At 42.2% G+C, this 121,896-nt stretch overlaps 2 protein-coding genes across 5 annotated transcripts; both read left to right on the top strand.

Annotated features, from left to right (window-relative positions):
* Positions 1 to 233: 233 nt before the first annotated feature.
* Positions 234 to 97,403, top strand: RETREG1 (reticulophagy regulator 1). Of its 4 annotated transcripts, XM_084881646.1 has the most exons (10): positions 234 to 511; positions 551 to 702; positions 18,189 to 18,295; positions 23,894 to 23,924; positions 88,556 to 88,682; positions 91,217 to 91,301; positions 93,242 to 93,379; positions 94,422 to 94,486; positions 94,725 to 94,851; positions 96,597 to 97,403. In XM_084881646.1, the coding sequence occupies exons 1-10, from the start codon at positions 365 to 367 to the stop codon at positions 97,088 to 97,090; spliced, it is 1,473 nt and encodes a 490-aa protein (XP_084737772.1). In that variant the 5' UTR covers positions 234 to 364; the 3' UTR covers positions 97,091 to 97,403. The 4 variants fall into 4 exon arrangements, with proteins under 4 accessions (XP_084737772.1, XP_084737771.1, XP_084737773.1 ...); XM_084881645.1 differs by having other exon boundaries at positions 234 to 702; XM_084881647.1 differs by lacking the exons at positions 234 to 511; positions 551 to 702; positions 18,189 to 18,295; positions 23,894 to 23,924 and adding an exon at positions 59,859 to 60,383.
* A 9,660-nt stretch (positions 97,404 to 107,063) lies between these two features.
* Positions 107,064 to 116,625, top strand: ZNF622 (zinc finger protein 622). Its single transcript, XM_084881942.1, has 6 exons — positions 107,064 to 107,852; positions 108,620 to 108,880; positions 109,128 to 109,290; positions 112,441 to 112,553; positions 114,729 to 114,872; positions 116,354 to 116,625. Exons 1-6 carry the CDS (start codon positions 107,246 to 107,248, stop codon positions 116,479 to 116,481), a joined length of 1,416 nt encoding a protein of 471 aa, XP_084738068.1. The 5' UTR covers positions 107,064 to 107,245; the 3' UTR covers positions 116,482 to 116,625.
* The last annotated feature ends 5,271 nt before the right edge of the window (positions 116,626 to 121,896 follow it).

Genomic DNA, 121,896 nt, shown 5'->3' with positions numbered 1-121,896 from the left:
GGGATGCGCGCAGGCGGCCCCGGGGAGGAAGTTGAGCTGTCCGATGGGTGCTGCCCAGCCCTGCCTCCCTCTGAGACAAGTAACCGGTGTGTGTGTGGGGTCCTCTGGCCCCCTCCGCGGCGGGAAGGGAAAAGGGGTCCCGCTGCCTGGGTCCGGGGACCCGCCCAGCTCGCTCCCGCGGCGCCCCGCCCGCCCGCCCCGCCCCGCGGGCTTGGCCGCACCCACTTCCCCGGGAGGCGCCCCAGTCGCGGCCGGGCTGACGTCACAAGGCACCCAGCCCGGCGCCCCGCGGAGCGCGCCCCGTGTCGGACCCGCACCCAGGCGCGCCCCCGCGAGCTCGCCCCGCCCGCAGGCGCCGCTGGAGATGGCGAGTCCCGCGGCCCCGGAGCCCGCCGAGGAGGGATGCCCGGCTCGGGCCGCCGGGGAGCAGGAGCCGCTGCCCCGGGCTCCCCGCGGGGAGCGGGGGCAGCAGGCGCCGGAGGCGGGGGCGGCGGCGGCCCCGGGGCGGCAGGCGCCGGAGGCGGGGGCGGCGGCGGCCCCGGGGCTGCAGGTGCCGGAGGCGGCGGGCGAGGTGGCGGCCGCGGTGAGCTGGCTGCTGGGCGAGCCCGGGCTGTGGCTGGGCTGCTGCGCCCGGGAGCTCCTGAGCTGGCAGAGGCCGCTGCGCACCCTCCTGGGCTTCGCCGGGGCCAACCTGCTCTTCTGGTGAGACCTCGGGGTCCGGGCGGGTGTGGGTGTGGATGTGCGGGGTTAGGGGACATCCGAGAGGGCAGCCCACGTTGGGGCGCTTGGGGTGGCGGTGATCGCTGGACATTGCGGAATAGGAAGTGTCAGCCTTGCCCCACTTTCTTGGTCCCCTCTCTGAGCAGGTAGACACCCATGGCCACTCTGCTCCAGATGCGCTGCCTGTAAACAGTGGTCATCGTGTGTGTGTGTGTGTGTGTGTGTGTGTGTGTGTGTGTGTCCTGTCTCACGGGCCAGGTCGTTGGCTGACCCGCCTGCACCTGTACCACCTATAGGTGTGCCCAGCGAACTCCGTAACTTGGGCTTCTGCTTTCTAAAACTCGCAGGTTTTGACCTGTTCCCCCAAAGCATGCCCGAGCACTCGTGCTTGAACTTGTATTCGTTCTTGCACCCCCAGCAGGCATCTTAGGTACATGCTGGGCCAGCTTAGGTACATGCTCCAGACTGCCAGCTGAGATGGGCACTGAATGACGTGTTTTTCCCCTCCCGGGAGGGTTGGGTATACTGTCTTTGCTCCCCGATGAGAGAGCAGGAGGCAGCCGGATGGATTATAAACATCCTCACCCTGGAGGTGTACTCAGTGTGGAAAACAGTCATATATATATATTTTTAGGTGAAGTGCAGAGAGAACACACAGGAATGGCTATGACAAGCCCCCCGATCAACAGGTTTGTCCCTCCATATAGACAGAGCCCATCACCGGCAAGGACAGGGGACGGGTCTGGCTCCTTCCTTGAAGGACAGCCCTGTCATCTGATGGAGGGCGGAGAAAAGCCTTCTTTGTTTGCCACCCTGTCCTCATAACAAGCGTGACCCACACCATGCAGATTACGCAGGGCTTAGGTAACAGATATCTTGTTATAGGGCATAGATTTCTTAACCTTAAAGTCAGGAAGTAAATGCACAAGACATCCATACAGAGCCGTCCATTTTCTGTGTGAATCCGGCAACTCAAAGATGTTTTTCTTACAGATCTGTGCTAGTCCTGGCTTTCCCTAAAAAACTTGCTGTATCTTATCACGGTCCTTGCATGTGAATTAACTTGACTTTGGGTCTCTTTGCTATTAGCATTTCTAGAGGTTTCCCCCCCGCCCCCCAAATTTCTTTATGCTGTTGTGAAGTTATGTGAGCACTCAAATAAGGAGAATGTGTTATGTTATGCTAGATGGGTTGTGTCTCACTCATTTTTCCAAGGTGGCACATATTTCGAAAATGATTTTTTCTTATTTTTAAATTTTGTTTATTAAGAAAAATAGCTGATAGCCTTATAATTCAAAAGTTTGGAGGTACAAGAGGATAGACATTTTGAAAATCTCTTTCCCATGCCTGTCTCTAGTTACCCAGTTTCCTCTCAGAGGCAACCAATGTTACCTGTTCCCTTGTATCTTTCCAGATAATGCATATTTCAGCAGATACACAATATTCTACCCACATTGAAGAATACTGCCTGTGCTATTTCTCTTAGTGTATCTGGGTGATCGCTTCCTTGTTATTTTTTCAGCTGCACAGAATTCCATTGTAAGGATGAACTAAGTTTGTTTATAAACTTTTGCTATCTCAGTGTTACATGTAATGGCTTTGTACATGCACTATTTTGCATAAATGCAAGTATTTCTGTAGGATAAATTCCCAGACGTGGAATCGTTGGATCAGAGGGGACATGCACTTGTAATTTCGATGGATCTCACTAAATTATTAGGTTTCCTTGGAGTTCTACCAATTTATACCTCAACCAGCAATGCATATAACTGCTTGTTTCTCTATACCCTTGCCAACAGCATTCTATCAAACTTTTTGATCTTGCAAATAAGATAGGTGAAAAAGGTATCCCACTATGGCCTTAATTTTTATTTCTCTGGGGTTGAGTATTTTTCCTATGTTCAAGGGTCATTATAATTTTCTTTTCTTTGCATTATCTGTTTATAAGTAACTTTTATCCATATTTTTAGTTGAGCCATTGGGGTTTTTCCTATTGATTTGTAGGAACTCTTTTTATATTAAGGATTTTAACCTAATTTCTGTAATATGAGTTGCAAACATTTTTTCCTTTGATGTATTCTTTTTAAAAAAATATACTTTATTGATTTTTTACAGAGAGGAAGAGAGAGGGATAGAGAGTCAGAAACATCATTGAGAGAGAATCACTGATCAGCTGCCTCTTGCACACCTCCCACTGGGGATGCACCCTCAATCAAGGTACATGCCCTTGACCGGAATTGAAAGTGGGACCTTTCAGTCCGCAGGCTGATGCTATATCCACTGAGCCAAACCGGTTTTGGCTCTATGATGTATGATGTATTCTTAATAACCTCTATTGAAAAGAATGAATTCTGCATAAACTAATTGAAGGCATATATGGCATTATTCAAGTGATGTCTTCTATCCATTTGGTTTTATGAGTTCTTTGGAGAGGCAAACAATGACCAGGCCTTCAACCCATTTATGTCTTTGATCATCTCTTTCATTTCTTTCCAGTTTGCAGTGTCGACATTCCATGCATGTATTTTCTTGGATAGAAAAATAATAGTATCGCTTTTTACATTCTGAAATATTTGTTAATTGGAATTTCTGACTCATTAATTTCATTAAAGTTTTGGACTTTTCCCCTTTGTTGTTTCTGGGGTTAAACACTTTTTAAAAATATATATATATTTTATTGATTTTGTACAGAGAGGAAGGGAGAGAGATAGAGAGTTAGAAACATCAATGAGAGAGAGTCATCGATCAGCTGCCACTTGCACACCCCCTACTGGGGATATGCCCGCAACAAAGGTACATGCCCTTGATCGGAATCGAACCTGGGACCCTTTAGTCCCCAAACCGACGCTCTATCCATTGAGCCAAACCGGTCTCGGCAAGGGGTTAAACATTTTTTGAGGACATCATTTCCTTTAAATAGTGTACTTCTTTTTGTTGTTAATTCTCACCTGAGAATATTTTTTCATTGATTTTTAGAGAGGATGTAAGGGAGGGGAAAGAGAGAGGGGGAGAGAGAGAAACATAGATATGAGAGAGACACATTGATTGGTTACCTCCCACCTGAGTCCCAGCCAGAGCCAGGATTAAGCCTGCAACCTAGGTACATGCTTTTGACTGGACTCGAACCCAGGATCCTTCAGTTCTCAGGCTGACGCTTTATCCATGGAGCCAATCGGGTTAGGGCATAAGGAGTGTACTTCTTATTAAGTGATCTTAAATGATGATGTTAAAACATTCTGTGTCCCTGTCACTCTAAAGCTCCATATTTTTAATGAGAAAAACAAAAAGATTAAAAAGAAATATGAGGACCCCAAATCTTATCTTAAGCAAGAGGGATGATGTTTGTACTTTAATTAGAATTATTTCACTTTTGTGGAGACTAACTTTTCAAACATATATTTTTGAATGATTTAATACCTGGTACCATCAGTAGCTTTCAAGATTTTGGGTTCAAGTTCAAAAGCTCTAATATATATATATATATTGCCTGCCCATAATCTGTAAGATTTTAGTACTGTGAACTACAAAAACCAACATTGAGGTATGGCCTTAACAAACAGCTCTAACTCAAGGCTGCATGAAGCAAGTGTGTTAGTAGAGTCAGAGAAACATCCAGTTGGTGTGGCTCAGTGGTTGAGCATACACTTATCAACCAGGAGGTCACAGTTTGATTCCTGGTCAGGACACATGCCCGGGTTGTGGGCTTGATCCCTAATGTGGGACATTAGGCAACCAATCAATGATTCTCTCTCATCATTGATGTTTCTATCTCTCTCTCCCTCTCCCTTGCCCTCTGAAATAAATACAAATATACTTTTTAAAAACAGAGTCAGAGAAAGGGTAGGCTATCCTGATGCAGTTTCAGGGGAGTGGTGGCATTGTGGACAGAAGAGGTTGTGGGGTCTTGGACCAGATCCTGGTGGACAGGAATGTTTTAGGTAGATCTAGTACATGGTCAGCAGCCTTCCAGCCCTTAGGAGCTGTACCTGATATTTCAATCAGTATTGCCAAACTGATGTAATGGCACACGGATTAGTAGAGAAAAGTGGGGAAAATGAGACTGGCTAGGTGTTTTGGAAACACATTTTGGGGCAATGGTTTCCTTGAGTGTCATGTTATGTGTATGGACTTGTCTTTAGGCAATGGGGATAAAACAAAAACCACCTCATTAATGTACCCATGAATATTATAATGGGTAAGTAAATCATAGTCCATTTACTCCTGCCATCCCCCAAAATACTATATAACAAAGAAAATAAGCTACAGCGATAGGCAACAACATGGGTGAATTTTAAAAATGTATTTTTGGGCAGAGGAAGCACACGGTAATATGTGCAGAATGATTCATATTTTTTTTTTTAAAGTTTCAAATTGTGCAAAGCTGAACAGTATTGAGGATATACACATAGGAGATAAGAAAGACATTCTTATTCCTGAAATCAAGAGAGCGGTTGTCCCTGGGAGGAGTGAGAAGGCGTGATCACAGAGGGACATATGGAAGGTTCTGGGGTACAGGCAGTGTTGTATTTTCTGTCTTGGGTTGTGGGTACATAGTGTTCAAGTTATAAGTATTTTATAACTGTGTATGTATGTATTCTTACCTATCATCTATGTATTTTATGGAAAATACTAACGTATTAAATTTTGCTAAGAAACAGTATTCACTCAGAGGTCCGAGGAGCTCGATCCAATGCAGACCACATATAGTATTTGCTTCAAGAACAACATTTCCACAATAGGTGGGGTATTTCTTAAAAGTAGTCAGAGAGCTGTGTCTCCCTTATTGTGTCCATGAGGGACATGTTTTTAAATTCTTTCTCTTAAAAAATTTAAATTTTACTTATTTTTTTTTTAAAGCTAATACCGCCTCACAGTTCAAAAGTTTAAAGTACAAAGGGGCCAACACTTTGAAGATCTCTTTCCCACGCCTGCCCCTGGCTACGGTTTCTTCCCAGAGGCAATCAGTGACAGCCGATGGTAAACACAACATAAAATGGAATGAACCCAATGAAACGGAAAATGCCCGTTTGGTTTTGGTTTTAAAGAATTAACTGTTTGCAGTGTACCATCAATAAGGTGCACAGACTCTTAAGTGTACAGTCCCCTGTCACTCCTGCGTAACAAAGGCAATCAAGACCCAGGCCATTCATTCCATCACCCCAGAAGATTTCCTGTCAGTACCCACCCTGGGGACGGACCTGCTTTCCAGCACCAGAGATACTAGTTGTCTTCCCTAACGTTTTACATCAATGATACCATCTAGTATGATGACTTTTGTGTCTGCCTTTGTCTGCTCAGCATACCATTTTGAGATTCACTCCGTCGTGCCTATCAGTTATTTTTTTCCTTTTTTGTTGTCGACCAGGATGCCATGTCAGGGATATGCCACGATTTGTTTATTCACTTGTCGGTTGGTGTTCACTTGGGTTGTTTTCAGGGTTGGCTATCATGAATAAAGTTATTGAAAAAACCCCCGACAGAAGTCTTTGTGTGAACTGTCTGGTTTTGGTGAGAGGAGTGGCAAGCTCTGACGCATGTTTTCTGCGGCCACATGACGGTTGCCTTGGACAGGCAAGGGATGGAGCAAAATGCCCCTATTCTCAGTCTCCTGGCGGGTCACAGTGCTGAAACTGGATGCCTTCCAACGCGGCCTCCCTCCTGGGGCACGCTGTCTCTGCAGCCTAGAAAGTGCCCTGATGTGATTTAATATTGAACCCACAGTTGGGGGCTTGGCATACAGCAGGGGTTTTCAAACTACGGCCCGCGGGCCACATGCGGCCCGCAGAGGAGTCTGATCCGGCCCGCCAGGTTTTTTGGGCAGTGAGCGCAGCCGAGGTGTTACAGTAGGAATTAGTAGTTCATATAGTCCGGCCCTCCAGCTCTCTGAGGGACCGTGATCTGGCCCCCACTTTAAAAAGTTTGAGGACCCCTGGCATACAGGAAGGTCAACGCCTTGGGCTTTTTCCTTAGAGCATCTCGCATTGCATGACAACATTACCCTCCATGTGTGTGAATAGTAAAACTGCAAGGACGTGATTTGCCTGAGGTGACTGCACAAGTGCAGGAGACCTTGGGTACTATGCCTTTTGTGATGTCTCAGGCTGGGCACCTGTGTAATCTGGAATGCCCAGGACCCACTGGGAGGCCTTGGGGTGCTGTCCTCTGGCGTTGGTTTGGAAGGTTGCAGGATCCAACTCGCCCTTGGTGTCAAGAGCCGCCCTATATCATCACTGATGGCTTCTCCAGCTTGTTAGAGGAAGGCTGAGAGGGCTGAGCTTAGAAGGTCGTGGGGACAAGGAAAGGTAGGCGTGCCCGGAGTGGACGTGGCCAGGAGTCATGGGACAGTGGTGACTAATATCTCTCTGTAGGAGGGACGGTCTACTGAGATTGAGAAGGTTGAGCCAGGACGAGGCTGGCTATATCTTTCATGGGGAAGGATAGCAGGAAATCACAAATAATTGGGGGGAAACGCTGGATGACATTGATTTCCTGGCTTTATTTATGTCTGGCCATTTTGATAGGGAATACATTTTTATCAGGTCCCTGCATTTTCATCTTTGTCCTCGTGAACCAACTTTTTCAAGCTGCATTTTTATTTTCACGGAATAGTGCTAAATTTAGTATTGTGGCCACCTCTAGGCTGTATTGCATTAGTAGTCAGTATTATTGCTCAAGAAATTACAGAAGCGAGCTCAAAAGTCTCTGAGGTATCCACATCTCTTTACATACATGCTTTTAGAAAGCATAAAACTCTTAAGTGTTTTCAAAGATTCTTCAGGAAGATTTTCATTTTCTTTTCTTTTAAATATAGTTGTATTGATTTCAGAGAGGAAGGGAGAGGGAGAGAGAGATAGAAACATCAATGATGAGAGAAAAGCATCGATAGGGCTGCTTCCTGCATGCCCCACACTGGGAATTGAGCCTGCAACCCAGGCATGTGCCCTGACCGGAAGTCAAATCAGTGACCTCCTGGTTCATGGGTTGAAGCTCAAACACGGAGCCATGCCGGCTGGTCAAGATTTTCATTTTCTACATGCTTGCTTCTCTGCTCATTTCAGTGTATTAAGGAAGGAAATACTTTTCTCTTCGGGATGAAGGCAGCACTGCCTAAATGAAAACACACTGGGTGAGGTGTGGCCACTTCCATGCTCCACACGGAGTCTTAGAACTGGGAGAAGGAGCTGCAGCCACCCATGGGCCAGCCGGCCTCCCATCTCTGTGGGGACACTGAGCGAACCTTTCATTGGGAGATAAATAGATGACGCCAGCACTCACTCAAGTTGTGGCCACGCCTAAGTTACTGGATGTACGGATTTGGCTGCTGTGTAACAAGCTGGTATTTTATTTTTTTTTTAATTTTTATTTTTTTTTACAAATTTGGGGGCACACTTTCTGTGGCCTTACATGACTTCACTTGGGGATACCTGCAGTGATCATTGATTTTAACAATGACCATTTGGGGCACTTTTTCTCACACCACCCAGCAAGGGGTCATTGTCCCATTTTGCAGAAGGAAATGTTAAGGTTAGGCCATTTAAGCCACTTGCCCCAAGGCGACAGTAGGTGGCAGAGCTTGGATTCCAACCAGGCTTTTGTACATTTCCCCCCCATCAGCTAGAGCCCACTGCAAGCGGAGTGTGATGTTATATGGCTTATCCCATATGTGTTCTACAAGACCGAGTGAATTTACTTCTCAAAACATTGGTTCCCCCCCCCCACACACACCCCCACCCCCCCACACACAGCTGGTTGTCTCTACTCTGCTTTCAGGAAAGAAGCTGATTTATTTTTCCAAGTAAAATTTCATCACTAACCGCAGCTCCACTCCATCAGCTTTGTTTTCTGTTTTCCTGCGTCTAATTGCAAAAACCCAGAGTGCATCTCTCTGAGCTGTCAGGTGGTCCAGCTTCATCATGTTTGGTGCCCTTTGGTGTTTGCCCTTTTGACAGGAGGATGGCTTTCTCTCCAGGTAAAAGGTCCTGTGGCCCCCTGCATCTTCCCAGGTGGCTGTGCCGGTTTATGGTGTTGAATGGCACCTAAAACGTGTGTCCTTTGGGCCGTGAGCCTGGGTGTGTTTAGTGTTGGGGATGGCATCCTGTCTTTAAGGAGCACTGCTGCCATATCCTGGGGGAGGGGAGTTGGGCTGTTGGCTGGCGTTCATGGCGGTGTCTTTATTGACAGCAGGGGAGGGTGTTCGGGGACTGCTCCTCTGCTCCTCTGGCTCATCCGCAAAGCCTCCCTGCTCTGCCTGCAGCTCTTACTGGCCCGAGCCTGCTCCTTCCGCCTCTGAGGCTCTGTCTGTGTCCACCTTGCCACCCATAGCCACAGGAACTAAGGAGAATGCCAAGTTTGAAGTACTGTGCTTGTGCAACTTCATTTTGCTGATACTCTTAGCATTTTTTTCTATTTGATCTTTTTAATTTCCAGCATTTCTGGAAAACTCCTTTTGATAATGGGTCAAATGTATCAGGCTGCCAGTTTGAGTTCCTCTCTCTCTCTCTTTTTTTTTTTCCTTTCCCTTGGAGCCACCCTGGTCTAGTGTGGTTGTCCCCAGGGCCTGCTGTCCTCTTAGGACATCCGCATCCGTCACCTCCCTCCCCCCATTTCTTCTCTCCTCTGCAAGAGCCTCCAGCGCTGGGCCCATGCTGCAGACGGGGTCAGGAGAGGTCACAGCCTCGAGGGGGAGGCCCCTTTTCTTCCCCTTAAGAATACTCATGGTGGTTTAAGGCAGTGGTCAGCAAACTCATTAGTCAACCGAGCCAAATATCAACAGTAAGACTAGTGAAATTTCTTTTGAGAGCCACATTTTTAAAACTTAAACTATAAAGAATATGGGTAGGTACATTATTATTAACTTAATTAGGATGCTCCTAAGCTGGCATTTGCTAAAAACAAATCTGATTGAGGCATGTGGCTCGCGAGCCGTGGTTTGCTGACTACTGGTTTAAGGGTTTCTTGTTTGTTCGGAGTCTCTCATTTCTGTTTGTTTTTCCCCTGTTACTGGACTCTTTCTTGGTGAACTCCTTCTGTACTGAGAGAGCACATCCTCCAGCTTTGAGCAAGTACAAAGGAAATGCATGTCTGGTAGAAGCGTGTGCAGGAAATATCTCTGTCTCACCCTTCCAGCTGGTTGCTAGTCTGGTTTGCTTTAGAGTTCTGGGTTGGAAATAACTTGCTCTTAGATTTTTGAAGCATTGCCCTTCCGGTCTCTCTTGCTTCCGGTGTTACGTTTGAGCAGTCAAGACGCCTGCCCAAGGTCTTTCCAAGCTCTCGTAGATGATCAGTAGCTGGTCCAGTTATTGCTTTCTGATGGCTGGTATTTAGGTAAACAGGGAATTGGCCAGACTGCTGTATGATCACTAGTGCGTTAGCGCTTAAGGGCAAGCTTACAGTATTTCTTTTTGGCTTCCATACTTCCAAGACTCAACGTTGGCCAATATGACTTTGTGGTCCATTGTAATCCTGTGGTACTTGAACACAGGGCTTCTGTGTGCCTCCAAGGGGTACTCACACAGAGCACAGCTTGCGTGGCATCCCCTGCAGTTGTGCAGGGAAGTTGCCCTGGCTGGGTGCTGTGGGCTTTGCCGAGTCTTGCCCTGGAAGGTGGGCGGCAGGCCTGGCTTTGCAGGAACACATTCAGCCCTAGAACAGACTTCACCTAATGAACTGAAAGGAGGATAGGATCCATGCTTTGACTTTGCACGTGCTCAAAGCAAACATCCTAACTTGTCATAGTCCAGGATGCGGCCAGGATGTGCTGAGTTGGAAGAGTGTCACTGCTATTTACATTCTCGGTTTGGCTGGGAGCTCCAGGCCACACAGGTGCCACTTTCTGCTGGTCAGCTCCCAAAAAAGCACGCTGGCACTGACTTTTGCTCATGTTTTGCGAGTCCCAGGTAGCAGAGATCAGCCAAAGAACCAAAAAATGAACCTATTAAAATCCTCTAGGACCCCGAGCTCCCCAGTACTTTGAAGGCACTGACCTGTTTTTCCGTATTTCAAACCGCTGATGGAAGATACTTATTTCTATGATCAAGTTACACCAGCTCTGACCTAGTAAACTAGGTTGTTTTGTTAGCAGCTAAACTCTTTCAAAAGACGGCGTCCCTATGAGGACACAAAAGGTAGGGACTCCGCTCCGGCTCCATCATCACCTCATTGTACAGATGAAGAGACCGAGGCCCAAGTCCCCACTGTGAACTGGTGGCAACAGGCCAAGCCTCGGGGCCTCCTGACCCCTTTTTAAAACTGCTGAGTGTTGAAACAAGCATGATGAAACCTAGGACGGCAAAATAATAATTTCCCTGGTGCCATGATCACTGCTCCGAGTTTTCAGGTCACTGTGGAAAATTTACTGTATCGATCCAGCCACGTCTCGGGGGTTCTTGAGGGTCTGGGGCAAGAATATGGACAGATCTCCGATTTGTCAGGATCCTCAGAAGCTCCTAGCTGTCTGTGAGCTTCAGACCACATCCTCCCTCCTTACCCCGGTCCACTGAGCCGAAGTTTGTTCAAAGTCAAATTTGACAAAAGGAGACAATTGAAGACTGTTTCTCTCTCGGTTGTGGCGCAACTTGAGCACATCTACCTGAAACAAGATGTTTCACATCCAGTGAGTGGCAATATCACCTTTTCTCACCCCATGAGGATAACTGCCTCCTGGAAACCTGTCGTAGGGAGACCTTCTTGTCACTTGAGCATTCATTTCCTATTTGAAGGGAACATTTTTCTGTATGCCTGAACTGCACACTGATCCCTGCGTTTTCTGAAACAACCCCAGGACCCGTTAAAACAGGCATGGCCACTTCAGTAGTTATACTGGTTACCAAGTACAATTTAAGGTTTGTTTGTTTTGTTCGTTTGTTTGTTTTTGTTAATAAAACCTCTTAAAATAGCTGTTGACTTCTTCTCAAGCTCTCCGGTAGCTAGTACATATAATAGAAGGTGTTCACAAACAAAAACTGGGCACGTATTCAGTGTTTTAAAAAAAAATTCAAGCTTTCATGGAAATAACATGGGAAAGCCAGGCTGAGAGTGTCCATCAGAAGAGTACAGTTTAGGTGATGAGACTGCACATCACTGGGAATTTTAGCACGAGTCAGAAGGCGGCCTCGCGGCCTCTCGTCTGGGGCTCAGCACGAGTTGCATACAGTCCCAGTCCATCTCTGTATGTGGAAGCAAGGGCGAGGAGCTGGAGGGGGGACGTTAGATGAGCCTCCTGCTGCAGTGCCATCCCTGCATTCTCCCTGGGTATCTGCTGGGGTACTGACTTAGTATGAAAACTTTCTATTAATTTTAGGAATGATTATATATTTTCTCATATATTTAAAAGTTCACCTTTTACATTTAACTTCCCAAAACTTCCTGGGCAAATTCAAAACAGCAACTTGCATTGTTGTGTATAATATCAGAAAGTTTTAGGGAGAGACTTCAGCCAATTCATCATTATAGTTTATGCAGAATGGTACATGAAACTCAATCTTTTTAAAGTAAATGATATTTAAATATTTAAAAACACTTAATACAACTTCACTTTTGGCTCATGTTCTAAATTTGTTAGAATCCATTTTTAAATATAATCCAGTGTAAATGGAAAATATGATTAAAAAATTGCTTTTCTGTGTGTGTGTGTGTTTTTTTTTTAATTCACTAGTATTAGTGAACACCAGCTTTCATTCATCAAACTGGAAATTGGTTATTTCCACATACTTTATTGATTTTTTTACAGAGAAGAAGGGAGAGGGATAGAGAGTTAGAATCATAGATGAGAGAGAAACATCGATCAGCTGCCTCCTGCACACCTACTGGGGATGTGCCCTCAACCAAGGTACATGCCCTTGACCAGAATCGAATCTGGGACTTTTCAGTCCACAGGCCGACACTCTGTCCACTGAACCAGACTGGTTAGAACAAAATTTTTCACTTTTAATAATGTCACTAAATACTGGATAGCAGAAAGTTCAGATCATTTGTATATTAGTGTCATGTATGTCTAAGACAGTGGTTGGCAAACTGTGGCTTGCAAGCCACATGCAGCTCTTTGGCCCCTTGAATTTTTAGCAAAGCCAGCTTAGAAGTACCCTAATTAAGTTAATAACAATGTACCTACCTATGTAGTTTAAGTTTAAAAAATTTGGCTCTCAAAAGAAATTTCAATCGGTGTACTGTTGATATTTGGCTGTGTTGACAACTGAGTTTGCCGACCACTCGTCTAAGACATTGGAATCTGTGTCTATGCTTTTAGCTCTAATGTTACCCATGAAATCTCTGATGTGCATGGAGATTGCTTGGTGCAAACAGGTGCATGTTTTAAGGCTTGTGAGCCCATGATTGCCACATACCTATGGCATTGAAGAGCATGGCTGAGGATCATCCCAATATGCCAAGGTTGTGGGTTTGTACCCCGGTTAAGGCACATATAAGAATCAACAATGAATGCATAAATAAGTGGAACAACAAATCGATGTTTCTCTCTCTCTCTCTCTCTCAAATAAATAAATAAAATAAAAATATAGAAGATGGCAGTTAGAAGAACTCCCAAACATATATTGTGCATTGGTGTAACTTTCCCTGTAAGCATGGAAGCATGGCTTCTTAGACTTGCTGCGCCTTTGGAGACGAGGATGCATGAGATATCGAGGCACCATCCCTTTGACTTGACCGACCACATCCTCGCAACAGGGCTTTGGCCCGGTGGCAGTTAGGAGAGACAGACTGACATCCAATAGCTAGTGAGAAGCCCGGTCTTCTCTTACAGAGAAATATTAATCTAACCCAAGGGCCAGCCATGTTCTCAGTTGCTTCATGGAAGGTCTTCAAAAAATTGTATGGAACTTTTTATGCTCCTCCATACATTTTTGTTTTTTCATTTTGGCAAATGGTTACTGTTATAATAGTGTGCTTTAGGGATTTAATCCTTGATGATTATGTCAGTTACATGCATGATTATTTGCATTAATTGATGCACAGTCATTTAACATACACTGAATAAACAACAATACAAAATGTATTTATTGAGCACCTGCTGTTGGCCAGTTAGTGACCAATTGCTGGGGTGACATCAGCAAACAGAGGAGACTGGACCCTTCCCTCATGAACTTTGCAGAGTGGTGTCAGGAAATGGTAAACAACGGACAGACAGATGGACAAGTAGGAATCAAGATGAGTACTAAGAAGGAAAAAGCAGAAGGTGGCCTCTGGAAAGCAGTGGAGGGCTCTAAGTTGATTGCCGTCTGCCAGGGAGAATGGTTTTCAGCATGTGTGGCTAACGAGTGTGACCGTTGTCCATGGGATGGTATCTTGACTCACTTCTGTGCCTTTGCCAGGCTTTTGAATTTTACCTCTCATTCTCTTCTCATCTGGTAGCAGCACAGGCCTGTGATGAAAATGTGGATCCTGTTCTATTCCAGCCTCAGAGTCCCTGCTGACTGCGTTTGTGGTTGAACCGAGGCGTTTTCTTTTCTTGTTTGTGCTTAAGGGCAAATGTTAAAAGCACAGAAGCTAAGGCGCTCACGTGGAGAACTTAATGGGAAACGGTCATCTTTTCTTATTACGTATTCTTTTCTTCTTCTTCCCCGCCTTGTTTTTCACGGGCGTTGTCTGTCTTGTTTGGAGAGTTAATATGGGCCTGGAAGTCTCAGGTGGAATAATCAGCAGAGATGTGTTTTCCATTGGAGCTTGGTTAGGGCTGTGCTGAGGGATGGCTTTGTCTCCCTTGTTTAATTAGAGAAAGTTGTTAGGGTTGTTTCTACCCCTGGCACTGCCCTATGTGGGCATACAGAGGGAGCAGGGACCAGCAGACCTTCTGGGCAAAGGCAGCGCCTCTGACACACCCATGTGAGTTTGAACTCAGCCTGAGGAGGTGGCTTTGTTCCCTGCTGGCACACTCCCAATCAACACTTCTCTTTCTTCCTGGTTTACAGCTCTGCCTTGGCAAACAATGAAAAGACTGGAAAGCAAGCAAACATCCCCCCAGAGTCACTTCTAACAAGTCAGGGTGGTGTTGGGTCCTTATTGTGGTTCTGGGCTCTCAATGGGAGTCTGGGTGGCTGTGTGTGCACTGGCTGCTGTGCTCAGTCCTTTGCTGTGCTTCCTGTTAAGAAGATATGGAAATGAGCTCTGTGTTAGTTTGTCTTCTCTGATTGGGGTAAAAGGGATTCTCACGGTGAAGCATGAAGTCTTAGCCTGAAGAGGTCTTCTTGGATCCCAGTTTGTGGCTTTCTTCTTGCTGCTCAGCTCATGGCTTGAATTCTTGCGGGCTAGCCTCAGAATTGAATAATCTTTTTTGTTTATTTTCCCACTGCCAATTTTCTTATCTATTTGCACTTATTTTGTGGGATTGTAGATAGTTTGGCTCTCTCCACTGCTTTTTGGACTAAAATATAGTGGAAACAAACACGGAGATGGGCAAGTATATGCATGTGTGTGTGGGTGTGTGTGTGCACATAGGTGTGTGTGTGTGTGTGTGTGTGTGTGTGTGTGTGTGTCTGTGGCTGGGGATTAAGGAGTTCTGAAATGAGGTGTGAACTAGCTCCAGATAACTGACTCAATCTCTCTGAGCTTCAGTTTCCTCATTTGTAAAAGGTGGGGGCCTCACAGAATAACAGTGAGGATCAGGGAGACAGCAGCCTTGAGGGACGGGAAGCACTCAGGCCAGTGCCTGGCCCTGTGCGGCCTTTCCAGAATCCCAGTTTCCCACTGAAAAACGTTCTATTACATTTTGTGCCATCTACTGAAACTTATTTTATTTTATTATTATTATTTAAAAAATATATATTTTATTGATTTTTTACAGAGAGGAAGAGAGAGGGACAGAAACATCAATGAGAGAGAAACATCCACCAGCTTCCTCCTGCACACCCCCCACCGGGGATGTGCCCGCAACCAATGCACATGCCCTTGACCGGAATCGAACCCGGGACCTTTCAGTCCGCAGACCGACGCTCTATCCACTGAGCCAAACCGGTTTCGGCTGAAACTTATTTTAAAAATCACAAAATGTAAAAGAAGACATTAAAGTATTATTTTAAATAAAAAATAACTTTACAGCAGAAAGGAGCCCGAAACTAGTGTGCACACCCCCTCCATTGGGATGTGTGTGTGTGTGTGTGTGTGTGAGTGTGAAGGGGGGGGGCCGGGAGAAGGGGGCACGGCGGATGACAGAATAAGCTGCCTGAACCGGATCTGTGCTTGCCTAGCTTCCTGAACCTGCTGAGGGATCCAGGAGGTCCCAAGATCAGGGGCTAAAGTTGGGAGAACCTGAAGAATTGACAGCCGTCAGAAGACATTCATTCTAAACCCTGGTTCACTCTCAGTTTGGAATGTTCTAGAAATAGGGTATAGGGTGTTATAAGGACTGAGGCCTGGGAAGCAGCCAGACCACGTAGGCCTGTAAACTCATCCATAGGGATGCCCTGTCTCTGTATCTCTGTATCTTTGTCTCTGTCTCTATCTCTGTCTTCCTGTTTGTTTTTGTCTCTGTGCTCCTTTTTAATTGGGCCCTTAGGAAAGAATGAGAAATGGCTTTTCTGCTTGGGATGACATAGACTCTGGGCTTGAGGTTGTCCTGTCATCGAAATGCATCTGGACAGTGTCCATTGGCATGTGGGCCTACAGTGGACGTTCCTGATACTAATATTGATGCTCAAATATTTGCAGCCACTTTTTCCCATGCCTCAGGTTTGGCCACAGAGCAGCAAGGAGTCGTAGCTCCCCAAGCACTGGGAATAACGGGTCACCATTCTCCCCTTCTTTGCCAGCAACTAGAAAGCCTGCCATTGGACACACCACAAACTCCCACCTTTTTAAAAAAGCTTAGGTTTTGAAAACATTTCCCACCTTTGTTAGTCAGAGCAGTTGCATCAAGTAGGGTATGATCCCTGGCTTTGAACCTCCTGTCCCAGTGTTGCCTCTCATAGGGACTGACCAAGAGTGTCTTCACTGTTCTGCCACTTAATGCATCCTTGAAAATTACAGTGATGAGTCCACACCCAGCTCTGGGTAGTGTGTGATTATATATATATATATATATATATATATATATATATATATATATGTTGATTTTTTACAGAGAGGAAGAGAGAGGGATTGAGAGTTAGAAACATGGATGAGAGAGAACCATCAATCAGCTGGATCAGCTGCCTCCTGCACACCCCCTACTTGGGATGTGCCTGCAACCAAGTTACATGCACTTGGGACCCTTCAGTCTGCAGGCGGATGCTCTATCCACTGAACCAAATGGGTTTTGGCTGTGTGATTTTTTTCCCCAGCATTTCATCATTGAATAAGAAATACAAGTGGCCGAAACCCGTTTGGCTCAGTGGATAGAGCGTACCTTGGTTGCAGGCACATCCCCAGTAGGAGGTGTGCAGGAGGCAGCTGATCGATGTTTCTCTCTCATCCATGTTTCTAACTCTCTATCCTTCTCTCTTCTTCTCTGTAAAAAACCAATAAAATACATTAAAAAAAAAGAAAAAGAAAAGAAATACAAGTGGATAGTGTGTCCCTGGGATGACTTCAGGATATGGTGTCCCTGAAAGGGCCATGCCGTGTGCGGAGCTGTTTACCTGTGTTCCTAGACAGACTCCCTGCGAGGTACTTGGCTAGCTCATCTGTCTTAGTCTCTCTGATGAGGAAGTAAGTTTCCAGAAGGCAGTGCTCATATGTTCTGTAGCTCTCTACAATCTCTACAATGCCTTGCAGTTAGCAGTACACGATGCATTTGTTAAGTTAATTTTCTATGAATTATGATTACATGAATGTTCATATCATTATTAGCTTGGCCAATTGACTAGTGTAAAATGGGCTTCAGCCTCCATAGGAAGCCTCCAGAGCTCCTTGTGACTTTGCCATTCCATTCCTTGATAAGTCCATTTTTTTTTAAAGTGCTGTAGGGTCTGTATGCTGTTCAAGATAAAGGATTCTTTGTTTTTCTCTGGAGAGGAGGTGGGCAACAGACAAAAGGGTAGTGATTTTAAGGAGAAGTGGTTATTAGCAAATTGAATTCTTAATAACTGCTATTTTTGAGATTGGCGGGGAGGGTACAGTAGTTAAAGAAATGAAGATGGCATAAAAGTAAAACATAAATGGAGGACAGGGCTTCTACTGTGGCTTCTCTGTTTGTATTGAGCCCGGTAGCTCTGCCTTTGCAGCCTATCATAATTCTGTTTCAGGTTAATTCCATTCTCTATCTGTTAGCAGAGCGAAATTTGGGCTGCGCCCAGGAGAGCAGATTCTCTGCCAGAATTAGAGGGTAGAGTAGAAAACCTAGGACAAAAGTACACATGGATCAAGTGCTTTTATTTTGCTGACATCAATGCCTATTAAATGACGTGGATGTGCTCAGATTGGGGTGATATGAAAAGTGAAATTGTTGAGTGTGTGTCAGAAATTGAACCTAATTTAAAAAAATAAAAATAAAAGATAAAAATCCTCAAACCGAAATGATTTGTCTGTTTTTGCTCTGATAGGTTCCTTGCATTGACTCCATGGAGAGTGTATCACCTGATTGCCGTCTCGATACTTGGGCGAGTTATTATGCAAATAATAAAGGATATGGTTTTGTCTAGAAAGAGAGGTAAGAAAGCTCAGAATTCACTATGATGGGGTTTAGTTTTCTAAAGCCTGAATGTCTGATTTTTGTGCAGGCATCTGAACCAGAAGTCCTTTGAAAAGGACCAGGAAGCCAGGTGATACAGGCATTGACTTTGCTACTTTTAATGTTGATTAAGTATTTATTTATTAAACATTTATTTAATATTTGTTATTTATTTAACTGATGTTGTCCCTACTCATAGCTACTGCTCTTGGGGGGGTTTATATGTTTTGGTTTCTCTTTTAGCTCTAAGCACTATTATTTAACTATCATTTTGATATTTAAGGATATCAGTAATGATAACAGTTAAATATTTATCACATACTACATGATGAAAGTGGGCCGTTCAAAAATGGACTGGTTTATGTAAATTTTTTTTTTCTACCTCAAAATGAACAACAAATAATTCAGGGCTTAAAAAACAAGTAAGTAATGGTTAACATTTTTTAAAATGTAGTTGCTGATGAAAAATGAATTGTAAACATTAAGTTTAAAAGTGAGAACATTATTTTTTGCTTTTTCATAAATAAACTTAGTTTATCATAAATCTGAGCCAAGTTTTTTCATACGTGGAGGGTCCTCTTCTACCAGGGTTTGAGCTTATTTTGCAAATGGGCAAAAATCCCTCCTTGGAATAATTGAGCCTTGTGAATGTGGTAAGATTGATTTGATCAAAGATAGCTAAGAGAACGTTATATTTAGGTGTTTGACTTCACTACACGTAATTCCAAGTGGACAGATAATTTTGATTGGGGTTCACATGATGAACGTGCGTAAGACCTGCCCAGAGTTTTAGCCCCAACGGGGGGCACTGAGGCCTCTTTGTGGGATACACCCCTCTCCTGATGCCAACTCTGAGACCAGGGGTATCAGGTATTACGCATTGACTATCATGGTGTGGACTGCAATCCAGTTTATATTTTAAGTCTTTATAGTTCTTAAACTAAAATTTCTTCATTCTAGTGTTCTGGGAAGGTGAACAAACTTGTTTTTGTCCAGTTATTGCTTTTCATGGATCTGTAGATTTAGACCAAGGGTGGGGAACCTTTTTTCTGCCAAGGGCCATTTGAATATTTATAACATCATACAAAATTATCAACTTAAAAATTAGCCTGCTCTATTTGGTCCAACATTTAGTTAACTCACCCCTAATGCCTTGGCAGGGCCAGGCCAAATGATTTTGTGGTCTTATATGACTGGCAGGCCGGATTTGCTCCACCACTGATTTAGATTATATTCTTGGATGTGTTCTTCCTTCTCACCCTCTCTTCTCCTCTTTCTTCCCGAATCCCCTCTTCTGTGTCAGAAAACAGACTCCTAACTTTTAACCCTAACGGCACCAGCCCTGATGCTCTATGTTGACCCAGATGTGTGAAGGCCGCCCCGAGGTGGAGCACCTCAGTGCTATGGGATCTTGTACCAGGGTCGGCGGGATCAGTGTGTGGTGGTCCCCATGTCTCTGCCTTGACTCCTAACTGGTAGAGGAGAGCCTGGTTTTCTCAAATATACTTTGTCACATGTTCACCCTCCAGAACCTTCCTCTTGGAAGTCTTAGTAGAAATAGCCACAGACAAATTTTATCCCTAGTCATTTTAGCTCAGTAGCAGAAGTGGACTCACAGAGCAAGCTGAGCATCTCCATATTTTCAGTGGTGCATCCGATTTGGTCCCAGCACGTGTTACAAAGAACAGACAAAAGTGGAAGGCCCAGAATGAAGCTGAAAGACTTCTTAACTGTCCTTCTCTCACACTTGGCCCCTTGCACAGAGATTGTGTTCAGCACTGACTCATTGCTTCATGTTCTTGCAAATATGGAACTTTCATATTCACAAATTACAAGGATTTCGTCCTTTAAAAAAAAAAAAAAAAAAAAGGTTGCAGAGTTGGGAGACTTGTAACCTAAAGGGTCTAATTCTTGAGTTGATTCACTCCATTTCCTAGCTGTGGAGAGACCCCGTCATAGGCTGTATTCATGTCCAATGGCTGCCCTAAGAAATTACCACAAACTTGGTGGCTCCAAACAACAGAAATTTCTTCACACATGGTTCCGGAGGTTAGAAGTCCAAAATCAGCATCCCTGGGCCAAAGTCAAGGTGTCAGCAGGGCTCTGTTCTCTTTGGAGGCTCTATGGAAGGCTCTGATCTCTTCCTTTTCTACCTGGATTTGCTGGTGTCCTTGGCTTGTAGCCACATCAGTTCAGTCTCTGCCTTCATGATCACATTACTGTCTCCTGTCTGTGTTAAATCTCCCTCTGCCCTTCTCATACAAGAACACTGACTGTATTTGGGGCCCATCTGGATAATCTCCCATCTCAAGACCCTTAGCTTAATCACATCTGGTAAATCCCTTTGTCCATAAAAGTAACATTTTACAGGTTCCAGGGGTTAAAACCTGATGTCTTTGGGAGCCATGATTCAGCCTACTACACTCTCTGAACCTCTTTACCTTATGAAATGGGAGAAGCCAACCTCTACTCCAGGGCTATGTAAGGGTTGAATAAGAGGGTGAAACAGAAGTGCCTTGGGCACAGTAACAGTCTACTCTGTTCCACTCTGCCACTTAATGGGAGCAACGGGGGTGGTTCCCTCATCAGTCAGTCTGTGAGGGTCTTTCTGTGCCAGGGCCTGTGTAGGTGCTGGGCTTCCGGTGCAATTCAGACACACCCCTGGCCTCTCCACCCAGTGGAGCTCTTATGCTCCATCCAGTGGGGCAGACATCTGTCAGTGGCCAATCTTTCTGTCAGGGTTTTCACTGGGCACATTGCTCTGAATCCAGCATTTCTGCTCCATGGAAAAAACAAACCTGAGAAACTGGATGAATGACTGTACTTTCCCAGCACTATCCAGTCTATGATGGCAGAAACACTGGTGCCTGCTTCGTCTTCTCCGCCAAGCCTTGTAGGACAAAGACCCATCTGAGGCTGGAAGTAGCTGGCAGGAGCCTGACTTTGCAGGCCTGGCTGTGATGAATTGGTCTCTGGGAGGCTCAGAATCGGCTTGAAATTAGATCCAGATGCAGTTATAGGAACACCAGGGCCTCAAGCAGAACTGCCAGCCGCTCTCACTAGATACTTGGCTGACAGCAATCGCAAGGAGGAAAGGAGGACCCAGTCATCAGGGCTTTGGGGGCTGCTCCGTCTCCGGCTATCCTTCCACTTCTCCACTTGGCTAAAGATATTACTCGTGCACTGTTAAGAATTTAATTGTATTCCTTCATTATTTTAATACTGTTTTATTTTAATTTTTTTCTTCAATATACTTTATTGATTTTTTTACAGAGAGGAAGGGAGAGGGATAGAGAGTTAGAAACATCGATGAAAGAGAAATATCGATCCACTGCCTCCTGCACACCCCCTACTGGGGATGTCCCCACAATCAAGGTACATGCCCTTGACCAGAATCGAACCCAGGACCCTTGAGTCTGCAGGCTGATAGTGTATTCACTGAGCCAAACCAGTTTCAGCTTTAATACTGTTTTAGATGCTTACTGTGAAATAGGTGAGCCAAAGCATAGAGATCCTTCTAGTGTCTGTTATGACTCACCAGCATGGGCAACCTCCATGACCACTTAGACTTGACTTCTCCTTGACCACTTCCTCCTCTCTGTCATTGCTAAGGCACCGACTGCCCATCCAGCTCCCTTTAAGATGCTGTGGGCTCAGAAGGGCTCCCCATGGCCACCTGAGTAGCATTTCCACCCACTGTCTCTATTTACCCCTTTCCTCCTGCAAAATCTGCACTCCTCATTTGAGCCACGTGCTGGTTGCTACACAACACGGACCTGGCAGGAACCGTGGCTATTCACTTTATTCCTGTGTGCCCCTCCATTCCCTGTCATTCCTGCTTGTACCCTGATGGCTTGTATGACCATCTGGGTTCGGTCACATATTAGTGGCCTTCTTTTTACCTTAGCCTTGGGAAAGTACAGTGTCTCCAACCCCTGCAGAGGCTGAAGATCAGTTTTCAGTGGACTCCTTTGTCCAGGCTCCTGCCACTCATTGCAGTTGGACCAGCTCTTGGTGCATAATTCAAGTGTTTTCCTGCTCAGCTTCTTACACTGCACTGTCCCTCGGCCCTGGGCAGCCCCAGCCTAGTTTGTGCTCTGTGATTGCAATGCCACTGTCCTTACTATTCTCCATGGGAGGAGCCATGCTCATTTTTCCAATTTCTAATAACAAGGCAACACCCAGTACCGTTACCTCTTTTCCCCACTCTTGGCTCCAGTGTTGTCAGAGAAATGTTATTTGACAAGGGGAGTTGGTACTTCTAGGATTTTAGCTTATCCAGCTTTCCAACATTTGTTGAGACCTCTCTAGTGCATAATTCCATGTATTTTGTATTGTTTATTTTGATATTCCATTTAACTCTAAAATAGCTGAGGCAGCCTATAAGGAACATAAGATTGCTGACAAGAGGTCTAGTAGAAGAACAGGAGTCTAACATGGTGACCATAATGGAGCAACAGATTTATGTCTGGGCTTACTGGCAGCCAAGGCAACAAGGGAAACCAAATCAGATGTACCATTCTAATAGTCTGATGAAAGGATGCAGGCAATTTTGAGGAACATTTTTTCCTGGGGTTAAATTTTAAGTAGAACTTGTCACATAGATCTTTGGTAGGGGACACTGAAGAATAGATGACATCTTTGTAATTTGATGGTAAATGCTGAAACTGTCTTATAGCCATTTCATTGAAGCTGATAGTTGAAAGTTTAATATTAAAGCATAATCTGGTGAAGAAAGTTACTGGGGAATTAAGAAAGGAAATGAGATCTGTGTATATATTTTTTCTGTCAGTTTTATTTGAGCCTAGATATAAGCTCAAAATACCTAAAGAATGAATAAATAAAACACCCCTTTCTCAAATAAAATGTCTTAGCGCCCCGTTGTCAGCACCATTTCAAAGATCACGTTAAATGCCATTTCAAAGATCATGTCTTTTTTGCCCTGGCTGGTGTGGTTAAGTGGGTAGAGCATCGGTCCATACACCAGAGGGCACATACCTGGGTTGCAGGTTCAGTCCTCGACCTGTTGGAGTGCATGCAGAAGGCAACCAATTGATGTGTCTCACATCCACATTTCTCTCTCTCTCCCCCCTCTTCCTCCTTCTCCCTCTCTCCCCCTTCCCTCCCTTCCACTCTCTCTGAAAATTAAAGGAAAAAATATTCTCAGGTGATAATTAACAACAACAACCACCAAAAGTACCACTCTGTTACAGGTGCTCTGTCTTCCCAGGACTCTCATGGTTTGTGCTGTTTGTGCAGTTTTTTCCTTGGTTCGCATTTACTTGAGGGAAAATGTTGGCTGCACCACTCAAGACAGGACCATATGGTATATGGTTTTCCCTCTCCCAGGGTACCTATCCAAGTGTTTTGCCTGTTGTAGTCTCTCAATAAGTATGTGTGGGTTAATTGCTTGAATTAGTTATGATATCAGAGATGTTCAAGGTATGATTGCAAAGTTCTAGAGTTTAAAAACATAAGCATTGCATTTTAAATAGGTCAGAGTGTTTCTAAGATGAGAAATGCCTCCAGAGGAAAATGCCCTGGTTAAGTTTCACCTTTCCCTTCTCCTCACTGCAGGTGCACAGCTGTGGAGAAGCCTCAGTGAAAGGTAGGAGACTTCCTCTCAGTGTTGTGGCTAAAGGGGGGACCAAGGGGAGAGGTGATGGAGCCGCCAAGATAGAGCTCTGAAATGATATTTTAGTGACAGGGATGCAAGTCCTGTAGGAATTTACAAGAATGGGAAAAGAAAATCCAAGCAAATCCAGTGGGGACTTGTTTAAGAAATAGCTCACATCTTGCTGTTATATTGGGCAACCTGAATATGTGCTCGTGACAATGCCTGAGGACCGGAAGTGAAGAAAGAAGGGTGGATTGGAAGCAAAAAGAGGGGCGTTTCCATCAAGGATTTCCTTTCAGGCTTCGTTTTGGGGCAGGAATGGCACTGCTGGGGAGAACAGGGCTACCCTGGGCCCTGAAACTCTGCTGGGACATTCCTGAAGGGTTAACCAAGCTGTCATTCAGAGGGCTTTGGGGTGGGAGGAGCAGGTGCAAGGCTCTGACAGGTGTTGGTGCAGCACATGTGGACTGACCTCTTGACGCCTTGCCCAGCCGGAGACAGGTCACCTCCCTTTTCATTGGGTGTCACCTCCTGGAAGTAGAAGTCCATTTCCAAATGGCAGAGAAAAGAGCCGGGCAGGCAGTTGACGAGGGGAGCATAATTCACTTGACCAGCTGAGCATATGAGAAGTGGAAAAATGAGGAAAGTGGAAGGATTAATATTGGAGTAAAATGAATTTTTATGGGCACTTGTGTGTTTTTCTAAATCCTGCCTTAAAGGAACATTCTTGTATTACTTAGAAGAAGGGGTCGGGGTGCTCGAGATATATATATAAAGTGGACAGCATGAAACGAATGCCCCAAAAGGGACCAAACTGCTGTTCAAATCCTATAAAAACAAACAAACAACAACTTGGTATTTTATGTGCCTTGAAAGCTGTGCTCTTGGAGATAACTGAGTACTTCAGGTGTAAAGGGTAATTTTATGACCAGTTGATTTCTGCCTGCTTGTTCCTTCATTTTGGATCCCAAATTTCCATGGACAGAATATTTGTGAACTTGACAGGAGACTCCACAGAGGGAGACACTAGATATAAGAAGAAAACTGACTCCCACACACCCCCCACCCCCGAGTGGTTCTTATGATGGCGGAAGGATGGGTGGGAGGGATGGCATGGCTCAGAGGGAACCAGCAAGGTTCTGACAGTCATTTGTCTCACGATATTTCCTGGGGCCCAATGTTCCAGTCTGGGTGCACCTGAGAATGGGGAGCCAACCATGGGATTAGCGTGTTGGCATTTTCAGTCCTAACCCCTGACCTGTGGGGAGGGGAGAGGGGTTGGGTTTGAACCAGTCAACAATTGCCAATGATTGAATCCGTCATGTCTGTGTAATGCAGCCTCCGTAAAACGCCAAAGGACAGAGTAGGGAGAGCTGGGTCGGTGGACATGTGGAGACACCATGGAAGAAGCTCTGTGCCCTTTCCTCTACCTCTTGCTATGCATTGCTTCCACCTGGCTGTCCCTGAGTTAGATCCTCTGTGATAAATTGCTAATCTAGTCAGTAATATGTTTCTCTGAGTTCTCGTAGCTGCTTTTGCAGATTAATCCAACTCAAGGAGGGGATCATTGGAGCTGCGGACCTACAGCTGATGGGTCAGAAGCACATGGCAGTGGGACTTGTGATGGGTGTCTTAAGGGGGGGGGGGGATTGGAAGGGAGAAGAGAGGAAGGGATATTTTCCCATATTTTTTTTCATTGCAGTTTCCATTGTATAATTTCACCCCTAATCTATTCATCTCATTGAAGATGTGAAATTAAAATACGTATTCCTTGAATTCTTTTTTAAAAAATATATTTTTATTGATTTCAGAGAGGAAGGGAGAGGGAGAGAGAAACACCAATGATGAGAGAATCATTGATTGACTGCCTCCTGCACGCCCCCCACTGGGGATCGAGCCTGCAACCCAGGCATGTGCCCTGTCCAGGAATCGAACCGTGACCTCCTGGTTCATAGGTTGACGCTCCATCACTGAGCCAGGCTGGCTGAGCCCTAGAATTCCTTTAATGAAGATTTGTTATGTTGTTTACAATGATTCTTGGCATCTGCTACTTGGGTAGTGCTTGTGTTTTTTAACACTGGAAATTGTAAAACCACTTTATTTATTTATTTTTAAAATATATTTTATTGATATTTTACAGAGAGGAGGAGAGAGGGATAGAGAGAAACATCGATGAGAGAGAATCATCGATCAGCTGCCTCTTGCACACCCCCTACTGGGGATGTGCCCGCAACCAAGGTACATGCCCTTGATCGGAATCGAACCCGGGACCTTTCAGTCTGCAGGTCGATGCTCTATCCAGTGAGCCAAACCGGTTTTGGCCACTTTACTTTTTAAGGATAAAATACAGTGATGGATAAGAGGATCCTTGGAAGCAGAGAGTGCTTCCATGTGGACCAGGGGCTTCCTGCTGCCAAGGCCTCAGGTGCTGAGCTCAGAACCTCGCTCTCACTTGGCCGTAGGTAGAATCAACACCCACACCTCGGCCGCTGCACAGCTGATCCCAGATTAGCAACCTAGGGTGAGTTTTAACTCTAGTGCTGGGCAAGTAGTTTGCGTTCCACTTCAGAATGAGCCAGACCTTCTCTTCATGGGGCTCTCGTTGGCTCATTTAGGGACCATTAAATGCTCTGTTAAAAGTTGAACCAAATAATGGAGCGTTCTCCCTTCATAAAGCCATTGTCAAGTTTTTACATTAAAAAGGAGCTCTTCTGCTGAAACCGGTTTGGCTCAGTGGATAGAGCGTCAGCTTGTGGATTAAAAGGTCCCAGGTTAGATTCCGATCAAGGGCATGTACCTTGGTTGCGGGCACATTCCCAGTAGGGGATGTGCAGGAGGCAGCTGATCGATGTTTCTCTCTCATCAATGTTTCTAACTCTCTATCCCTCTCTCTCCCTTCCTCTCTGTAAAAAAATCAATAAAATATATTTTAAAAAATGAGCTCCTCACAAAGGGAACCCTGTGCACTGTTGATAACAATGCAAACTGGTGCCACTGCTATGGAAAACAGTATGAAGGTTCCTCAAAAAATTAAATGTGACCTAGCAATTTCATTTTCAGGTATATAACCAAAGAAAATGAAAACAGGTTGAAGAGAGAGCTGCACCCCCATGTTCATTACAGCCTTATTCACAATAGCCAAGATGTGGAAACATCTTAGGAGTCTGCAGATAAGTGGATAAAGAAAATTGTTATATATACACAGTGCACTAAAAAAGAAGGAAATTCTAGAAAACGAATTTTTTAAAAAAGAGGAAATTCTGCCGTTGTTGACAGATGAATGGACCTTGAAGGCCTTACATTAAGTGAAATAAGTCAGACAAAGACAAAATAGAGTATGATGTCACTTGAATCTAAAAAAGCTGAACTCATAAAAACAGGGTCTGGGAGGCGAGGGAATGAGGAGCTGTTGGTCAAAGAGTAGATTTTAAATATTCTTGCCAAAACAATAAAATGGTAACTGGTGTGAGGTGAAGGGTTTGGTAAACATTTTGCAGTATATGAGTGTTCATATCATCATATTGTTCACCTTAAACTTATACAATGTTTTATGTAAATTACACCTCAATTAAACTGTGTGTGTGTGTGTGTGTGTGTGTGTGTGTGTGTGCAGGAGGAATGCCTCACATGTTACATCTAGTGGCTTGTTATTTCAGACTGTTGTTTACTCTGGGAACATTTGCTCTTGTCAGCTAAGCTGAGCTTAACCAATTTTCTTCAAAATTGAGCAGAAGGATGGTAGTGTGCATGTACACCTATGCATGTGTAATTTTTCTGGACATTCTAAAGGTGTTTACAAAGTTTGCTACATAATGGTAAGGCCAGCACCTCATGTCCCGTATCGTCATCAGCAATCAAGTTTGAATAATTTTAATCACAGGCCATTCACATTCGGTTTTTGTGCCTGGAAAATTCATTTTTGTATAAATGTGATTCTCGGTGGGAAAATTCCGGGAAGCGCTCAGACTTGACCTATTTTTTTTTTAATAACCAATAAGCACTAACTCTACAACCTGTGAACACGATTTATGTGGAGCAGTCTGTCAGCCTAACCAAATTAACATCTTTTATGACTCATTCCTGGTATTGAAACGAAACCTGGTTCATAGTGTAATAGCTTTTTATTTTTGCATGTGACTGTGGCCACTGGCTGAACAAAACCCTCTGTTAGCAAAGGAAAAATAGCGCACATCCCTTTTTAATAACAAGGTTGTTTCCAGTTAGGCCGTGTGTTTCCAACCCTAGTTCTTTAATAGTGGTGTGCGTTATAACCCAGATGAAGGAACTATTCTATCCATAAATCTTGTTTCATTGTTCAGTGCCAATTTACTGAAAATACAGGGTTGTGTTTTTTTTTTTGTGGCAACTAATGATTTTGAAAATGGTGGCTGAGAGCTTTGGGATTTTCTGACTGACTCCCCCAGAATCCCTGAGCTCCAGCCGGCCACTTTCATAGGAAGTGGGAGTGTAATGTAAAGCCATGTAAAGAGTGCATTGGACCTACTCTGCCCAACCTTGAGCTGACTGTGGGAGGGTTAACAGTTAGTCTTTCTAGAGCCAGCAGGGGTTAGCACCAGATGTGAGCTTTTTGCCTCTAGCGGAGTCAGATTGCCAGGTGAGGCCTCTCAGCTTGACTCTCTCACCTGCTCTTATTATGTGGCCCCATGTCATGGGGTAAATGCCCTTGGCATTGTCAGGGTCTAGGTAACTGCTAAAGTGTTGTAGCTGGACTTCCCTTCTCTCCTGCCCCGGGAAGAAGAGCCAAGAATCTTTGGTTGTAGAACCCAAGTCCTGAGCTTGCCCCACCTCCTATGCCCAGAATGAACTGGAGCATTTAAGTAAGAAATGTCTGATTAAATCCTTGAGCCCAATATCATGTTAAAAATGAAAAGTCATCTAGCGTTTGCTAAATTGTCTCCCCCGAGGAAGAGAACTTGGTGTGAGAACTGCTTTCTCTATTTTTGAATCATCATTCCTCATCAAAATTGCGTAGACAGAGTGAATGATCAAGTAAACAGCATCAAATAGTCATGTGTGTTAAATAACAAAAATGCAACCAAGTACATTTTAAAGATCTGACTGGCTTCGTTGAATAATTCATGAATTGGGCAGTGTCCCATCTACAAATAGGAGTTCCAGGAGCTGTACAAGATGGAAGGCTTGTATAGGGAGAAGGGAGAAGGGATTGGAAAGAACTGACAACCTCAGCATCCTTCTGGGGACGGAAAGGGCCTGTATGGAAGATGATCTCATGGGTGCTCGCCAGAAAATTCCAGGCTGACTGGTTAAGATTGTATTCCTGGGGAAAGTTGAAATTGCAGTTAGGTTAGGTAGGAAACCTTGGTTTGGTGTTGTGGGCATAGCCCTAGTGACTCCATTTTGGGCTTTCTCCATCACTCCCCTCACACACACACCCCCCCCCCCCAACACATGGTAACTTGAAAAGTTCACTCTCTTTCTTTGCTGTTTGTTAGGTATGGCAGTAATTCTGACTCATGCATGGAAACTACTAGATTTTACAGGTTTAAGGTTTTTGAATGTGTCTGATAAGTCACCTTGTAACTTGTATTTTATAACTTTGTGCTTGTACCTTTCTAATAAGGCATAATATTTGGCAACTATTTTTAGTTTAATTGCAGCCAGAATGATAGACAGGGAGCCACATCTCCATGAGCTTTAAAAGAAAACCTTGCTGTGAAGCATGCATTTGATTGGATTCAATGAAAAGAAAATTTCCTCAAGAAAAGAAATTCCCTTAACTTCAGAATATGCTAGATTTTAGCAGAAGCATATCTGTGCTTGGGTAAGCTTTTGGCTGAAATGTCTGGGGCAGCCTGGTAGCTAAGCAGCACTATTAAAGTCTCTACCCTGCCAAAATAAAAATCCGAATAGGCCTTTTATTCCTTTCTAAAAAAAAATAGTAATTGAGCACAATTCTGTAGTCATGTATTGCACAATGGGGAGTCAAAGCCCCTTTCTTCCCCCTCAGGAGAGAACAGATCCAGGCATTGATGGGGAGAGCAGCTCTTTTAGCCAGAGCTACTGAGGTTGGGCCCGGAAGTTTCCCAAAGGTCTTCATCCGGATTCCAATCTGTTGTGTTCATTTTTTGAAGTTATACTTTGAAAATTACCCAAGTTGAATACAAGAATGGGTCAGAGGACCAAAAGCAGTTTTTAAGACTGTTTTGGAGGACAGTGATATGGAGAATTTTGCTTAATTTTTTTGCCATCAATAGTGAACCCATATAAAAATTATTTTTGATGTGGTTTTTTAAAAAATATTTTTTTATTGATTTAGAAACAGAGGAAGGGAGAGAAACATCAATCGGCTGCCTCCTGCACGCCCTGTCCTGGGGGTTGAACCTGCAACCCAGGCATGTGCCCTGATGGGGAATCAGTGAACTCTTCGTGTGTGTTATGCCAACTGAGCCACACCAGCCAGGGCTATTTATGAGTTTTTAACATGCCTCATGCTAGACATTTAAGGGCCATTTTTCCCCCTCAAGAGTTCATTAAACTAAAATACATGCCTACAATGTGAATTTGGGAGTGGGAGGGGGAGCTCTTCATGAAATTGACATGGATCTTTATAACAGTAGTTGGTAAATTTCCCGAGGCATCTATATATAAGCAACTGGAACAACCTGAATGATTGCTGGACAAACGCTATGACACACACTGACCACCAGGGGGAAGACACTCAATGCAGGAACTCCCAAAGCCAACCTTCTGTGGTCCCTCCCTCCAGCTGGCTACCCCTCTCCCCCTACTATTGCCCACCAGACTGAGGGACCCCACCCATGCAAAATTCATGCACTGGGCCTCTGGTTAAAACTAAAACAAAAGAGGAAGTACAATACATTTCAGAGCCCACTGTTTTCAGTTGATAAGGGCAGTAAATTGTCAGACCTGTTCCTCCATGTACATTCCATTCATGAGTAACAGTCTCTATGTTCAAGCAGGTATTTCGGGTCAAAACATGGACAGAAACCCAGAGGTCAGATTCCGTGTGGGTCTTAGAGGAGTAGCCATTATGTGATACTAAATACTTAATACTGAGAACTCCTTAAGTGAAAAGCACTCAGTATTATATTTTATCATAATTTTTGTTTTTTGATAGTTTTTAACATTTCTTTAAATTAATGTAATTTTGCCGAAACCGGTTTGGCTCAGTTGATAGAGCGTCGGCCTGCGGACTGAAAGGTCCCAGGTTCGATTCCGGTCAAGGGCATGTACCTTGGTTGTGGGCACATCCCCAGTGGGGGGGGTGGGGGGGTGGGGGGTGCAAGAGGAAGCTTATTGATGTTTCTCTCTCATCGACGTTTCTAACTCTCTATCCCTCTCTCTTCCTCTCTGTAAAAAAATCAATAAAATATATTTTAAAAAAATTAATGTAATTTCACAATAATCTGATTAAACAGTTCTAGCACCATTCCTCCCACCCCCCATTATTTTAGTAGGAAGGCTGCAGAAACTGCAAGGAGGCTAGTTGTTGCTAGGGAAAGGAAGCCAGGACTGACAGTTAGCATATTATTAGCCTATTCTGTGTATAGATGGCCTGTCACTAGGAGGAAGAAGCTGAGCATTGCTGTGTGACTTCATTACCTGGTGCCCACAGCAGCTGTTTCTAGGCTGGCCATGGAGTCTCAGCATCATTGGCTGTGATTTGGTGAGCTGTCACTGTGGGGTGGTGGCAGGGCCTGTATCCCATTTGGGGGAAGCCGAGTGTTGCTTTGTCAGCCAGGTCCATGGTGCTGTTTCTCTGTACGAGTCATGGCAGCTACTGCATTTAGTGTCTGCCTCCTGGTGGTCAGTGCACATTGTAGCTTCTGGTCAGAAGGTGGAAAGGACACTTAGCATACCGTGTTTCCCCGAAAATAAGACATCCTCCGAAAATAAGACCTACTTACAGGTTTCCTTCTGAGTGAAATATAAGGCATCCCCCGAAAATAAGCCCCCCCCCCCCAGGCTAAACATGAGAGATTTGGTCCACTGATTCTGAAAGAAATGGAGTCACAAGAAATTCACCAGGAAATTCAGGAATTGGATTGTTATGATGATGTTCCAGAAGATGATGACATGATTGTCATTGAATAAATGAGTAAATTCTTGATACTGTAGGATTCACAGATTGTCTGGTTGTGTTTACAACTACCGTACTACCGTACCGTATACAGGAATAAATTTCCTTTATTTTCATTTAACAATAAATATATACCGTATTCTTCTTCATGGAAAAATAAGACATCCCCTGAAAACAAGACCTAGCGCATCTTTGGGAGCAAAAATTAATATAAGACGCTGTCTTATTTTCGGGGAAACAGGATATTAGCCTTTTATATAGATAGATATTCATTCATTTATCCATCCTTTTAACAAATGCTTATCTAATGCCACACATTTGTGAAAGAAAAAACAACAACAACAACAACAACAACAGACACACAACCAGGTCCTTGTGGAGTTCACAGTAGAGTGAGTGAGCAGAAAATAAATGTTACTATAGTAGTGTTAGATGGCATTTAAGAGAAACTAAAGTAGTAGAGGGGATTAGGGAGTGTGAGGGTGGACAAAGAGGGTTAAGTGTAATAAAGTGTTCAGGAAAGACCTTCCTTAAAAAGATTTTTGAGCACCGACTGGAAGGAGGTGAGGTTGGGAATCATGTCTGGAGGACATGCAAATGTAGATGGATTAGCAAGTGCAAAAGCCCTGAGACAGAGGCTGTGTTTGAGGGTGGTTTTTCTTTTATACCAGTAAGTTTTTATTTTTTAATGCAACTATAAGTAACTGGAATAAATGGAATATTGTGTAGCTAATTCAGATCATGTTATATAAGAATATTTAAGGCTGTGAAATCTACCCCTTAAATTGTAGATTTAAAGCAAGTACAGAGAGATATAATACATCATCCAATATAATTATATGTTGGTACATAAATGTGGTATCTCTGTGTGAAGGGAATATAGGTAGTTTTAATTTTCTTGATTTTGTTTACCCAGTTTGTTACTTTTATTCTATCATGGACATGCATAGCCTTTATCAGGAGGGAGAGACAAGATATTCAGTGAAGGGGGGGTGTCCCTTTGGGCAGGGCGGGGCCTATGACAGCAGATGTGGGAGGGAGAATGGAACTCCACAGGCAGCACCGCTTTGGGTATTCAGCTCACTTTAGTGCCAAAGAGCTGCGGTCCAGAGACAGGGCTCTGGTTACGAGGAGAGAGCCTGGCCGGGCTCCGTCATTGGAAACAAGGTCAGGGCCCAGGTCCAGAGAAGCCACTGGGCCCAAAGGAGGGGATGGAGCCTCAGAGTCAGTCTGAGGACCATGTGTCACTGGACACTAAGCCTCACAGGATAGGGTTATAGAAAAATTATTAACATATTATTAAGTAAGATGTTGAAATCATTAATTTCCAAGGTCAAATGGAATCTGAAGGATAGGATAACATTTCTGAAATTCTCCCTTTCTGTGGGTTAGTGACAAACCCCAGACTGAGCCTCCGGGTACATGTGAAGGGGCTGAAGTGCATATTCTCATGATTTAGGTGTCTATCTTACAAGTAAGTTTTACTTACATAAAATGTGCAACTTCTTGTGTCATCCAGAGTAAGGTAGATATTTCTAGCATTATGCTCAAACTATAGGTTTTGGGCAAGTCAAACAAGAATGAATCTGAGAATCAGACGTGTTCTCTTTAGAACAGCTCACCCCTGGGTTCTGTTGGCCTGTCCACCTGTCTGTCCATCTATCAGACATCAGCTGTCAATCAATCAGTCTATCAATCTACCTACCTATACTTACTTCTTAATTATATTTTAATGATCACATTTGATATGTTGAAGACCATGTGGGATATACACATGGGTTATAAGACATTATAATGAAATGAATACACACGAGCCTTTCCCCAAACCAGGACTGGCACTGTTGTGTTTCCCTACCCCCTTCTGCTGCCTCCCCACATCAAAGGCAAGCTTGGTCCTAAATTTTGTGCTCCCTCTTTCTTTGCTTTTAAAATTATATACATATTTGTGTATGTATACATATAAATATCTATAAATACACAGATTATTTTAGTATTTAACATTTATTTTAATTTTAATTTCTTTATTGATTAAGGTATCACATATTTGTCCTCAACCCCCCATTCCAATCCCCCCCCACTCCTGCCCCAACCCCCCTATTGTCCTTGGCCACTGGTTAGGCTCATATGTATGCACATAAGTCCTTTGGTTGATCTCTCCCTTTTATCCCCACCCTCCTTTGAGGTCCAACACTCTGACCCATGGCTCCTTATCTCTGGGTTTGTTCTTGTTCATCAGTCTATGTTGTTCACGATTTCCCCTAGATGAGTGAGATCATGTTCTACTGAGAATATACTTATAAGAATAAAAAATGAGACAAGCAATAATTGTTATGTTAAAAGGCATATGAATCAGTCTGTAGAGAATTTCTTTCTGGGCCACCAGTTCTTTTGAGACCCAATTTCAATGTCAAACAGTTCCTTATGTGTACATGTCAGCAATGATATTTCAGTTCTGTACACAGATATATTTAAATTACATTGTATGTATTTATAAATGAACTTTTTGTTTTTGAAGTCTATGAAAATGGGACCATATTTATGTTGTCTTCTAGAACTAGTGCCCTAGCGTTAAACATTCTTCAAGAAGATGGCTTCCACGTTGCTGTGTATAGCTTTAGTTCATTCCTTTTTGTTGCTGTATCATATTCCATCATGTGACTATACAACAGTTTATTGAGACCTCTGTTTTCACTGGACTTTGGATTTTTTAAAAACCAGGCTGTCCATTGCTTCTTGAGTTTGAGTATACTATAATATATGGCCATACCAAAGATCACAAAAAGAAAACGCCGGACACACAGGTGAATGGTTTCCTGAGCCAGAATGCTGTTGTCAGCATAAGAAATGTCCAAACCTATAGGAATGTTTATGAGTTTATTTGAGGAAGCTGATGACAATTGCTAAGAAGCAAAATCTCAAAGAATTGAGAAAATGCTCTGGAAAATGGCAGTTATACCACTTATTTTATATATCAGAACCAAAGGGGAAGACTCAGATTCATTCTTGTTTGAATTGCCCAAAGACTAAGGAGTGCATGAAATTTATTGGTAATAGACTAGGGAGCCAGGAGAAAGCAAAGTGGGAAAGTCTCTGGGATTGGGTAAAGAATAAAACAAATAGACACATACTTCTTTTACATAGTTGGGTACAGGATCGTTAGCAGTTAGCAGTGAACACACAATAACAATGAGGGTCTCTATGGTCTCCTACTCTGGTGGGAGTCTGGAGAAAGGAAATTACCTTGACATTCCAAAGGTATGGTATCCTAGATGCAAAAAGGTAGTAGGTAGGCTCAGTGAAAATAAAGATTGACGTATGTCAAGGAAGATAACTGCCTAGGACATGACTACCCACTATGACTCACTTTTAGTTGAATGTTTTAATGTCCGACCATCCTGTGTGGTTACCTTAGGTCTCTGAGTTTGTAAGGCCCACCATGCAGGCTGCCCCTGAGCTTGTCAAATTAATATGTGGCTCCTTTTTGCCTACACTGTACATTTGAAAGCTTGTGCAAAGTCTGCACTATATTCTTGGGCTCTGATATCTATTTTACAAATTTTTTTCTTGCAAGACTGCTCTACTGTTGGCTACCACTAGAGGGTGCATAAGAGAGGCTAAGAATAACTTGGCTATGGTGAAACCTAGCAGCTGGCTTCACAGTGTTATTAGTATTACATATTTCAACAGGGCAAAAATAGTATTGCTCCTAAAGTTACAACAAGAAAATACAATTAAAGGTTATGTCAATAGCCAAAGACATATGCACGTGGGTACACATCTCTTTTCATGTAGTAGCGGGAGTGAAGAAAAGGAAGAGGGAATAAGATAAGGGATGGAAGGGCGCATCAGTGGAGAATAAGACAGACTGAGTGGGGAGGAAATCCACAAATCAGTGACAGATGACTGTACTTCTTCGTGTAGGAACAAGCTGATGGTTTGGAAGGCCTCCAGGAACTCAGTGGTCCTCTGAGTGCACTCCCATTTTTATCCACTGTCTTCGGAAATCTTTTGGAGGTTGGTTGTTACGTGCTCCCAAGTCTGTCCTTCCCCAACTGGGCCCTGACTTAGTACTTACTTCTTCCTCTCTTGGAAACGAATGGAAACATGGACTTTTCAGAGCTCTAGATATCCTTGAATCGTGAATGCCAGAGCATGGCCTAATTTGCAGTTGTGTGGAGAAAGGACCTCTGCATGAATTGACTCATGAAATACTGAAGGCAAAGGTCTCTGCTTATTGAAAAGTGGTCAAAAGAAAAGGCTGCAGGATTGTGTGGTGTTTTGGGTAGACTGGACACCCCTCTCACCCCCATGAAAGGTGTCTATCTCCTAATGCCCAGGCCGATTTCCTGTTCCTCCCCTGATATAGGGACTTCGCAGATGTGATTAAGTTAAGGACCTTAAGGTGGGGGATGATCCTGAATGATCCTGATGGCCCGTGTCATCGTGAGAGGGAGGCAGGCAGGCAGGGAGAGAAGATGCTCAGCTGCCGGCTTTGGTGATGGACCATATGCCCTTCACTTGCTATTTTAGTCATGTCTCCTTCCCAATTGTTTTTTGAAAGAGGAAGGGACATGTAGGAAAAGGGAACATTGAGGGGAACAACATTATAGAGAGGTATTTGGTCAAAGGAGGAAAAGAGGCATATGATGTTGTACCCTTATTGAGTAGATTGCATTACTGCTCATGTGCTGTTTGTTAGTTTTGTTTGTGTGTTGTGTTTTTTTTTTTTTTTTTTTTTTGAAGGCTATTCTTACTTGTGCTTGTTTTTAATACCTGAACAACTGGGAGAGAGAACTTATAATCCTGCGGTCATTTGGCTTGTCTTCTGGGAGAGTATTTTTAAACTATAATTTCAGAGCCATCTAATGCCGTTACAGCACCAGCCGTGCTTTCGGCCTTCAGGCCTGCTGAACTGCACACTTTAGATTTGGAGGCGTCTCGTTGCTTCCCCTGACAACACTTTTTCAAAAGATCTTTTCCTTGATGTTTGCATTGATTGGGGGTGGGAAGGGGTCAGTTGTTTATTAAAATGAGTGATGATATTTTCAGTCATGACTCAGGAGTCATCTGCCTGGGAAAGAAAACTGTCTAAATTCCAACACTTCTCAAGCTAAACATCCTCAAGTCAGAAATGGATATTTATTTTGAATACATTGCACATTTAAATACGTCTTTTCCCCCTGTGACTAAGTTGGAATGAAATCATCTGGCTTTAAAGGGCTTTTGATGGATGCATGATGCTTGGAATAGAACATGAAGACTCAGTAATCAAGAGAAGTACGAAAAGGAAGAGAAATTTGTAATTTTAAGTTGAGCAACAAATCTGAAACTGACTTGGGGCCCAAACAGGACTGTCCAAATCTGGGATTTCATTAAGGTAGAATGGAAAAGGCTGCCCTCCTTCACAGTCTGGTTCATATGTGAGGTGTTCAATAAATGCCTGGTGACTGAATCCGGACATTTACTACTTCCTCATGGAGGGGGGGAAGAGTTCTTGGTTTGAGGAATTTGTATTTGTGTGTGTGTGTGTGTGTGGGGGGGAAGATGGGGATTACTTGGAAAGTTAGAGGTAAGCTTATAAGTTTGTCTTTATTCCTTGTTTCTCAACAGTGAAAGAATACACAGCTGGTAATAAATGAATTTTCTCTCCCGCTGGTTAGAAAATGGGATCAATAATGTAATCAATAGCCAGGAGTAGTTAGCTAAAATTCTAGAAAAAGTTTTCCTCTTGATACTGGTAACTGATTTCTAGAATGAAAACAAGTGATTCTTTGGTAAGCAGGGGATTTCGAGAAGCAGAGGAAGGCTAGTGAAGAAATGGATGAGGCTGCTGTGACCTGTTGACACCCCAATATTGCATCAGTGATGTTGCACAGTGATGTTGCCTGAGCTCTCTGCCTAGTCTTTGCCTGACTTCTTGGCCTGGGGTTCTCTTCCTGCCCATATCCCCCATTTGGATTTTAGTAATGAGTGTAAGTTGAGGAAATTAATTGGTGGACACAAGTCTAGGAATATAGAATTGAAGCATAGGATGAAAGTACAAGTAATCTGAGCATCTGAAAAGGATTGTAATGGACAGACATAAAAATAATCTGTCCAGCACTCTGATTCCCAGAGAAGGAATTGCTTGCTAGTCCCCTTGGTTAAATAGTTCGAGCATCTTAGGACCCGCTTAGACATAAAGAAGAAATGCCCCCTTTCTTATTCTTTTGGATACTCTTTCCTACCTATTGCTATTGAGCTCTGAGTGTGGGAGTCCTGAATTATAAGAGTTATTTCAAACTCCTGGTTACTTTGGTGTGGGCCATTTTCTTTTCTTTCTTTCTTTTTCTTTTTTTTTAAATATTTTTTTTTTATTGATTTCAGAGAGGAAGGGTGAGGGAGAGATAGAAACATCAATGATGAGAGAGAATCACTTGCTTCCTATATGTCCCTCAATGGGGATTGAACCCACAACCAGGACATGAGCCCTGACAAGAGAATCGAACTGTGACCTCCTGGTTCATAGGACAAAGTTCAACCATTGAGCCACACCATCTAGGCAGTGTGGATCATTTTTAATCATATACTACCTTTGCCAGTTTATATTCTGATATCTTTGGGAAATAGCCACTAACATGGGTGTGACTTTGTGGTCAGAGCTGGGGGTAAGTGTGGGTCATGTAGCAGGGTGACCTGACATCAAGACACAATCAAGGGCAGAGCCATTTACCAATCCTGATAACCCTCCCCTCCCCCAGCCCTGGAACCTGCAGATCCTGGCTTCTCATTCATGTTATAGGATGAGAGAATCCAGACAAAACGCAAAAGTGGTTCTCCATAAAACTTTTTGGTTAAAAAGGCTATAATTGTGTTCTCAAGATTCTTTAAAAATTTTAAACAGCAGTTCATGTGAAAACAAATAGAAACAGGATTGATAATGAATGCATGAGGACTCTGACTCGTCATTTTTTTCTCTTTATTGCATAAGGACTTATCATGGTCAGGTTTTGCAGCATAACAAGAATAACAATCACAGTGGCAGACAGTCAGGATGTCTTTCTCGCTCATGACGCTGTAGGTCAGCTGGGATGCATCAGGTATAGGCTGGACATGGCTCCAAGTTCTGGGTTGCATACAGGTTGCCCCTCATCTTTTAGCCCTGTTGGCCCCATGGCCATCTAAGGCATATTGTGATACTGGTTTTTATTCTCTGTTTAGAACATTTAATATATATATATATATTTTATTGAATTTTTTAGCAGAGAGGAAAGGAGAGGGATAGAAAGCTAGAAACATCGATGAGAGAGAAACATCGACCAGTTGCCTCCTGCACACCCCTACTGGGGATGTGCCCGAAACCAATGTACATGCCCTTGACCGGAATTGAACCTGGGACCTTTCAGTCTGCAGACCAACACTCTCTTCACTGAGCCAATCCGGTTTCGGCATGTTTAGAACATTTTATATTTGTTTATTTATTTATAAGCTTATAAGTTCAGTCTCCCCATTTATTTTTGAAGATGACTACTTTAACTACCTTTTCCTAATCCTTGGTATTTTGTAGGTGCTTCTTAAAATTTTGGCTGTAATTATTAGTTTTATTCAGAACTAATGTTCAGGAATATATTCAATATGGTATTCTTCTCTTTTTCAAAATCAGAAGTTTTACCCAGTAATGATTTCAGGATGTGACATTGTTGGCAAATTTGATGTTGTGATTATATATTTGTATGTTTTCATTATATTCAGAGTGAAAGGGCCTTATAAAACCTGTGGTTACAGGGTTGAGCATACTGTGTGCCTTTATATTTATAGAAGGACCTCTATATACACATTGAAAGGAGAACATGGAAGAATCAGATATACAGGGATGGGCTAAAGTAGGTATACTTGTGAGTACATGCAACGGGGCTAACAAAGCTATTGTAATAACATATCCTGCATGTCTTTTTCCATACAAACATCTGTAGAGCTACTTTTGCCCACCCATCTATGTATTTATCCACCTATTTTTGTAGCCTAAATGAGTGCTGCTGAAACAAGAGTTAAAGTTTTTGTATTTAGATTAAATTCTATTGTTGGAAACACTCATGGTGGTTCAGTAGAAGTCAACAGAGGCTCTGTGAGAGTCTGTTGCAAAGTGAATGTAGAGTGTTTTAAAAATGTTATTCTTATTCTGAAGAAACCAAATTTTCTGATTACCTTTATAAGAGTTCATTAGCCATCTATTCTTTCCCTCCATAAAATATATTTTATGTTGAGCTTGATTCTGAAGTTCTGCACTTGAACCTCTGGCAATATTTGTAAAGGGTAAAGCACTTCCTAAATGTCACCTTTTTGTTTGAGACTAGAGAAAGGGAGGTAACTGTTTCCCCAGGCCCTCTCTAGGTCTCTAATGGCTGCTATTCTGGGTTCCTGCTTAAACTCTGGGGCCATGGCCCCTGTTGGTGTCTTGGGCTTGATCAGTGGCCCCATTCTTCCAACACTTAGTAGACGCCTGCTGTGTATCTGCTGGAGATCTGGCCAGTACCCATCTCATGCCAGGATCTTGTTGTCCTTCCCTTGATGTCAGAACAAGGGGAGGAGGTCTCAGTGTCAGAGAGGTGGGAGAAATAACAAGAATGGTACATTGTTAGGCAGAGCCTAGGCTGTGTCATTTCACTTTTAAAGTGATTCTAAAGAGATTCCATTGCTGTTTGTTCTACATAAAGTGAGGGAGCCTGTGACCCAGAATAAAAATAGCTGTAAGTATTACATCATCAGAAAAGGTTTTCATTGGTATGTCTTGCTTTAAGGGAAAGAAGTCCATAATTGTATCTAGATTGATTCTGTTTTGCTTATGGAAGTGATCATTGTAAGACAAAATAAGAAAAAGAAGGGGAAGAGATACTTGAAGAAGGCTCCATAATTTATTTTGTATACATTGGTCAATATTTCAGAATTGCGATTTAGTGTTAACATTTATGCATATTGAATCAGCACCCTATTTATTCCTATTTTCCACTCACTTATTAGAATTATGCCTTCTATTTCAACTATAAAAGCTGCTTGGGGTAACATGTTGCTTCTAACAATGTACAGTGTTGAATGTTTCTTGGATAAGAATAAGACATTTTAGGATCTGTGCAGTGGACAACCAGAGGTACCAAAGGAAATTTTTTATTTTACTGTTGTTGTTTTTTCTTGGGATTTTGGTTATTGAACCTCATAGCTTTACTTTTTATGACCCGTGAAGACTGGACTTGCTTGGATTTTCTCCCTGAGGGGTAAAGGGTTTTAACTCGCCACCCCATATACACAGGATGTATGAGCCAACCATGAAAAATGTCTTCGCCATCACTTCACATCCCCCTTTCTGTGCTCAGAAAGGCTTTTCTGTTTGGCTCCTCACAGCCCAGGCAAGTTGATGGCTGTGGGGTGCCCCGCACCCCCGATGGTCTGGAACAGGCACCTGTTTCCCTCACCTTCCTTTCCCTTGTATGTAATCAGCCATCAGTTCCAAATTACTCATTAACAAGCCTAAGTCTCCCAGATTTGCTTTTCCTACAGACCAGAGTGAATCATTCATCAGTATGTGTGACGTTCCTGGAGGGTCAGAATCTAAGGGGCTCCTATTCTCAATACTTAAGATCCTTTCAGTAATCCTTGAGTTCATGGTAGAAAGGAATCCATTATTTAGCCATGGCTTGTGTCTGCAGAGGACGGTGCTCCTGTGTGGCAGTGACATCAGTCCTGAGCTCCAAGTCAAGCCTCATTAGCTTCCTCCCTCCTTCCCACTTAGCAGGCACACTCTGTGCTCTCAAGTTTTATCAATTATTGACTATTAATGACTCTGCTCAGTAAACAAACATACTAAGGTAATGGACCTGCACTTAAGAAGTTTACAAGTGCTTAAAATGCATCAATAGGATAGAGGTCACGGCCATAGGAAAACCTATTGTGTTGGTAATTTTTAGTTGGTCTAGAATAGGTTGAAAGGAGAAACTGTTTGTGTTGGATGCTCATGTCCCGATCCAAAAGGGGTATGATTTTTGGTAAATCTGTTCATTGAATGTCTATTGCTATCAGCAGGCAAAATCCTTTGTCCTAAACAAAAAGCAGTCAAGAATATAAATAAATCCAGTTGGTGTGGCTCAGTGGATTGAGTGTTATCCCTTGCATGGAAGGTCGCTGGTATGATTCCCAGTCACATGCCCGGGTTTTGGGTTCAATCCCCAGTAGGGGCTTGTAGGAGACAGCTGATCGATGTTCCTCTCTCATCGATGTTTCTCTCTCTTTCCCTCTCCCCCCCGCCTCTAAAATCAATAAAAACATATTAAAATAGTTAAAAAATAATAAAAGAATATAAATAAAACAATCATAAGTTTTACATTTAAAAACATAATTTTAATGTGCATTTCCCTCAGGTAGGATTCTTTTCTGTTCGTTTAAAAGTGCCATTCGCATTTTCAGCTCCCAGCAAATATTGCTTTAAAAAGAGAAGATATTTTAAAACATGCCATTCAGCTTAGTCACATTTAATAAGTGGAGAATCTGGCACCAGTAATTACTTGACATCTACATGTCTGGTGCATAAACTACTTCATTTTGACAATTACTCAAAACATGTTCAAGGCAAGTCAAGGAAGCAGCGAGATCTGCCGTCAGTGATGGTAAGGTGGGGAGGCAGGATGTCCCCCTGGGGGCACTGGCTTTCCCGGGGTGGTTGGGAAGGGACTGGGGCTCAGGGACAGGGCGGCAGCAGGCAGCCAGTTGTTGAGCAGGAGGAGACGAGGCTGGTGCAGCAGGACCAGTGGCTGAGTTTTGACCTTTCCTGTCTGGCTCACAAAGTCCCAGCCCTACGTTGCGAAACATGTTCTGGAAATTATATCCAGAGGGCACACGTCCCTTTGGTGACAGCTTATTTCTGGATCCCTGGACTCTGATGACATTCAGAGGTGTGTTTCCCGGCCCATCATCTGATTAGTCACCGAATTGTAAGGACTCTCCCGCTGGCTCTGGGTCAGAGCACGTGAGGACGGGAGCAAAATAACTTGTTTATTTCCTCCGGGCGCATTCTAACAGACTGTGAAGTCAGGGCCGCCCTCTTTCCTCAGCTGTCCCAACTGTTTGGCAATGAAATGCGGGGGCCCTTCCTTGGGAAATGGTCTCCATTTCAGAGCTCTTTGAGGCTCCCTGTGGTGACCCGAGAGCTTTATGTCTGCAGAGGTGATTTTAACCTCCTATGAAAAATCCTGGGGTACAACGTGTGTCTGTGTAGATTCCTTCAAGCGATCAAGCCCTTTTGTTCCTCTTTGATTCTAAGGCGAGGTCCATGACGATGTCACTGGCCAGCTGCCTCAGCAGGTCTCAGGGGTTGTGCTGAGAGTTAGGCCATTGTGGTTAAGACAGACTTGAGTTCAGACTTCTCTCCGTCCTTAGTGTACTCATCTTTAAAAAGGGTGCAATAATAGAAACCCCGTATGGAGCTTCGGGGATACTTGCATGAGATCACGTAGGTACAGCATCTAATATAGAACGGTGTGCATTCAGTTCATCTTAGCTGTCTGTCATCATCTTCATTGTATGTGTCAAGAGCCCTTGATTGAAAGCCATGTCCTTGCTCAGAACAAGACTCCCAGGGGGACCCAAGGGGCACCCTAACCATCCAGCTGCCCAAGGCTCCTTCACCCAAAGCGCTGTCTTCCCTTCCCCTTGAGGCTGATGGCTTGGTCTTTGTTCCCCCTGAGGTTGGCAGCTTGGTTTTTCGAGTGGATCCTAGGATCCATCTGCTGTGTGTTTTGGAGAAGGCGGGCAGGTGGAGGCTATGCTGAGGCTCAAAAACCTTGTTCTGATCCGAGGCCCTCCCCAAACTCACTGTGTGAGCTCACAGACATCAGCCGGCTAATCCCAAGTGCCTTCCTGGGTATATCCCTGAGAGCTGAGTTCCGCTGTACAGGGTGGGGCCAAAGTAGGTTTACAGTTGTGAATACCCGAAACACAGCTTATTTTTTTAAAAAAATATATTTTTTTGATTTTGTACAGAGAGGAAGGGAGAGAAATAGAGAGTTAGAAACATCGACGAGAGAGAGTCATCGATCAGCTGCCTCTTGCACATCCCCTACTGGGGATATGCCTGCAACCAAGGTACATGCCCTTGACTGGAATCGAATCTGGGACCTTTCAGTCTGCAAGCTGATGCTCTATCCATTGAGCCAAACTGGTTTCGGCCACAGCTTATTTTTGTATTATTAATTGTTGTATTATATTCCCTACGAACACCTGTACACCTACATTCTCCCCACCCTCTATTCTGTGCACATGCCTGAGGTTGAGAATTCCTGCCCATTATCTGTCCGATATTTGCTCCAAAAGCAGTGGCCCCTGCCTGCAGACTGAGAGCAGACCCAGGCTGGGCTGTCACTCTCTCCTTCGTGGATAAAAGGCCCGGCAGATGTGAATGGACCTGCCACCCCACATCCATGCCTCACCCTGTCCTGTTCCTTTTAAAGAACTGAAGCCTTCCTTTGATCTGTGGTTATATCCACACTCATCACCCATCACCCACTCCCACGCCCCACCTTGGAGCTGCTGCAGATGTTGGCAGCTGGCAGCCTTGGAGACCCGGAGGCCCTGGCCGGCAGCTTCAAGTGAATTGTGGAGCCATTTACAGAATGCGCCCACCTCTTTCTCAATAGGTATTTGGCCTGGGCAAGTTTCAAAGCCTCAAAGCCTCATTATTTCATTTTTAATACGTGGAAAATGCTACTGAATTCAGGAGGTCCTGGTGAGGATTAAAGCACACGAAGCCTTCAAAGTGCCTGGCCCCTTATAAGAGCTCTGTGAACAGGTGGATGTTGTTCACAGCTGTTTGGGACCAGATGGAGCGGCCCATCCCTGAAGTGTACACTCTCACCCTCTGGGACCCGACAGGCATGGGCTGGGATGGGCGTGGGCTGGTCAGAGGCGAGTAGGGAAGAACCTGCAGGGTGAGAGGTTGAAATGGGACCTTTGGCCATATTGGGATTCCTGAGGTGTGAGCTGCATTGAAGAGCCCAGCCCTTCCTTCAGCCATGCATACACCCTTCCCCAAAGAGAACTCAGTGTGGGGGACCTTTCAGCAAATCTGTATCTGAAAGAACATTCTTTCAGTCTGCCAGCATGCTCCTCAAGAAGAAGAGTCTTAGATGACCTTGGGAGCCCATCAGTTTCTAAAACATTCCAACTCTTATTTCAATTTATGAGAAAACACGATCTCGGGCATCCTCTTGCTTTGGTGCCACCAACACTGCGTAGTGATCTCCAGGCTCCTGGCAGGCGGCTGTGCCATGCCACGATGATTCATGGGTTTTCCATCCAGCTATTTGGCACATCAGTGGCGTTTGCGTTTCCTGTTGGGTGGGATGAGGGAAAAATGAAATGAGAGACATATGTTTGTCCTGAGACCTGTGTGCTTGATGATGAAGTTAAAATGTGTTGAATATCTAGGTCCTGGGGGAGACCCACATTGGCCATTTTATGTTTTGTGAGATGATCCATTTATGCTGACTCAAGCTTTGTCACTGTCATTGCCACTGTGAGTCGTCGGATTCTTCCTAGTTGAAGCCGAAGGAGGGAGTTTGGGTTTTAATCAACACTATCTAGCTTCAGGGCATTGTGGGAGAGGCTCTCCCTGGGAATGAATGAGAGGGTCCCCATATGTTTCTCATCTCAGCATTTGGGTGGTCCATTTCGAACAAGAGCAGTGAAATGGGTAGGAGGAGAAGGCGGGATCCCAAGGAGATAAAGCCTTGTGAAACTCTTGCTTCATATACTCCCTGTGGCATTAGTTCTGGAAGATATATATGGCAGTGAACTCTCTGTCCACCCCAATGCAGTGTGAATCTAAAGACCATAGTGCCTACTGGGCAGCTGGTGGTCTCTGCCCTGTGCATCATTGAGATCACACAGAACACTCAAATCGCATAAGGACTGATGCTGTCTGAAAATAGATTTGCCCTGGCCTGTGTGGGCTCAATTAGTTGGGTATCATCCCATACACCAAAAGGTTGCTGGTTCAATTCCCAGTCAGGGCACATGCCTGGGTTGAGGGCTTGATCTTTGGAGGGGCATGCAGGAGGCAGCCGATTGATATTTTACTCTCACATTGATGTTTCTCTCACTCCCTCTCCCTTCTCTCTCTAAACAAAAATTTAAAAAAAGCAAAAAAATATTTGTATATATTTGAGAGTAGGGATAAGAGGAGAGAGGGAGAAAGACAAGAAAACCAATATAGGCATTCTGGTTTTAAATTTACCTCATTAGGACCCAGCTTCTCATAGCTCTTAACAAAATGTGCCTTTATTGTTTGTTTATGCTTCACTGGTTTAATATCCAGCTTCTCCACCACCCTGGGAGCTCCATGAAGCAGAGAACGTGCCTCCCATATTCATCCATGTCTCTTTGGGACTTAGCACAGTGCCGGGCCCTTAGTAAGTACTCAGTTAAAAATGGTTGATGAATGAGTGCGTGATCCTGTGCCCATAAGAGACCATCATTTCCAGAGAGGAAAATGGCAGCAGAAGACACTGCCCTTCGGAAGTGTGGTAGGGATATTTTATTGATGTAGCAACTCCTGGTACAGAGTCTGTTTCTGAGGGGCCTTCTCCTCTTAGCAAATTGATGAGATGGAGGTTCCAAGTCTCATGTGAAAAGTGGCCAGTGAATTCTCAGAAAAGGAAAATGAGTGCTGGCTGGTACTGAAGTGTGAATGTTGATATGAGGACAGAAATACCCGGGCTACCCCTTCTGATTCATTCACACATTATCACATGATGGCCTTGGCCTTGATAAGGTTGGCTGAAACAGGCAGGGTAATCTCTCCTCTCCACACGCTCTATACGTCCTCGCCGCCCAGCGGAGGATGGGTGAGTGTGGAGCGCTCTGCACTCCAGACGATAACCTTCGGGAGCAGCTCTTCACGGCTCCAAACCAGCGGGGAACTCGTATCTCGGTTCTTAGAGTACATGTAGACAGTGTTGTTCTCACGCAGAATTAGAATGGGAACTAGGTGATGTCATAAACATTAGTCTCCCAACTCTAAACACCCTCTGACGCTCAGTGTTTTGGTTGATAACATGTTCATTATTGTGAATCCGTGGGAATAAGGAAAAGGTGTCATTCTTTCTGGCTGTCTTGGCCTTTGGAGGGACTCCCCCATGAAGGGGATTTCCTGCCTCATGGGTCTGCACTTTTCCAGCGTAGAAGCTGGCCTTCACTTTCTCAGACGCCCTCGGAGCAAGGGTGTAGGCATGCGACCTGGGCTCCACAGCCAGATGCATGGACGTCAGACTTGGAATTAGAAGCCGGTCATGAAAGAAGCAGGCGTCAAGGAACCCATTCTGGTGAAGGTTGTGGTCTGCACACCCGTTTCCCAAGGTGGCCATGATGAAGGCTCCAGAGTGTCCAGCTGCAGGGTGTTTCCACTGTGATTTCTGGTGGAGCCATTCTGTGCTGGCATTTGGGCTGCGTTTTGACCTGTTCAACCAGTGTAAGCCTATCTTCGTTTGCCACCCTGGACACTGAGGTCATTCTAAGCACCTACGAGGGTGTGAAATATCCCCATAACCACCGTGGGGAACTCTATCAGACCTCTGCTGGTTACCATGGAAAGTCCTCCTTCCTTCCTGAGCATCCGTCAAGAAAGGCTTGGCCCTGAAGATCTCTGTGTTGGTCTGCCTTGGACAGAGTATCCCCCTGCACACCACACACACACACACACACACACACACACCACACACACACACACACACACACACACACCACACACACACACACACACACACCACACACCACACACACACACACACCACACACACACACACATACTTGAAATTTGGTATTTATCTTGGGAAGTGGGGAGGAATGGAGTACTGATTTCAAATTATCTATCTTCAGAGTTGACGTTTTAAATTTCATCCCAATCTTTCACATCCATTATATCAGCTCCAATGGTTTACAGAACAAAGATACTAATAATCACGGAGGGAACCTAGCTTGCTCAGCCAAGGCCGACGTATACCATAGTCACCTGGCTATAACTTTGTGCAGGGAATGCATGCAGTTAGCTCCATGTTTGCTCATTTGTAAAAGTTTCTTCAGAAATATGTAGGTAATACAGGCATTTGTTGTAAAAAATAAAATAAATAAATAAATAAATAAATAAATAAATAAAAGGCAGCTAGATAATTGCTTTACTCTTTCTCTTTATTGTTTGCATGAGAAAACTACAGGAGGAAACAAAAAGAAAAAAGCAAAAGCATTTGAACACTAAAATGTAAATTAAGAGGAAACCTGTGATGTTCTAGAAAGTTCTAAACAGCCAAAGATTCAAGTGACAAATAAGCTCCTAACATTCAATGCCATTGGATCTCCATTGGATGTCAGGACATGTTTAATCTCCATGTGTTTATTTTTTAAGGATGATTTTTCTGAGGCAAAGGAGGACATGGATCCATTCCCCGCACCCCAGCAGTCTGAGGTGGGCCAGCCCTGGAAGCTTTGACATATTCCCCAATGTTCTCCTAATGAATGCCACTTCCTCTGGTATAAAGAAGCCTTCCATTTGCCGGAAGGGCACATACAAGCCTAATTTGGTCAGAGAAATCCAGGCTTAGTGGAACCTCATATTCCTCCTAACATTCTTTCTAACCACTCCCCCTTCTCTGTCCTCAGACGGGCCATGATTTGTCTTGCTTAACCCCCTCTTAATGCCAGTCCCAACACATCCTTTACCATCACTGACACATCACCCCCCACCCCGAACACTTTTTCACCCACCGCAGCCCCCCAAGCCTGTGACTCCATACTGTCCTTTCCCTATCGTAATCACATTGCTTTGAAATTGCTTGTTGACTTACCTGTGTTCTTTACAGACTTAAACTTGGTGATGACAAGGACCCTTTCTACAATAATAATTGGCCCCTTAGTGCCTGGCCTGTGGTTGGCATCAGTAAGCAGTTATTAAACGAATCAGTCGTTTAACAAAACTGTTCAGTTAGTAAACATCTAGGTGAGTCTGGAACTGTGCTCTCTATGAGCAATGGGTGATTCCAGAGAGAAAACATATTCCTGGCTCAGCCATTTGCAAGCTCCTGTGGCCTCGGGGAAGACCCCGCCTCTCAGCCTCAGTCTCTGTGAAATGGGATAAGAACATCACCTTCTTCAAGACTTTTTAAGAATTCTGTGAAATGGTTAATATAAAGCTCTTCACACACAGTAAATACTCCTGTGCTGCTGCATTATTACCTGTCACTAAGGGATGAGCTGGCCAGCAGTAATGTGGCACCACAAATGAAAGAATGGGAAATCTAAAAAGTAGGTCTGTTCATTCATTCTTTCCTTATGTCGATATTCTGATGAAAGTCAGAGAAGGGAAAGATCATTGCAGTTGGAGAGAACCACATGGAAAATGTGAGATTGAATCTCTTTATCCCTTGAGCATTTTTTTAAAGCAAACATTTTAAGTAAGAAAGTCCAAGTGCCAGCACTACTCTCAGAACTTTGCCTGTTTACATTTTCATGCAGTTTTATATACTTAATTCGGTCCAGTCCACTTTACATCATTTACAAATGCATTGTCTTCACAACTGTATGAAGCACTGTTGTTAACCCACTTCACAGTTGAGGAAATAAGCACAGAGAGGCTAAATAACTTGCCTGAGATCACACAGCTAGTAGGTATTAGAGCCAGCATCAGAATCCAGGCAGGCTGGTTCCAGGGGTCACTTGGCAGAACTGTGCCCAATGCAATGAGGGGCTGGGATGCCAGAGACGCTGTCCTTCAGTGGTTCACCACTCAGGCCACGAGTTGCAGTCCCATTGAGAAGTCAACAAAATGTGACACTCAGATTTGAGGATGAGAGCCAGGGTATCCTGGAAACAGTCTATAAAGTAGAGGTGAGCATACAGCCCCTTTATTAAGGTCTGCACCTGGGAAGGGAGGAAGAGGAGGAGCAGAGCAGAGGGGAAATGGAGCTGTCCTGCGGCCTGGCCTTCTGGGGCAGGGAGGATGGGATCAAATGATGGCGATCGTACAGGGCACAGCTCTCTGAATGCAGGTCAAGCTACGTTAGGCTTCACTTAGACTTGACACTGATTGAAACAGAGAGGCTGAGGATGAACCTGACCATGATGCAAGGTAAATGCAAATAGTGTCTTGAGGCTAGTGTCTGTGCACCTGGAGAACACTCAAGGTTAAAGCCACTTTCTACCCTGTTCCATGTCCAGGTGAACTAACACAATGTACAACAACACAATTAGAAGTGTGGAAGGAAATGAACTACCTGTGCATTACTCATCAAGACGTCTCAGACGTCTGATTGACTCTGAGGTTTACAGCTTGCTGTTGAACAATGCCCCAAAATGGCCCTGCTGCTGCCTTCGAGGGGGTGGTGAGAATATTCACTCAAATGTTGGTACATCGAAAGAAGTGTTTCTGGTTTATTCAATTACCACATTAACAGCAAGAGCTGCTGGTTTGATTTGCACCTGATCTGATAAGAAGCTAATTATAAGACAGGGTGACCCACGTGGCAGGACGATTTCAGTCATAGCAACACAATATTTATCTGGGCAGCAAACAGTCAAGCTGCTAATTCAAGATGCAACCTTTTCCAGAGGCTCAGCCAATGCAATTAAGAAAACATCCTATCTCCATCCTCATGTAGACAGGCACACTCCAGTTCTAAGGAACTCCTCCACAGGTTACTGTCAACTTCCAGGTTAGAATTTATTTCCTGATGAAATATTAAGTAATATAGTAAGTATTTACATTATATAATCTCCATTAAAAAGTACAGTCAATTACTGGATACCAAAACACAGGATAGCAGACTTCGTTTTTATTTGTAGAAATTTAAAGTTAGAATTTTAGTCGTTGTCGCCGCTGCCTCCTTCTCCTCCTCCTCCTCCTCCTCCTCCTTCTCCTCCTCCTCCTTCTTCTTCTTCTTCTTTTGTAGAGTTTATTTGATTACAAAAGGAATATGTATGTGGGGAAAATTTCAAAAATATTTAAAGCATATGAAAGAAGGAAGAGTCATAGAGCTAGTCACTATTGCTATTGGGGTACATAATTCCTTCCAGGTGTTTTTCTTTAATCAATTACAGGTGGATACATACTCTATTTTGTACTGAGTATGTATGTATTATACAGCGGTTGCCCAACTATGGCTGGAACTCATTCGTTTACTTTTTGTCTACATTACAACCATGGAGTTGAGTAGTTCTGACAGATACTGATTATGTGGCCATTTACAGAAGAGGTTTCCAACCTGTTTTTATATTTAAATCATCCTGTCAAAAATGTGCTTTCAGGAACTTTTATGGTATTAAGACGAGTGGACTGAAGTCATATTTGATTTCACCACGTCCCTATTCCACATTTACTCCATCAGTGAATCTGCTTGACTCCATCGCCAAGGGTATCCTAGACCCCACTCTGTCATCACCTTGGACCTGCTTGGGATCTCACTCCCAACTGCCCTCAGGCCTTCTCTTGACCCTGAAGAGCTAGCTGGTTTCCACACACCAGCCAGAGCTATTCTAAAGACTTCCGTTCTGCATGGAGTGCAGTGTGTGCCTGACAAGAGGGGGCCATGAAGGAGGCAGTGGCCCTCCTCTCCAGCACGATCCAGGAAAGGCCCGTGGCCATCTGAGTGTACAGCTGTCTACACGTAATTCAGAGGGTGCGATTTCCTACTCATGCTATGGCCGTACCTGTCAAGAATCACTATTGGATAATGTAGTGATGTTGATATATTTAAAATCTTACTTACATGTTATTTTAAAAACGCTGCTTTTCCTATTCTCTCTTCATGTCAGTTTGATTGAAACTGGAGCCGCTTTTTGAGCCTAACACATTTTCCAGAGCATGTGATCTTCATTCCTAAGTTGTGTTAGAGAACTTTATAAAAGTAGTCACTGGAAATTGTTTCAATCAATCCTTTTTTTCCCTAGTTTTATGTGTTGTTTTTTGTGTGTGTCCAGTTTTGTTAAGGTATAATTGACGTAAAAAGTGTATTAAGTTTCAGATGTACAGTATAATGATTTTATATATGTTGGGAAATGGTTACCCAATAAGTCTAGTTAACATCCATCAATCTCACAGAGTTAAAATTTCAGGGGGGAACATTTTAAAATCTTTGGTCTTAGCAAGTTTCAAATATTACAGTACAGTATTGTTAACTATAGGCACCATGCTCTACATTACGTTTCCAGAACTTTTTTATCTTATAACTGGAAATTTGTACTTTTTGACTACCTTCACCCGAGTCCTCACCTCCCAACCCCCAATCTGTTGCTTAATCTTCATCACATGGCCACTTACTCTATTACTATTTGAAGAAATTTTGAAACGTGTATTTATAACTACACTTATCCCCTTCAATTATGAGGTTACCCCCACAAATAATGAAATCGGTGATAAATGTCTTTGCCTTTCATTATATTATTATTGTTATTAACATTATTAATATATAACATTATAATAATACGCTACTTCTGCCAGGTAACCTCTATGACATCTAAAAGCTTCCTAAACTAGCAGTGATTGAGGTCATTTCAGCCATTCTTCCTCCCCCAGTGCTTTTCTATTCTAAAGTTAGAAATTACAGGTGCAGCCCTGGTATATCTCAGATTTGATTACATCACAAACTTAGGGCCACTTCCTCTGCCTGAGGGATAATTTTAAATAAAACAAAGCAAAGCATGTTTTTAGAGACAGGCAATAAATGGACAGTTATTACCCCATGGATTCTGTGAGGCACCGTCAGGTCCCCCTTTGGGATGGAATCCTGACCAGTACACCTAGGAACCCAAGGTCTGCTCTTCCTCCACCCCCCCTGTTTTGCTTTGTCCATGAGTACTTGGGGGCCGTGGACACAGAGAACCAAGAAAGGCACCATCTCATCCGCTGAAGCCTGTTCCTCAGGCTGAAGTCCCAGGGGGAGCCTTACTCTGCCTTTAGGGTTTGTATGTCTCTGTTCTTGTGAAGCCCTTAGAAAGCGCCATTTCTCATTGTTGGTGAGACTCCCTGTTCATCTCACCTGAAAACAGTTGCACTTTCATGGCGAGAAGGGGACCCCATCATCCTAGAAGGCATATGTAAGCACAGCCCTCATCCCCCTTGCACGTCCATCTGCAGATGGTGTGGAAAACATGTTGGTTCCTGGCCGAGGTCATAGCTCTGACACAGTGTGGCCCTTACTCTTCGCTTATATTTAGGACTGAGGTGACGTTTCCATTTTAAGCTGGATCAAGAGGAGTCTTAAATAGGTCATTGACCCTCCCCCCCCCCACACACAGATTTTACTGTCTTATTAAAAAATATAAAGTCAAGTTTGAGATAAATACTTCACCTTGGTTGTAAAGGAGCAGACTGGGGGCAGCGCCTGGCGGTGTGAATCTGCGGAGAGAACCCGTGATGAAGTGTGTGTGTGGCATTGCCATGGTTTGATGCTAAAAGTGGGTACAGCCCAAGAAGCCAAGTCTCGTTTCCATTTTTAAACTGCGGACTTCCTCTAATTCTCAAAATAGGAAAGAAGCATGAAAGGCAAGGTGAATAGCACACATGGAAAGGAAATCTGAACTTGGTTGCAATCCTGGAAATTTTATCAGAGGGAGGGAAAAGAGGGCAAGTTGCCAAGGCTTTCAGACGAACACGCTGCTAGTAGCTCACGTGTGCACGCAGCTCACCTCCGAAGACACGGCTCTCGGCATCTGGCGCCCCGCAGAGGAGGTTAGCACGTGCAGCGAGTGCCCTGTCTTGTGCGTGACCTTAGAGATGGACGCACGTGTGTGGGTTCAGCCTTTTGTTCCCCTGTCGGGCCACCTTCCTTCTGGGTTCAGACCTGGTGTCGCCTGGTGGCTGGTGCTGACGTAGAGTGGAAAGGAAGTCAGATAGGCTTAGTGGGGACTGGGTGCATTGTGGTTAACACCGAGCTCAGTGCATAGTTGGGCAAGTCTAGTGGAGCGGTGTCAACAGGGCCAAGAGGTGGCCTCTCCTGGTCTCTTAAAGCAGTGGTCGGCAAACTCATTAGTCAGCAGAGCCAAATAGCAACAGTACAACGATTGAAATTTCTCCTGAGAGCCAAATTTTTAAAACTTAAACTTCTTCTAACACCACTTCTTCAAAATAGACTCGCCCAGGCCGTGGTATTTTGTGAAAGAGTTACACTTAAGGGGCCAAAGAGCCGCATGTGGCTCGCGAGCCATAGTTTGCCAACCACTGTCTTGAGGGGTTAGAGGAGGAGTCATTGGTGAGGGCACAGTGGGCAGAAACGAGCTTGTGGCTGGAACAATTTAGGCAACAACATCAATAACATGAGCCCCTGATGTGATGTGATGTGATGTGATGTGAGGGATCCTTTAGCTCGGAGGTCTTCTTCCCCCAAACCCATAACCTCAGTCTATTTGTAAGAAACGAAACAAATAAAACTGAGGGACATTGTGCAGAATACCTGATGTCTACAAAATACTCAAAATTGTCAAGGTCATAAAACCAAGAAAAGACAGCAAAATCTAAGACCACAGTAGACTAAGGAGATACAATGTCTGATTGCATCTGGTGCCCTGCAGGAGGCCCTAGACGAGAAAAAGGAACTTAGTGAAACACAAAGTCCAGAGTTTAGTTCATATGAATGTACCAATGTTGGTTTTTAGTTTCCACAAACATACTGTGGAAGTGAGAGATGCTGACCCAAGGGAAGTTGGATGAGGGGTACATAGGAGTTCTTGTGCTTTCTCTGCAACTCTTCTAGAAAGCTAAAATGCTACCCAAACAGAAAGTTCCTTAAAATCAAGCAAGTTTGTTCTGCTTATAGGAGAGAGGTGCTAGGGGAAACCCCTCATGAGGAATGACTGTGGAGACAGGAAACTTGGGGATTAACCCCGCCAGAGTCTTACTGGGCCCAGGCTCTCTTCTAAGGCTCTTCAAGGTTCAGGTTTGGGACTTCTGCCTTTTTGCTGATCATTGAAGGGGCTTTACTCAGACCTGGTGGGAATGAAGCCACGTAAGAGATACCTTCAAGTTGTACTAGTATTTGGAACCCTGATGTGGCCAGAAGGAGATACGCCATGTTTCTGAGAGGCCAGATTTATTATCAGACAGTCAGACAGAGAGTGGTTGAGGCAATAAGGAGGTCTGGCCCAAGAAGTTGTTGGGGGATCTGCCCTTCTACGGGTAGCAGTTATGAGGTCTCTTAAGTCAAGGCCGTCTTCTTTCCCACTTACCAGGATTTGCAGAAGCTCAGCTTTTCTTATAGCAAAAGCTTATAAAGGGGCTGCTTCCTCTTTAAAAATGCCTACAGGCTGTAGGATATTGGCCCAGGAGTACATTTCCTCAAACACCACTGCCAGGAGGAGAGGTTCTTTCAATGTCTGAAGAGATTTCTCATCCCCAGCCAAGGCTGGGTCAGCAGGTGGAGCTCAGCCAGCCAAGACCACAATGGTGTCACATGGTGCAACGGAAAAGAGGTAGAAAGAGGCTTTCTGGCCACCCAACCCATCCCATCCCTTTAAAACAAATCTGGAAATAATGATTCCCTGTTGTGGGCCTAGTCGGGTGAAAAGTCTCCAATGCATTTTGGCTTCTCCACAAAATACCGGGGAAAAGTTAGCCAAGAAGCATCCTGTCAGGTGCTATGTAGGAATGAAAAGTAATTTTTAACATTGATCTACACAACATATGATAAGGAAGGTCAACATATAACAAACGTGTTACGTAATTCATAGTTAAACTGAAGGTTATCATTGCCCTCTATCTTGCATTGTATTTTTAAGCTCAAGAGGTAAGATTTGTTTTGAGCTGTGTGCCACTCTTGTTCAGTCACTCCAGATTTTTACAGTCCACAAAGACCTCTGATTCTAGGATTCGTGATCTTAGAAATTTTTCATTTCCTTAAGCTTGCTAAAAGCAGGGAGGTCGGCCAGACTTCTTTTCCTCCTCTGGCTATTGTTCTAAATTTCTTGGAACCAAAGACCTTTGTCCCTGAAATACTAGCAAACATAGAGCCTTTGAAGAGAGCTTTACATTAGCAAGCAAACTATTCAGGAATAGGTGTGTGCTGTGGAGGTAAGCTTGAACCAGTGTTATCATTTGGCCCCTTGGGGCAGTGGTCGGCAAACTCATTAGTCAGCAGAGCCAAATAGCAACTGTACAACGATTGAAATTTCGTTTGGGAGCTAAATTTTTTAAACTTAAACTTCTTTTCACGCCACTTCTTCAAAATAGATTCACCCAGGCCATGGTATTTTGTGGAAGAGCCACACTCAAGGGGACAAAGAGCCGCATGTTGTTCATGAGCCGCAGTTTGCTGACCATGGAACTAGGGAAATTTGATTTCTACCAGTGTCTGTACTTCTGTTGGAATTTTATAGAAGTTTTTTTTTTTTTTTTTTTTGGACCGGGTAGGAGTTGGGGAAGGATGAGAAGAAGAGGAGATAAAGAAATTGGCTTAATATAGAAACATATCAAATATGTTCTAAGGAGAGAAGGAATGAGTAAGTAGGTAGGAAGAAAACCAGTTTCAGGTGACTACAGCCTCAGAGAGGGGGATCACAAACAAGTTGGTAGGGACCGTGTTTAGTGCAATGAAATGGGTCTCAGTAAACACAGTATGTAATAAAAAAAACAAAACAAGCCAGTGACATAGGGTGATGATGCATGAGGTCTGAGCACCAGCCTTGTTTCATGTGGTCCTTTCTTAGGCAGTTGCTGAGGGGCCTCTTTTCCTCGCCAACTTTCCGAGGCTACTCCTGTACCCACTTCACTGTCCCTTCCTGCTCTTCCCCACCTTCCTGCTGGGAACTCGCTGAATGAATGGGCAGATGTGTTATTTATGGAGTTTACATCTCTCCCCCACATAGATTAAAAAAAAAATTTAATCAAATGACCCTGTATGTACATGGTGTCAATGATGCATTTGGTAATGACAGGTAATCATGACGTGCCACACCACTGAGACGGTCCCCTCTCTCTTCTTTTTACTTGGTAGAGTCCTACTGAGACTTGTCCTATATACATTGGTGGATTTCAAAGCAATAAAAGCTTCCCCACCCCAAATGCTATGTTATACCAATAATCAAAAAGAGTTCCTCGGATATGTAATACACTCAACAGCAGGCCACCTCACTTTGTTGATCCCCAGTTTCAGTGTCTGTGGCCCTCAAAGTCTCTCCCTGTCTCTGTCCAGGATACCCAGTGGACTTCAGGTCAGCAGTGATGAGGGAATCCTTGGCACCCCAACCCCTGCAGGGCTGAAGGTGGCATTGCTGCCAGGAAGCCACACACAGTGTCAATCTGTCTGTGCTATCCGTGTTTTCCCTTCTTGTCTTTTGATTTCAGTAATTAACACACATATACCAAAAGGGAATTCATGGTTGAAGCAAGTAATGTACTTTTATATTAAATGTATTGGGGTGACATCCTATATAATAAAAGGGTAATATGCAAATAGACCGAACAGGAGAACAATGGAATAACTGATCAAAGTGTAATATGCTAATGATATGCTAAGGTTGCTTGACTGCTCAACATGATGTGCACTGACCACTAGGGGGCAGATGCTCCGACTGGAAGGTTAGCTTGCTGCTGTAGTCTGCCAATCAGGATTGAGCCAGATAGGCCGGACATGCCCTGGAAACCTCCTATGGTCCCTCCTCAGCCAGATCATGCACCAGTGGGGTCCCTCAGCCTGGCCTGCATCCTCTTGCAATCTGGGACCCCTTGGGGGATGTTGGAGAGCCGGTTTCAGCCTAATCCTGTAAGATACTCCCCTTGGGATGGCGCCAGAGGCAGGGCTCATGGCTGGTGAACACTTCTATGGCAGAGCGAGCCTCTCCAGTTCAGGGATTGTTAGGGCATAAGCCTGTGGCAGGCACAGTGAGGCTTGGATGAATGGGAGTGGCAGGTAGGAGTTGCAGGTGGCATAGAACTGCAGGTTTTGACCCGATCCCTGCAGGCCACCCAGAGGGACCCCACCTGTGCTCGAATTTGTGCACTGGGCCTCTAGTAAGTTAATAAGATTATATAGGTTTCAAGTGTACATGATCTGTATATTGCTTTGTGTGCCCCCATCCAAAGTCAGATCATCTTCTGTCACCATATATTTGGCCCCCTTTACTCCTTACTGCCTTCTCTCTTTTTCCTCTGGTCACCATCATACTGTCGTGTCTGTGAGTTTTGGTTTGCTTGTTTTTCTTGTTGGAAGTAAGTGAGTAAAAAAATGTATGAAGGAGTGCTTAAAGGAAATGTTTTAGTCCCTATTTCACGGTAGCGATGGACAGTTCATCTGTTACCGCACTGATCAGTTATCAGGCCTTTAAAATTGAGGGACAGCTTTCAGAGACATATTCAGTCTGTAGTAACCAGCAGCTAAGTTCAGCAGCAGCTGGGCTCGGATGGTCAAAAAGTAGTCAAATAGACACTTAGGAGAACAAAAGGGGAAATCAGTGGGAAAGAGTGGTCAGAACTGAGAGTGAGATCAGAGAATTAGCACTTTTTGTTAAGATTAAATAAAAGTACAGCAGTATTTTCACTGATCATATTTTCAGTGCTTCACCTTTAAGTTCCTTACTTCTGACATTTCTAACAACACAGCCCATTGCTTCAGTGCCGAGAGGCTCCTGCACAGCCTGCTCTGCTGATGGCTGTTTTCTTTCAAGGTCAATGCACTAACGCAACCTTCGACTTTGAGGTCAACAACTGTAGATCTTGTATGAAATACTGAAGAAATGTCTTAAATTGTGACATGCATGCATCACAAAATAGTTAACACTACTGAAGGAAAGCAGGTGATGTGATTTGTTTTGACTTTTTAGTTCTTTAATGCCCTGGAAGTCACTTTGACACATAAACGTGAAATGCGCAGTAGCTATAGATGTATTGCTAGGATCAGCTATAATGTGACAACAGAGCACAGGCATTTAAAAAAAAAAAAAAAAAGAGAGTAAAAAGGTATATTGTTTCTTAATAATTAGATTTTGCTTACTGCCTTACTTAACGTTACCAATCAGGAAAATAAAGTAGTTTCAAATATTTATGCAAAAACCGTTTAGGATATATTCCTAAAGGAATTTCAGTAATATTTTGTTAGCGGTTTTGCCCCCTTTAAATGAGGCTGGAGCTATACTTTCTACTTTTAAATTGAAGTATTTCCTTTAATTGACATGTAATATTATATTGGTTTTGGGTATATAGCATAATGAGTCAATATTTGCATATTTTATGAAATGACTACCACAAATCTAGTTGCTATCCGTCACCACACAGTTACACATTTTTCTTAAGATGAGAACTTTTAAGATCTACTCTCAGCAAATTTCAAATATACAATACAACATCATTAACTATAGTCCCCAGGCTGTCCATGACATCTGCATGACTTATTTTGTAAACGAAAATTTGTACCTTTTGACCACCTCAGTACAAACTTTTCTCTTAGTCTTTTGGTAAAAGAGTAGAAGTGATTTTTGTCCTGGTCTGAGACATGGCAGTCGATGAGGGTGCCTAGTGATGGATGCCTCCGAGGTAGTGATGAGCTGAACTGTGTGCCTCTGTCAGGCTGCTCCCTGAGGACAGAGGAGAGCCCTGCGGGAGGGACCCTGTCGCCCAGAGGAGCACAGAGCCTCTTATTTGTGTGCAAACTTACTCTGAGTTGAGAAGTTTAAATGCCCTAAGGAAAGGTTTTCATCCAACACACTAGCCCTTAAAACATAATTGTTTACGGGCATTTTTCCCCCCCTAAGTAAGAGCTCTTTTGCTGAGTGGCAAAAGTGTTCTCAGAACAAACAAACCTCTCAGCGCTGGCAGGTTCGGCCCATTTTGCTCTCCACCCTTCAGCTCCCTCCCCGGGGGTTGGAGACCTGATAGCCCAGCTGAAGTTCCAAGCTCCCTGTGGCCACGCTGCCCTTCGGTGGGGTGCCTGGTCATGCCAGGGGGGGGAAAAATGCAGGCCTAGGTGAAGTCATCCCAACAAAGGTTAATAGTTGGGTGGTGACACCGTCTCACACGACTGGACAGAAAATGCGGGGCAGCTGGGCCGAGCTTGCTCCCAGCTGCCTGTCACGGTGCTGGGAGTAAGAGGTGACCTATTTATTTTTAGAAGGGGACAGTCATCATAACTCAGCTCTTAGCTTCATTCAAGGCAGGCAGGCGCGTTGGAAGTTTGTAAACACCTACTTTCCGAGTAAGGGAGGAGTGCCTTTTTTTCCAAAAAGGAAAGAACTTGACTGCTGGGATTTTCCCTCCTGCGGGCGCGGTAGAGTGGGGAAGAAACGTTGGGCACGAAGGTGCTGCAGCCTTCTCCCCAGTCTTGGCATTTTTAAAGGGCAGACATGCCTGAAGGTGAGGACCTGGGACCAGACAAAAGGTAATTACATTATATGTTTACTTCTTCTTGAGTCTATTTCATGTGCTAGTTCTCTTTTAAAAACCCCAAAAAACAGTATGACTACTTTTAAATGAAAAAAAAATTGGAATGTAATCTCTTAACTCCAGGAAATAGAATTTTCTTTGGCATGAAAGAGACATAAAATTAACTTCATATGCCCTTAGACATATATGGAAATAAGTGTTTTTCTTCAATGAGTAAGTGATGGTATGAAAATTTAAAAAGCATTTCTTCCTACAATGTAAAGTCTGTTTGAATGTTTTGTTGTTTGATTTTTAACTTTAGATAATAGTTCTTGGAAATCTAAGCTAGTGGACATTTTATAAAATATTTGCATTTTAAAGACTTGTTGAATATTTATAAAGGTTAAGTATTAGACTAATATACCAGTTTTGATAATAGAACACTTAAAAAAAACACACACACAGTTCTTATCTTTTAAAAATGTAGTCAGTTGAAGCCCATATGCAGAACATTAATTGTATCAATGTTTTTATTAATATCTGGGTCTAAGAAGAGGGGAGAGAGATGGTAAAGAAAACAGGCAATTATTCCTACATCACATGTGACCCTATCGAAGGTCTCATTTTTAGCCCTATTGCTGTATTAACAATATTTATATGAATCAGTTTCCTTGGATTTCTAAATAGGGTCATGGAAATTCAGACATGAAAAAATAGAAAGAAAACAAAGCAGAAACAAACTCACAGATACAGAGAATAAACTGATGGTGGCCAAATGGGAGGGGGTTGGGAGGCTGGGTGGAAAAGGTGAAGGGCTTAAGAAGTGCAAATTGGCAGTTACAAAATAGTCACAAGATGTAAAGTACAGCCCTAGGGGATGTAGTCAGTCCATAGTATTGTGGTGACTAGGTATGGTGCCAGGTGGGTGCTGGACTTCTCGGGATGACCACTTCATAAGTTACATAAATGTCTAACCATCATGCTGTGTACCTGAAACTAATATAATATGGAATTCAATGGAAAAATAAATAAATTTAAAGCTGTTTAAAAAGGAAAAGGGGCTGTTGACAATGTTATTGTCAAAGAAGGTGGAAACTGGTAGCTCTGTATGAACAAGGGTGCCAGTATTTTTGTTGTTATTTTCTTTAAGGTAAGCCCTTTTCAGCCATGGGTATATGATGTAGGATGTATATGTTGCTTGTGTGTGTTGTGTGTGTGTGTGTGTGTGTGCTGATTATAATGGGTTGTCATTGTGTCCTTAAAAGCTACTTTTCTCTTTAGCTTTCTAGTTTTTATTTTCATCCAAATTTCTTTCCAGGACAACAAATGGGGACATTAGGTTGATATTTAATTGGATAATAAAACAACTTTCTATGTAAAATGAGACATGAAATCAAGTCCTTGAGGATAGCATTTATAAAAGTGCCTAGATTTAGGACAGGGACTAGCTAACTAGTTTAGAAAACATTTTCAGAGAAATATAAATGCCAGCCTTGGTTCTGAGATCATGGGCTTGCTCTACCTGTATTGTGTGTATCACCTCCCCCGCCCCCTCCCCATGATAGTCAACATTTCTGAAGGCAGCACTTTCTCTTTTTCTCTTAGCATCTTGCCATTCCAACCAACTCTCTGCATAGAAATTTGCATAGAATAGGCATTTTGAATAAATACCTGTTGAATGGGATTACTCATAGACCACTACAACAAATATCTAGGGTGCCTGATTATTTTAGACATTGAAGGGAGAGATTTGGCAGAAATGTAATAAGGGTTGCCTTAAGGAAGTGGAACATCATCACAATTAAATGATAATTAATTTGGATAATTAAAAATATTTTGAACTAATAGTATGTGATGTTTAACAACAAACATTGTTTTAGAAGAATTTGTTTTGCTGGTTACAAAGGATACACAGACAAGAGGGAGAAAAATCTAATTATTATTATTATTATTATTATTACCAAGGACTGATAATATTTTTGCTGAAAATGGGAAACTTCCTCTCACTCCTTTGAAGTAATATACTCCCACTTCCCACTGTTTTATTTTGATGAGCTACCTCCCTGCTCGGAACACTTTATGGTTTTCTAGACAATAAGCTCTGCTTTGTATATTTGTTTTCTCCCATCTATGCAGAAAGTTAGAAAGGGTACCCTGGACTGGGTGAACGTTGAGAACTGGGCTAGAAATAAAATGTTACTCTTGAGAGGGAATTTTACTCTTGCTAAATTTGAGATTAAGTGCCACTGGAAGACTCCTTGGATGCCACGGGTAAAAGAGAAATAACTATAAGTGGCCACACTTGCTATTAGGGCCTGCGAGTTGCAGGCCATGGTGGAGTCTCACCACAGCTTCTTCACGTTACCTCGGTCCCGTTTTGGACTTCAGTGACCTGAATTGCTCTGGAACTGTCAGGGAGCTGACTCTGATTGTAGTGCTTTCAGTAAGCGGGAACCAAATGACATGAAGCTTCATTGGTGTGCCGGGGGCACCCTGTGCCTGCCGCTCACGTGTGTCTGAGGGCATGCCTGCTGGGACCTCCTCCTTGTTAGCTTGTCCCCAGTGATAAACACTCCGGGGAACAACCTCCAAAGGCTCTGTCTGTCCCAGTTTCAAGGTCAGGGGATTCAGGGAGAGGATGTGAAAGAATGCCATTCTGTAGCAGACTAAGGAAGGCAGAAACCCAAGCAGGAAGCTGAAGAAGAAGGAAAAAAGTGAGGGCAGCACCTGGGGAAGCCCCCAGGATCAAGAAATACGAGGAAAATTAGACCCTGGCCAGAGGCCTGGCTCTACGAGGTCCCTTGTTCCATCGTATTTAGAGCTTCACTGTGGAGGCAGCGGTGCACACCCCGATGTGGTTAGTACTGGATGTGGTTGGTTAGTACCTGGATGTGGTTAGTACCTGGATGTGGTTGGTTAGTACCTGAATGTGGTTAGTACAAGGATATGGTTAGTATCTGGATGTGGTTAGTTAGTGTTTAGATGTGGTTAGTACCTGGATGTGGTTAGTACTTGGGTATGATTAGTACCTGGATGTGGTTAGTACCTGGATGTGGGTGGTTAGTACCTGAATGTGGTTAGTACATGGATATGGTTAGTATCTGGATGTGGTTGGTTAGTACCTGAATGTGGTTAGTACCTGGATGTGGTTGGTTAGTACCTGGATGTGCTTAGTACCTGGATGTGGTTAGTATTTGGGTATGGTTAGTACCTGGGTGTGGTTAGTACCAGGATGTGGTTAGTAACTGGGTGGAGGGATGTGGACAGGTGAAACATTCCCTATTCCAGCTGCCAGCAAAGGGGGATGGGCCCCAGCTACCACGACTGAGTTCTGAACGTGTCTTATAGAACGTGTCTTATATGACTTATAGAAGTCATCACATGCACACACTCTCTCTGTATGTGTTTATCAATTGTGGGATCTAAGCCAGTGGCTACACCAGGTGGAGGGTGTGGGGTTTGGCCCCTGTTTTCGTGGAGCATACAGTCTGAATGGGGGAGACAGACACTTAACGCGTTGAAAAATAAGGGCTACGATCTTTTCAAAGGGTACTGTGGGAGACTCCCTGGCGTGTGTGTGGTATGAAAGAGTAGTTTAGAGGCCTCTCTGAGGAGGTGCCCTGGATGCTGGGATGTGAGGAGCCGGCCATGAGAGGGTGTGAGGAGGGGGTGCTCTGGAAGAGGCCCCAGTGTCATGAGCTCAGACCCTGAGAAGGGGATAGATTGCCACCTGTAGGAACAGAAAGGCAGGCATGGAGACCCATGAGCAGGAAAAGGCCTGGCCGGGCCCATGGCATCTCATAGACCAGAGTGGGAGGGTAGATGCTAGTCAAGGTGGTGAGACGTCATTAGAGGGTTTGAAGGAAGGGGTTGGGGTGGGGCCACCTAAATCCTTCAGGGACATAATGAGGTTTTTGTGAGTCAGACCGAGAACTTGAGCACCATTGATAATTTCTCATGGAAACGTGGAATCTGAAGTGTAAAAGTGCTAAGTTTGGGAACATAACTAAGTCCACAGTTGGAAATTAGGTGGGTGTGCATTTCAGAAATCAGTACAAATTACGCATCAGGAAAATCTAAGCATTGAGGCTGAAAATCTAAGCATTATGTAAGGTCAAAGACAGTGCTGTTTGTTACAGAGTAGAGTGGGGTCACCCATTGGGTGACAGATAACTGGGTCCCCTGTATGGCCTTTATTTTTTTATTTTTATTTTTTATATATTTTATTGACTTTTACAGATAGGAAGGAAGAGGGATAGAGAGCTAGAAACGTCGATAAGAGAGAAACATCTACCAGTTGCCTCTTGCACACCCCCTACCAGGGATGTGCCCGCAGCCAAGGTACATGCCCTTGACTGGAATCAAACCCGGGACCCTTCAGTCCACAGGCTGATGCTCTATCCACTGAGCCAAACCGGTTTCGGCCCCTGTATGGCCATAGGTGCTTGGAATCATGACAGAAAGAGAACCATTTTATACAGCGAGTCTGACCATTGGGTGATCTGGGGGGTGGGCTTTCAGTATGTGACAGGCTCCAAATCGCCCTCCTGTTGTCTTTTTGGACAGGTTTCTCGGATTCATGGTGAAGGAGGGTGATTTGGAGTCTTCTAACCTTGGAACAGGGAAGGAGCACTGCTGGGTGCCCCTGGGAGGATCACAGAGAGCAGCTGGTCTTTAGATTGTTAAAGTACCTGCTTATGTTCTATGCTAATCTAATATTTAACCAATAAGTGGAATATCATAGAAAGGACAACATGCAGTTTTAGCGATTAAGAAGCAAAATATTGGCTGTCACTGTAGGATTCTCTAAAGCTTGGTTATTTGACTTTTCACATAACATAGTAAAAACATAAAACCTCTATTGGAAAAGGCCACTGAGCTTCTAAAGCTGTAATTCCACAGTAGTGATCTCATTTGCTCACAGATCTTTCTGCTCTGCTCTGGAGTGGCGAGCTTCCATCTGGGTTCTGATTATTCCAAGGGCCATTTTATTTAAGAAAACCAAAGCCCTTTGAAGGCGCATGGCCTAGTTAGTATTTGAAAATGGCATTAGCAGTTGCATTGAATTTTATTCTTGGAGGATTTAAAAGGAATTGACTTAAATATAGTTTTTAATCCAGATTTTTATAATTCAGGTTGGCCTGATGAGAGGCTTAATTTTACATTGTTGATAAAGCTTATCCTTTGTTGATACTATTTCTTTAAAAATATGAGACGAGGCTAAGAGAACCCTCACCAAGAAACCTGACCAGCACACCCCACTTCAAGCTTTAGGTGAGATGGGTTTCCATAAGCAAGCCTACTGCAGCTTTTGTATGTCTGAAAAAGTCCTTATGCTGCTGTTGGCTTGGAAGAAGGCACAGGGAGGTGAAGTTCACACAGCCATGGAGTGAAGGGCTTGCTCTTTGAAGGCAGGCGGCTGACTCCTGAGCCTGCGCAGTTAGACACATACATAGTCAGACGTACGGGGTGGGTCTGAGGCTCAGACAGGTCAGTATGGTTGGCACAAAGGAGAAAGGAGAGAGTGACTGACGGTGAGTGAGGTAGAAGAGAGGAGCTCGTGGTTGGGCCTTCTTGGTAGTGGTGTGCTGGTCTCTGGGGAGGGGAAGCCCTTATCTTCACTTTCATTGATTCCTTTTTGAGACACCCCCCAGGAGGTCGCTGAAAGTGGAGCTGGGAAAGGTGCACAGAACTGGTTCTGGAAAGCCTGTGGGGGTCAGCTCCAGCTCACCAAGGACTGTGCCTCCAGCTCACAAAGACTGTTCTTCGATACAAGCTAGCATTTCCTCCCAGCATTGCTACGGCTTCTTCATGGACATGCCCTGAGGGCATACGAGCCATTCAGGAAAGGCTTGTTGAAGGGACGAATGCCTTATTTTTCTTCCACCCTCCAGCACAGTCTTGGAAAATGTCTCTCAAGCATAGGAACTGTTTACCACTTTTGAAATCCCCTTTCGACCCAGCTGGGCTAATATTTGAAATTGATTAAGAACCCTACTCTGTCCTTGCTGCCGGAGGTTGTTAGTGTCCGATATCTTAATCTCCAGCAGCATGCTTCCCAAACCCTTGTGGCTCCCCAAACCCCTGTTCAAGCTGATTTCTAGTTTATAAAACAGGTGACTGGTTTTGGTCGTCTGTACAAGGTGATGGAGGTCTCTTTAGTTTCCAACACCAAAGGAGGCCTTTAGCTGGTGTGCATTGGGCCATGGGAAGAGCTGTCCCCGGCCTGTCCCAGAGCTGCCAACAGAAGCTGTCCGTAAGAGGAAAAGTCCATTGTGTGGGCTTTCCTTACTCCCAGCCCTTTGTCCCTTCATGGGCAACTTGGTGTCTACATCCATCCTGTTGTCTTGCTTCTTCTCACTGTGTAAATCTGGGTCCCACAGAAGGTATGTGAGCTCAAGGGCTTGCCCGAGGGGCAAATCTCATACACAATGTTGTTTTCCCACTGGAGAAATAAAATAGTACCTATAGGGAAAAATGAATATGAAGAAGAAAGGATCGCCCTGGCCACCGAAAGGTCTCTGGTTCATTCCTGGTCAGGGCACAATTCCCAGGTGCATGTGCAATTCCCAATCGGAGTGCATATGGGAGGCAACCAATCTATGGTCCTCTCTCACATCAATTTTTCTCTCCCCATCTCCCTTCCTCCCTCCCTCTCTCTCTCTCTCTCTCAAATAAATAAATAAATAAATAAATAAATAATTTAAAAAAAATAAGAAAAGATCAACTGGTATCTTACTGCCCTAAAATAATATTAATTTTCAAGTATTTCCTTGGACAGATGTTTTTTGACAAAGTTATAATAATTATATAAGATATATATATATATATATATATATATATATATATATATATATATATATATGGTTTTTTAAATCCTCACCTGAGGATATGGATATATATATATATATATATATATATATATATATAGAGAGAGAGAGAGAGAGAGAGAGAGAGAGAAAACATTGATGCTAGAGAGAAACATTGATCAGTTGCCTCCTATATATACACACACAACTGGGGATTGAAACTGCAACATTTTATTTATTTATTTATTTTTGTGTGTGTACAGGACATTGCATTAACCAGCTGAACCACCTGGCCAGGGTTGATGTATACAATTTTGTATGCTGCTTTATTTTTCTCTGGAGCATTTTCCAATGGCCTCTAACATTTGGAAGCATTTTTTAAACGTCTACAAAATATCCTACCCTTTGGGTTTTTCCATATATACTATTACTATGTTATTGAAAATGGTTTTGCCATATTGCCCAGCTGGCGTGGCTCAATGGTGACCAGGAGGTCACGGTTTGATTCCCAGTTCAGAGCACATGCCTGGGCTGCGGGTTCCATTCTCAGTGTAGGACATGCAAGAGGCAGCCAATCAGTAATTCTCTCTCATTATTAATTCAGTTTTATCTCTCTCTCCCTCTCTCTTCCTTTCTGAAACCTATCTATCTATCTATATGGTAATATATTTATGGTAAAACTTTCTACCTGGCTTCCTCTTCTAAAAAAATTACTGACCATATATAGTGACAGGAGAAGATTTGACTTTGGGTGCTGGGCACACAGTGCAATATGCAGATCTTATAACATAGAAACCCACACCTGAAACCTATGTGATCATGTTGATCAATGTCACACCAATCAATAATAAGAAAATATTGCTGACCAATGACATCTCTTCCTAATGGAGAAATGTATAGTTTCTTGATGAATATACTTACTTATATAGAATAACTTTCCATTTCTTTGAAGTTCACATCTTAAGGCATAAACACTTAACCTGTTTTATCCATTGTGTAGAGTGACTCTAGGCATGACCTTTGGAATTAAGCAAAGCTATTTCCAATCCTGGCTGCAGATCCCAGCCTCACCATTTACTAGCTGGTGACCTTGGGAAAGTTTCTTAATCTTGCATTTTGCTTACCAGTAAATGGGGTTAATAATACTTACTATATAGACTTATTTTATAGATTAAATATAGTAATCCACATTAAATATTTACTTTATTGGATACCTCATTTTAAGTCCTCAAAAAGTAGTTAATAGTAATAATATTTATGTAAGTTGTACATTGCCTTAAACACTACTCAATAGGTCACTTTGAGTGAAAAGACCTTACCATCTGTGGCCTAATCCTTGTGAACATCCTGATTATACATAATGTATGTGGAAGGTACTCTGTATGTACCATCCATTCTCTCTCACTAGATGGTGTTCTCAACTAGGGTCCACGCAGAATTGCCCAGTGCATGCTGGCTGGTCTGATCTGGATGGTCTGCGTGTTCTTCATGTTTGGAATATGGCCACGAGGGGCATGTGTTTGGTTCACATTGTTTTACCCTTCGTAGGACTGCTTTAACCCAGGTGAGCTTGAGTGTTGTGCCACAGACCCGTGTTAAGTGAATGTACCTCTTGTAGCCAGAAGTGAGGATGTCTGCCCAAAGTAGCTGACAGTGAACCAAGTAGCCACAGGAGGAAGTTCTGGTTCAGGGCATGTGTGTATCTCTTGTCCAGTTGGTTTGTTTTAATCTTACGAGCACTGTGAATCTTCTAAATGATCCTATTTCCATCTCTGATATAGTCACGGGGAGGTAAAATGGCAGCTCACTTCTAGCAAGTGTGTGGAATCTTTTGGAATGCATTTTTGTATACTCTTCTTCCCCTGGGTTATGTTCTTTCCCATCAGGCCCTTCAGCGCCATTCCCTGTGGGGCCACTCCCTCCCCCCATGCTGTAATAGCTGTGTGCTAAGGCGTCCAGTGAAGAGACCCAGTGGAGGGTGACAACCATCCCAGGTTCTGTCCCCAAGCTCTGGGTGGGCTGCATTTGCTGGATGAAGGTGCTCCATTTATGCAGGTGCACCTTGCAGGCCAACAGGCTCTGCTGCCTTCAGTGTTTATTTTATTCCTTGTTTTCTATGAACTTTTATAAGCCATCTACAGTTCTTTATGGAAGGGAATGAAGTAAAATAATTACCAGGAAGTAGCCTCGGCCACTCACAAGTTAAATATATACCTATGTGTGGAGAAACCGAAAATGAAGTCTTCCATTCACCTAGTTTCTAACTTCGGACAAGGGGACAGAAGCGATTCTGTTCTAGAGCAGGCCAGTTACGGTGAGATAGGGTGAGAGGAAGACAATGCTTGATGTTGTGCTTGAGAAGCATCAGTTACAATGCCCACAAGAAAGGCTGCTTTGAAAATCAGTAATTCCTTCAGCAGTCAGACTTCTCCTTCGGCTCAGACCCAGAGATTTCAGTTGTCTCTGGGGCTGGTTGGCCACTTTGCAGCCCAAACTCAGAGGAGGGACCTTCAGGCAGAAGTGAGTTAAAACTGTTTATGTTTCTTCAGCTGTTCTTGTGCAATCACCAGTAAACTCTGAATGGGAAAATAAAAATGACTTCCTGCAGGAATATTGGCTTCTGGGTCGTTGGCCGGAGTAATATGACCTCATCCAGCGTCTCCTCTGAGTTAGACACAGAAATGCAGAAATAGTTCCAACCCTGATCTGCTCTTACCTGTATTTCTTCTGATTTTTCTCTGATGCTCCCATTCATCTGTCCTAACCTCTTTGTTCCTCCTGTACCTGCACACCACGGACTTCCTGTACCTGCTGTCTGTGAATCCATATTGACAAAGGCTGGAGGCAAAGCCTAGATGTAGTAATGCATGGCAGTCCATCTAGGTCACAAAGTGTCCTGATGCAGAAATTGGGAAACAGCGGGAGGGGCCCAGCTGTCCCTGGGAGACACACAAGCTTAGTGGTGGTCAAGAGGGCAGTGTTATTGCCCGTCTTAAGAAGAGGCTCCTGTCTGTCTGCCAGGCCCCTCCACCTCCCTGGCTATAGCCTCATTTTTTGCAGGATCTGCCTGCCCTGGGCCTGATTTGTCACCCTGCTGGGTAAATGCCACCTCGGGCTCTTAAGGATATTGCTGTGTAGTTTCGGCAATTTCTGGGGAGGAATCCAGATTCTGGGTTCTTGTGAATGCACATGTGGGAAGAGGTGAGGGAAAGGCTCGAACCACCAAAAGCCCCCTCTCCATGATGACTGATGTATGAGGGGTGCTGTGTTTCAAGGGTGGAGGCTGGTGCTCAGACACCCACATGGGGTGGTGCCTAAGGAGGAGGGAGTGTCGCGCAGTAATTACCGCCATGATGTGGCCTCTGGCTGGCTGTCAACAGAACAAGCAGCTGAGCACAAACACTGTTCTGCTCGGTGACTCAGGAAGTGACATCCCAGGGTGCTGTTCTAGTTGAACTACAGGCAAGTGCTTTATTGTGAGAAGAAAACAAACCCATCTATTACCTTCAAATTATGCCTATAAAAATTAAACGTATAAATTCCATCTTGAGACAAGGTGAGGAGATTACAAAGGTGTTTGTATGTTTTGGAAATTACTATAGTCTATGTCTTTAAGAGTGTTCTGGGCAGGACCACAAATTACGTGGCATTTGAATGTTTAGACGTGGCTCTTTTTTTCTAAGAAGTTAACACAAATGTTTCTGGAATAGCTTGTAATGTGAGTGGTGGATAACTTTCCTTCCAAAGGAATTAAACTGAACATGAATTCTAAATAGCTATAATTTCTCATAGTCTTCAAAATGTGGAAGACTTTCGTTTAGAACTATATTTGTTTTGCAAAGGGAGGCTTTGAGGTGTGGACTTCGTTATAAAAGGAACACATACGTAGATTAGTTATAAACCTAGAGTGAATCCACTTGCTTGCTGAAACAAGAAGAGATTTGCTCAGCAAACTAAAATACAACAGGCATTGACGTAGACGATAAAGGAAGTAGCTGATAATCTGATAATCCCTTTTTTTGGGCACAGCACAGGGGAAAATGGGAAGCGGTTGTGTTCCATAAGTCAGGTGTGACGGTTTGATGGCAAATGGCTTCATTCTTTTGTGCCAACTCCTGTAAACTGGAAATGGCGCCTGGGGTTCTGATAAGGATTATGTATGAGGCCTCTTTGAGAAGGTTCTGGAAAGAATGTGATGACAAATTAGTGTGACCTGGCATGCTTGGAGATGGTTATGTGAGTGAATCACACTGTGCCAAGGTGAGGATGGAGGTTGGGGGTGGGGAGCAGTGGGAGAAGAATCTGTTGTCTTATTTTGAAGGACCCTAAAAGTTTTCAAGGATATCAATGGCACATTGACTCCTTCCAACGCCATTAATTACCAGTATCCTGAAGCTTGAGAGGGTAGAAACTTCACGTAGGGAAAATCTGAAGGTTAGATGCCTTTTTGCTAGATCCTGGATAAACTTCTAGGGCAAGGATTGTTTTAAGAGCAGAAGGAAACCTTTCTCCTTGTACTACTTTACAAGTCAAAGCTGGCATTTAACATTTTCACCAGTGATCTGGCAAGAAGTTGTGTGCTTGTGTTTCATTTATTCTTAGCAGTAGGACTGTTTTTTCAGCCCACACTGTTAAACAGGCGTGGGAGGTTGATGGGCTGGGGCTGGAAAGATCTGAAAAGGTCTGATCGGTTCTACCCCATCTTGTCTGTGTCTGCTTTCTCACCCGGAAAATGGGGGCATTTGCCCACGTGGTCAGTTTGTAGTGAGGATTACAGATACTACAGTGAAGCTCCTAATATAGTTCCCAGCACTGAGTATATACACAATACATGGGAGGTGTATATAGGAGAAACTCTTTGAAAGGTTCTCAGTCAGCCTGTTGGGATAATATCTCCATCACTGCTGTACAGGACATGACTGAAGCCCATGAAACCCTGAACCTAGCAGACCAGTGCAGCCTGGAGGCCAAATCCAGCCTTCAGCCTGTTTTTGAAAATTAAATTTTATTGGAACACAGCTGTGCTCTTTCATTTGCATATTGCCTGTGGCTGCCCTTGTGCTGAAATGGCACAGTTGGGTACAGACTGGATGGTCAACACAGCCAAAAATATTTGCTATCTGGCCCTTTCCAGGAAGTGTTTGTCTACCCTGACTCTAGTATATATCTGCTTCCATATTTGAGTTGTGTGCTTACCAAGTCATATTTATTCACAAATCTCATTATGTCTATTGTTGTTGCTATTATAATTGCATCATTCTAATTATAAATTATGTAAACTGCTGAAATAGGAGATCAAAAAGAGAATTGTTGTGGGAGATTCTGCTGTTTGTTCCCAAATACCCACCTTCTCTACCTTTGATAATAGAATCTCAAGTTTCGGCTGGATGATGGCCACTGGTAATTGATTTACATTTCCTAGGATCTCTTGCAGCTAGGCCATGTGACTGTGTTCCAGCCAGTGGGAAGTAGGCTAAAGCTTTGCATGCAACTTACAGGCTATGACTCTCAGGGAAACCAGAGTGCCCTCCTGATCCCTTTTCCCCTTCCTGCTGGCTGTGACCGAGGATGGGGTGGCAGAAGCTGAGTAACTATCTTGCACTATGGGATGGAAGTATGATGGCGAGGGTATCCGGGCAACAAATAAAATCAGCCTGGATCTCCAACATTATGGAGTGCCCATATAGCCCAGGACTACTCTGCTCTACTGTAGATGAGAGAAAAATGAAGTGGCGTCTTGTTAAAACATTGCCACTTTGACATTTAAAACAATAGGTCAACTTCTATCTTAGTACATAACAGCTGTTGACCTCTATGAAAACTAATTGAATGCATTGGAGAGAGCCAGTAATGCCAAGTTGTTAATAAATCTTGCTTTTTTTAAAAAAAAAACAAAGTGGACAAAACAACTAAAAAGGTTGGTGGAGGGGTGAATGTAAGAATGATTCTTTATGTGTTTTGTTTGACTTATTCAATTCTCTTTAAATAAACTAGAGAGCATAGATAATTCATGGGTGGGGGTTATTGTTTATTTTATGCAACACCAGCAATCTCTGTTTCCACACCCTAAATCAGTTGGCGATTTTATAACTCCCACTGCACATATACGTAAGGTAACATTTATTGGATTGAGTTGAATGCCCAGTTTTTTGTTAGTCCCCAGTCAGCATTCAGGTTATTCCTCAAATATAAGAATATTCACAGTTATTCCTTGTTAATACAGTTTGGAATTAATGGATAATCTGAATATCCTAGATAAAAGAAGGGAGAAATGATCTAATATTGGAAAAGCAGCTTAAAATTGACCATTGTTGGCAATGTATAAGGATACGGTAGCCTTTTTAAACCACATGGTGAAAATCTGAAAAGGGGGGATTTAACTACTCCCAGGTAATTAGGCCCTGACACTCAGCAACCTCCCTGTTTTTGGTAAAGTGATCTTTGTATTCTAACCCCCATCTCTGGAATCTCCAGCTCATGTTTCCAGTGAAATCATAGGTCCCGACTTTGTCCCAATTTAGAATTTGTAGTTGCATGTTTTGCTGAAAGGGAACAATACAATGAAGGTTGTATCCTTGAGACCACCCTCACAGATCAAGCTGACCGAGCCAAGAAGGGGCAGCAGGACACCTGATCTGGCCTTGCAGTCACCAGGCCTGGAAATCAGCAGTCCATTGTAAAGGAAAGACGAAATCCTTATATGGTTCTGCGTTTGCTACAGGACTGCGAGCCTTGGCATGACCTGGGTTTGATACTTTACATTTTTAATACTCTCACAGCCTCAGAAAATGGAAGTTCCTGGGCGTTTCTCCTCTTATTGGGAAGCCCATTTGTGGGGAACCTCTGTCAGTCTGACACCTGGCCATCAGGACTTGAAGTGTCACCTTACTGTCTAAGGTTCTCTTTTCCATCAGTACCCCTGGGATGTTTTAAGGGACATTGCTAGCTTTAGATATTTCTCTTTTAAATGAATATCAATTTCTCAATCCATTCTTTATATGAGAAAGTAAATGTGGTTTATTTCATAAAAGGAAAGGGCTTAGTGTTTTTCCTAAATTCAGCTTTTTAAGCAAGCATGTGAATGGATTACCGATGACAAAATCCTTGAGTAGAAGGTGTTGAGTAGCCCATCCAGCAGTATGCAACCTGGGGCCCACAGACGCTCTGGTTTGCTGAGATATTTCAAAGGGTGGGTGGCATGATTCAGAAATGGTCACTGTCCAGTCTGGCCCTGCTCCTTATTGTGCAGACCTGGAAACCCAATGTTCTCCTGGGGACCAGAAGGAGCTCTGAATGGACTGACGTCTTTGGTCACGGGGCTGCTCCTCTGCATATTATTATATCCTCACATTCTTTAGCATAATTTGTTAAAAGAACATTACTTGTTTTTGCTCTTATAATTCTAAAGAGTCCATTCATGACAGAATGCACAGAGTTGATTCATTCCTGACCTCTTTGGTTACCTATTCAAAGTGAACTTGATTTTTAAGTGAACCTAATTATACTTTGCGCCTGGGGTGCTTGCTGGCTGTGGGATGGACAGGGATCATTTAAACCATGTTAGAAGTGGGTAGTTTAGTTAAAGACTACGTAGATTTGAAGGTATAAGGCTTTTGTTTATGACGAGAAGCAATGGCATATATCTAACTTTAAAAAATTGCTTTTATAATAAAGAATCCAATATTTTTTCCATTTCCTGAAAATGCATTATGCTTACACGAGCTAGAAAAAAACCCCCAGAGAAATATGCATAATGGGTTGGGTTCTGATCAAAATATACCTCTTAAGCATAGAATGTACTGGAAGATAATGATTAAAGGATGTGCCTTTGTCTTTCATTGTGTGTTTGTTTAAAATAGTCATTGTGTTGCTTACTAGTAGGTGCTTTTCTTTGGCCTTGTGGCTCCGTGGTTCCGTTTTGGTTGTTCTCCGTTCCCTGAAGACTCACGTAGGGTTGTGAGCTCCCCCCAAGTAGCTCAGGATAATTTACCACCACTTAATTGATCTACTTATCGGGGTGGAGACACCCTTAGAATGTCCAGGCCCAGGTAAAACACTATTTTGCAGTAGTTTTGTCTTTGTGGTTCTGGATGGTTCTCTTCTAGGAAAACTAAATGAGGTTGATCAAAAAGCTGTTTCATCTCACCAGAGGATCTCACCAAGTCTGTTTCATGCAGCTGAATTATAGAGCACAAGCAGAAAATGAAGCAATAATAAACTGTGTCATAAACAAAAAGACATTTAAATTTTTACTAACTAGCAAGTCTAGTAAACAATGACCGAGGTGAAAGGAGTAAGGGATATGGAGTTAACATTGTGCCCAAGGGAGGTGGTAGGTGTGAACAACATGCATTGCTTTCCTGTGATATCTGATTTAGTGAAGGTGACTTCCAAGAAACTGCTAGAATATTGGGCAATAGAATTTTGGGCAAGCAGGTCTCTGGTATGTCCAATATTGGCAGTTTTCTCACACATAAAGCACATCTGGCAGCTGTTAGGTTAAAGCACACTAACAGGGACTTGGGCTCTAGAGGCAGAGAGGAATACCTGCCACAGGTAAGAGTGGAGGAGCTGAAGATGGGCAGACTCTCAACTGGCACAACAGTGAGCCAAGATCATTCAGGTCGCATTTATGTCCACTGAATGGCATTCATTGCACCAAGGAATAGTAATTTTTGTGCCCTCTCTGAAGCAAGGCATACTAACTTTGAAGAATAAGGTTTTCTGAGAAAATCAGTAATGTGAACAGAAATGAAATGTTGGAGGAGCTTTAAGTGTTTTCAAAAACTCTTAATCTCCAGATATAAAACACACAATGACTGTTACCATGGTGATTAGAAATGCATTGAAGTCCAGTAGCTGATTCCTTTTCAGTTCATTATTAGACACATTCCTGTTTTCATTCTGTGAATATGACAAAGTGGGGGAAATGCATTTCTATAGAAATTCTAAATCCAACAGGCTGTATTAATTTTCTATAATTTTATTTTTCTAAAGAACCTATTACTAGGAGAAATAACTTCTTTTGAAATTTGACCTCACTCTATAGTAATATCAACCTCTGCACACCTTCCCTAAGCAAGACTTCACAGTCACACATTTCACAGACCTGCATCCATTTCTACCCAGACTGTCATATATCCCTTTCTCATTTGTGCCCTCCACACCCCCAGATACATACGCATCATCCCTGCATGCTGTTATGGAGTATTGTGTTGTAGTAATTTACCACTAACACGCAACATCCACACAATAGCTTTTTCTTAAAATCTGCTTTTGATTGCGAGTTTGAGAAGCATTGACTTGTCCTAAGGAGATTCTAATTTCTTTTGACTGAAAAGGATCATCCTCTTGGTAAGGTGTGTTCCTTTAAATGCCACATTCCATGGCTGGCTTGAAAAAGGAAGAAAAATGAGAGATGCATTCTTAAAAGAACTAAAGTGGGAATGTAGCCTATAATTGAACAGTCCAACATCTTGAATAACTACCTCAATAACAGATGGTCACTGACTCTATATCTGCCATATTCCAGGGCATCCTCTTAACAACAAAGACTGGTGACAGTCTTCAGACAAAAGACATTTAAATAGACATTTATAATAAAAACACTTTGGAGGAACTTGACCATTCAGTCTCTGGGTTGTATGTACCATTACAAACCCGTGAAATAGGTAAGGTCTCTGAGAAACAAAATTAGGAGCCTTATTGTTGATGAAATTTACTCTGTAAGAAATATGCCCTTTAGTATTGTCACAGAAGTGTGTGTTTCACATAACTAGGCCAAACGTGTGAAAAGGGGACAATTACTTTTGACTCCATTTACAGTAAATCCTGGAATGCACTTCATTGGAAATTGTGGTCCCAAAGTAGAATGCAAAGAAAGGCTTATGTCCAAATGAGTCAACTTGCTTCACAATAATAATATCTGATTTCCTGGAGAAATGTTTCCTGACTCTCAGATATTATCCGTCCTTCAGGGATAAGGTAGAAACCTTTTCTTCCTTCGGGGAGAGGGATTGAAGCAAATCTTGGCATTCACAAACGAAAGGGTGTTTAATCTGCAGGTCAAGTGGGCGCTTGTTCTGAGCTAGTAATGGAATTTAAATTGTCCTTGCCCTGGCTTTATGACAGTCTAGTTGTTAAAAAGTTAACAAAACTGAAAAGTCTGGAAAATAACTTCTAACTGGCATCTGTTCATAGAAACCAGAATAACATGGGAAGTAACATGATGGTGGTTGAGTGCCAATCTTCCAAATAAGTGATGGTCTGTGCTCCTGGGAAGTGGCAGTGCACAGACTGAGATGGAAGGGACACAGGGGCAGTTTCACAAAGTGGCTGCTCTCTGATTCGTTTAAAATGGTATGAAAAGAGAGAGGGAGAGCTGAAACAGATTTGGCTCAGTGGATAGAGCATCGATCGGCCTGCAGACTGAAAGGTCCCAGGTTCAATTCCAGTCAAGGGCATATACCTTGGTTGCGGACACAACCCCAGTGGGGGGTGTGCAGGAGGCAGCTGGTTGATGTTTCTCTCTCATCGATGTTTCTATCTCTCTATCTCTCTCCCTTCCTCTCTGTAAAAAATCAATAAAATATATATTTTTTTAAAAAAAGAAAAAGAAAAGAGAGAGGGAGGAAGAGACAGAAAGAGGGGGCAAAGAGAGAGAAAGGGAGAGAAAGAGAGCCACCTATTTAGTTTCCCTGAGGGAGATGGGGCTCAACTGCTTGGAGTAGAAAAAGCCAGCACTTAGCTGGTGCCTCCTGGTCCCTGGCCTTGGGAGGAATTGCTCACGAGGTCTGAGAAAGTGACAACTTCAAGTGGAGGGCTATGTAATTTCTTAATCTTGCGTTTGCTTATTTTAATCTCCAGTTGACACATCTTATTTGCTTTGTCATGCTTCTAATGCTGTGTTTGTGCAGAGACACATACCTGTTTTTATTTTGTTCTCTGTCTGCATACACACACACACACACACACACACACACACACACATACACACACACACACACACACACACGGAAGAAGAACATATTATGTGTCCACAGGATTAAAAGAAATTCTAACACATTGTGCTAAGAAATGTTAAAATCTGTAACTGGATACTGACTGACCTTTCTAAGAAAAATTCGGCAGGACTTAACCATCAACAGATGTTCGCTACCAACAGAGAGCATGAGACCATTAGTCACTCGCAGAGAATGACAGCACTGTGAGGCTCCAGGCCAAAGCATATTTATAGGATATGGTAGAGGCAGCTGCTTGTCGTGGTTGCTAGGTGAAAACTTAGGTTATAACAAATCCCCCTTTTAAAAAGTTTGTCTACATGGGATGTTGACATAATTCACTTAATCAAAAATATTTCAATTTTCAATTCCTATAGATTAAAAATAAAACCAAATAGTGTAAAAGAATGTGCATTCTCTGGAGGTGGTATGACAGCGCTCTTCTAAACATCTTTGGAAATGATTATCACCATGTGAGTTCTTTGGGATATGAAACATCTAAAAAGTGACTAGCTCTGATCATCAGAGAGATGTAAATTCAAACAACAATGAGGTATACCTCTCACCTGTCAGAATGGCTACCATCAACAAATGACAAATGCTGGTGAGGATGTGGAGACCTAGGACCCTGAGGGTGGGAATGCAGAATGGTGCAGCCACTGTGGAAAACAGTATGGAGTTTCCTTAGGAAATTATATATGGAACTGCCATTTGACCCATTGATCCCACTTCTAGGAATATATCCTAAGAAACCCCAAACACCAGTCAGAAAGAATGTATGTTCCCCTATGTTTATAGCAGCACAATTTACAAAGCTAAGATCTGGAAATAGCCCAAGTGCCCATCAGTAGGTGAGCGGTGGAGAGAGAAAATACCATGTTTCCCTGAAAAATAAGACAGTGTCTTATATTAATTTTTTTCTCCCAAAGTTGCGCTAGGTCTTATTTTCAGGGGATGTCTTATCTTTACATGCGCTAGGTCTTATTTTCGAAGGATGTCTTATTTTCGGGGAAACACGGTAGGAATCTAACTGTTTGGTCCTTAGTCACACCTGGGAACCAAAGCTGCGTTTTAAATATTTGTTTCTGTAGCTCGGCATTTAAGGATTCTGTATTCCTTCCCATTTGACTGCTCTAATGTACTTTCTCACTCATCTTTGAAATGACCCCCATGTTCCCTCTGGAGGGGTCTTTCTGTGTCTCCTGTTTTGAGCAGCCTCAGTTCCATTTCCTACAGCCCTAATTCATTGTGCATTAGTTCTGTGACCTTGAGCCAGATGGCTAACGTATCTGGGCCTCAATTTCCTCATCTGTAAGACAGGAGTAACACATAGCACTTCCCTCCTGGGTTGGTTGTAAGGATGGAATGTGAGATTACATTTACAGCATAGAGAACAGTGCCTAGCCCCTGGTGTGAGCTACTATTCTTATTTCTTGCTGCCTGAAACCTCCTCAGCTTGAATTGTTAACCAATTGCCTCGACTTGAATTATTCACCCTATTTCCATTCTTCCATTCTACTAAAGAGTGTCACCTAAATAAAACTGTGATACTAATCTCAGTGTGTAATCTTCCTCCAGACCTCTTTTTAAATGCTTGCTTCTGCCTCCAGCTTGAAAATATGTGACACCACACTTCATTGATCCCATTGAAAATGTGCTGCAAATGCCAGAAACCAAGCTGAAACCAACTCAAGGCCCAAGGGAGACTGGGCTCCCTCAGAGGGGTATCTGTGCCTGGCTCTGCCTCTCAGGGCTGTCAGCACCCCAGAGCTCCAACTAGACCATGAGGATTCACTCATATTCTCTGTCCCTCACTCACACACTGCTTCCTTTTCTCCCTTCCCCATCCACCACAGCGCACCTGTCTCTTGTTGGCAATTGTCTCCGCAAACCTAAAGCTTAAGAAATATGTGAAAGGACTTGAGCTTTGATATATTAAAAACTCTAAATTTTTGCTTTCAAAAATAACTTTCCGCAATAAAAATGCTTTTTGAATTTTAGGTTTACTAGCATATTCAAAAAAGATGTTCGAGTCTGTGAAATGTACAATAATGAAAAGATGGCATCTTATCTTTAACAGGTTCTCCTCCCATACTCAATTCCCAACTAAGTTTTTTTTTAAATTTTTTCTTCAATAGCCCTAATTAAATGTCATTTTATAAAGGTGTGCTTCATGTGTAATGAAAAAAAGGGAGGAAGTGGGGAGAGAAGTGAGGAGGGGAAGAGAGAGAAGGGAAGGGAGAGGGAGAGGGAGAGGGGAGAGAGGGAAAGAGGGAAAGAGAGAAAGAGGGAGAGGGAGAGGGAGAGAGACAGGGAGGGGGGGATCAGTTTGACTTACTGGTTGGAGAGGGTGTCTTAGCCATCCATCTTTCCTGTTCCTTGACCTGTATACAGGAATGATGACTAACAGTCATCAACTGCCTTCAATGCATGTTTATTGAAATGAATGGAAGGAAAATGGTACTGACAGACATCATTTGTTCTATGCCAAGATCCATTTATTTCTGCATTATTTTTGAAGAGCTCAAAGGCACTGGGGGAGAAAGAGGTGAAACAGGTTGCTAACAGGTGTTCTCTTTTACAAATTAGTCTATTTTTAAAGAGCAGAGGAGTGTCGCATTTATTAGCCTTATAGCACCCCCTAATGGAGGATACTGTGTGCTGCATCCTGAAACTAAAGTGCATTGGAATTAATTTCATGTCACCCATTAAACTGTACAAAGACTAACTTGTCTTTTTTAAAAAAATGTATATTTTATTGATTTTGTACAGAGAGGAAGGGAGAGAGATAGAGAGTTAGAAACATCGATGAGAGAGAGTCATCGATCAGTTGCCTCTTGCACACCCCCTACTGAGGATATGCCCGCAACCAAGGTACATGCCCTTGACCAGAATGGAACCCGGGTCCCTTCAGTCCCCAAGCCGACGCTCTATCCATTGAGCTAAACCGGTTTTGGCCTAACTTGTCTTTTAAAAATAAAATTTAAACCATGTTTTTGTTAAGTGCATTTCTAAAGAAAAGAGGCACACAGTAATTTAAAGAGTAAGCATGAAAGAAAATGAAATCCTTCAGATCCCAGTTAGCTATTAATATTTGGATCATACCACGTGAGCTATTTGAATCATACCAAACTTACCACTCTTTATTCCTGGGTCTGCCACTTCAAGTCTGTTTGATCCTTTTGGAGCTTGCTTTTAAGACTTGTTAGAACCAGAGCAGCATTTAGCCTAGGATTAATTATTCTCTGCAACTGAGGCAAAGCCCTTCTGAGGACTCGATATCCAGGAACTTGAGGTTTCCCAGTATGGTTGGTGGGATCCGGTGTCATTCTGGCCTCGTGTGAGCACAGGACTCTGATCCTGCTTGTCCTTTCTATGGCTGGTTCCTCGTCCGGGGTTCCTCACGGGTGGCCCTCAGCTGGAGACTCTAGGGGTCCTCTGATGGTCAGCATTCTTTCTGCAAGCTCTAGTTCCCCCACTCAGTCCTGCCAACTTAGGCCTCTTTGGTCTTCTCATTGGATTCTGTATTCTATCTCCTCAACTCAGGTAGTCACCAGGATCAATCCTTCCTGCTCCTCCGCCTAGAAACTCAAGGCAGTGAGCAGATATCACAGCACTCACTCCTCTCACAGGGATTGCTGACCTGCCTTGAGTAATGCCCAGTGTCTTAAAAAATCATATATTTTGTCTATTTTCCCCCTTCCAATTTTTTTGGTTGTTTCAAATGGGAGGGAAAATGGGATTTCTGAGCAAATTCTTGCCCCAAAGCAAATTTTCCTCTTGTCTTTATTTTTGAAATGGGAATTCTTCGTAACTTTCTTATGGAGTGTTTCTCACACGCACTCGTGAGAAACACCTGTCTCAGAAACACCTGGGACACTTATTAAAAATTCAGATTTCTTGTGGCTATGGGGGAGGTCTGGCTTCTCGCTCAGAACCACTTCAGCTGGACTCACCAAGATCTGCCCAAGATCTGTTCCACCACACTCTCCGGAGTGAGGCCCAGATGGCTGCTGTTTAAACAGTGTCCCGGAGGCTCACAGTCAACTAAGAACTTTCTAGAATAGCAATTTTCAACCGGTGTGCCTTGGCACACTGATATGCTGCAAGAATTTGTAAAATGTACAATATCTGACATCTTTCCCGTTAGATTGTCAAATAAAAAAATGATGTAGCCAACACAACAATAACCATCTGGTGTGAATGAATAAAAATTGTACCTAGTTTTTTGTCAGATTGGCAAAAAATATTTTTTCTGGTCTGTCACAGAATTTTAGTAGTCTATGTGTGCCATGAGATAAAAAAGGTTGGGAGGATTATTTAGGCTGGACCACCTAATGTATGTACCTAAGTGTGTTCTAACAGGAACATGGAGGCAGAGAGAAAGGGTTAAAGTCTGTGATAAGATGAACGATGAGGCTGCTTGTCTGAGGAACCATCCTCCTAATTTCTATTCCCTTAGAGCAGTGTTTCCCAAACTTCTCTCATGATGAGAATCACCTGGTGGAGTTGTTAAAATACAGATTCCTGAATCCCTAAGAAGTGCTAAACTAGAATTTTTTGGAATATATAGGTAAAATTGTATACTTAACTAGTGCCCATGGTCGGCAAACTATGGCTCGCGAGCCACATGCGGCTCGTTGGCCCCTTGAGTGTGGCTCTTCCACAAAATACCACAGTCTGGGCGAGTCTATTTTGAAGAAGTGGCATTAGAAGAAGTTAAGTTTAAAGAATTTGGCTCTCAAAAGAAATTTTTATCATTGTACTGTTGATATTTGGCTCCGTTGACTAACGAGTTTGCCGATTACTGCCTTAGAGTTTCTCAGGTGAAGCCATCAATTGATTCTTTGGCAAATAAATGCTTATCTTGACCACTCAGATTGTCTTTTGTCAAAAATCTGCCCTTTCATTTTGTTTTGTTTTTAAGAAGGAGAACATAGCTAAATGAATCTGCCAGGGCCATAGTTTTGATACCTTTTTTAAATTGAAAGCACTACAGAGCTGCAATCCTTGGGGAAAAGCCCATTTGAAAGATGGTGTGGCTATGGGGGAGGTCTGGCTTCTCGCTCAGAACCACTTCAGCTGGACTCACCAAGCGTGGGGAAGGTTGGGGATGATGACCACTAGGGAGGCGCGCCCTCTCTCTCTCTCTCTCTCTCTCTCTCTCTCTCTCTCTCTCTCTCTCTCTCTCTCATTTTCTCATTTGAGCTAAACTGTCGACATATGCCAGCAGGGAGGCTCTCTTGAGGGGTCCTGATCTCTTAGCTGGCGTGTGTAGGAGATTTACTTAGTGACGGCATGAGTGAGAGAGAAAGCCGAAGGAAGCAAGCACCTGGGTGAGGGAGGAAAGAAGAATGCACAGAACAAAGGATGGACAGATGAACCAAAAAACCTTACTTCCCTTTGAAGTGCATGTTCTGGCAAGTGCATGTTCTCTTGGAAACTAAGGAGGGGAAATATAAACCCTGGATTATTAATACTGAAGCCATTAGCTTTCTCCACTAGATGACCTTCAGACATAGACGAGTTATACTCTTTGGTTAAGAACTTGGGAAAGCTTCACACTGTTTTTAAGGCTCCTTTTATGTTAGTTGGATCTTACGTTGCAGGTTGATCAGCGCCAAGCCAAGGATAATGTAAAAGATCTCTTCCCCAAGCATCATCCAGTATTCACAGGAGATCTTTTCTCTGGTCATGTGTTTTCCAGATAAGTCTCTCTAGGAAAACCTAGAATTTCATTATGCAGCCTCCCTCCCTCCTGCCCTCCTTCCCTCCTTCCCTTCTTCCCTCCTTCCCTCTTTCCCTCCTTCCCTCCCTCCCTCCTTCCCTCCCTATCTCTCTCTCTCCCCGTCTGTATTAAGTGCCAACCAGCCACCAAGCATGAATCTTAGTTTCCACTGAGTGTTTGCATTCTGCACACGAAGAGCTCTTGATTGCTTTTGGGTTAAAAACCTTCTTCTTCCTGACTCTAGAAAGGAATGAGGAGGAATATTGAATGCTCCTTCTCACTCTAAATTACAATATCAGGTTTCTTTAAAGGATGTTGTTGATTTTTTCATCCTTCGAAGAGGGTACATGTTTAAAGGAAATAGAACTGCATGGAAAGTTAGGAGTCTTGGCATCAGGTTGTGGCTCTGCCCCAAACTAGCTGGGGAAGCTTAGGTTTCACTTTCTGCATCTATAATAATAACGGAATTGGAAGAGTTGACATCAAATGTTCCACCTCATCCTATATTATATAACTATATTAAATACAGTATATGTTACGTACCTCCTTATAGTACCTACATTGAATTGTGGTGACATAGCGAATGGTAGACTATGTATAATGGAAGACTATAAAAATGTATATTCCAGTGGAATTCAGAATTAATCACTGGACAGCTTAAAACTATTAGGAAACTTCCAGAGGGTGAGTAGTCTGAGTTCATCTTTCATTTAGAGGAGTGTAGAGTAACATCTCTTCTATGCCCTTGAATTCAGATTTCCTTTTCGAATTATATGTATTTCCATTAAATTGTATTTAGCACCATTTATACATTTATTGTTATCTCAAACATTTACTACTCTTGGTTAGAAAATATTTTCAGCTTATACACAGTGAATTTCTCATTTCTGTTGCTCATATATAAATTAGAATTATTTACAGTTCTTACAGTAATATAAGTGTTAGTAACAATGGAATTTATTGTCCCAAAATACTGTTGCAGGAGGCTTTTTCTAAAGGGGAGAAATCCTATATAATAAAAAGACTAATATGCAACTAGATTGAACAATGGAAAGACTGGTTGCTATGATGCACACTGACCACTAGAGGGAAGATGCTCAACGCGGGAGCTTCCCCCCGGTGGTCAGCGTGCTCCCACAGTGAGAGCACCACTCAGCCAGAAGCTGGGCTCATAGATGGCGAGCACAGCAGCAGTGGCCGGAGCCTCTCTGGTCTCAGCAGCAGTCAGACATCCCCCAAGGGCTCTCGGACTATGAGAGGGTGTAGGCCAAGCTGAAGGACTCCCCCCCTCTCCCTCCTCCCCAGTGCATGAATTTAGTATAAATGTCTTCTTATGGCTGTGGGAAATATATGTTGAATATCCTCTTATCTCCTTCCCACCAAGTAATGGTCTCTGTAGACAGAGAAAGGAATAGTGCTACAGATATTTGGTTTTTGTTGGTTTGAAATAATAATGCTACACACACCGAATATAATGTAAGACACAGTGGGGGAACTTGATAACTTTTTATTGAATAAGGGAATAAGGTAATGGATAGATTGATACTAAGGTTTCTTCATATTCATTTGAAGTCCATTATGAAAATAGGTAAGATCTTTAAGAACAAAACAGAATTTTTAATTATTATACTAAACACCTTAAGTTTTATAAGGACTTTGCTATAACATTATCTCTATGCAGATAATATAGGTAATTTTAAGTATTTATTATTAGACTAGGCTCCTTTTCAATTTTAGGCCATTTACTTATTGGAGTAATAAAACTTGTATACAAATATGTTGTTTCTTCTGAGACATGAATCCTAAGGTGGTATTATCAGAAGGTTCCACAATCTATATAAAATACCATCTTTTAAAAAAGTTTTTTTCATGGCTCTCATCAGCAGAAATATTTTTACTTCACAAGTACATACACTGAGGCAAAACTTAAGTGACATTTATATTTTGACTATAGGATGTGAAGAGAGATATACTCATGTAAGAAAGTTATCAATATTAATAAAAGAGTAGTATATTAATTAGATCAGACATCCTTCCTGACAAAGCCAGGCCGGGGCAAAGCTGCCTGCCCATGGTCCCAAGCACCAGCACCTGTGGCTGCAGCCTAGGAGATGGAGAAAAGCCACCCACCCTGTGGTCCCAGGCTGGTCCTGGTTGCATGGGGCCTGCCAGGGGGAGGGAAGCCTGGGTCCCAGGTGAAGGGCTGAGGCAGAGGCAATTGGGCAATCTGGCAGGCAGGCAGAAGTGGTTAGGGGTGATTAGGCAGGCAGAGGTGGTTAGGGGCTATTAGGAAGGTAGGCAGAGGGGTTAGGTGTGATGAGGCAGGCAGGCAGGCTAGCAGTTAGGGGCCAGCAGTCCCAGATTACTAGAGGCATGTCAACTGCTGGTTTAGGCCAGATCCCTGTGTTCATCCCCTGAGGGGTCACAGATTGGAGAGGTACAAGCCTGGCTGAGAGACTCCCCTCCCATGCATGAATTTTGTTCACTGGGCCTCTAGTTCATTAAATAAAAAGCATGATTATACATTTAAATAACAACACAATTTTAAATAGAGGCCATATATGTACATGTGTATATATAGGTGTAGCTTTAAGAATAGTTAAGTTGATTCTCATGTATCCATGACCAAAGTTTAAGTGAGCAGTATACCTGAACCTAATATAATATTGTATGTCAACTGTAACTGAAAAATAAAATTCAAAAACACACATGATCAATACCCAGGAAGCTCCCCTGGGCCTTGCTCTGATTACATTCCCTGCTGATCCAGCTCCCTCATCCCATAACTCCTCTCTTGAATCTTGTTTTTTGTCCTTCCCTTGCTTAAACAATTTGTTAGCTTAGTGTGATAGTGTGATATTGAGCTTTACATAAATTAAATCATACTGTATATATATTTTGATTTTTTCTTTCAATATTATGATTTCAATATATATATAATTTTTTAGTCCAATATTAAAACAAGTTTTGACTTGTCTGATGGCTACTGTTGTTGAATCCAGAGTTCAGCCTCACCCTGATAACCTTGTAATCATAGCTCAGATGATACAGCTCTCTCATAATCCCTTTCTTCCACTAGGAACATGTGTTTAGTTTATGGCCGTAACCTTAGCTCTATAACAGTGCCTTCATCATGGGAGGCACTAATAGTTATTTATTAAATGAATGAATTTGAAGTTCCTAAGCAGTATTTGTTCAAACTGACCTACAGTGGTGCCTCGCATAAAGAACGCCTCGCACAGCGAACTTTGGACAGGTTTTTCATGAAACCATCGGCCAAAAAGCAGAAAATGGATGAAGATGTGCAAGATTCGGTAGACTCTACTTAGTCTGTCTTAAAATTAAAAAAATGTGTGTTTTTTTTTTAAAAAATTATGTTTTTAGATGTATCTAAATAAAAATAATAACAAAAAATTTATCTTTTTTTATGTCATCTTAGCATATTTTATGCTACAGAACAAATTATTTTTTTTAACATGTATTGTTATGGGAAAACGCGTTTCACATAACGAACCTTTCGCATAACAAACTTGCTCCTGGAACGAATTAAGTTCGTTGTGTGAGGCACCACTGTATTTTTGGATGAGTTGGGATTGCAAGAGTGTCATTGTAATTATAAGAGTGCCCTGTATTTGCTTGTGTTTCACTGAAGTTCCCGGGGTGGGGCAGGGAATGAGGGCAGGGACCCAGTGCATGCTTGGGTCATGCATTGCATTCAACAAATTCTATGATGAGGATCTGGAATATATGAGTTCCTGATGAGTTGAACAATTTTCTGTAGAGCTGACCGATTATAGTACATACTGAAAACGCACAGTTGGTGGTATTGATGATGATGGTGGTGGTGATGATGATGACCATAAGATTGTTGCCAGGGTTTCTTTTAAGGTACTGTGGCTTCCCCATCCTTAAGCTTTGAATTATTTTTAACAAGTCCCACAGGGCCCTGTATGACCCAGTCCACTTGCTATGTTCCCAGCTTCATGCAATGAATAGCACCTTTGCGTATGTTGTACATTGTTCTTTCTGGTACTCTCTGAGCCCTTGTGATAATCTCCTGCAAATCCAGATTTTCGTTTCAAGTGACCTCTTTAAAAAAAAAATAAAAAAAAAAAAATATATATATATATATATATATATATATATATATATATATATATATATATATATAATTGACTTTAGAGAGGGAGAGAGAGATAGAATGATGAGAGATCAATGACATCATTGATGAGGGAAAATCATTGATTTGCTGCCTCCTGCACAACCCCCACTGGGGATCGAGCTTACAACCTGGGCATGTGCCCTGACCAGGAATTGAGGACCAACCTCCACGCTCAAACACTGAGCCACAACCATTGGGCTCAAGTGACTTCTTCAGAGAAGATGTTGCAACGCCCCCACCCTGTACCTCTCCCTCACGGCCCCTTATTGTAACTGGGTGATTGTGTAGCTGGTGGTTTCATCTGTGTTTCTTCTCTTGGCAAATGAGCTTTGTTACGCAGATGTCTGGCTTGTTTACCTCTGCCCAGGGACTTTCCGGAGAGTGTTGCCAACAGTATGTGCTCAATAAATATTTGCTTCTGAAGCAATGAATGTTGAATTATTCAAAGTTCTGTTAATTTTTTTTTTGTTTGTTTTCTTCTCTCTTTAGCTGGGAAGTTATCAATTCCAAACCAGATGAAAGACCCAGGCTCAGCCACTGTATTGCAGAATCCTGGATGAATTTCAGCATATTTCTTCAAGAAATGTCTCTTTTCAAACAGCAGAGCCCTGGCAAGGCAAGTTTCCCAGTATGGGAGAATGACTGTTTGTGCTTTAAATGGTGCAATAAACCTAGAAACAAATGAGTTAACTTGTTTATCAGCTTGTAAGTGGTCTCCAGTTCAGAAGACGATCTACTAGCAACACGTCCCATAAGAGCTGGTATCAGGAAGGTTCAGAATCATTCATGTGTCAGCATTAGACAAACTTCAGCATCATAGTTTGAAATTGGATTGGTTTCCTATTTTTATACCTATTTATCTAGTTCCTTAACGAAATGAATGATGATTGGTCTTGCCATCCAGACCAAGAAGAAAAAAATGTTAAGAATTTCAGTTTATAGTAGTCAGCCTGGTTCTGAAGTCAAAGGGAGATGAAATGAACTCTTAGTCATTTGAAGGGTTTTTGGGAGATAATTGGGTCTCTCTTTTAATCTAAAAAGTGGAGTTTCTTATGTTACTTATTTTAAAACCTTGGCAAAAGAAATTATAGTGATTATATACATGGAATGAGTATTTTTAAAAGTAAGTTGAAAACCTATGAGAAGAGTCGTAAGCGGTCTGAAGGGATTACATGGAGAAGTGCACACGCCTGTGTTAATGTGTGCAGAGGCAGCTTCAGCTGTGATCCTGATAGCAAGGGTGAGGTGCAGAACCACCATGGGCCCTTTCCCTTCCAGTGTCATGTTCAGGTGGCTCCAACGCCCACCTGTAGTTGGAAGGAAGAGCCTAAGAATGTCGACATTTGCAATCCCTCTCATTGTACCATGTACAGGCACTCTCTTGACTTCAATGCCTAACTAAATAGTACAGCTACGCTGGGACACATTTTGAGCATATTAAAGTAGCAAGGTGGTATATGAATGGATTTTAAAGAATCACTGAAGGTGATTTTTAGAATAGATATCTATATAGAGATTGTGGGATTCATTTTTATGCCTATTTTACCAAAACTATTAAACATTTTTAGGAGATTCTGAACTTAAAGCTTCATTGGGACCCAAGTCATTTAGTTTAGGAGGATGGTCCTACAGATTTAGAGGATAATATGAAATCCCTTCCCCAAAGTGAATTCTAAATTTACTAATGCTCTTGACTCGTTTGTTCTTTAGAATTTTAAGGTTTTTCCTCTTCCATTTTACTACTAAAATGTCATATTCTTCAAGGGCCCCTGCTATTTCAGAAATAACTGTTAATTTAGTTCTGAAAGTTCATTAATTCTCCTTTTGACTTAATTAACCTTGTGCCAAAGAACAAGAAATCAAAGATAATCTGATTAGAAAACCTCCTTGCTCTTCCACTTAATCAGTTACGAATACTATATTCACATGTCTTTTAAAATTTCCTTAGTTTCACCGAAACTGGTTTGGCTCAGTGAAAAGAGCGTCGGCTTGCAGACTGAGAGGTCCCAGGTTCGATTCCGGTCAAAGGCATGTACATTGGTTGCGGGCACATCCCCAGTAGGGGGTGTGCAGGAGGCAGCTGGTCGATGTTCTTCTCTCATCGATGTTTCTAGCTCTCTATCCCTCTCCCTTCCTCTCTGAAAAAAAAAAAAAAAAAATCTGATGAACAATATTAACTGTTGAATATAATAGAATCAGAGGTATGGAAGATGTTTTATTTTTTAAATATATTTTTATTGATTTCAGAGAAGAAGGAAGAGGGAGATAGAGAAACATCAATGATGAGGGAGAATCATCGATCAGTTGCCTTCTGCACACCCCATACTGGGGATTGAGCTGGCAACCCCAGGCATGTACCCTCATTGGGAATCGAACCTATGACTTTCTGGTTCAAAGGTCAACACTCAAACATTGAGCCACACCAGTCGGGCAAGATAATTTATTTTTAAGATTAGAGTGTGGAAAATATGTGAGAAAAATTATGGAGTAATTTTTCTATCTTTATGTTTAAATTTCTAAAAACAACCAAGATTTTTTGGGGGGAGTTATGAGTTATGGAAGGGAAATAATCATGTTTCACTGTGGGAATTTCATTTCATTCACAGCTGGTTTCTAGGTGATGTAGAAGTGAATCAATTTGCTAAAGTTACGGAGGTTGATGATAATGGCCAGTAGAGTTATCCCAGCAGCTTATCAGCTGTGCAAATTCCTGTTATGTTTAGAGAAATGCCTCTAATTCCTGTAACATGTTTTGCTTATAGAAGTGGTTTGAACTTTCAGATTTAGCTCCTAAGCTGCTTTATATCCAGTGGGTGATCCTGAGTAAGAGAAGTTTCTGGAAGCATATAAATCTTCAGTTCTCTGGCATCTGGCAGTACTAAAAGCCACAGGCATGATTAATGGGAGACATTGTGCCCTGAGCCAGAAATTACCTTCTGGAACGTCAGAATGATTATTACCAAGTGTGAAAATGGAGTAAGGCTGGTTGAATGCTGTAGTCATTAGTTAGAACTAAGGGCAAAAGAACACTGAAAAGGCTTTACCATGTTTAATAGATGAGATATAGAAAAATAATTGTGTGTGTATCCTGCACTCTGAAATGTTCTGGTATTATGCATAACTGGCATGTGTTATTTCTCTGATTTCTAGTTTTGTCTCCTGGTCTGCAGTGTGTGCACATTTTTTATGATCTTGGGAAGTTACATTCCTGGGGTTATACTCAGCTACCTACTCTGTAAGTATAGCAGAACATTTGGCTAGTGTATATGGTGCACGTGGTATCATTTAACGGTCAACAAGACCATCCATAGTTTGGAAGAGGAGGGATGAGTTCTTAATTATAAAGAAAGTTGATTGTTCTTTAATTTCATCTGCCCAAAGTTTCTCCTTTTCCTCGAGATTTGTTTATATTTTAAAATTGGAAGAATAGTTGCCAAAAGGCAGGATTTTAAGTAATTAATGTTACTTTAAATTATGTCTTAAAGCTATAAATAAGTATACTCCCTACCCCCACAGACACACGAATACCTTTGCCCTTGTGCATGTTCTGTGGCTCAAAAAATAGTTAAACCACAATGAGATACCATTACACCAGAATGGCTAAAATTAAAAATGCTGATCATATCAAGCTTTAGCAAGGATATGGAGCAACTGGAATTCTCACATACTGTTGGTGGGTAAGTAGAATAGTACAACCACTTTGGATAACAAGTTTGGCAATTTCTTAAGAACTACTTTATATCCCATTTCATAGCTAGGTGTTTACCCAAGAAAAATGAAAGCATTTTTCCACAGAAAGACTCATGAATGAATGTTCATAGCAGTTATATATGTAGTAGCCAAAAATGAAACACAATTCATATGTGACCATCAATAGATGTATAGAAAAACAAATTGTGGTATGTCCATACAATGGGTTTTTATTCAGCATGAAAAACATCAATATGTGCAGCAATCTGGATAAATCTCAAAATAATTGAGTGGGAGTAGTCAGGTTTTTTTTTTTTTTAAAGAGTATATAATGTGTGATTTTATTTATGCACCATACAAACGAATTTTTAGTGATAAAGCTGACCAATGGTTGCCCGAGGGTGAGGTAGGAGAGGTCAGGGATAGGCAGGAGGAAAGGGTTAATAGACACATGTGGAAACTGGATGATAGTAGCTATGTTCACTTTCTTGATTGTGGTGATGGTTCCTTAGTTGTATGCCTGGCTCAAAACTTATCAAATTGTACACTTTAAATATGTGTAATTTACTGTACATCAATTATAATTTAAAAATGCTGCAAAAAATGTAAATTTCCTGCTTCTCCTGAAAAATCTGATTTAGTGATGCCACCCTTAGGTGGTGTGGGCATGCTCCACTTAATTCACCCTCATACTTGCCTATTTTTCTCACATCAGCTTTTAAAATTTTTACATACCACCTTGGCTGCTAGAGGTATTTGAGTTTGCATGTCCTATTTAAAAGATAAATAGGCACATTTCCTAACAACAACAAAGAAATAAACATCAGGGAAGGCAATACAACCTTCATTTTTTTTGTTTGTTTTCCCAATGCATACCACAGATGGCACATGGTCCGAGCTCAAATCCATTCTCCCAAATAGAATTCTTGTAGAGTGTTTGCCTCTCATCTGCCTTGTTCAGCAGGTAGAGGAGAAGAGAGCAGAGAAGGGGAGTCTGATATGGGCCAGGCATTATTCAGATGGGTTGTATTCGATTCATTTACCCTTCTCAACAGCCCTGAAATAACATTATCACAATATGTCTGAAAAGAGGCAAGTAGATAATAATTTTCCCATGGTGCAGTTGCATTTAATAAATAAGTAGAAATTTTTTAACCCAGGACTGTTAGCTGGAAAGCATGGAATCCTTGTATAAATTTTGAGGGTAAAGGATTGAAGGGAGGGAGTTGATCTGATTGTAAGTCTTTGAAAACAATGACTATAAACGTGTGTGTCAATGCGTATGTGTGTAGGAATGAATGTTGTTATTTCAGGGAGAAGAATTGAAATTATATACTTATTTCACAGAAGCATTTCCCTAAGGAAAAAAACAACAACATTCTGTTTGTCAGTAAGGGGAATTGAAATATTTTTGTGAAATACAAAGATGTAGCCTTTTGAAATGAAGATCATCTTACCCACACTCTCTTCCTTCTTATATTTCAGTACTGTGTGCATTTTTGTGTCCACTGTTTAAGTGTAATGATATGGGACAAAAACTATACAGCAAAATCAAGTCAGTTCTGCTGAAACTAGATTTTGGAATTGGAGAATATATTAACCAGAAAAAACGCGAGAGATCTGGTAGGTAAAGTTTGACTTTCAGATTCCACACATGAAATGAGACATCAGTGGGCTATTGATTATGAAATCACCTTCCGTACATTTCAGGGTTTTTGCCTTTTACAGCATATTATTACAGAAGCTCACTCCCCTCCCCAAAGTAACATAACCTTTCCTATTTAGTTAGATTTTTATTATCTTCTGAAACATACAATAAATGGACTTTCTAATTAAATTTCAGAGAGGGAGAAAATAATTCAACCCTTCCATATTTGCTATTTATGATTTACTTTCTTTAATTTGCTTTGTTTTGGGGTGAGCTATTGCAAATAAAAAATGACACAGGTAGGACTAAGAATGTGGGAACCATAGAAGAGGCATCAAAAGAATGGGAAGGGAAATAAAATACATAGAGGAAAAATCAGTGTCATCAATTTTCCCTTTTTAACTTGTCCTGTGACCTTATACATTCTCAAACTATAGCACGCATCACAACTGCCTTTTCATAAAAAGGCTTATTAAAGCAGAGATTGCTGGGCCAGCTGCAAGAGTTTCTGATTCAGTTGATCTAGGTAAGTGGTCAGCAAACTCATTAGTTAACAGAGCCAAATATCAACAGTACAAAGATTGAAATTTCTTTTGAGAGCCGAAAACCAACTTCTGCGCATGGGCCATGAAGTTTCAATCGCACTGTAGGTGCACGCCCCCATGTGGTATTTTGTGGAAGAGCCACACTCAAGGGGCCAAAGAGCAGCATGTGGCTCGTGAGCAGCAGTTTGCTGACCACTGATCTAGGGTAAGGCCTGAGAACTTGCATTTCTAACAAGTTCCCAGTAGTGCTGATGCTGCTGGTTCAGAGACCACACTGTGAGAACGCTGATATGGATCATTCCCCTTGGAAATCAGACCTCTGCAAATAAGTGAAGCTTGTTACGTGCAAACACTTAATTCCGTAGAAGCGTTGGAGAAAATGAGGAATGTGAGTAAGGAAATGTATTGGATAAAATACATCTGTATCTAAGTTGGCCAGGAAACTGAAAGCTCCCCAATTTTTTCTCAACAGAAGCAGACAAAGAAAAAAGTCACAAAGATGACAGTGAATTAGACTTTTCAGCTCTTTGTCCTAAGGTATTTTTTTTGTTTAGTTTTTCCATTTGTTCCTATGTAGTTTGACTGTAAATTGATTTAAAGCCAGAATGATTTTCCCAATCGACTCCTCCTATTTCTCTAAGATGATTGAACAATTCTGAAAGGAAAAATACTCACCTGGTTTTTATTAGTCTGACATTTTTGGTGGTAGTATGGAGTTTTCAAAAGATTTGCCACAGAAGTTTAGAATGTGCCACTGGTATTTATATTAACACAGATTAGCCTCACGGTGGCTGCCAAAGAGTTGTCTGTGTCCGACACAGACGTCTCCGAGGTCTCCTGGACTGACAATGGGACCTTCAACCTTTCAGAAGGATACACTCCACAGACAGACACTTCTGACGGTATGCTCACATTTCTCTCTCTCTTTTTTGTTTTTCTGAGTTCATGCAGAAATATTTAACTCTGTCTACTGCTGAATGGCTTACCAAAATGGGGTATATACCCTGTTTCCCCGAAAATAAGACAGTGTCTTATATTAATTTTTTCTCCCAAAGTTGCGCTAGGTCTTATTTTCAGGGGATGTCTTATCTTTCCATGCGCTCGGTCTTATTTTCGGAGGATGTCTTATTTTCAGGGAAACACGGTATCTATACAATGGCCTGTCATGTGGCTATTGAAATGAAGTATTAATACTTGCTACAACATGGATGAACCGTGAACACTTTAGGCAAAATGAAAGAAGCCAGACTCACAAGGCTAGATATATTGAATAAATCCATTTATGTGACAAAACCATATAAATGGATAGTAGATATGTGGCTAATACAGGGCTTGGGGAAGAGGGAATGGTGAGTGGAATCATATGGATTTCTTTCTTCTTGTTTTTTTGTTTTTGTTTTGTTTTGTTTTTGTATGAGTTTCTTTTGGGATTCATGAAAATGTTTTAGCATTAGATAGTGGTGATGGTTGTACAGCTTTGTGAATATATTAAAAACCACTGCGTTGTACACTTTAAAGGGTAATTTGGTAATATCTGAATTATATGTCAAAAGCTATTATTTTTTGAGTATGAGAAACAAATCTAAAGCTAGTGTTCAAAATCTGCTTTTATTTAGAAAACATATAAACATTGACAGTGAACAAAATGAACTTCTCCAATGTCTGGTGACCTTGTTCATAGTGGTAATGGGAGGAGGGGAAGAGAAAAACCAATCCCACATACCTGAGGCTGGCCTCATTCACAGGGGCTGAGCATGGAGGCCCCGTCCCCCACATCCAAAGCTGACTCCCAGGTTACTCTTCAAAGTCAGTTTTAAAATAAACAACATTTGCTTTCAAATGTACCAAATTTTACAAGTGTTCCTACATGTATTCAGGACACTGTTTTGGTTAAAATGGTATGAACTATTTTGAAAATATATTTTTTTCATTGATTTTTTTAGAGATAGAAGAAGGGAGAGGGAGAGAGAAACATCTGTGTGAGAGTGAAACATGGATCAGCAGCCTCCTGCACTCCCCCTATCAGGGATCAAGCCTGCAGCTATTTTTATGTAAAGCCACATGTTTCCATATGCTCTGAGGTGGAATGTGGAATAGAAGGAGCAATAGCTTCTTCTAATTAATTGATTTAAAACAAACACAGGCTACAGATACTCTGGTCTTCCTGGATGAAAATGCTGAGGCTGGGTAATATTCCGCATCTGCTATACCAGATACCATGCAAACTCCAATTGAAGTTTTTCTTATTCTGTGATCATACATATCCACAATGGCTTATGCTAATTTCCTCCCCAGGGGCAGGATGAAATATTTGGTTATGGTGAACGTTTAAATTTAAATTTTAGTCAAAGCCTCAAGCTAATGCTAGGTCGAATAGTAAGTGATTATGTCCACTGCTTTGTGCTTATGAGGCAAGTTAAAAACATGGGGGAGATGTGTAGTATTTGTGTACTTGTGGAGAGATGGTGCCCCAGATTTGGGAGGGGTCCGATATGTGTGGTTAAGTTTACTTAAACTGAACCAGGTGGCTAGATGAAGGCCAAGGTTGCCCAGAGGGTTCAGATTAAAATCAGTGTCTTTTAGACAGCTCTCTCATTTCAAATTTATCACGGTGCTTAAGCATGAACTTCTGTTGTACCTTTCGCAGATCTTGACCGACCTGGTGAGGAAGTTTTCTCTCGAGGCCTTTCAGATTTTCCATCTCTAGAAAATGGCATGGGAACAAACGATGAAGATGAATTAAGCCTCGGCTTGCCCGCGGAGCTCAAGGGGAAAAAGGAGCAGTTGGACAGCGGTCTCAGACGCAGCAAAGAGAGGCCGTCATCCGCTGGTCTCACCCTTCCTCTGAGCAGTGACCAAACCTTTCACCTGATGAGCAACCTGGCTGGGGACGTCATCACAGCTGCAGTGACTGCTGCCATCAAAGACCAGTTAGAGGGCGCGCAGCAAGCCCTTTCTCAGGCTGCGCCCAGCCCGGGAGAGGACACAGACACTGAAGAAGGTGATGACTTTGAACTCCTTGACCAGTCAGAGCTCGATCAAATTGAGAGTGAATTGGGACTTTCACAAGACCAGGAAGCAGAGGCACAGCAAACTAAGAAGTCTTCGGGCTTCCTTTCAAATCTACTCGGAGGCCATTAGTCTGGAATCGGCTTGTATGACAGAGCACAGATAACTACCAAAAAATTTCAAACAAGCAAAAAAAAAAAAAAAAAAAGGAAAAAAATGTTTTTGAACTGTGAGCTTTACTCATTGCTTTAGATCATTTTGTCTTATTTTCTCTTCTGCAGTGAATTAATTGGATATATATCAGCTGACACTGATAGATAGATTTATCTGATAGTTATTTTTATGTAATAAGCATGGAAATGGAAAAAAAAATGTATATACAATTGACCCTTGAACAAATGGGTTTGAACTGTGCAGGATTATGTCAATAAATACTATAAATGTATTTTCTCTTCCTTATGATTTTCTTAGATATTTTGTTTCTCTAGCCGACTTTCTTGTAAGAATACAGTATATAATACATAAACAAAACATGTTAATCAACTGTTTGTGCTATGAGTAAGGCATCTGATCAGGGTAGGCTATTAGTAGTTACATTTTGGGGCGAGTCAAAGATATACACAGATTTTTGACTGTGCAGTGGTCGGTGCCCCTAACACCTGCATTGTTCAAGGGTCAACTTGATGTGTGTGTATATGTATGCGTGTATGTGTGTGTATATATATATATATATATATATATATATATATATATATACACACACACACACACATATACATACATACTGTGTTTTCAGAGATGAATATTTGGGGTTATTTTTAGAGCAAAAAGAAAACATGAAATTATTGAGATACTTCCATAAGTACTCCTTACTTTTTCTTGCAATTTTCTCTGCAATTAATTTTTCAAGCATGCAAGAACAGTTTATTGTAATTCACTGAAACATTAATAACTAATTGGGAATACATGTTATATCAGCCCCCTTTGTTCCTAACATTGGGAAACATAAATATTTTTGGTGGGTTTTGTTCTAAAAAGATAAAAATTATCGAGGCATCTTTAGTTGAAGATTTGAAAGAAAATATCAAAATTAATTTCCTAGGAAAAAATCTTAAAATGTATTTAATTCCTTTGGATAGGCTGGTACATTTCCATTGTTATTTCTGCAGTTGTAGATTTAGGCTTACTTGAAAATGGCATGCTCCATTGACTGTCAGCTCTAGTCCCGCAATGGGTGGTATTAACCCATAGAAAGCAAGTACTTATAGATCAAGTATACCGCTGTAAACAGATATTGGGCTATGTTTTGTGGCTCAATTATCACATATTTGTAATAGAGATATCATGAGTGCAGAGCTGTTTTGCCTGCTCAGATCAAGGTTAAGCCCTCATCTTTGATATTGTGTCATGGGGAAAAAACCTTCTCTCAAAATCATGAAGCTAGTTCCTGGTCTGTTCTGTGAGTGATGTGGTCATAAGCAGTAGAGAAAAATAACTGTTTTTATAGTCTGCATAAATTCTCCTACAGGAGAAAAACTTGCTTGGCTTTAATATGTATTTATTTGCCAATGAAGTCTAAATGTTTAATGTTTCTCACTTGGAAGCTAGAATATGTTTTTCCATTATTTTAAACTTTTTTAAACCAAATTTGTTGGAGGTTTTTAAGAAAGGACTAAAGAACAGAAAATCAAGCTAATTGTGTTTTTTCGATGTAGCATTTAATAGTGTTGAGGGACCATGCCAGCAATACCAACAGTCCCTTCAATCTTCAATACTGCTGGCATTTCCACAAATGCACACAGACATCTGAGACCCTCAGAAAGGAAGGATAATCCAAGAATATAGGAAATCTGTGCTCCACCCCCCTTCATTTGATTTTCTAAAGGATAGGCTAATCATAAGTAATCTGACATTTTAATATAGCAGCTCTTATTTTTTTCCTTCTGAGATATTAAAATATCTAGACTGAATTTTGCCAAATGTGTAAGGGAGAGAAGTTACTGAAGACTTTGAATACCTGCTTTTTGTGAGTGACTCTGCTTATATGTCATTAGTGCCTCATGACTGTGTTTGATGTCCTTTATTGATACACAGTGAGCCTGTGCCTTCATTATCTTGCCCATTTTGGTACAAATGAAAACTTGGTGTTAGATCTATGAACTGTGTGTATGGGGGGGGGGGGGGAGAAATATACCTGAATTCTATTCAATAAGAGTTTCTAGACATGAAGAAAAATACAGTCACATATTTCCAGTGGCGACTAGGATTCACCCCCTCCCTTTAAAAAAAAAATGTATGTTTCTTCATTTAAAAAATATTTTTGGCCATAAAGTCAAAAAGTTTGAAAGTCATTTCAATTTCTTCATTGAGGGGGAAATAAGAAGTTAAATAATCCAAATAATTAAAGAATGTGTTACAATTCAGTGGACAAGCTTACACAAGAAGATAAACTCAGAGTTTATGGTATGAACAATGCACTAGAATCAAATGTTGTTAACTGTAAATCAAAAGGGTCTTTGGGATGGGGAGGGGATGAGGACAAGGGAGAGTAGAAAAAGGTGTTACCAGCACTATGGAGGAGACATGCCAGCTCTCTATCGGCAGTGGCTTTATCACCTCATATCTTCACTGTCTGCCTATGAACCTGGCACTTCAATGTGATTTGTTTGAGAATATGATCACAAATTTACACATACAATAATGGTACTCTTAATTCAAACTAACAGAGGGGTTTTGTTTTGTGTGTGTCTATGATTTTTTTGTTTGTTTGTCTTTTGGTGGGGGAACATTATAAATAAGCTTGTTTCTGATTTTAAGATATAGTAACAGTAAACCCTGTGGCTGATCTGGTACGGGGTGGGGGCACACTCTATATCCCTTACCATCAAGATTGATGCAGTCATTAAAATCTGAAGCATGGATTTATTTTTTAATTATAGAGGAGTTGTAGAAAAATGTTTTGCTCATTTCCAGTAGAAAATGTTGAGCAAAACAATGAGAATAATATATATTGATCATGCATATTGATCTGAAACAACAAAGCAGAGTCCAAGAAGGTCAAGTTTGCTTTGGAAGGTCAACCCAGCGTTAAAGTAGTGTTTATATTCTCATTCTGAAACACCTTTGCTTTTTCCTACCCTAAAAATCTTCAAAAGTGAATTTTTTAAAAATTGCCCCTCTCCAGCTTAGTAGTCTTTTAAGAAAAGAAACTTGTATAAGATTTTGCAATTGGCAAACATCCTCAACAGCTTTAGGCATCTCCCTCCAATATTTGAAATAAGAGCAACTTTCCTTTAAATAAGTGGCAAATGCCAACATACTACTGATTTTAGGTCAGAGGCAAGTCTACATTTAAGAAAAATATAATTTAGTTGATGTAGAGTTTACACTGCTCCAGCTATATTGGTTATAAGGTAGAAATTATTCTGAAAAAAGTTTAACTGTTGTCATAGATCATTTGCGATCATGATGGAATTAAAAAATCCCTGAACTATTTTTGTGTGCATTGTTCCTCCATTTCCACCAAAGCATTTCAGCTGGGATGGAATGTCAGAAGTAGGAGTTTGATTCTGATGTTAATATTATGGCCCTAATTCACAATGTCAAAGTCACATAACATCCCAAGACCACCACCTCAATTTCCCCAACATAAATTAGGAAGCTAATTTTTATTTTCTCATAGGGATGTTTTGAGAATGAATGGGAGGAAAAAAAACATTTGAAACACTTTCAGGGGATAAAAAAGCTGTATAAAACCAAGACAGTGATTCCCCCCCCCCCCCCCCCAGCCTGTGTTTCAAATAAACCATCTTTTTAAATATGAAAACAGTCAATAAGTACCTGCTTTTAAGAAAACTCTGTTTTTTTCCATGGGCCTACCACTTTATTGGCCTCATAACCCAATAAATGCTGTGGAATAAAGGATGAAAAGTTTTGCAAAAATGTCTATTATTTCAGCTGACTCTGGACTATGTGTGAGATTCTTCACTAATCATTTTTAATGGTTCTAACACTTACTGGCTGTGGGACTCTAGTCACCTAATAACTCTGTACTTGTTCCCTTTATCTATAAAATTAACATATAACACCCACCTCCTAATATAATATGAGATAAAGTGTCTTAAGACTGGGGTTGGAAAACTATGGCCTGTGGGCCAAAGCTGGCCTGCAACCTTTTTGTATGGAATACCAGGTAAGGCATTTTTTTAAAACATTTTTAAATAGTTTTTAAAAATCGGAAGAATATTTTATGACTTGAAAAATATGAAATTCAAAATTCAGCATTCATAAATTAAGTTTTATTAGAACATGCCACACTCATTCCTATACTGCCTATGGCGGCATTCATGCTTTCACAGAAAAGTTGAATAGTTGTGACAGAGCACATAGGGCTACAGAGCCTAAAATATTTACTATCTGGCCCTTTATAGGAAAAGTTTGCCAACCCTTGACCTAATACACAGAAAACAATGACACTTGGGATTGTGTGTAATTTCTGAAGAACCATTAAGAGTTTGTTTTTTGTTTTTTTCAGAAGAACAGGGTTAGATAAGTTGCTCAGTTACACAGCACATGCTTGCGTATAACTGGGGCACACAGCTCCCAGCCTGTGGCCCCTTGAACTGTGAGGATGTGGTGGGGGAGATTATTTACTGGAAGTCACAATACTTAACATTTTTTCTTATGACCACAGAATTTATAGAAATTGTAAACCACTTATTAAATGTTTTGTATTCTCTATTTGTTACCCCTGAAAGGTAACTTCAACCAACCCTAACTCCTTTACAGTTTTCCTATTGAAACCCAGCAGTATAGGAATGTGAAAAGTAGTAAACTGAAACTAGCAAATATTGTGATCACTACTATATCAATTGACTTGAAGGTGACCTTATTAACTTTTTTAATTACTGAAAATCAACATTACAACATCTAGCCTAGAAAGGAACCACTTGTCATGGTGCTGCCAAAGTTACAGTGTGCACCAGAACACCAGCACCTCGGTCATTGAGTGAACTAACTCAGGGGCTATGTCACAGTATCCAGAAGGACTTTTCAATATTTTCAAGTCTTAAAAAAAAATTTTTTTTGTCATAGGCAGGCTCAGTTTAAATTCTTCAGTAGGATGATTAATTGGTAATGCACCTTTTTAATAGTTTGTCAGCAGAGATTAGAAACATTAACATAGTACCTGGAAAATTTAACTCAAAGGTCCTTTAGTCCTTGGGCTTGCACTTACCGCAGAGCTATAGGCTGCAGACCTGCTCTTTTCTGGTATTTTTCTAGTCAATTCCAGCTTTTGCTGTTCTATTCCTGATGCCCATATAAACTGAGACACTTTTGCCTCCTGCTGTTTACCAATGAAAAATAAGCAAAAAATTCTATAGATTTTAACACTTTACCCAATGATAACTTTGTATCCTCTAGTCTTATTTTCCCTTCTTTCGCTGTATCCAATGCTTCACCTAAACATGACATATTCTAAATATGTCATTTATTTTCCTTCTTCCACAGTTTTTCTTCTTTTCCCACTTGCAGATGAAGTCCTCAATATTTCTACTTGCAGATCAAGTCCCCTCTTTCAGTACCCATCTGGAATGGGTCAACTCCTTAATGAAAACTTATCTGTTCTCCCTAATGGATGAACTTTCTCTATTCTAACGACCCCATTGCCTCTTTATATTTCATGTGCTTGACCCAATCTTTATGGTATTAGTTAATTGTGTTTTTACCATTCATAACAAATCCCAAAATGAAAGTAGGGCTGTCTTCTTTTAGAACTAGATGAATAGCATAAAGGATAGGTGATGTGATTTATAATAAAAAATATTCATGCCTAGCACATAGCTCCTAAAACCTTTGGAATTTCCAAAATGAAGAGAGCTATATAGGTGTCTTTTGTTATGTTAATGAGGCGACTTTTGGAAAGCACCTAGATATTCTAGCCAAGAGTGTAGGGCACCCCAAACTCCACAGGGACAAAACCTTCTATATTTGGAACCCTTCCAGACATGACTCATGTATCTCTTCATCTGGCTGTCCATTTGTATCCTTTACTGTCCTTTGTAATAAACTGGTAATCTAGTAAGTAAACTGGCTTCCTGAGTTGTGTGAACTGTTCTAACAAATTAATCAAACCTGAGAAGGGGGCCATGGGGAGCTGTGGGGTATGGTGGTATCTCCAAGTAGAGAGTGACCAGAGTGAGTTGAGATATAGGACACTCAGTTGGTGTTGGAGAATTGCTTGGTGGTATGGGGAAAAAAACACACACCAAAAAACCCCCCAAAAAAACAGTGGAGACAGGTAGAATGGGAGAAAGGTTATGAAAACCAGGCAAAGTAATTTTCATTTCTACCTAGGGGCAACAAATAACCATGCTTGAACAGAGGAATGACATAAAAGGAACAATGGTTTAGGAAAATCTGACTTAATTTTGCACTTAAAAAAAATTCCTTTGAAAATACTGAACAGTCTCTGTATAGCTCTAGCACGACTGTAGTGTACAGCAATGAAAGGTGTCCCTGTCTCAACAGAGCTTATAGGCTAGTGTGGGTGATGTAACTACTAGTATGATGCCATCCTGGTTTGCCCAGGTGGAGGGGTGTCCTGGGATACTAGACTTTCATTGCTAAAACTGGGAAACAGTCAAACAGCAAGTGCCAGTGGGAGCCAATTTCCCCAAAATACCCCACTCCTGCCCTGTAGACCCCTCCACATTAAATAAGGTCGATCTTTGTAAGTACAGTCATGTACACAATAAGCACGTTTTGGCCAATGATGGACCACAGTTATGAGGGTGGTCCCATAAGATTATATTAATAATAGAGCTAAAATATTCCTATCACCTAGTGACACACAACACATTACTCACATATTTGTGGTGACGCTGATGCAAACCTGCCAGTCATATAAAAAGTACATACAGTACATACTTGCTATAATAAAAGCCTATGCCACTGGTTTTTGTGTTTACTTTTTATTGGTGTGTACTCTAATTATAAAAAAAAGTTTTCTGTTAAACAGTATGCTGTGTTCTGCCAGCAGCAGCCTCATAAATTTCTTGTTGAACACATTTTGGTTGTATCATTTTTTTCTTTAAATTTTTTCTCTCTAATTTTTTTAAAGTGCAAAATTAAGTCAGATTTTCCTAAACCATTGTTCCTTTTATGTCATTCCTCTGTTTAAGCATGGTTATTTATTGCCCTTAGGCAGAAATGAAAATTACTTTGCCTGGTTTTCATAACCTTTCTCCCATTCTACCTGTCTCCACTGTTTTTTTTTTTTTGTTTGTTTGTTTGTTTTTCCATACCACCAAGCAATTCTCCAACACCAACTGAGTGTCCTATATCTCAACTCACTCTGTTCACTCTCTACTTTTTCTCTTGTACTTGATTTAATCTCGTGTTTTGTACAGGAACCTGCTGTACAGGCTTGTAAAGTGGAAGCAACAGGTTACACCACACAGTCTAGGTATGTAATAGGCCATACCATCTAGATTTGTGTAAGTGCGTGCACTCTATGATGCTCACATAACAAAACTGCCTAACTTGTACTTTTCAGAGCTTTTCCCCATCACTAAACAGCACACGACAGCGACAGCACATGGTGGAAACAGAGTGACTTCCCAGACCAGGTCATAAAAGACATTATGGCTTCCACTTTGCTCTCTTTGGAGGAAGCCAATTGCCATGTTATGAGGACACCTAACTCAGTGAGGAACCCAAACCTCTTGCTATCAGCCTGTAAACAAGCCATCTTTCAGGGTGTCCTCCAGCCACAGTGAAACCTTCACATGACTTCAGCCCTGGCCCACATGTTCATTATAATTTTGCGACATCCTAAGCCACCCACATTCCTGATTTACAGAAACTCAATTAATCAAAGTTTATTGTTTTAGGCTGCTAAAATTTTGGGTAATTTCATAGAGTAATAAATAACTAATACAGTGTTATAGAGAAAAGTTATGCTTGAGAGTTGGGGGTAAGAACTATCTATACTAATAATAGCCGAGGTGGTTGTCACACCCTCATGCTGTGATGCTCTCATGCCGTCACAATCCCATAATCCATCACCAGAAGATTGAGTATCCAGCGGGCGCACGCAGGTGGGCTGGGACTGGAGGCTGCGTGTGCACCACAGAGGTGGGACACAACAAGGTTTGGGGGTCCTGCGGCCCCATACAGCATGGAGGTGGGACCCCCAGCCCCCACCTACCTCTTTGGGGCAATCCACCAAGGAGCCCCAAATGGGTGGGCAGGGACTACCACTTTGGGGTGATCTATCACAGGGCTCCTGCACTGTGAGAGGGCATAGGCCAGGCTGGGGGACCTCCCCCCTCCCCCAAGTGCACGAATTTCATGCACTGGGCCTCCAGTATTTGATAAAAGGGTATGGATAGACCTCTCTTGTAAAGGTATTTGGGCAGAAACCTTGAAGGAAGTATCTAGTAAAAGAATGTTCCAAGCAGAACTTAAAGGATTTCTAAGACTTAGTACCAACAAAAGATGTTGGCTTAGTCTAGTTAGAAGAACAGCACAGTTTCAGTATGACTGAAGAGAAGTGAGCTGAGTGGGAAAGGCGGTGTGGCAGGAGGTCAGAGGTAGGGGGTCAGGGTGGTGGCAGATCATATAGGGCTTCCTAGAACAAAAAGTAGCTTAGTCTGTTCAAGCTGCTATAACAAATGCCATAGGCTGGGTGCCTTGTAAACAACTAATTTATTTCTCACAGTTCTGGAAGCTGGAAGTCCATGATCAGTGTGGCAGCATGGTCTGGTAAGGGACCTCTAACTTGTCACAGATTCTTACTGTATCCTCTCCTGGATATCTTTGAAGAAACACTAACCCTATCATGAGGGCAGAGCCTACTCACCTACTGAACCCACCCCTCTCCCCTCCATTCCCCCACATCACCAGCTTGGAATTAGGTTTTCTTTTGACATATGAATTTGGGGATGGGGTGGGGCACAAAAGTTCAGAGATCATAGTAGAAAGATGCTTGAATTTTATTCTGAATCAAGGGAAGCCCCTGGAGGGTTCTGAGTAACACGGCAACGTTGCCTTGATCTAGATTTTTAAAAACATCGCTTATCTTCTTTGGTGGTAAGAGCCACTTGCATTCTGAAGATGCAAGGTTCAGTCCGTAACTGTGATGACTGGTTCAGTTAGGCTGTACAGAAGAGTCTCAGCACTCTCTTAAGTCTTTTAACATCCATGTTTCCTATAAACTGCGAGGCTTCATCTGAGGCCACACATGAAGTGCGGCTAGTCCGAATGGAGATGTGCTGTTCATTGTACAATACACTCGAGTTCCAAATTTAGTACCGACACTCGAATGCAAAATTTCATTCAATCTTTTGGATGATAATATTGTGGATATACTACTGGGTTAAGTAAAACATATCAATCTTTACCTCTTTCTTTTTGCTTTTTAAAATCCCGACTACTACTCGATTTAAGATGGCCTGTGTGGCTTGGATTAGATTTCTGCTGGGCAGGGACTCGGCTGGCTCTTTGATCCTCGCTGGCATCTTTTCATTCAGGACTTCCCTTGAAGGTTCGCCCTACACACCGGGCTCAGGCCTGGACTCCCCGGTTTTCCCTGTGAATTCCCTCAGCCTCAGGTCTGAGTGTCCAGTGTCCCTCCCCGGACTCCAGCCGAGCCGGCGAGAGCTCGGGTGGGCGGACACCTTGCTTTCGTGGCACCGACTCACCGATTCCCCTGGCGGCAGGGGCGGCCCACGAGATCCTCGGAAAAGCCCGGATCCTCGGAAAAGCTGCCCAGGGCGCCCCACTCCCCCTTCCGTCCAGCGATCGCAGAACCACGTCACCTCTCTCTCAAAACCAGGAGGGAAAGTAAATAAAGGAAGGCTTAGGTCTAAGAGGCTTACGATCACCCCCCACCTCGCCTCGCCGGATTCAATCAAAACACACCTCTGCGCCTACAAGCAACAAAAGGCTGAACCAATCAACGCCAGGCTGATCCAATCAACACCAGGCTAATCCAATCAACGCCCGCCTCAGGCGACTGGGCGTGGCCCGGTTAGCCAATGGCATCTCTCGCCTTTCTGGCTTCTCATTGGAAGGGGGCCCGGGCGATAGGCGGGACTTCCGGTCCATCCCGGAAAAACTTCCTTTCTGTGACATCTTTCCTCTCAGATACAGTCCGGGAAGTCGGTGCTGCCTCCACCTTTTCGCGGTCCGTAAGGCGAGTTAGGGTGCGAGCGCGTCGTGGGGTCGGGCGGGCCGCTCGCTCGGTTTCTGCCTCTGTCGCCTCTTATTTCCCGCCTGGGGATGGCGACCTACACCTGCATCACCTGCCGGGTGGCGTTCGGCGACCCCGAGCTGCAGCGGGCCCACTACAAGACGGACTGGCACCGCTACAACCTGAAGCGGAAGGTGGCCGACATGGCCCCCGTCACCGCCGAGGGCTTCCAGGAGCGCGTGCGGGCGCAGCGGGCCGTGGCGGAGCAGGAGGGCCGGGGCACGGCCACCTACTGCGCCGTCTGCAGCAAGAAGTTCGCCTGCCTGAACGCCTACGAGAACCACCTCAAGTCCCGGCGGCACGTGGAGCTGGAGAGAAAGGCGGTGAGTCGCCGGGTGGAGATGATGAACGAGAAGAACCTGGAGAAAGGGCTGGGCGTGGACGGCGTGGACAAGGATGCCATGAACGCGGCCATCCAGCAGGTCATCAAGGCCCAGCCGTCTCCCAAGAAGGCCCCTCCCGCGCCCAGGAAGGAGCCCGGGGGGCCCGGGGCGGCGGCCGAAGGAGGACGGGAGGCGGACGACCGCGACCCGGCCGAGAAGCCTCCCCGGTTACAGTGGTTTGAACGGCAGGCGAAGAAGCTGGCCAAGCAGCAGGGCGAGGAAGAGAGTGAGGAGGGCGAGCTGGACGGAGACGGTGAGGGCCCTGTGTGTCTCTGTGTGTGTGTGTGTGTGTGTGTGTGTTGGGAAGATTTGCTTCTGGTGCCATGGAGAGAGGCGGTTTCCAAATTGGTTAGGCGGAGGGGGCGTGGGGACGTCTTTAAAGGAAAGTGATGGGAGCGGTTTCGATGCTTCCTGAAGTCGCTTGTCTGTCCAGGGAGCCCCGCGGGCAGCAGTCTGTTTGGTTCACTGTTGTAGATTCAAGGCCTGAAACCTTCCCTGGGGGAAAAATATGTCCTTAATAAACACCTGCTGAACGGATTGGTGGCTTCTCTGTTGTGAATGAGGAGGCTTTTGCATAGAAGGACAACATTTTCTTGGGTTTCTAGTTACGGTGGATCTGCACTTGATGTAGTTGATTGTCACAATAAAACGAGAAGTCCAAAACCAGCTAGCTAACCGGAAATGAGCTGGAGCCAGCAACCTGGCTGAGTTATTTATTTCTTCTTTCCCTCGTCACACATCCTGTTAACGCTGATTGCATGTGTACTTAATAAAAGTAGGGAAGACGCAATGACTCCTTCAAGGAGCTTACTGAGGTTGGAAGAGAAAGGTTAAGGTATCTCTTAGCCTTACAGATTGGCCTGTGGTAGAGGAATGTTTAAAACTGAGATCTTGAAAGAGGAGTGGTCCTGGGAGGTAAGTCAGCACTACCCCCTCATGCTTGTATATTTGTGTGGTTTCTTACGTTGTGGTCACCACTTGTCTTAAACTAACCTTGTTTTTCAAATCTCTGGCCTGAAGATTGGGAAGATATGGATTCTGACGAAGAAATGGAATGTGAAGACGCTGACTCGATGGACGAGTTGGAGGAGCAGGATGCGAAGGAGGAGGCGGCCGGGGGAGGCGCCCCTCCTGGTGCCATCTCTATAAAGGACTGCTTATTTTGTTCCCACCATTCAAGCTCCCTTATGAAGAATGTGGCTCATATGACTAAAGTCCATAGCTTCTTCATTCCTGATATAGAATATCTTTCGGATCTCAAGGGACTGATTCAGTATTTGGGTAAGTACAGTAGCTTTCCTTTTAACGAGGAAATAGCACACAATTGGGGGGCAGGTCTTAAGGAAACATCAGTTTTATGTTTTTGATCAATCTTTGATTTAATTGCTAATGCATGTTTATTTTGTGAAAATCAGAAATTTGGTGCATGTTTGTTTTTTGTTTTTTTGAGTTGTGCAGATACATGGTGAGATTGCATCTGGCCACATAGCTTTTTTTCATATTTCCCCCCCTCACATTATTTTGTCAGGAGAGAAAGTTGGTGTTGGGAAGATTTGCTTATGGTGCAATGAGAAAGGGAAGTCCTTTTACTCCACGGAAGCTGTGCAAGCACACATGAACGACAAGAGCCACTGTAAGCTCTTCACAGACGGTGATGCTGCTTTGGAATTTGCAGACTTCTATGACTTTAGGTAGGTCTGTGGTTTGTAATGTGAAGCAAAGTGAAGTCATTGTCTTAACATTGAAATGGTATTAGAAGTGCCAGTGCCTGGTATCTGACACCATAAAATATAGTCTTTATAACTCTTACAACATCTCTATATGGCACGTGATTCGCTCTTGTTTTGTAGGTAAGAAACTGAGTGTAACAAAGCTAAACACATACATATGATAAAGAGAAGTTCTCAGGCCCCAAACTGAAATTTGTTGGAGTTGAAAACTCGGGGGCTTTTTGGCGGTTTAATGATCAGGTGTTCAGCTTTGCCAGTTAGCCTTATGAACCAGAAGCACAGGAATTAGGTTTTGGTTTCCCAGAGAGTCCTTCAGGCACAAGCTGACTCCTCAGGGGGTTGAGGCGGTTGCTGAAATAGGCCAGTTGTGTGCATTTGATGGTGAGATGATCCCATAGGTGGCTCACCCTTTACCAGAAACTTGTATAATTGACATACTAGGCACTCTTGAACAGCTAATGCCTAGTGTCAAGATGCCGACAACCTAGCACTGGTGTGCTACACAAGCAGGTGTGTACAATTACCATGCCAGGTGTGCTTACTCCATATGATCAAGTATTCAGAAAAGCCCTAATCTTCTCAGTTGTCATTTTGCATCTTCCTCCGTATTTCTCTTATAGTAAAGGAGAGTTTTCGTTTTTGTCACTTTGGTATTTTTGTCATTTTTGTATAGTCGTATCCCATTGTAGGTTTAATTTACATTTCCCTGATGATGACCACTGTAATTGAGTTCCTTTTATATAATATATTAATTAGTTATTTAGATATTTCTTTGTGAAGCATTTGACCAAGTCTTTTGTCCGTTATTATTTTGGGTTATCTGTCTACTATTAATATTTTATGTGCATTTCTCCAATTACTTTCTATATATTTGTGAACATTTTTAGGTACATAGAGAGTCTTCTAGAACTGCACCAATATGGTAATTACTAAGTGCACTCATGTGGCTATTTAAGTTAATTAGAAATTAAATTAAAAAAAATTAGTTCTTCGGTTGTACAACTACACGTCATAGCTCAGTGCTTAATAGCACACTGATTTCGAACATACAATTTTTATATCCCAGAAGTCTATTGGACAGCTTTGTTCTAGAATTTAAAGAAAATTTTTTTTTCAATTACTGTTGACATACAATATTATATTAGTTTCAAGTGTGCAACATAGTGATTAGACATTTATATAACTTAGAATGTGATTACCCCAATAAGTCTAGTACCATCTGACACCATACATAGTTATAATATTAGTGGCCTGGTGCACATTGAAAGGAAATTAATTAGAAGAAAAATTTTAATATTGATATTCACCCAAATTTTAATATTGATATTACATATATAGAAGTGTCAACCAAGTTCAAGATCGACAATGACAGATCAAAACACACGTGTGTGATTGTCACCAACAAGAGCTTTATATGTATTGTGCATGCGTGAGTCAGCGTTTATTTTTAAATTGTGAGCGCACATCATAGGTACCAGCTGGTTGGATGGATGAACAGTCACCTAGTCTTTTATATTTGGAGATATGGCTAAGTTGATGACAGCTGCATTTCCAGCTCTACATTCTCTCCCTCTCTGGCTACCTTCCTAGGGAGAAACAAATAGGTAAAAAAAATTCAATTTTAGGCAATTTGCTCATTGTTTTTTTAGTACAATTTTAGGTTCATAGCAAAACTGAGCAGCAGGAAGAGAGATTTTCCATATACCTCCTGCCCCCACACGTGCATGGCCTCCCTGGTTATCAACACCTTCCACTTATTGTACTTTTGTTAAAATTGATGAACCTACACTGACTCATCATTATTCAAGTCCATAGTTTGCAATAGAGTTCACTCTGGTATTCTACACTGATCAGATGTATAATGACAGATATCCACCATTATATTATGATGCAGAGTAGTTTCATTGCCCTAAAAATCCTGTATGTTCCCTTCCTCCACCCTTAACCCTGGAAACCACTGATCTTTATGTACTCCATAGATTTGCTATTTCTATAACTTCATGTAGTTTGAATCATTCAGTAGCCTTTTCACACTGGCTTGTTTCACTTATTAATAGGCATTTAGTGTTCCTCCATGTCTTTTCTGCCTGACAGCTCATTTCTTTTTGGTCTTGAATAGTATTCCATTGTCTGTATGTACCACAGTTTATCCATTCACCTAACGAAGGACATTTTGGTTACTTCCAAGTTTTAGCAATTATGAATAAAGCTGCTAAAAATATCCATGTGTAGATTTTTGTGTTGACAGTAGTTTTTAGCTCTTTTGCAGATATACCAAGTAGCAAGATTTCTGGACCATATGGTAGAGAATTGCCGTATGTCAGTGAATTACCATATGCCAGTAGTTTTGTAAAAAGCTGCCAAACTGTCTTCCAAAGTGGCTATACCATACCATTTTCCATTCCCCCAGCAGTGAATGAGAATTTCTGTTGCTCCACAATCTCATCAACATTGGTGCTGTCAGCATTTGGAGTGTGGCCAAATTTAAGCATCTCATTGTTTGAATTTTCACTGCCCTGATAATATGACTTGGCACATCTTTTTACCACTTATTTGCCAGCTGTATATCCTCTTAGTGAGGTGTCTGTAGGATCTTTGGCCCATTTTTTAATTGGGTGTTTGTTTTCTTATTGAGTTTTAAAAGTTTTTTTTAAAAAATATTTTGGATAACAGTATTTTTTCAGATATATCTTCTGAAAATATTTTCTTTTGTCTGTGGCTTATATTTTAATTCTCTTTATATTTTCTTTTCACAGAATAGATGTTTTTAATTTTAATGTAGTCCAGTTTATCAATTTTTTTCCTTCATGGATCAGGCCTTTGTTGTGATACCTAAAAAAGGTTATCACAAAACCCCAAGTTATCTAGATTTTTCTTCTGTTATCTTCTAGGAGTTTTGTGCTTTCTAGTTAGCTATATGATCTGTTTTGAGTTCATAAGTCATTAGTGCACTTTTACTTCACAGAAAGTATTAAAAAGTTGTTTTCTGTCTATAGACCCTACAACTCTGTTGGGTAGCTTAGTGGATTTGCCACATTTGCAAATGCAATTTATGTAGTTAGTTAAATTTGAGATATTAATCTATTTATTAATACCTTTCACTGTTTCCAGGAGTAGCTACCCAGATCATAAGGGAAGGGAGGAGCCTGATGAGACCGAGGAGTTGCCCTCAGAAAAGACCTTGGATTATGACGATGAAACGATGGAGCTGATTCTACCATCTGGTATGAGTATTTGTCAAAAATAAGTAGCTTAGCCAGGCTGATTTGGCTAAGTGGATAGAATGTCAGCCTTCGGACTGAAGGATCCCCGGGTTGCAGGCTGATCCCCCTCTCCCCCTCAGTGTGGGGCATGCAGGAGGCAGCCGGTCCATGATTCTCTCTCATCATTGATGTTTCTATCTTTCTCTCCCTCTTCCTTCCTCTCTGAAATCAATAAAAATATATATATTTAAAAAGTAAAAATAAATAAATAACTTAATGCCAGAGAGACTATTGGAGCTGCATGTTCCCACCCATTTTTTCCATATTGATGGGAAAAGAACATAAAACCTAAAATGCATATTTGTGTTCTCAGGATTGTGGCACTCTCTGAAGGTTGTCAGTGAGCTCTGTGCTGATTTTTTGTTTAAATTGGATCACTGTTTTTGCTTACTTCTCTTCTGTCTGGTCAGAATGCTTTGTCAGGCATTTCTTTTCAAATATGTAGACTTCTATTGATCAACTCTTTGGGGCCCAATCTAAGTTTTTCTTGTTCATCTTGACCGTATTCTTACTTTTTGAAATGATTCCTGTTTCCTTATATTGATCAGACTTCCAAATGGTAGTCTGACATGCGTGTATCTGGTTGACAGCAACCAGTGTTACTATTTCTGTTGTAGGGAGAAGTTTAGAGTTTGAATTCTGTCTTGTACTGTGGGGAACAATATTCTTAATGCCAGTAATGTATTGTATTGATAGTTCCTGCAGATCAAGTAGCTGTGATGAAAAGTAACCAGTAGAGGGCACTGTGGCATAATTCTGAAAGCTGGTTTGGCTCCTCTGCTTGAGGTATTTGCTCTTCAGTTTCTGTGGATTAAGTTGCTATGAAAAACATATCAAGTGAGCTGCTGACTAATCAGATGAAACTGTTGGTGGGTCCACAAGAGATAACTAGATAATCTTAAGAAAATTACTGTTGGAGATACTTTCCCCCCCACAATCTAATGTCGCCGGTTGTTGGGTTACTTGTTAGGCAGGAGTGGACAGTTCTGTAAGTGGTTATTGCTGTGGTGATGGATGGATGGGTAGACAGATTGTGACTTCACCATAACTCAGACATAACCCATCTGTTATATATTGAGCAGTATGTTCTAAAAATAATATTCTTTGATGAGGCCTTCAAATTGAGCTGTTCTCAGCATGTTATACTTGGTGCTTAAGGTCAGGTGCTCACTGTCATTGACACAGGGCTGGGTGGTTCTAACCACTGCATGTTTTTATTCATTCTGCTAGCTTTTGGAAATGAAACCTTTTCAATGATGTTTTTAAAAGGCAAACTTCAATAAAAATGTATTTCCAAATGTTGATTAAGAATATAAGTATATTGACTTATTATATCCTATTGACATTTTGGGCCAGATAATTCAAGTGTCCTGAGGTAGAATCACCCCTTTCTGAGAACCACTGCTGTAGAGAATTTAAGCAAAGGAAGGTGGGTTGATTTCTGTTCTGGCCCAACTGTGGCTTGTAGGCCTAAACATTAAGATTATTCTCTGGGCTCAATCGTGTATGTGTGTGTGTGTGTGTGTGTGTGTGTGTGTGTGTATATATATATATATATATATATATATATATATATATATATATAAAAGTGAAAGTCCCCTATCTCCTAAGGTTGTGGTTGGCAAACTGCAGCTCGCAAGCCTCACGTGGCCTGTTGAGTGTGACTCTTCTACAAAATACCACGGCCTGGGCAAGTCTATTTTGAAGAAGTGGCATTAGAAGAAGTTTAAGTTTAAAAAATTTGGCTCTCAAAAGAAGTTTCAATCGTTGTACTGTTGATATTTGACTCTGTTGACTAATGAGTTTGCTGACCACTGTGACTTAAGGTCCTATTATCTGTATTAGTAGGTATTGCTATGTGAATTTCTAGGTAGAAATATTGTACATAAATATAAGATACTGAACGCTTCAGTTAAAAATTACCATTCTCTTAAAAAAAAATCTCACTGCTTTTTTGTTTTCTTTCATTTTTCAATATGCTGCTTCGTATTTTTCAACAACTAGAACTGTCTCTCTGGCACTCCCATTTTCCACCTTGATACCCTGTAGAGTCTGATTTGGAAAGCCCTTTCTTTGTAGCTGTGTCTTGGAAAACTATCCACCTCAGTGTTTAAATATTGCTCCTCTGAAAAACAGGTGCCAGAGTGGGCCATCGCTCCTTGATGAGATACTACAAACAGCGATTTGGCTTGTCAAGAGCTGTGACAGTTGCCAAGAACCAGAAGGCCGTGGGCCGGGTACTCCAGCAGTACAGAGCCCTGGGATGGACTGGCAGCACAGGTATGTCGGTGTGGACAGCCACAGACCAGCCCATGCACTCGTTTTACAGCAGGGCTGGGGAGAAGTTGCTTCCATATATGTCATCTTTGCGGATCCTTTCTAGGGGAAACTTAGCCTTTTGGCTCTTTGGCTTTCGTTACCGCTTCGTTTGTTTATGTAATAAACCCCAAGTTCTGTGACTTAAAAACTTCATATTCCTGTAACTTTCTAAAACTGCATCAACACCATTAACTTTTTCAGAAGATAATAATTACAAAAAAAAAAAAATTAGTAATCACCAAACGTTAAAAAAAAACCCCTGGAGATTACCCAGAAGAATTAAGTAGTATCTTTGTGGCAAAAGTGGAGTCCTATCTGATGTATAATACTTGCAGGGTCTTATATGATGAGCATGAGTAATTTAATTCACTTATACCTTTTTTTCATTTATGAAATGGTGGTGATAATAATGGGACCTACCTTGTAGAGTTGTGTGGGTTGATTATCATAATGCATGAGTGCTATAGTATATGAACATAATCAAGACTAGCCATCACTCCTTTATGTAACTTTCCCATTGAAAACAGTAATACTGAGTCAAGCAATAAAGCAGGCCACTGAAATTGTTGGTCTTTGATGCATCATCATTATGAAATTATTTAAGGGTATTATGATGTGTCTACTGTATGAGCTCTGTCCTTAGTTCTTCTGGGAAAACATCAATCCACTAGAGGACTGTGAGATGATAAGAGGAGAGCTCTTTTTTAATGGCCTGGGGAGCTATGTCCAACCAAAATCCAATTTCAAGGCCACTATGTTTATATACACTCGGTTTCCTTTACTGTGGCCACCTGTGAGCTTTTATCTTTAGGTCGGAACAGATGAAGTATGGGGAAAAGTAGCAGCAGGAAGGCTCTGTCATCAGTCGGCTTCCTCTGGTTCTCAGGCAAGGAGGACACCTGTGCAGGAGACTGTGACTCAGTCTGAGGCCCTAAAGTGCATCTACTTGGTGGCATTGTGTCCTGGGCCACTTAAATCTAGCAGACACTGATTTTATCTTATGCTTCTCAGTTATCTGACTCGATTTATAGTCTCTGCTTTTCTCTGTCCCCTTAGATCAATGGCACTTGGGCTTATGGGCTTATAGACCCTTTTCAGATTATAAAAACTAAAGTGGTTCATCCCACAGAGAAGGATATATATATATATATATATATATATATATATATATATATATATATATACTGATATGAAGTGTGTGTGTGTGTGTGTATGTATATGTATGTATATATATATATATATATATATATATATATATATATATATATATATATGAATTCTGGGGTACACATAAACCCCTGGCCCACTGCGTAGATATCCCAAGTTAGCAACTTTTCTTTAAATATAAGAACCCCAAACTAAGTTTGAGATTCTCTGCAAAGTTGGGTTTTCTCTGATCACAACAGACATTTGCTTCATTCTTATCTCCTTTCCGACAACAGGAGCAGCTCTTATGAACAAACGGGACATGCAATATGTCCAGAGGATGAAGTCAAAATGGCTGCTGAAGACGGGAATGAAGAATAATGCCACCAAGCAGATGCACTTTAGGGCCCAAGTGATGTTCTAAGGGTCTGCTGTGGATTGAGGCTTTGTCTCCTGCACAGGGGGCCTGCCTGAGAACCAGTAGAAGCTGATTGTATGACAGTCCTTTTGCTGCTACTTCTCCCTGTACTTTATCTGTTCTGACCTAACAATAAAAGGCTGAATCATATTGGCTCTTGAATATTATTTCCGGTCAGAGTTTAAAGGTTTATGTTTTCACAAAGTGTCTACTGGACTCAGGACTTGCACTACTGCTGGGAAATGTCTTTTTCTTAGCCTTGATCAGATTTATGGCTGTCAGAATATGGGAAACTCACTAGTGACTTGACTGTTCCATAGTATAACTTTCTGAAAAAAGGACTGAGCAGATTATGGCACTGAACCTAGTAAGAGGGCTTAGTTGAAAGAACACATTTGAATGTACGGCGGCTCATAACATGGTGAAAGTCTGGCTCTTTCATTAAATTCAGGCAAAGTTAAAGGGCATGTCAGTGGCTTGCTGTACAGGCTCTTCCTTTCTAAATATGAACACAAGAATGACGGGGCTGTGCACTCAGTTTCCAGTGCTGCTTTTATTTGAGCAGTTAGTTCAGGAAGGAAATAAATAGTTTTTACATCTCATTTTAGAAACAAGTTACCTGGGGGTGAAGAAACACAAATCCATTGAGCTACCTTTATGCCTAGAAACTTGAGTTGGTTTTCCCATCTGTAAAATGGGGTGTTTACTACCTCACAGGTTGGAGTTAAATAAATTTGCTAGAGGACCCGTCAATCATTCAGTCCCCAGCATAAAGTAAATGCCAAAAGTCTGCTGCTATTTTGTTCTTTCATAGCCACATGCAATTTTTTTAAAGGTTTTAAATGGACCAATTACTCTTTTTTAAAGCAGTTTTTATTTTTAAAAAATATATTTTTATTGATTTCAGAGAGGAAGGGAGAGGGAAAGAGAGAGAGATAGAGAATCATTGGCTGCCTCCTGTAAGCCCCACATGCCGGCAACTTGGGCATGTGCCCTGACGGGGAGTTGAACCATGACCTTCTGGTTCATAGGTCGATGCTCAACCATAGGAATGCTGCTATCCCTAACTTCATGCTTGACCATTTTTAATTTCCCTGTTTAACATATTGTTGTGATTGATCTTTGGTCTCCAATTTTTTATTATTCATAATTCTCTTTAATTAAATTTAAGATTAATCCAAATTAACCCAAAGTTGATCATTTTGCTAAATCCAAATTTGTAATCCAATCCCTATGGATATTTCCACTCATTGCCAATTGTCTTTAAGACAGCCAGTTGTCTACATTTACAGTGGCTACAGAGTATGGTATTACAGGTTCTTCATACGAAGTTGGCACTGGCTGCTGCAGCTGGCTGCCCATGACTCTGGAATCTCTCCTGGGAGTAATCTCAGGACCACATGGCCCTTGCTAGTTTATGTGTCTGTCTTTAGTTTGAGACATCAAGACTGGGATCAACACTGATTGTAGTGATGGCGACACAACTCCGAATCTTCTAAAAAGCCAATGAATTGTAGGCTCTAAATGTGTGCAGTGCCTGGTGTGTGAATTATACCTCAATAAGATGTCTATTTTTAAAAGGCCGGGGTTAAAAGTCAGAAAATATAATCTATCCCCTCTCCAAAGGTTTTACCTGTGTCTGTGCTGATTGTTTGCACTGCATGTCTACAGAATGGATGCAGGCTTGACCTATTCTTCCTGCTTTACTAGGTGTGAATTTGTGGTTTAGTGAGCATACTTTTATCACCATTTCCCCCCCTCCATTGTGAGGTGTAGGTAGCATTCTTATTTTAAGGAGCCACCACCTTTTCTTGCCTAGAACATGAATGAATTTGAATTTTGCCCCCCACCAATTTTGGTCACTTGTGGATTCATAATTGTTAAGCTGCTCTCCTCCACCTTAGTTATTTCTAAATTCTTTTAAAGATCCCATTGGACATTATTAATTTGGAATTCACAATAATTTGTATGCAGGAGACTAGCTGTGTTGCCAACCCAGTGTGCAGACTTTTTTGCAAGATAATCTGTCAGTCCAGAGAAATTTATAAGTGCTTTGAAGAATACACATTTCATTTAACCTCATTTGTAATCAGCACATTATTTATGACATAAAAACTGATGGAGATTAGGAAGATTTGGTTAGCTTGTTAATACTGCTGCAAACATTTGAATGACGTAATAATTTATTGATCACTTGTGAGCTGAACCTGGGTGCTCAGGATTGTATGTTGAAATTCCTCTACGGTACAAACATATCAGTAACTGACAGGCCAAGAAAAACCTATTTCTCCTCCCAGTAGTACATACTATACTGGTCACAACTACTCTGCAAAGTCAAAGCTTTTTCAGCTCCTTCAGAAAACCTTTTAGGATAAGCTATTTGCTGAGTAAACATGATGCATTTCTTTTGAGGGAAGAATGCCTTTATATTTAGCACATACCTAAAACTACAGGCAGAGCATTAAAACTATATTTAAAACCTCAATTCTGTTTCCTAAATCTTTAATGTTTATTTCATTTAATACGATCTCTAAATCCTGAATTCATGGCATTCGTTATATTACTCCCTTATATTTTATTATTAATGACCACGTTTGCTATTTCATCCTCAAGTACCACTTTCACCTGGAGTGATGTGTCTCCCACATGCTGCCCTGCCCAAGCTTGCCCATTTTCTAACACAGCATCTGCACATGTGGAAAATGAGACTACTTCTAAAGACGAGTCTCTGGGGGCCTGGTCCCCAGATAGGAATGTTTCTGTCGGAGTCTATAGCAAGGATTCCATGAAACTTTAAGGTACAACTGCTGCCTGGTTGCAGCCACATCTACCCAGGAGATTCACTGGGCTGTTCTTGGTACTCCTTATCATATGTAATGGTAGGTGAGCAAGTACAGTAGCAATGGCTTGCATTTGGCCATTTACCACCACAGCCATGTCTTCATGCTGACCTAGGGCTCAGAGCACTCAGAAATGAGAAGCAACCCAGACTAGCAGGAGTGCTATGTGCCCAGAAAGGGCAATAAAAGAGGGAGATAATGATATCAGCTATAGGTGGCAAGGATTGCAGTTTATCCCCTAAACTTTCTCTTACAAGTTTCCCTGGAAAAACTGATAATTCAGAATCATATGGAGCTAGTTTCAGATGGGATAAGAGTATAAGAAGGTGTTAGAACTGAGAGGCTCAAGGGGTGGACTGTAATGGATGAACAGTTTTACTCCCTAGACCTTCCAGTTTGGACCAAAGAATTCATTTCCCAAGCAGTGAGAAGAGCTGGCCATGACTCCTTCACAGGGACTCATCAGTGAGTCCTTCTCGGGAATGGCCCAAAGTTACAGTCCATTACCAACAGATGGACTTATGTGAAAATAGAAAGGCTTGGCACCCTTACCTCAGTGAGGACACTCTGAAAGGCCACTCCCATTTCCCTGTGGTATTGGCTAAGAACTCTTTGCACTTGCCATCTGCTCCTCTCACCTTCACAGGTGTGCTTCTTAGAGCACATCCCAGTAAAGCCCCTGCATGTGACCTTCTATCACAGTCTGGTTCCCAGGAACCTGACCAAAGTGCACACTCCGGTTTGGCTTAAGCCTCTTGTAAATGCCTTCATTGTCCCAGTTGCTTTAATACTGAGGTTAGATACAAACTAGCGAATCAGAGTAAATCCTTTCTCCTTCACAAATTGAAAATTAAAATATTCAGTAGTTTCATTCAGCAGAAAACGTTTGAACACAACGGGCTTTTGCTTCTATGGGAAGGCTCCCCACATAGCATCCTTCCTTCAGTGAGCTTTTGGTGTTTCAATTATTTATTTTCCAATCAAGTTCTAATCCATTGTTTAGATAGATGTTTCAAAGGTATTTTGAAAATGTAGTGTGTTTTTAAAATTAGATCCCCAGCTGTCATTATATGGAATGTGTGTGGGCATATGGTGAATGGTCTTATTTTTAACCCCTGAATGCTGTTGGCTTGCTTCATTGTATCCCTGAAAAAACAAGGCTGTTAAGAGTGTTCTTTTTCTCACTCCTAGCCTAGTTTTGTTTCACTTTGTTACCCACAGCATCAGATTTTTTTTTTTTTTTTTTTTTGTGTGGTGGTTGTGGGGGTGGGGGTGGGGGGGATCAGCACCTTCACCTCTTTAAAGAAGATAACAGACAATTGATCTGGGGAATTTATGTTTTCTTTCTGTCTCCAAATTATTTCTTTGCGACAGGAAAGACATGTTCACTGAGCATATCATAGATCTTTTAATTCACTTAATTTATTTCTGAAATTGATAGTTCTCGTGATCTTTCTATTTAAAGTTTTGGCAGTGGGTAACAAAAGAACATAGTTTATCTTTTTTAAATCATCAGTTTCAGAACTAGTCAGATAATTCGTGCAGTGTTCCATTTCAAATATAGATAAGAAATCAGCAAGAAGCATATGGAGCAGGTTTTTCTGCCAGTTTTTCCTCAGATTATTTATGGAATATACCAAAACCACAAAGATAGACAGACTAATATAATGAACCCTCATGTACTCATCACTCAGCTTTGACAATTATTAATACTTTATAAATCTTGTTTCATTTACCCATCTCTACCTTCTGCTCCTTCCCATCACACTTACATACTCATATTCTCTCTCTCTCTCTCTCTCTCTCTCTCTCTCTCTCTCTCTCTCTCTCTCTCTCTCTCTCTCTCTCTCTTTCTCACACACACACACACACACTCCCCCCCCCCCCCCGGAATAATTGAAGAAATACCAGATGTTATGTCATTTTCCTTATAAAGTACTTTATGCATTTAAGCAATAAGACTTTAAAAAGGTAACCACCTGGGTATTATATACCCAAGAAAAATATCTTAAATTCTAATACCCAATGCATTTTCCGATGTCCCCAATTGTCTCAAATTTGTTCTTCTACAGTTGGCTATTCAAATAATAAGAAGAAATAGTCCATAGTATTCAGATTACATAGTTCCTCCTCCCCCTCATGCCAATGAATTTGTTGGTGAAATTGAATTATTTATCCTCTGTTTCATATTCTAGAATTGCACCATTGTTTTTCTGGGATGTCTTTGACTTGTGCCTCTGTTCTCTGTATGTCACATAAACATAGTAAGGTCTGAGGTGTAATTTGACTGAAGTTCAGATTTATTTTTTTTATGGTATTCCTTAACCTGTGAACTTTCTGTTGAGTCACATCAGGAGCTCACGCTGTCAGTGGCCTCACTTTCAGTCACGTCAGTAAGTAGTCCAGGTGGTGTCAGCATGCCCCGTCCTCTGCAAGTTTCTTATACACATTGCACCTGGGGCTGCAGCGTTCCCTGACAACCATGACCTAGATCCAGGGCCTCATTAAGGATTGAAATGGCACTTCCCTATGTCATTCCTTCCGTATTAATTAGCCATAATTCTTCTATAAAAATAATTTA

Source organism: Pipistrellus hanaki (genome assembly GCF_964339955.1).
Source record: "Pipistrellus hanaki genome assembly, chromosome: 4".
Taxonomy (NCBI): Eukaryota; Metazoa; Chordata; class Mammalia; order Chiroptera; family Vespertilionidae; genus Pipistrellus; species Pipistrellus hanaki.
The sequence above is the reverse complement of the archived record's forward strand: the minus strand, read 5'-3'. Positions and strand labels throughout refer to the sequence as shown.

Coding starts and splice junctions, on each gene's coding strand:
- RETREG1 (XM_084881645.1), top strand. CDS start 365: ATGGCGAGTCCCGCGGCCCCGGAGCCCGCCGAGGAGGGATGCCCGGCT. Junction 93,380..94,421: donor GAAAAAACGCGAGAGATCTG/GTAGGTAAAGTT, acceptor TTTTCTCAACAG/AAGCAGACAAAGAAAAAAGT. Junction 94,852..96,596: donor ACAGACAGACACTTCTGACG/GTATGCTCACAT, acceptor TACCTTTCGCAG/ATCTTGACCGACCTGGTGAG.
- ZNF622 (XM_084881942.1), top strand. CDS start 107,246: ATGGCGACCTACACCTGCATCACCTGCCGGGTGGCGTTCGGCGACCCC. Junction 108,881..109,127: donor GGGACTGATTCAGTATTTGG/GTAAGTACAGTA, acceptor TTATTTTGTCAG/GAGAGAAAGTTGGTGTTGGG. Junction 112,554..114,728: donor GGAGCTGATTCTACCATCTG/GTATGAGTATTT, acceptor TCTGAAAAACAG/GTGCCAGAGTGGGCCATCGC.